The 138362-nt window shown below is 62.1% G+C and overlaps 1 protein-coding gene across 1 annotated transcript; it reads left to right on the top strand.

Moving 5' to 3' along the window:
- Window positions 1–47142: 47142 nt before the first annotated feature.
- PHACTR3 (phosphatase and actin regulator 3) lies at window positions 47143–129912 on the top strand (the record flags this gene model as incomplete). Its single annotated transcript, XM_084246599.1, has 12 exons — window positions 47143–47260; window positions 94693–94854; window positions 98266–98343; window positions 102027–102194; window positions 107993–108202; window positions 111570–111744; window positions 112259–112497; window positions 116602–116755; window positions 123926–123981; window positions 126930–126991; window positions 127797–127937; window positions 129673–129912. The coding sequence occupies 12 exons, from the start codon at window positions 47143–47145 to the stop codon at window positions 129910–129912; spliced, it is 1803 nt and encodes a 600-aa protein (XP_084102725.1).
- Window positions 129913–138362: the final 8450 nt, after the last annotated feature.

The following is a 138362-nucleotide window of genomic DNA, read 5'->3' as shown; positions in this document are numbered from 1 at the left end:
CGAGGTGCGGTTGCAACTGTCCCCTGACTCGCGACAGCCTCGGTCCCCAGGGCCCTGCTGCCTCTCCCGTCCCCTCTTCCCGCCTCTCTCCCACCCTCCTTGTCTTCCTCCCGCTTCCTCCCCGCCTACCTCTCCCTGCCTCCCTGCTCCTCCTTCCTGCGTCTGGCCCAGCCATTTCGGCTCAGCTGTTTATATAGCGGAAATCAACTGGCTAATTGTCGGTTTTTCTCCCTGCTTTGTAATAAGCAGCGTCTCACCTGAGCTGGATGCTTACTCACGCGAGATAATAAGAAATACAGAAAGCCACAGAAGCATTTAGAAGACAAACAGGTTATGAAATTGCCTATTAGGAACTCTAATTTAAAACCCTTTCTGAAACGCTCAGTGTCTCTTTCTGCACACCCCGCTGTCCCCAGCCGCCGCACCCCCACCCCGCCCCGCCCTGGATCTCCAGGTTCCCAGGAATGTTTTCAAGGCTGGGGCCCGACGCTCGCTGGAGGCCTCGGTTCCTTCCTCGTGTCGGAAGAAGCGTGGAAAAGGCACCGGGCTTTCTATGGAAATCATAATTAGGTACCAGAAGGCAAATCCAAGCCTCCGATTTTTTTTTTAAGCAGAGATGAAATCGCTGGCCCAGAACACCTACTGCCGATGACCTTGCCGAGGTGGGCATCAAAGTGTGGCCCATAAACATGCCGAAGTCGATGCCAAAGAGTTCTGTAACCAAATGGAAGGAAAAGTGTGTTATTTTCATGTCATGTTAATGTGCTTTTTTCCCTGCCACTAATTATGCTATTTCAAGAAAATAATTGGAATTGGCGAGAAGAAATTAAGAATAGATACTTGCAAATTATATAACCTAATGAATCTAACTTTTGGTAATGAACCTAGCTGCTACTTAACACGCACCACTGAAGCCTGCATTAAACAGAGAAGCCCTCCTAATTCTTTTAATTCAACTGAACCATTCTTAATAATTCATAATTAAGTCTGGCTCAGAAATGATAGTCTCCATGGCAATATTGATTTATTTGCTTTTTGTGTCTCTGCCAAATGTCGAGAATGACAGAACCCCGCGTGGCCGAGGCCAGCAGCGCTCGCCACAGAGATCCCGGCAACAGGGGCGTGACGCAGGCCTGTTCCAAAGTCCCTTCCCTCTTCGCTCCAAGGCAGACGCGAGCTGTGGGCAGTGCGTCCGCCGGCGAGTCTCAGCACATGGCCCTGCAAGGAAGAGCAGCCCCCAGAGGTAGCGGGTCTCCTCGGCGGGAGAGGAGATGCGGCCGCTCGCCGCATCTCCACGTTCTGCTTCAAAGACCACCCATGTCCACATTTAACGAGAAAATGCCTCGGAGGAGGACAAATTCAAAACCTGCCCTACTGGGCATTCATGGCCTGCCTGAGTCTTTTCATGGGGTGCAGACTCACCGGCGTGGGCTGAGAGCAGAGACTTGGGAAGGGCAATGGCCCTCCAAACGCGACGGCTCCATTCTTGCCTGCTTGTCATCAAAACGCTGTTCTGCCCGCACGGAAACACCCCCGAAGGCCCATCGTCTGAACCCTGACCCCCGACCCTGGAGGAAACAGCCGCCCAACCCTCATTCCACAACAGACGCTGTTATTTTTAGAAGCTATAGTAATGAAAACAGCGAGACTCTTAACAAAAGGAATAGACTCAATTAAAGTCTCTCCTCAGAGACGTAAACAGCCGCCAAGCAGTGTCCACGCATCGTATTTTAAAAGTCCAGTTAAGAGGTGCCTTGGAGAGGACGGGCAGAGACGCAGGGTGTGGGTGCTGCCGGCACACGGGGCCCGGGGTGCAGGGCCCACATGCAGGTCTCCCCACTCTGGAGGCTCTTCTGCTGGTGATTTACTGCGCTTTCCCCTCTAATGTCTTCCAGCCAATTGGGCAAAGACATTTTATTGAATGGGAGGCTGATGAATGTTGAATGGTGGACTGGAGGCTCTTAAAAATGGCTTAAAATAATCCAAGGCCAGCAACATTTTCCAGATGAAATTGCTGAAGCATCAAGCAGACAGAGGGCTCCCTTTGGGTGAGGGATGTTTCTCGGCCAGGCTGGCGTGGACGGCACCCCGCCCCCCGCGCCCCTGCAGCACTGGGTCCTACAGGGCGAGCCCAGCAGAGCGAGGGGGAAATGCGCAGACACATCCAGGTTGGGCCAACTCTGCCTCCACCAACGGTGTGATCTTGGCCAAGGCCCACACACTGCTTGTTCTAAAACATGGGGGTGATTGTCCCGCTCTGCCTGCCTCTGGGTGGCCGAGGAATTCAGCAGACACGGGAGCTTGAAGACCAAGCATAGTGGGTAATATGGACAGCAGTTCCTGCACCTGCTGGGGGGCCTCTTTGTGCCCCGAGTTTCTTATTTGTAAGGTGGACATGAGCGTGAGCTCAGCACCTAGGACTGTAGAGAGTGTGCAGTGAATTCGCACGAGGCGTTTCTCATTGTTACTGTCACGGCTTTGTTGAAATGGAAAGTCGACACGAGTGTCCTTTCTCTCTGAGCGGGACCCAACTTAGGTCCAACTCTCGGGACCTTTACAGAGCTGGGGCGGGGGAGGAGGCGAGGGTGGGGGGCTGAAACAAATCCTGTCCGGCACTGGGCCATTCCGACCGACAGAGGCGGTGGCGGGAAGCTGGGGAGCACAGCTGCCTTCCCAATTATGTCAGTGATGTCATTTTTAAAGCAACATGTAATTCCCACAAAAACTGGAACAAATAAAATGTTCCTCGCAAACGGACGGGTGGCGTCCGCGTTTGTCTCTGCAGGTTCACACAATAAAGAAACAAGCGGGAAACTCTCGCTCCTTCCTCGAGCTGCTGCTGCGTGGGGTGCACGGCATCGGCATCTGTGGGGTCATCTGCAAGAGACCCTTGACCTTCCCAGAGCTCCCCGCTTAGCGGGGTGGGGTCTGGGGGCGCGTGTGTGGGGACGCCTAAGGGAGGACGCTGGGCTGCCTGGGTGCAGGAAAGACCAGAGCTGGGAGAGGGATTTGAGTGGCCGGAGGAGGCCCGTCCGCTGTGGGGAAGGAGAGCAGGGCGCGGTGGCTGGGCCAGAGGAGACTCAGGGCCGTTCACGCGGACCCCGGAAGCCTTTGGATCTTGTCCCTGGAGGCCTGAGCTGCACAGTCTGGGAGGCGACGTCGCTGCTGGGTCCTCGTTCCACACGGGGTGAGGGTGGACCTGGGGGCAGAGCAGGCATCCCTGTTTGGGCCAGAGACCAAGGACTAGCTGCCCTGGACCCGGACGGGGCTCCCGAGCTCTGACCGCCGTGCCTGCCAGCTCCTGTGTCCGCCCACGGAACAGGCTTCTCCCGGCACCCGCAGGCCGGAGTCGGTGCCAGCCAGAGGAGCCCGCGCAGGGCAGGACATGGCGGCGAGGGAGGCAAACTCCCCAGCGTGGGGGGAGACGAGCGGGAGAGGGCCCGGGGCCCTTTCCGCCCCTCCTCTGGGCTTGATTATCTGGAAATGAAGAGCCGGGCGCGGAAGCCGGGCCTGAATCCCCGGGATGAGACGCGGGACAAAGCAGCATCCCTGGCAGGGCCCGCCCGATGGCGCAGAGGCGTCTCGGGAGTCATCCCGAGCCCCGTCGCAAGGCTGCGTAATGAACGCTCTGCTATTCACGTCACGCCGAAGAAATTAATTGGCAGAGGAGCATATGGAGGGCTGCATAAACCCCTCGATGATACGCGTTATTGAAAATAAGGAGCTGTAGGGAAGAGAGTCCCGCACGCCAGGCCACAGGTCGCCTTGGGGAATGTCCCTGATCCCCGCTCCTCTTGCTGCTTCTGCTGCTTTAATTTAAAAAGCTATTGATGGCCTGGCTCAGAGATCCCTGTTTTTCTATTCAAACAGCTTTCTTGAAGTTTGGAAAATAGAAAATATTCCCCTGGGTGTAAAGAACACACATTTCAAGAATGAGTAACCTGGCAAAGTGAAATTAAAAAGCTGGCTGTAGATAACACAGTTGTCAGGCACAAGTGTTTTATTATGGAGGTTCTTTAAACTAAGCGCTAAGTAAAGGTTCCTCCCGCCAGGAAGCGGGGGGCACGCGTGCGCTCAGGGTTTTACACTCCTCAAACATCGCCTCCGACGCCTGCCCCGCTTAGCAGCTGATCCAGCTTCCCTCTCGTCCTCTTTGGAACGAGCGGAGCCAAGCACAGACCTCTCGCTTGTCTGAAAGAGCTAAGATATAAAATGCCAACAGCAGCCAAACATAAAACGATTCGACTGCGTCTACCGTAACTACCACCACTGCCCGGTCACCGGGTGGCCCACCGGCCCCTGCTGGACCCCGGCGTCCCCCTGGTGGCAGCCCGGGCGGCTGGGAAGCAGGCGGGCAGCCCTGGGCCTGAGCTCCAGGCCCGGCTCCGAGTGCGGCCTCTCTCATCGCATCGGAGATGATGATTCTCTTGGCCGGAGATGCTTTGATTTCCTCGGTCTCCCGAGGACACAGTTCTGCTGAGGCCGAGCTGGAACGAACACTCGGCGGGAAGGGAAGGGATGAATTTACGACTTTACCTCATACTCGATGGGAGGCATGTGCACAGAGGCCAGAGGTGGGCGTTGGGGCCCACCCTCGGGCTGCCAGGAGGCCCAGAGGCAGCTGAGCGTGGAGCCAGCACGGGGACCATGCGCCTGTCCCTGGCGCTGTTCGGAGGCGAGCGAAGCCAGCCCTCTGCCTCAGCTGCCCCCTTTTAAAGTGGGGGATACGTGGAACTGGGGGAGGGGGCAGGGTCCCTGCAGGGTGTCCAGCCTCTTTCTCCCCAGTTCTTCCTTCTCTATTCATGCACTCACTGCTCACGCCCTCATCCACTCCTCCCAATAAGCCCGTCACGCCAGGCGCCAGGTGGCACGGGGCGCAGAGCCAGCCAGAGAGGGCACAGTCCCACCCGTGGGCAGCTCGAGGCTTCAGAGAAGCAGAAAAGCACTCACACGTCTTCACACGTCTTCGGGGCTAGGAAGAGAAAGGGTAGACGGATGCCCAGTGGGGTGGGGGGTGCAGGAGGGGGCACGAGGCCAGACGCTCTGGGGCAGCACCTGGGCTAACGCCATGGGGCAGGTAATGGTGGCGGGCAGGGGTGCCCATCAGCCCAAGACTCATACCAGCATCAAGTGGCAAGGCTGGAGAGGGCGTGGGGCGGACAGTGTGGGGCCCGTGCAGGTGGCCCTGATGCTGTCTGACATTGTCCTGGAGGCCAAGTGGGTGAACAGAAGGCCCAGGTCAGCCCGGGCGTGGCTGGGCACAGATGGCCAATCGGGTCCCAAAGGAAGAAGGGGGGAGGGCACAGGGCAGGCCTCAGTGTGGGGTGATCCACCTGTGGAGAAGGCCGGTCGTGGTGGGCATCAGGGACAGGCCAGGCTCCAGGCAGGAGGAGCAGAGCAGAGCTGGGCAGCCGGTCTGGGCCAGGGAGTCCTCCAGGGCGGAGGCCGGCGGCCTGGCTCTCCGCCTCCCTCGGGCTCCCCTTGCCCATCTCACCCGCTCGGGACTGGGGTCTCCTTGGTTGGGAGCCCAGGGTGGAGGGGGCTGCCCGCAGGTGGCTCCCTGTGCCCCTTCCAGCGGCATCGCCTGGCCGCAGAGTGTGCTGCGTCTCCAACTCTTGGCCCAGGTGGTCCAAAGCTGTGCTCGCTCAGTTACAGGCCACGCCAGGGTGACTCGGGATGCAGTTTGATTCTGCAGCATCCTTTATAGCAGCAGAATATTTGCCTGTCCGTCACAGGAACAGGCTGACAGGGCCAGCCCTAGCGCCCCTGGCTCTGGGGATGGGCCCCTTTCTGAGTGGGACCCCGTGCCTGAAGCAGGTCCCGGTCTCTACCCACATGACGGCAGAGCCCCATCCCCTGGTGGTGACAACCAGAATTGTCTCCAGATGTCGCCAAATGACCCCTGGAGAACAGAACTCCTGGGGATGGCCCTGGTTGAGGCTCCCATGGCACCCCGTGCAGCCCCCCAAAGAGGGGAGAAACCCCTACAGAAGTGGAGTCCAAGCCGGTCCAGAGAAGCAGCCTGCCCTGCAGGCCTGCAGTTGGGCGGGGGGCAGTGGAGGGTGGGGCCGCAGAGAGCAGAGGGAGGCCCCCGAGCCAGGTCCCCCCGCCTGTTGGCTCTGCAGCTGCAAGAAGAAGCGTCAAGAAAAGCTGATGAGGGGCAGGAAAGGGATCCAGAGCAGATGTGCTCTCTGCACACAGGTCACGTGTGCTGAGCCAGCCCGGGAGGCCCCGCGGGAGCCCGGGGGCCGAGGTGTGAGCACTTCCCGCCTCCCCATCCCCTCTCGTGACCCGGAGCTGGGCCAGACCTCCCTGACGACCCGCCCTTTGGGGTCGAGAGAGCACCCTGGACAGATGTCAAGTCGCTTAGAAAAACCCCATCGTGAGAGTCCTCTCGAGCCTCCCAGCTAATTCCAGTTGGCGTCAAACTGGCTGGTCCTGTCTCGGGGGCTCATTTTTGCCGGTGGTCCTCGTCGGCCTGACCCGCGGCCCTCAGCCCGGCGGCCCGGTCAGCTGGCAGGGCCCTCACGGCAAACAGGCGCCTCCGGGGCCGCGCTGATGTGGGCTTTTCCATGGCCAAGCGTGGGAGGAGCGTGCTAAGGGCCCCCTCGTCCATTTCCATCTCTCTCAATGTGCAAACGTGGACCGCAGCGGCCGACCCCTCCCCCTGGCTCGGGGGCTTGAGCCCGGCTGACTGCTGGCTCAGCAGCGGGGGCCCTTGGCCTCCTTGGAACATGGCGAGGGAAACAGGCAGCAGAGCCGAATTCCTCACCCGGGAGCTTCCTGTCCCAAAAAAATGGGGAAAGGGTCTCTCTTAGTTCATGAAAAATGTGCCTCAAAAACTAAGAACATCTGGTCAGAACTGAGGGTCTGATGGGAGCCTCTCCAAGGGGCCCCTGCCTGGCGGCCCCCTCCAGGCGACGGAGACGCACAGCCCGGTGGGACAGACGGACAAGCCAGAGCCAGCCCGTGCCTGGTCACCAGGCCCCCTCCGGCAGCCAGACACCCCCTAACAGAACCGGGTCCACAGGGCTGAGTGGAAACACCAGGCGGAAGCCCACAGCCCCACCGTCGCAAGCCCCCAAGCAGAGGGGCCGGGAAGCTTGGTCCGAGGCCCGCAGACCCAGGCCCCAGCGCCGGCCTCTGCCTGTGACCTTGGGGAGGAGGAGGCCTCTGAGATGCGGGGGTGATCGCAGCCACCCACCCACTGAGGCCTCGGGAGGGCCGGGGAGCACAGCCCCTTGGCGCGTCCTCTCCCTTTGTGCCACCCGCGGTCCCTCCTCACCATCACGGCCACCCCTCCCCTCTCCTTCACTGTGGGACGGGGGGGCACCTTCCCTGGGAACGCGGGGCTCCCGGAGAAGGGCCAGATGGGCTGGGAGTCCATCCTGGAGCTGTGGGCAGATGCAAACTTCTCTGGGGACGGCAGAGAAGTTTCTGGGTTTCAGGCATCTCATTTGTGAGGCAACAGCGCCCCCTGTGGTCAGAGAGTGGCGTTTCCTCTAGAACTTTCTCTGGGTTTCAGAGCCGGCACCTGGGGAGTCTGGGACAGCCAAGTTCCTGTGCCGCCCAGACAGGGCCGAGACGCCAGCCTGTTTCCCTGCTCACATCCATTCCTTTCACGCTGGCTCCCCTCCTGAACCCCGAGGGGGTGTCGGGGGGCAGAAGGGCCAGCATCTGTGGGAGGGAGTCCACCTCGCCTCTGTCAGCCCCAGCCCCTCCGCCCGGCCTGGGGCCCGTCCTCACACAGAGCGGGCTCTGTTGACTCTGGCCTCGGTGGCCCCGGGGGCTGTGAGGACCCTGCTGGCCCTGAGGCGCCCCCGTGCCCTCTGCCCCCAACCCCCCACCTCACACGCACACTCACGGCCTTCTGGGTCCTGCTAGGCTTGGGCACCCCGGCAGCTCTCTGGGGTCTGTTTATTTGCTGGGGGCGCCCTGGGCAATGTCACCATCAGTGAGTTGGGCTCTTCCCTCCTGAAGCACCCACCTCAACCCCCCCCTCCAGCCACGGGCATCTCTGAGATGGTCTCAGGGGAGGGTCAGAGTCCAGCACGGGGATCCCACAGGCCGAGTCCCCTCTCCAGACCCCAGAGCCCCTCCTCCTCATACTGTGGCCTCAGCCACTGCATCCGGGGTGGTTTGGGATTAGCAGAACTGGCGCACGGCCACGCCGTCGGGCTCCAAAGTGAGTTCTCCCCCATGTGACCCCCAGCACCCCAAGTGACCTTGTGCTTTCCTCCTCAACACCCCGGCTTCTCCTAGGGGTCAGAGGATGATACGCTACCTCCAGGCCCCGGCGCTGCCCAGAGGGCACGGGGCTCCTTTCTTCCTACCCTCCCCAGGGCCGCTCTGCCCTTGGCCGCCCGGACCCTGGTCTTCTAGTCCTCGCCTGGCCTGTGCTCCGGCTACAGCTGGCCCCCACCCTTGCTTTTGTTGCTGGGTGGGGGTCAGAGGAACCTGGGTGGCTCCGTTCATCCTCCCGGGGCCGCGCCCTAGATGCCTTGTCGCCCCCTGCGTGCTCAGACAAGTGGCTCCAGCTTCCCCCAGGAATCGCGGGCTTCTTCCGAGGTCATCCCAGAGGTCAGGGCCTGTCACCGCTAAGATGGCGCTCACCTCCTCCAGGCATGCCCAAGCTCACAGCCACAGCCCAGGTATTGCCGATGTGGGCGCAGAGAGACCTGCCTACGGATACATCTGTCATCTGTAATAGACTCGTAGGTTAATTATGTATTTACATTGTCACATTGTTCTAATTTATAACAGTCAGACATATCATTACTGATAATGAGAGCGATGCCCAGGGAGTCGTCTTCACCTGCTCCAGGTTCTTGTAGAAACTGATGCCGCAGGAGCCTCGCCCTGAGACTTCAGGTGGAGCAGGATGCGGCCCGGAACCGCCGCGTGGTGACTGCGCCCCCTGGGGGCCGGGGCTGGCGATGACCTGCTCTCCTGCGGCCCCCGCCGGCCCCTGCAGGGGCAGAACCTGCGGATACTTCACCGCTGACTGTCACTGGCTCAACAAATTTTTATTATGTATTATTATGCACCTGTCATTGGGGCTACACCAGGGACTAAAATAAGACCCCTGTCTATGGAGGCGGTGACTTGTCTGAGGCCTCAGGACTGCCAGGGGCCTGGCTATGAGGAAGACCCCTCCAGCCCCAGGGACCCCTCGCTGGGCCGGCTGGCGCAGGACACCGGCTCGCTGAGAGAGCAGAGGGTCTTCCCAGGGTGAGCATCCTGCCCCTCCCGGCCCAGGCCTTTCTTGGTGTCCCCCGACTACTGCGCCGGCAGAGGAACAGAGGAGGCACAGCCCCTTGGGCTGGCTGCTCAGCCTCTCTGGCGCCCCAGCTCGGCTTCAGCGCTGAACCCACACCCGTGGCCCGCGACCCTCCTGCTCTGTTCCGGCATCGCCCTGTCCCCCCTTCCATGAACGTCAGCATCGCCTGGTCCTGGGGGGGTCCCTGCTCAGAAGCCACGTGCCTTCAAGTCCCCACAGTCACAGGAGGGGCCTGGGAGTCTCTCAGAGGCGGCAGCCTCTGGCCAGAACCCACGCCGGAGGGTCAGTCCAGGTTGGAGGAGGGCGGCTGTGTTTTTGTTTCTTGTTTTCATTTAACCCACAAATAGCGCATCAGTGGGCAATAAAAATCAGGAGAATTCTTACAAATGCAGGTACTCCCAGGGCTACTGTCAGCTCAGTTAAGACATTAGCCGTCCTCTGAGGTCTCAAATATCCAGGCGGGGCCCAGGTTTTCATGTAACGTGTCAATAGGGGTGTGGTTAGAGACGCCACACAGACAAGGAGGCCGTTGGTGCAGAGGCACACATGCGTCCTTCAGACCCGGCGGGACTTGGTGGACGCGGACTCACGCCCACCTCACGCTCTGCTCTGGCAAAGCCACATCTCATGGAGTTTAAGCAACGAAGTCTGAGCTCACGAAGACCAGGCCGTCGCCACCACAGGACTCAAGGAAACTCGGTTTGAAAAGTGGTGACCAAGGGGGCGGCCTCAGCAGTGAGAGCCCCCGAGAACCTGCCTGGTCAGTTCTCAGATGGTTGGGTGGATGATGTTGGGGGGCCCGGCCTGTGCTTGGGCAGGCCCATGGCCAGAGGCTGGAGCCACCTCCCTGCGGTCTGGGTTATCTGGACACGGCTCATCAGGCCTTGTGTTTGTGCCTCCCCCTTGACATCAGGCAGCCACAGAATTTTGGGGGGCAGTGCAACATGAAAATTTGGGCCTTCTTGGTTGAGAAGGATTAAGATATTGAAGACAGGAGCCGCAGAGCATTAAGCAAAGCTGGGACCCCTCGGCAGCCCCCGGGAGGTCTGGAGGCCCAATCCCCTGTTGGGGGTGCGCCAAGGGGGTGGTGACACCACAGGGAAAGAGAGCTTGGGGCCCAAGCATTGTGGGCTCCCCCGGGTCTGCCAGGTCAAGGACACCTGGGTCAGCCCCAGAGCCACGGCCCGTGGGGCCTCACGGAACTCAGGGCACAGGGACCAGGGTGCCGGGACCAGGCGGGAGGGTCTTGGAGTTGGCCCCACCTTCAGCCCCCGGGCCCCAGGACCAGCTGCAGTGGGAGAGCAAGGAGGGTTTGGTGACATCGCCAGATGAGAGGGTGACTGATGGCCTGGCCGGGCCCTGGGGACGCGGGCCAGATGCTCCGTGACTAGGAAGAAATCCAGGCGACCAGGCTGCGCCCGAGGTCCGGTGCGGGCGGAGGGAGAGGAAGACAGGCAGGCGGGCGCGGGGCCCAGAGAGGCCGCCCATCTGCTTCCCATTAACGGCACAGCCGAGCTCCATTGTTCTGGCTTTTAAATCTCAACAAAAGTCGCCTTTTTCCTTACAAGAAGTTAATAGCTTTTAAGACAACACATGTCGCCCCGGGCAGGGCCTCTGCAGTGTTCACGTAACCCGAGTATGAGGGCCGAGACCCCGTGTGCCTGGGTCCGCCCCTGGGGTGTCTGTGTGCAGGAGGAGCGCCCCCAAAGGAAGATGGAGGTGCCGTCCCCGAGAACAGGGCCTCCTCCACTCTCCACCCGGCCAGGACTCTCCGACTTGGCACTGTAGAGTCACTAGGCGGTTTGGGGGAGCACAGACACACGGGGTTGCCTTCGGCTGTCCTGCTGGTCTGTAGGGTAAGGTAAAAAAGTATCAGGCTTTTCTGCCCCGCTGCTATTAGGATGGATGATGGACCCCTGCGGTCCTGCATGCATGCCTGATGGCGGCACCTGGAATAGGGTGTGGGCGTGCATAAGTGGGTGCACCTGGGCTAAGGCTGGGCTTATAAGGGCGGTGTCATGGGGACGCCAGCAGGAGAACCATGAGAAGAGCAGAGAGCGAAAGAGAAGCAGAGACAACCAGAGAAGGCCAGAGAACCCAGAAAGAGTGAAGACTTGCTGGGGCCTGGGAAGCCTGCCAGCCCCCCGACCCCCTGACTGCCGTATGCCTGGTAAATCCCAATAAAAGCCTGAAAAAGCCACCGAGGACTCCTCCTTCTTTACCCCGTCTGCTCAGGTCATAGAGATCCTGCTCCATGTCCTCCTGCCCCTACAATTGGCATAAGTCAGCAATATGATCCATGCAGATGTGTATGGAGCCCTCCGAAGACCTCTGGAGGACTGAGGAGTAGCAGACCGAGAGTCTGTGACAGCGCTGGAGGCGTCATGGCGGCACAGGAGGTGCACAAGGTCCAGGAGCTGCGAGACCTCGCCTGGAGGAGACGCCCGAGAGGATCAGCCCACGACCCCTGAGGCAGCAGAATCGTCAGGAAAGAAAGGACCATGATTCGGAGCTCCCCAGTGTAGACAAAGGGAGAAGCCTATGGACTTGGGACTAATGGACTTGGACTGACAATCCCGCCAGAAGGTGGAGGAACCTTGGCAGGTTGCTACATTTTGGGGACCCTGGGGGAGGATGGTATTGTTTGTACACCCCAAGAGATGGGAATCTGGGTGTGGCCACTGGGCCTCAGTGGCCAAAAGCAGCCTGTGTACTGCCCAGCAGCCAGGCAGAGGAGAAAAGCCAACTGAGAAAGCAAAAGCTGGTGCTGAGACTGGGAAGCCCTGAGTGGCTGTGAAGTAGCCTGAGTTTGCTGGAGGCCAGTGAGTTTCTTAAAATCACCTGTGGTGGATGCCCTGCTCACTGTTGAGTGACAGTGAGGAGCTGAGGAGCCCGTCCTTGGAGGGTGGGTAGGGAACATGGCTTGTGGTGGAGCCCACAGCCAAACAGGGGACCCAAGAGAGGCCGCATGTGGAGCTTGTATCCACGGATCCCTGACCCATGTGCCTGTGCACTGGGTTGGCCTGAGCACAGGGGTCTGCGTGTGGCATTGGTGCCTATGAAAGCAGGGGTTGGAGCAACCACAGACAGAAAACCCTGAGGGCTGGGCGATTACCCCCACAGAGTCCAGAATTGCCAATCCAAGAGTGAGAGCATCCTGGGGGTGGATGCGGTGTGTGGCTTGTGGCCGAGACCACAGCCAGAGAAGGCCGGGAAGCCTGACGGCTCCTGGCGTGTGACGGCCGGTGCCTGAATGTTTCCCCCCTCCCATGAGCAGCGCCTTCGGCAGCAGAAGTGGTGGCTCATCTGCTGGTGCCAATAATCTCGTCCTTTGCCACTAGGTTGGGGCCCTGCCTGGACTAACTTGTGTTCTGCTGTATTTCATGTATTCAGGTATATTGTGATGTACACTGTTCACTTGTGTGGGCCATGGCTGCAGTGTTCATATTGCCAAGAGAAACGTATATGACTTGAATATAGACTGATAGAGACTGTCTGGCAGAAAACCTGCAGGGGTGGATTGTAGGGTAAGGTAAAAAAGTATCAGGCTTTTCTGCGCCCCCTGCTGTTAGGATGGATGATGGGTCCCTGTGGTCCTGAATGCACGCCTGGGGGCGGGCACCTGGAGTAGGGTGTGGGCATGTGTAAGTGGGTGCACCTGGGCTGAGAGACTGGGCTTATAAGGCAGCGTCATGGGGACGCCAGCAGAGAGAAGAACCACGAGAAGAACCATGATAGTAGAGAAGCAGAGAGAAGGCCGGAGAGCCCAGAAAGAGTGAAGACTTGCTGGGGGCTGGGAGGGCTGCCCGCCTCCCGGCCCCCCAGCACCCCTGCCTGCTGTGTACTGGGTAAATCCCAATAAAAGCCTGAAAAAGCCACTGAGGTCTCCAAGAACTCTCTCTTCCTTTACCCTGTCTGCTGGATCTTCTGCGGGCAGGAAGGGAAGGACAGTTTGGGGCTCCTGGAGACGAGAGGGGAACCCCGGAGTCAGTCCTGGAGCTCGAACCAACTTTGTGTGGCCACTTTGTGATCTAAGTCGCCCTTGACCTCAGTCACCTCAGAAGGCACACGTGTGCCCCACCAGGGCCTGATGAGTTGGGAGGGGCAGGGCTTGCACCTCTAACTCCTCGCAGGTGAGGCGGGTGCTGCAGGCCCAGCACGCACACTTGGAGAAAAGCTGCTTTAATCGCTGTTATACAGGGAGCAGAAGAGCAGAGACTCCGGCCCGAGGCTGCACAGCTGGAAACGTGGAGGCAGGAGGACCCACCCGCTCAGCTGGACTCAGTGACCACACCAGGTACCCGCTTCTGCCTCCAGGCGCGTCCTCACGTTCCCAGCAGGGCAGCCCCTGGGGGGCAGGAGCACAGGCAGGCTGTGAACCCCTGGGAAGTTCTGAATGTTTCAGATGCCAGGGCGGCCTCAGACCAATTAAATCGAGATCCCTGGGAAGCCGCCAGGGCCCAGCAAGTGCTTAAGTTCCCAGGTGCCCTCAATGTGCAACCACAGTGGGCTTTAGGGGGCCCGGAGTCACTTAGGCGCAAACTCAGGCAGGAGCGGGTACAGGCAGCTGGCCACCCCAGCAGGCGGGCTCCTTTCTGGTCAGCTGTGCTCTGGAGGGGCTCCTGGGGGGGAACAGGCCCCCATGGCAAAGCCCCAAACAGGGGTCGGCAGATAAAATACAGGGTGTGCTGGTGGGTTTGAAATCAAGTGAGCAACACCGATGTCTCCACCATGTCCCGGATGTTCCGTGGGGTTTACCGACACAAGGAAGCGGTCTGGGGTTGCTTCTCTGAAATGCAATTTGAGCTGGGTGGTCTGTATTTTTCTTTGCTAAATGTGGCAACTCCACGGGCCCCACGCAAAGAGCTGCCCCTGGGCACTTTTGGGAGAAGCCACTGTGCCTGCTCAGGGATCGCCCCAGGGCGTCAGCAGAGGCCTGGATCCCGGGTCCTGGGCAGAGCTGCCACACTGGCTGCCTCAGGCCAGCTTCAGGCTCCCCACCTGCTGCGGTGTGAGTGTGCCCACGCCCCTGCACTTCCCCGGCCGTCCCCTCCACCCGGGCCCCCTCTGGGTCACTGTGTCCCCAGTCTCCTGTTCCCACTGACCCCCCCACTCCCTGGCAGGAGCAAGCGCAGGTGACTGGGGGCTGGGCGCTAGGGAGCCCCTCTGCCTGGCTCTGGGTGGGGCACGGCCCCTGGGCCCACTGTGCCAGGACTAGACCCTCCCACAGTGAGTGGGGCAGAGTCCTCTGTGGATCCGCCTGGACTTGAACTTCAGCAACATGGGGGCAGGGTGGGGAGCTATGCACGCTGCTCCTCTGGGGTGAAGCCGTGGACCCAGGCTGGGAGCTGCCAGGGACAGCCTGTCCCCTGGTCTCGCCTGCCAGAGAAGAGGGCCAGGCGGGGGCTGTGCTGCTGGGCTGGGGATAGTGGAGCCTCAGCCCCCCCTGCTGGCGGGGCAGGTGCCCGAAGGAATCTCCCCATCTGCTCTGTCTTCAGGGCAATGTTCAGAGCCTTGAAGTGATGGGTGTTAAATTATCCCCCTGCCCAGGCAAAACTAGCGCGTCTCCGTCCTCTGGCAGCGGAGGGGACGGGCTGCGGGAGAAGGTGGCCGCCTGGGAGGGTGACTCGGCAGGCTGGAGCCGGGCAGGAGCCAGGCCAGGAGGGTGGCCATGGTTTGGCTCAGGGCGGTGCAGGGGAGGCAGCAAGAGGGGTGGCGTCTGCGGAGTAACTAGACCTGAGGCTCAAGGGGGCCCAGGGGTGTCCCGGAGAGAGGAGCTGCCGGAACTGCAGCTGTGTTGGGGGAGGTTGGCTGGGGGCTCAGGGGGTTACTTGGGGGCTCCCCGCCGTGCAGGCAGCCACATCTGGGTGGGAGGCTGGAATCCTGTAGGGGCTGGGCTGGTTCAGGGCAAGGGCAGCTGGCCCTGTGTACCCCGCTGTCTGTGAGGGCCACCGCGCCCCGTCAGGGCAGAGCCGCAGGCACCCCCTCAGGGAGTGTGTGTTGGGGGGTGCCCTAGATGGTTTTAACCAGATGGGCCCTGTCAAGGGGAGACGCGAACCCACCCCCACGGCCGGCTAGGGCGCCCGAGTCAGAGCCACTGGCAGAGGGTCAAGGTGAACATGGTGGGGGTACCGGTGTCCCCCCGGGCTGGGTCTGGGCCCTCGCTGGGCTCCCCCTGTCAGCCTTGGGGTGCCGTGGCCCTGTGCATGGGCCCGTGAGGAAAGACAGGCTTCTTTCAACATGAGACCTTGAAGATCAAAACTAGAACGAGGATTTTACGTACAGATATTTTTTAATTGCGCGGCCCCAGAAAGTAAAAGGTGAAATTCTCGTGAACTTCAGTGCCCCTTCGTGAGGGACACAGCTGAGGAGCCCCGGGTGCCGGGCCTGCCCGGCGTAGCCAGCTCTTTGCTTCCTTTAAACGCTCCCTGGTGATGGCTTTCGTATCTCGGTCTCCGAGCCAGTTCGAGCGCATTTTGTGTACGTCTCCGGGTAAGCGCCGAGGGCTTTCCCCCCACATGGATGTTCCGTTGTTCCAGCTCCAATTTTTGCAAAGCCCGCCCTTTGCCTTGGAATGTCCTCTGCACCGTAGTGAGATCACGGACACGTGTGTGAGGACCCGACGTGCATGTGTCTGACTCCGATGGCAGTGTCTGGCTGTCCCGCTGACCAGCTGTCTGTCCGCCACCGACTCCGGGCCGTGCCGGCCGCCCACCAAATTGGTTTTCTGTTTCAGCATCATTTTGACATTCGAGGTCCTTTGAATTTCCTCTAAATTTTGGAATCAGCTTATACATTTATGGAGAACAGCCTGCTGAGATTTTGATGGGGGCCGCCTGGAAGCTATAGTCAAATAGCCAGTCCCCCGACTCGTGAGCGCGGCACCCCTGTTTGCTGAGATTCCTTGACACGCACCCAGCAAGGTTCTGCGGTTCTCTGGATGCTGATCCTGAATCCCTGCTGTTAAATCTACCACTAAGCTCCACAGCTTTTGATGCTATTACAAATGTTCTAAAATTTCTTTATCCATTAATTATTAGTATATAGAAAACAACCGACTTGGTATATTAATCCAAAGACATCCCAATCAAAATTGCAGCAAGCTTTTTTTGCAAAAATTAACAACTGTCACAAATTTACCGATTAGTTGCTACAGCTAAGAGAGAGCTTTTAAAAATGAGGGTTTTTTTTATTCCTTGGAATGTCCTGACATACGCCCCGTGTTATTTTGTGAAACGCTGTTCGATAATGAACCTGACCTCTGGATTGAGACAGAGCTATTTTATTTCTCTTCCTTTTAAGTCCGCTTTGACACTAATAGTCGTCCCAGGAATTCATTCGTTTCATCTAATTTTTCAAACACTGGCCTGAACTTGTCCTATTCGACCCTTGGCCGTGGCGTCCCTCTGCGTCGTATTAAAATCGCCGACACACTGAGGCTCTAGCATCTGACTCTGCGTGTGTGTTTCCGTGTCCGTTTGTCCCGCGGAGTGCAGCACACGTGGCTGCCACGTTGCAGAAAGTCTTGAAGATGGGGGAGGTCTTTGTCTTCCAGCGGGGGAGGCATGTGGGATTCACATGCTTTGACTGCAGCCTCCACAGCATTAGCTTCCTTTCAACCGTCTTCTTGAGCTGCGGCTGACACCCAGCGGCCTGCACAGACTCGCAGACGCCTGTGATGAGTTTGGGTCTGGGTTTCCACCGTCTCCCAAAGGCTCCTGTGTCCTTGGGCTTTGTTGTTTGTTTGTTTGTTTGTTTAAAGATTTATTTATTTATGCATCCAAGAACTGAGGTGCAGGGGGCAGAGGACTCACCAGAGACAGAGTGGGGAGCAGAACAGGCAGATCCCCTGAAATACACTGCTGAGGGGAGCAGTGGGGAGACAGGAGAGGTCTGCTGTGCTGTATGGGTCAGCTCCCTGGCCGGGGATTGAACTCAGGCCACAGTGGCTGGTGATAACTTGGTAGCACTGAGACTTAACCCTTTGCGCCACCAGGGAGGGCCCTTTGGTTTTGGTTGTTGTATAAGAACAGTGAGCGTGAGCGTGAGGTCAGCCCTCATGCAGATGCGATGTGCACGGCGCTGTGTTATGTCTCTTCCGTCCTGGCGACCGCTCGAGTCTGCTCTCTTGCCCCGTCAGGCCAGCTCAAGGTCTGCTGACTTTCTTGATTTTTACAAAGAACTAGGCTTGGATTTAACTGATTTTTCTGTATTCGTTTTAGCTTTTCTTTACTTCTCCTAATTCCCATTCCGATTGCTGCTATTTCCTTCTCTCTACTTGCTTTGGGTTTAATTTTCTCCTTCATTATAAAATATAGACAATATAAAACAGGCCATTTTAACCCGGTGAAGCATGAGTTCCGTGCCAGCAAGTATGCCCGTGTTGCTGTGCTGCCATCCGGCCATTTATCCAGAACTTTCTCACCATGCCAGGTGAGACTTACCCCCTGGACGCAGCCCCCGCCCTCCCCCGCAGCCCTGGGGACCACCCGCTCTCGCTGAATCTGACCGTCCTTGTTATTTGTTTGCGAGTCCCGGCTCCCGTCCCCCACAGGACATCTGCAGGATCCCCACACGGAGCCTGGGTCGGACCCAGGCCACCTGCCGTGAGCACACAGAACACAGACCCGCCTTCCTCAGCCACGCGGCCACGGCTGCTCTGCCCAGTGTGTGCCACGTTCACCCGCCCTGCGGCCCTGCTGTCACTTCCTTGGAATCTTTCCCCCGGGGCAGAATTGTTGGAACATGTCCTAATTCTTTGTTCAATATTGTGAACATACAGTAAAATTTGGGGGAGTCCCTGGCCCCCGCCCCTGGCCTGGGAGGCAGGAGAGCCTTTTCCGGGCCTCCTGGAGCTGCTGCTGAATGGCCCAGTCTGTCTTTTCACACCCACTGGCGACCAGGGGCCAGATGGAGGAGAGTTAACCATGGGTGCCCAGTCGGGCAGCTCTCAGGACACCCCCCAGGGAGAGGAGCCCCGCCCCAGCCTCAGCACAGCTCGGGGCAGGACCACCCAGCCCGGAAGCCCCTCCCGTCCAGTCCAGACCAATCTCACTCTTAATGACACCGACTCGCCGCCCCAGGTTTATTAACTATACGCAAACGTGTTCACTGGACAGCCCCAGGGTCCCGGCTGGGGAGGCTTCGGGGCCCCACCCTGGCCTGGCCCGCTTCTGGGGGTGACTGTCGCTGAGACCCCAGTTCACACTATGCTGAGGCGCCCCCACACCCCTCTCCATGCCGCTGCAGGGGCTCTGGTCTCTGCGTCTGAAGGGACGAGGAGAGCTCAGCGTTGGGGTGATCGAGTTTAAAGGTGTCAGGTAGTTGGCTCAGCTGGAGGCCTGGGCGCAGCCCGAGCCCGCGGGGCCTTCCACTGACGGCGGCGCTTTTCACGGATGGCTTGGGGAGAACAACCTTTATGTTACAAGTGACGCTGTGATCAACATCTCGCAGCCCTTAAATAATGTGTTTTTGTGGAATACGAGGCCTCTCCCAAAGAGCCGGTTGGACACCAACGCCGTCCACGGCTTCCTCTGGGGCTGGAGAGGAGCCGCCAGGACGGGCTCAGGGGCCAACGGTCAGGCACCTGGACTCCCGTGCCCGGCTTGGCGGTAGTGTTAACTCTCTGTATCTCTCTCTCTGTATCTCTCTCTCTCTCTCTCTGTCTCCCGTGTGGCCGAAGCACAGTGTGACGGTTTCTCTCTCTTCCAACTCAGTTCTCAGCGACGTCACATGAGCCGCCGGGGCTGCTCTGGTGGAAGCCGCTCCGCCCTGGAGATCTGCCCCGCGGGGGTGTTTGTGGACTAGAGTCCTGAGGGGTGCCGGGAGATGGAACTGTTATAGGACAGGGAGAGGGGCAGCCCAAACCCCGCAAACCTGCCTATTCTAAATGGGTTCTGCCATCGGCCCAGAACAAGGCCCCAAAGCCTGCCACAAGTCTAAAGCATCTTCCAGTGGGGACCCACAAAAAAGGGTCACAAACAACCGGACAAGCCCGGAAGGAAAAGAGCAAAATCAACATCAAGATAAAAGCTGCCATTGTCACCTCCCCACGGGTCTCACCCACATCTGTGTCACCCAGTCCACGACCAAAAGACAAGCGCAGTTTCTTTACGTGTCTCTAGGCTCCATGCGCCTCCTCCAGGGCTCCTTCTGGCTCCATCCTGCTCCTTCCTTCCTCAGTCTCTTCTGCAGCTTCTTCTCTTCCTGCTCAGCTCCACCCTCCCTTGGGTGGGGCAGGGAACCTGGAACCTCCCCCTTTCCTGGGGACCACCCTGTTACAGAACCACGCGAGTGGGTCACAGCACGCGACGTGTTTCGGCGCGAGGAGCCCAGCCCCGAGGACATGTTCTCTCCGTGTTTGAAAGCTGCTGTCTAGCCCGGCGGGGACGCTGCTGCCATCCTCGGGGAGAGAGCGAAGTTTCGCTGTGTCTTGTCGCTTCCCATCTTCCCCGCTACGGTTAAATGAAAACGGCAACCGGCACTCGTGCTGGGCCGGCTGTCAGCGCCGAGCGCCGTGTGCCGAGTCAGACGTCACTCTGGTGCTCGCCGCAGCCTGCTTGTGTGGCCGTCGCTGGCGGCTGGACTCGAGCTGACCGTGGAGGGCCTCCCCTGGGGGCGCAGGCAGTTGAGCGCCGCGCTGTGGAGCTGTCTGCAGCCTCTGCAGCGCCGGTTCGATCCTGGCCGGCTGGCGAGGGTCCCACATGGTGCACAGACCTCTCCTGTCCCGCCCGCTGCTCCCCTCAGCAGTGTACTTCGTCAGTCTGCCTGTTCTGTCCCCGCTCTGTCTCTGGTGAATCCTCTCACCCTCCTGCGCATCTGCCCTGTACCCCAGTTCTTGTATAAATAAATAAATAAATCTTCTTTTTTTTAAAAAAAAAAAGCTAACCATGGATCTGGCCAGAAATAGTAAATTTGACTGAAGTTGTAGCTGAAGGTGATGGGCTTGGTGGCTTCTGTGACAGACTCAGCCACGGCGGCCCCTCTCACCATGTGACAACGGCCACAGATCTGCTGACAGGGGTGGGAACATCTTGGGGGGGTCCTTACGCAACCAACCGCACCAGGACACACCCCATTCCTGTCTTGGGCGAGTCAGCCTGGCTGCTTGTGTTTCAGGGACCCCCTCCCCCTGCCCAGCATGAGCCAGCCCAGTCCCGCCCCCTGGTGTGGATGTGGGGCACCCACTAGCCCCGGGAGCCAGGAGCAGTGACAGGGGTGATTTACCATTCACACCGAGGGCGCCAAGACTTTCCACCCCAATAATTCAGCTCAACCCGCGGGTGACCTCGGGAAAATTAATTAACCTTTGGGGGCCATAATGGCCCCTATCAAATGGGAGTAGTAAACCTTCACCCTCAGGCGGGGGTGTGGATGAGTGGGGAGCAGGACTCCTGCCTGAGCTACGTGGAGGGCCCTCCAGAGGGAGGGAGCTCAAATTTAATCAAGTCCCCACCGCTAAGGTCTGTTCACACTCTCTGCTCCCTGCAGGGTCTTCTGGGCTCTGGGGCTCATAAACCCCACATGGCCCCACGGCTTGGAGCGGCGGCTGAGCCCAGGCAGGAGCAGCAGGTGTGGGGGCCACTCAGTCCTGCCCGGGAGCCACTGAAGCGCGGGCCTCACTGGCCCTGGCCCGGGTGCACCTCCCTGGGCTGGAGGTGTAAAGCCACAAGGGCACGCCAGGGGCCTTTTCATTCATTTGGATGAGAAAACGATTCCTCCAACAGCTGCCACCTTGAACAAGTCACAAAAGGACACCCCTAGGGCCCTACACAGGCTCCCCTCTGAGGCACCCACCACCACGCAAGCAGCAGGGTGGGGCCAGAGCCTGGGGCTGGAGGATGGAGCCCAGAGACGCCTGGGGGTGGGGGCTGGAGATGGGACCGGAGCCGCCACCCACGCTCCAGGCGGTCAAGATGGTCAGCTGTGCGGGCTGCGCCTGCCGCGCGTTAGAATGTGCCTCATCCACAAGCGCGCGGGGCCACGAGTGTTTTAAGGGAAACAAAGGCATCCAAAGGAGAGACGGCGCCTCTGACCCTGCAGCCGGGGACCCCGCGCCTCTGGCCCTGCCCACCGTCGGGAGCTCTGTGGGGACCGGCAGGGCACGCGGCCTGACCTCACCTGGGGGCCCTGGGACTCCGGAGGCTCTTGGAGCACCTTTGGGCTGCACTGTGCCCTCCAGAGACGAGGTGGCCTGTGCTGCGCCACTCTGGAGCAGGCCTTTGCCGTGGGGATCCAGTTAAGATAAAGTCACGCCGCGGGAGGCGGCCCCAGAACTCAAGTCCTTGCGTCCTGGTGAGAAGGAAAGAGACAGATGGGGGGGGGGGGGAGCCACATGACAACAGGCAGCAACGGGAGCCTCCAGCGGAGGACGAGCTGCAGCCCGGAGGCAGCACAGCCCAGCCGGCAGCTGGAGTCGGGATCCGGCCTCCGGACAGAGAATGACCCTCATACTATGGGCTGAAGAGCCGGGAACCCTAGACACAGCTGAGTGTCGGGCTGGGCCCCGGGGGCTGGGCTTGATGCCCTCCTTCCCTTCCTGGGACTCAGACACGGAGCAGGGCCGGCAGGCCCCACCCAGAGGCCACATGGTCCCTCCTGGCCCCAGGGTGCGAGTGGGATCGTCAGGCTGGCCTGTTAGTTAACTGTGGTGATGTTCAGACGCAGCCTCAGCATTGACTGGGAAACGTTCTGGAGGCCACACGCCCGGCCAGTGCACCCCACATAACCGCCGAGGAGTCTCCTGCTCCTGTCCCCGCTGCTTGTTTAAAGAGCAAGGGTGCTTTGCCAAGGCAATCAACACTGTTACCCGAGTGCTCGGGGCTCAGGCTGTGGAGGGAGACCCCCTCCGGGCCACCGGCGTAAGGACAGAGCTCCTCCTCCTCTGGGAGGGCGGCCTGGCTCCCGCACGGATCCTGCCATGACCATGCACTGTGACGTCCCGCAGGCCGAGAGGAAGCCATCTTCTTAGACGCAAAGTCTGCACAGGCTCCACGCTGTGGGCTATGGGTGGCCCCCTCCCCACCCCTCCCCAAGATGACCAAGCAGCAAACAAAGTCACGTTAGCAGTGGACACCCACCCTCTGCCCCTCTGCAGGCCGCTCCTCAGCGATACCGGAATTGTCAGGCCTAGTCTCCCAGCCAGGAACGGACCCCAGGCTGCAGGGCAGCGCTGAGCCCCGGCCGCTAGACCCCCACGGGTTGGTGTCTCACGAAGCCGCAGCAGGAACTTCGCAGACGCTCAGGCCAGCAAGCGAGAAGAGGCAGGTTTGTTTAGAAGAAAAAGTTTATTGAGGAGAAAAAGAGCAGAAATAAAGTGGGACTCCCAGGCCAGGGAACCAGGCCTGGGAGGGGCAAGGAAGCCAAAGTGGAATCGTGTCTCAGGGAACATAGACCTTCTGTCCCTCATTATTCTACAGCTCCACCCGTCTCTGTGATGGGTCAGTTCTCGGCTGTCTCACTTAACTTGCTCCTGAGCGGGGGATCTTCACATTCCTTATCTAGCAGGTCTGTCTTTCCCCATTTGTTACATCTTTATCTTTATGGCCCAGTCTTCCAGGTGAGCATCTCTACACTTTATCACCTGAAGAAAACCAGGACCATCGATAACAATATTGCCCATGGTCCTGGGATGTTTGTTTTTCCCGGTGGAATTGGTTACTTTCCCTTGGTTGTCCTTATCTCTGAAGCCTCCCTAAATTCTTCAGAGGTCCCCTCCTGCACTGTCCCTGAAACTGCCTAATAACCCTAGCCTGCCCTGTGTCTCATCAGGACGGACGAAAACAACGCCCTACGGTGCCTTCCTTGTCTTTAGTCAGGACGGTCAAGTTGCAACCACCAGCTCGGACTCCCAGAATCCGGCTGCGGACTTTCCAGTTGCCCCACAGCCTGGCCAGCTCGGGGCCTTGTCGGTGTTTCCACTTGCTGCCTTCCTCGTGAGGTTTATCTCCCTCTGGATTCATTTGTATTTCCCTGATTGAAATTCTGGTGAAGAGCCTCCCTGGTGGTGCGGGGGTTTAAGTTTCAGCACCATCAAGGCAGTGCAGCACGAGATTCATCCCCGGCCAAGAAGCCATGGACAGGGCACAGCAGACCCCTCCTGTCTCCCCGCTGCTCCCCTTAGCAGTGGATTTCAGTGGCTCCACCTGTTCTGCTCCCCACTCTGTCTGGTGAATCCTCTCACCCCTGTACCTCTGTACAGGTACCCTGTACCTGTACCTCTCACCCCAGTTCTCGTATGTGTAAATAAATAAAATAAATATTTGGGGAAAAAAAGAAATCCTGGTGAAGCACATTGGCATATTTTTTTGGGTATCTTTTTTTTTAAATTTCCTGTTCAAGCCTCCTGCAAAGCCTGCATTTTATAGTGGCTGTATATTTTACATGCAAGCCTTTTATCACTTGCCTATGTTACAAATATCTCCTCCCTCTAAGACTTGACATCTTAATTTTTTTTTAAAGCTCACTTGGAATTTTATTTATTTATTTTATTATTTTATTTTATTTTTTAGATTTATTTATTTATTTGTTTGTTTGTTTATGCATACAAGCACTGGGTACGGTCAGAAGCGTGGGAGGGTGAGAGAATCCACCAGAGCCAGCGCGGGGAACAGAGCAGGCAGAGGGACCGAAGGACACTGCTGAGGGGAGCAGCGGGCGGCAGGAGAGGTCTGCGCGCCATGTGGGACCCTCCTCCGGTGGCCGGGGAGCAGCCGGGGATCGAACCGGCGCTGCAGAGGCTGCGGGCAACTTCGCAACCCAGCGCTCAACCGCTGTGTTACCAGGGAGGCCTGACATCTTAATTTTTTAATGGTGCCTTCTAATGACCAAATATTTCTGACTTGCGTAGAAAAGTAGATCAATCTTTTCTACTTTGGTGAGTCCTTTTTGTGTCCTGACCCCAAAGAAACTTTTCTGACTTCAGGAGAAAGTCTCTGATTTTGTCTTTTAGAAACTTTGATCGTAGCACGTTTTGGTACATTTGTTTTTGTAGTTTTATTGCCATTGATCTTCGTGTATGCTCTGAAATACGGGGGGGGGCTCCTGTTTTGCTTTGAATTTGGAGATCTAAGTTTATTTAAAACAGCGTAATTGCCTGCTGCTTTGTGCTATTGCTTTTATTTTAAGTCGTGCTTTTATTATACAAATAACTCCTAGCCTTGATTTTCTAAGGTTTTTTAATGATGACTTGATTTTGACTTTCATCAAAACTTTTCTGCTTCACTGAAAGAATCATGATTTTTTTCCCTAAAAATGAGGAGGTAAACATTGATTTGATTCTTCAGTGGTCAACCAGCCTCACTTTTCTAGAAAAAAACCTACTTAGGTGTGATTCTGGGGGACCGAGTGCTGGTGATTCCCTAGGAGGGGTGCCAGGACTTAGCCCATAGTTTTATTGACAGCTGTCAATTATTGACTGACCGATTGAGTCAGTCATTATTCATATATTTTTGAGGGAACATTGGTTTACATCACTGTGTATGTTTTACAAGCAACAACCCCTCACTACAATCTACTGAGCACTCACCCCCCAGTGCCCCCCCCCCTCCTGCCCGCCCTAGAAAGCTGTACTCAGAGTTTAAATGTTTTGTTTCATTTTGTCTATGTTTTGTTTCCTTATATTCCAAAAATGGGCGCAACCGTGTGCTGTTTGTCTCTCTCTTCTACATATTTCACGGAGCATAATTCCCTCAGGTGCTTTCTCTGTTGCTGCAAATAGCAAGATTTCATCTTTTTCGTGGCTGAATAGTATTCCATTGTGTGTGTACCACACAATCATCTCTCTAGGGCACCCATCCCCAGGCTGTTTCCACGACCTGGAAATACGAGTAGTGCTGCAGTAAACACAGGGGTGCGTATATCCTTTCCAATTGCTGTTTTCATGTCCTTTGAATCGATACCTAGAAATGGAATTGCTGAATCATGCGTTAGTTCTATGTTAAATGTTGAGGAGCCTCCGTATTGTTTTCCAAAACGGCTGCACTGACTCACCGACCCACCCGACACCTGGGAGAGCTTCTTCTCCACACCCTCACCAGTACTTGCTGCTTCTAGTCTTTTCGATATGGACAATTCTCAAGGGCGTAAGATGACACGTTGCTGTGGTTGGAGTTGCATGAGCTGCCGGGTCGCTGGTATTTTAGTTGTGGTTTTACTTCTGGTTCTTGGCTACTTTGTCCCATCCTCAAGCCCATGCCAGGGTCTTTAAATGTCCTGCCAGGCTACATAAAGCGAGGGGCAAAGTATTTCTTCTTCATTAATTCTCTCCAAAATGCAATGTTGGCACACTTTGCACTATTTGATAAATCTCATGGGTAAAGTCATCTGGGTCTGGAATTTCCTTTCTAGAGAGGAAATTCAGTTTTAATAATGCACAGCTATTTTTAAAATTTAGCTCATTATCAAAATTTCCAAGCCTCTTGGCAGAGTTTTCATGATCTCCTCTGTTCTTCCAAATGTGTAGATGAGGGAAATGCCCCGTTTCTGTTCCTGGTGTTGGATGTTTTGTGCTGTCTTTGTCTCCCCCCCAGTCTGTGTCACGCGTGTATGTGTGTGTGTGTGTGTGTGTGTGTGTGTACACGCAGATTTTATGCTCAGCTTTCTCCTTTCCTCAATAGTTGTACAGTTGAGGGGGAGTCAAACCAACACTTAGGGCATACTGATGAGGATCGGGGTTTGGGGGAGCAGCCTTGGAATCTGAGGACCCCAGGAGGGCTCTTTCTCGGTTCTTACCTTCCGCGAGGAAAGAATCCAATGTTTAGAAAGTTACAGAAAAGAAGTGATTGACTGATAGACAGAAAGGATAGGAAAGCTCTCTGGGCGGAGAGGGGTCCCGAGTGGGTAGCCACGGAGGGTGCAAGGAGCAGGCATTTATATCAGTAGCTGGTCCTCAAGCGGGGCGGGCGTCCTGCCATCTCATCTCGAGTGGGCTGACTTCCAGCGAGGTTGGCACAGTCACATAAGCAGGCAGCCCCCAGAACAGCCCGTCATAGTTGGTGCCCCGCAGGGCCTTGTCACCTTCGAACCCTGGCTTGTTATCAGCCTCCCAGGTGCCCTGACCTGGGTGCTTCCTGGCCCACTTGGCTCATGTCTGATGGCGTCACTGCCCAGCACTCCTGTGGGCACCATGGGGGCAAGGATCTCAGTTCAAAGCCAGAGTTTCAGTTTCAAGAAAACAGATGCTGAGTCACGTGTGCACATGCAGCCTGTGCTACGTGTGCAGGCCCCTGTCCTCCGTCTGGCACCCTGTCCGTCCTCCCCAGCCTCCATCGAGACCTTGAACCCCAAAGGCCCCATATTCCCTCAATAGGGCATTATCCTGACACTGATGGGGGGCTGGGTGCTCCCTGGAGAGGTCTCCGCACCCTGCCGTCACCCACCCAGGCCGGGCAAGCCGCACCCCCTCCTGGAGCCCAGCAGGAAGACTGGAGACCTGTGACCACCCCCTGCCCGCCCATCCCACCGTCTCCGCTGCCCCGGCTCTCCCCACAGACACGCAGACCCCGCTCCCCTCCACTCTAGCTCACGCCGTCCGGGCCTGTGGTTAGTGCTGGGGTCACACCACGTCTGTCTCCTCAGTGACTCCTGCTGTCACTGAGATTTGGATTTGAATTTGGAGATCTAAGTTTATTTAAAACAGCGTAATTGCCTGGTGCTTTGTGCTATTGCTTTTATTTTAAGTCGTGCTTTTATTACACAAATAACTCCTAGCCTTGATTTTCTAAGGTTTTTTAATGATGACTTGATTTTGACTTTCATCAAAACTTTTCTGCTTCACTGAAAGAATCATGATTTTTTTCCCTAAAAATGAGGAGGTAAACATTGATTTGATTCTTCAGTGGTCAACCAGCCTCACTTTTCTAGAAAAAAACCTACTTAGGTGTGATTCTGGGGGACCGAGTGCTGGTGATTCCCTAGGAGGGGTGCCAGGACGCGGGCCGCAGTCTCCGAGGAGTCCGCCAGGGGGCGCTCCGGCTGCCTCAAGCCCAAACGCCCCTCCCTCTCCTGCCGGCCCTGTCCTGGGAGTGGACATCCTCTCTGTCCACTCACCTGCGGGGGACGCAGCACCCCCTGCCCTGGCCGGCCAGCTCAGGTGGCGGGACAGCCTGACCCGCCGGCGCCGAGGCTCCTGCTGGGACCGGGCAGAGCCGCAGCGAGTGTCCCCCACACTGGCCACGCGACGGTCGTCCCTGGCCAGTGACAGTCCTGCCCGAGGTCGCTGCCCGAGGAGGCCTCTCACGCCGCGTCCGATGCGTGTTTCCGTGGTCTGTCTTTTTCACCCCGCTCCATGTCTCGGGCCCCCCCGCCAAGTGAGTTTCTTTATTCGTGTAACAAGAAGTTTATGTAAACAAGACAGTTGACGCGAAGGGGAAGGTGCTGCGGAGTCATTTCTTTCGGAGCAACTTACCCCTACTCAGACAGACCGTCCTGCCTCCAAAAACAGGTATAAAATCATCCTCAGTTTTACGATGAATGAAAAACATTAAATTCTCCAATCAAACAAGCTCTTGAGCTGCCCCCGGGGCCCTGAAGACCTGGCAGGCTTGTCTCGCTGGGGGACACTGGGTGTTCCAGCGGGTGCTCCCGCTCCTGCAGCCGTCGTTCCAGCGGCCGCCTGCACTAGCCCGTCGGGGCGGGGTGTCCCGAGGCTGGCACCCGAGTCCTGCTCATCTCCCCGGGGCGGGCGGGACATGGGCCGTTGCTTGCTGCAGACCCGGGCTCGGTCCTTCCTCCGAGGGGCCCCGGCCCCGTGTCCAGCCGCTCCGGCCGTGGCGGCGCACCAGGCTCACCCGGCTGAGGGGGAGAAGCACTCGAGCCGCACTGACGCTTTTAAATCAACTTTGGGCCCCTAGGATCCGTCCTGCACCATCGGCGTCACGGTGGCCCCTTCTCCTGGGCAGACGCCCTCCGCGCTCACCTTCCACCACCCACGTCAGGGGTAGGCCCTCATTTTTCCCTTCTTTTTGGTGTAACTTCCCAGAGATACACAACTAGCTCTTCCCGATCACCGCCGAGAGTTCCTCTGTGGAGAAATTCCACCAACTGCCCGCCAGGGAGGCTTAGGGCGTGAGTTTTTAATGTAATAATGGATACATAACCATGTGATTTTAATGTCATTTCATGGGCACTGGGTAATGCCGTGTGGTTCCAGGGTTCCAGGGTCCCAGCTCAGGGGAGCAAGTCTGCCTCCCCCTGAACCTCTCGCTCTGCAGCGCCCGCTGCGGGGCCCTCCGTCCACTCCGCCCAGGATCTTTCCCGGGAGCTGACACCTGCAGCAGGGGCTCCCCTCTCTCCCTGGGGGCCTGAGCGCATGGCCCGCACCGCCAGCCCGACCCCGCTGGGCCAGTCACCCCAATATCCTGCCAGACCCACCGCTCCGAGGGACTCCAAGGACCATTGAAAATGTTCTGCCGTTCCCCACCCCTTGAACCTGCGAGCCGGCATTTTGTGCAGACGACGCCCTCATGCCCGGGGAGGCTCCTCTGGAGTCGGAACCCACAGGCCGTGGAGGAAAAGGCGTCACTTCTGCTGCTGCCTGTCGACGTCAAGGAAGAGAAGGCTGCGAGGGTTGAGGAACGCCGCCTGCACGCTAGAGGGGCTCCCTTTCAAACACCCCTGGCTTGTTTTCTCCCAAATCTTAGTAGGCCATCAGAGAACATACTGTTTTTTTAAAGAAAACACAAGTTTATACTGATATTTTCACTCAGTGTTAAGGACATGGGGAGTCGCGTCTGTGAACTGAGGTTTTCCTCTCAGGCTGGAACTCCGGGCTCCTGACATCGCCGTGATGTCCCCTTTTGCATGTTGCCTCTTTGATACCTTTGCGTGTCTTCGATGCGGGGAGGGAGGGGAGCTCCTGGAGGTGAGATCCCGGGGCCCGGGCGAAGGCCCCTGGCGTGGGCGTCTGTCCCCGCACCGCCCCGCGTGGGGAGAGCGTCTGCGCGCCCACGGCATTGGCCCAGGACGAGCCACCAGCGTCTCCCACCCAAGCGACAGCGTCTTCATGTAATTTCTTTTGCATTTTTCAGATTCTAGAAGAAGCCGAATGTCTGGTCAAGCAGCTCAGGCCCACCAGCATTTCTTCCCCGGGGAATTCTGCTTATAGCTTTAGCTTCTTCCTCAACTCCTGGTTTGCTTGAACACTGATCTCAGGACTGGCTGGCGAGACCTGTCTTTGGGGTTCATCACGCCGGGGTGTGAGTGTTTGGGGTCTGCTGTGGCTCAGTAGGCTTGGACGTGCCCCCCCCCCATGTGTTTGGATAATGCTGAATGTGAACGAAGCGCCGTCTGATCTGGCGTGTACTGCTGTCCTCGCTTCTCTGGGGTAGACACGCAGGAGTGGGGGTGCAGGCCCGGGGTTTGCTCCCTCTGGAAGTGCCGCCGCCGCCTGCTTTTCAAAGTGGCTGCAATATTTGCGTCCTTGGCAGCCCCGTGACCGGGCTGTTATTTTCCTAATGAGCACACAAGCACCTTTCAGTTGTGAGCTTGTATGAAATGCAGTGAGTCCCTCTGTCCACGCCGCGTCCGCCCAGCTCTGGCCTGGGAGCCGCCTGTGCAGCAAAGTCAGCAGGAGCCTGGACATCCCCGGGGGCCACGGTGTGGGGGGGGTGGCGCCCCAACCACGCGCGGCTCCCGTCCTGCGCCAGGGTCATTAAAAGGGAAATAAATTTTCTGCAAGCCTCTGAGGACGAGGCCGGGCGGGTTTCAGAACACGAAGTTCTGGGTCATGAAATGTCTGTCTCGGGCCTCGGTGCGGGGCCTGGCTCTGTCCTTGGGCTGTTTTTGTTGGTGGTTGCGCTTTCGCCTGCTTGACATTCTTCACGCACCAATTCCTGCAAAGATGAAAGGTCTTTCAGGGGGTTCCCCAGCCCTTCGGGTCCCAAACACCCCCACAGCCCCCCAAGGTTCTGTACACGAGAGTTGGGTACAGAACCTGCTCGGGGCCACTCAGAGGACGAGCTGCCCGATTGCTCCCCGTTCCGGGACGGTGGTGTGGGGTGCCCTCGCCTCTAACTCCTTGGTCCTTGCAAAACGAGGGGATCGCAGCGTCACCCCACGGGGTCCTGCGGCCGCGGGCGGGCGCACGGGAGGTGCCCATGAGCAGAGGCCGGTCCCTGCGCGCACAGGGGTGGCCCGGGGCGCGGCACCCGCGGGGGCGGCTCCCCAGCTGCGGGCGGGAGGCTCCCGGGGGCCCCGCGCCTCTGGCAGGTGGGGAGCCTGGAGCCTGGGCTCACGCCGCGGGGAGCGGGGGGCGCGGCCAACCCCGCCAGCTTGCTGGGGTTGTCGAGGCCTTTCTTTTCCGCGGGGCCGGGGTCATGAGATGGACCTGGAGAGGGTGGGGGCACCCGTCAGTCCTGGCCCGCCACGCGGGGGAGGGGTGGGGGCACCCCAACAGTGCTGGCCAGCCACGCGGGGGGCGGGGCACCCCAACAGTGCTGGCCCGCCTGGCGGGGTTATGTGAAATCGGGTGCAAGCTTGTGTGTCATTTATTTTGCACACTCAGAAACCTTCTAGACGCGACTCAGCCTCACACGCGCCTCCGGGGCGTGACCGGGTCGCGAGCCCGTCTGGGTCCGCGAGCAGCGACGCCGGCCGCGCTCGCCCCCTGCCGGCCGCCGGGCGCGTGGCGGCTCCGGCGCGGCCTCTCGGCTGCAGTCCCCGCGGCGGCCGCTAGAGGGAGACGCGCGCGCGCCGGGACCGGCCTCGGGCCGCGAAGCCGCGGGTTCGGTTCCGGAGGGGTCAGCGCAGGGGTCAGCCCCGCGCAGACGGAACAGGACGACGGGCCCCCACCGACCCTGCCCGAGCGCGGCGCCGCCCGTCACTGGCCCGGTTTTGTCCCGAGCTTCCCGCCCGCGAGCCCAGTTTTCTTTGCGTCCCCGCAGCCGCCCGGCCCGGGCCCGCCCCGCCCGGACACGCGCGCCCCAAAGTCGGGGCAGCCCGCGGGCCGCGCCGCCGGGAACCGGCTGGACTTCAGGCTGTGGCTAGTGCGGCCCGGCGCTGGGGCTCCCCTCGCCGCCCGGCCTCGGGGGTCCCCGCCCCCCCCCCCCCCCCGCGTGGCCAGGCGGGCGGCGCCCACGACGCCGGGCAGCAGCCCTGGCCGGGGCAGCGACAGCACCTGGGCGAGGCCGAGGCCGGGCGCATCCTGGAGACCAAGCAAAACCCCGTGACCTCCCCAACCTGGCGCGCGACCCCACACTCCGCAGAGCAGCTCCCCAGCCTGCAGGGCAGGACCTGGAGGACTGACCGGCTCGGCCACGGTGAAGGGGCTGGTGGACCTCGGGACAGCACAGGCGTCAGGAACGGGAAAGTCACTGGCCCCTCGCTCTCCACCGACTCCGGCACCTGCGGCTGCAAACCTTCCCTCCGGCCGCCGCGGCCCGGCCACCTGCCCGGCCACCTGCCCGGTGAGGCAGCAGGCCCGGCTCTTTCCCTCTGTTCCCGGGACCTTGTCGCCATCCAGCAGCCACAGGGTGAGACCGAAAACTCCACCCTCCGTGGAGCTGCCTGCAGGCGCGGCCGGACCCAGGTGCCCCGACAGTGCCGAGGCCCCAGCACACCTGTGTCCAGGTCCTCCCTCTTCTGTGTTGCTTCACATGGAGGCAGCCGATGGCTCCGGGATCCCACCTCCCCCTCGGGGCCAGGGGGTAAAAAGGCTTTTCTCAAGCGGCGCAGCAAGAGTCCCAGGAGCTGGGTGTGGCCGGGCAGACCAGCTCTCCCTCACCAGCCTCCAGGCCACGGCCAGGACACGGGGGCCTTGGCTCCGCTAGGGCTGGGAGGGGCAGGAGGGGAAAATGGACATGGTGCTGTGAGCAGGGGCCACGGGCTGCCCACAGGTGTTCTCTGGATGTGAGCAGGCCTGGAGGGCAGCAGCCAGGGCCAATGCCCGCCCCCTAAAATCCCAGCCCGGTGGAGACGGGGCAGTGGCATGTGGGAGGCGCCCCTCAGAGGGTGCACGGGATGCAGGAGGGGGCAGGGGGCAGGGAGGCTGAGGAAAAAGCTTCCAGCGGAGGCAGCGCTGTGCTGCGCAGGGTCTGGAAGGGTGAGCGGGCGTTCTCGGGGGGTAGGCGGGGGGCGGGCACTGAGATAGTGGGTCCTGGCCCTCCTCCCTCCTGACTTCCTCGCAGAGCGGGTGCTGCCTCTCCCCAGCCTGCGTCCTCCTCTGGAAGGTGGAGGCCAGTTGCAGTGCCTCCCCACGAGTCCACGGAGGAGGAGGCAGGGGGATGCTGGGGACCAAGCGGTGGGCACGTCTGTGAAGTGAGGGGGTCACTGGAGCCCCCCCAGGAGACAGCATGGGTGGACGCTCAGCGCGGCGCCACCTGACGGGCTGTCAGGCGTGGGCACGGCAGCCCCGGGGTTCTGGGGGTGGAGGGTGGTTTGGGAGAGGGAGAGAAGCAGGCGGCAGGGTCAGGCTGCTGGAGGGAGCCCCTCACCTGCACCCCACTCAGCCCTCCGCAGCCGGGTGGCCAGCACAGCGCCTGTCCTGTCCCGCCACCACCTGCGCCTCTCCGTCTGGGCCACGGGCACTATGGGGGCGCCTGCTGGGGCCTTGATGGGATCCCGCACGCTGCTCCTGGGAAGCGCTCAGGGCCAGGGCGCTGCCCCTTTGGGGTTCTGAGGACCTGTGCCCGCCGCAGGGAACCCCTTGGTCTGGTGCTTACCTGGACCCCTTGGAAGCCCTTGGTGCTGAGGGGTCCTGGGTGCATGTCAGACCAGACACCCTGCGTCAAAGGCAACCCCCCAAAATCAGCAGAGGCCGCCGCCCTCTCAAGACTGACCCACCCCAGGACGCACAGGTGGAGGAGGGGGGCCTGGGGCTGCCAAGGACTTGGGGGGCTGGCCCCGTTCCAGTTCCTGCTCTGCTTGGCGGCTCCGAGGGTGTCCCACGCTCATCAAGCTGAACCCCCCTGCTGTGTTTACTAAAAAGAAGGTCGAAGCCACGCAGCGACCTCACCGGCGGGCGGCCGCGGCGCCCCCACATCTGGAGGGTCGGCCCCGCGGCGCTGGCCCGCGCTCTCCCGGCCGCTCTGACGCGGGGAACCCCGGACTCGGGAGGGTCCGGCGACCGCCCGGGTCCCGCGCGGCTCCAACTCCGCAGCCTCCGCGCGCCGCGATCGCCCTGCGCCCGGGTCCCCGCGGCCGCTCGCGCGGGGGCGGGAGACCAAGGTCCCCGCGGCCCCCGGCGCCCCCGCCCGCCCGAGGGGCCGGCCCCGCGCGGCAGCCCCGCCCCCGCCCCGCGCCCCGCCCGCCCCGCGCGCCCGGCCGGCGCCTCCGCAGCCCCGGGCCCCGCGCGCCCCCGGCCGCCCCGGCGCAGCCCGAGCCGGCGCCCTTGGCATGCGCGGCCGGGGCGGGGGGCGCGCCCGCTGGCCGGCGCCGGTGCGCTCGCTGCTGCGCGCCCTCGGGGCCCGGGACGCCGCCCACGCCGCCCGAGGCCCGGCGCAAGGTAAGCGCGCGGCCGGGGACCCCGCGGGGGGGCGCGCGGCGCGGGGGCGGCCCCGGGAGCTCGCGCCCCGAGGGGGGCTGCCCGCTGCGCCCCCGCCGCGGAGATGGGCGCCCGGGCTCCCCCCAGCCGGGCCGGCCCCTGGGGGCCCCTCTGCGCGGCGTGCGGGCCCCGGAGCGGCCGGACCCTCGACTTCCCGTGCCCGGGTTTCGGCATCGCGCGGCGGGCGAGCGTCCTGGCGCCTCCGGCCCCCGCAGCCCGCCCGCCGGGAGGACCCGCGCCCCCGCCTGCGCGCACACCTGCCCGGCCAGCCCTGGGATGCGCGGGACGAGGAGGCGGGGAGGTGCCGCCCCACCTGGCCAGGAGAGCTGGGGAGGGAGGGGCCGGGGTCTCCCCGAGGGCCGGGGCCTGAGGGCGCCCCTGGACTCGTGGCCTCCGTGCCGTGGGGCCCAGGGTGCCGGTGCCCAGGACGGCGGTGCCCAGGACGCTTGGCTGGTGGCCGCTCAGGGAGAACCCTCCGGGCCCCACGCTCAGGGGAGCCCCTGTCTGCACTTTCGACCTGTGATTCTGGGGTCCCAGCTGCCTGGACTCTGGGTTAGGGGCGTCGCAAGCCATTACCGGGGATCTGAAAGGGGGGTGCTGACCTCCATTTTCATTTGTTACAAAACAGGGGGGTTGGGAGGTCATCTAAGGGGCAGAAGCCAAGGGTGCTGCTGAGCAGCCTGCAGTGCCCAGACACACACACTCTCACACTCACACACTCACACACACTCACACACTCACACACTCACACACTCACACACTCACACACTCACACTCACACACCAGAGCGAAGTGGGACCTCTGAGGTGGGGAGGGCTGCTAGGGAGGGGGGGCACCGGCTCCTCGGGCCCAGAGGGTCTGGGGGGTGCCCGGCTCTGCCCTGCTGGAGAGGAGCCCGCCCTGTGAGCGGAGCCGCCGGCTGCAGCCCCGCAGGTGCCGCCCCTCCTGTTGCTGGGCCCAGTGGGCAGCGAGGTCTGCCAGGAGGGAGACACTGAGCCCCGGGAGAGCAGGAGGGAGATGCCCCGCACCTCCGATGGGGACAAACCCCTCGCTGCACAGGGCAGGGGCACCCCCCCCCCCGTGTGGGTTCCTGGCAGGCGCACCTGGGGTGGGCTCTGACAAGGCACCTCAGAGCCTGCCGCCGGCTATTCTGAGCCGCCAGGACGCGACCTGCCGGCGTCACGCTCCCCCGGCCCCGCTCGGCTGGTTCACGGCGATTTTAAAATAGTTCTGCGGCTCCTGCCTGGACCCGGAGGGCCGCGGGCTCAGCCCCGCTGACCCACTTTTGCAGAGCAGGACGCGGCCTCTCGCCACGGGCCGGCGCACATGGTTCACCCCGAGGCGGGTCGGGCACCCCAGCTGCTGGGGATGCTGGGGGTTCTATGTGGGGGCGGAAGACCCTGTCATTGGGGATGTTTTTAGAAGACGCCGGGAAGACGAGGAGGGAGAGGCAGAGACGGGCGGCGGGGGCTTGGGAGGGGCGCCAGGGGGGCCTGGCGGGGGGCGTTTGGCTGCAGACTGAGTGGGGAGAGGAGAGCGCCCCATGCAGCTGGGAGGGCACCTGTGGGTGGGAATTAGCTGGTGGGGGTCAGGACAGGGCCTGGGGCTGTAGGGCTGAGGGCCCCAGAGCCGAGGAGTCAGCCGCCCTTGGGGAGCTGCCCCCCGGGCACTCGGGCCCCGGGGCTGCTGTCTGCCCTGCTGGCCTGGAAGAGGCCTCTCTGGCTGCCCTGGGCCAGTGGGCACCTCGGGGGACAGAGAGCAAAGACACTGGGCACGTGGGAGCCCATGCCCGGGGCCTGAGTCCAGGCTTCTTGGCTGAACCCCAGGAGGGGGACCGGCCGCCGAGGGCCGGGGAAGTGGGGGGCGCAGCTGGTTTGGGACCAGGAGGGTTTGTCCCGAGGCCACCTGAAGCTCGGCCCAGAGGACTGGGCACCTCCCCTGAGGTGAGGGGGGGTCTGAGCCCCCCCGGCAGGGAGACCGCGCTGTGGCCAGAGCGGCTCTCGTTGCAGAGGAACGAGCTTCTCTCCTCGCGGACCGTGAGTCTCCCCTGGAAGCGCTGACTCGGGCGGGGGCTGCGGGGTCTTTCTGCGCCGGGTGAGGAGGTTGCGCTTGAGGCCGGGAGGCGGGATGGACGGCGCCACCTGTCTCCGCCAGCAGCGCGAGAAGGTGAAGGTGTGGTTTGGGGTGGCGCAGTGGCGGGAGCCCTGTCCCTGGCCCCGTGGGCTCAGCTTCTGGGCTGCGCCGGGCGCCCCGAGGCCAGAGCGCAGCAGCCCGAGCGGGCCGAGGCGCCCATGAGCCCGTGAGGTCTCCTTCCCCGCGTGCGGACGTGGCGCTCGTCACAGGGCGCGTGGTTCCAGCGTCCAGAGTCCGCCTTTGACGGCGGTGGGCGTGCCACCGTGCCCGGGCCTTCTCACGTGCCCCCCGGCGGGCCCACAGGACGACCCGCTGGGCTTGGCAGGCTTTCCTGGCAGCGGGTGAGGGCGCCGGTGGAGGCCGAAGGCAGGCCTGGGAGCTCCAGGCACGGGCGCGGGCCAGGGGCGCCGGCGCTCAGCCCCTTTCCTCGCCCTTCCTGGGCTGGGGCCGGCTGCTCGCCTCTGACCCACCGCCCTGGCAGGAAATGGGCAGGCGGAGGCCCCACTCACAGGCCCCCCCAGGCCAGGAGCCAGACCCCCTGAGCAACTGGGCCTGAGATCCCCAGAAGCACATGGGGGGCGCCAGCAGAGAAGGGAGGATGGACGCTGGGCGTGGCAGACACCACCTGCCCCTGCAGTGCGGGTGCCTCAGACCAGTGCCCCCGGGCCCTGGGGCCACCTGCTGGTCTCTGTGACTCGGGCTCAGAGGCAAGATCTCCCCGCCAGACGGAAAGCCCGGGAGGGGGGAGGGTTTGCAGTTCCCCAAGGCCCCCTCTTCCCTGCTCCGGCATGAGGCGCACTCCCAGGGGCCACGGCGCTGGGGCCCTGCCCCGGGAGGCAGGCGGCTGATGGCTGCGGTTTGGTCTCGAGGGAAAGGGGCGGTCTTGCTCTGCGCCCCGTGACTGTGTGGGGTGTGGGGTGGGGGTTGCCAGCTGTGGGCCCGGGCAGCCGCGTCCTGGGGAAAGAGGGAGGACAGTGGGACTCCACGCACGGCCCCTGAGCCCAGGACACTCCTCAGAGGTCTCCCCGTCACCAAAGGTCTCCCCGTCACCAGAGGTCTCCCCGTCACCAGAGGTCTCCCCGTCACCAGAGGTCTCCCGATCGCCTCCCCTGGTTCCCGTGTTCCTTCCCGGGTGGAGACGGAACGCACAGCGGGGCCGACACCAGCCTCTGTCCTGAAACTGCCCCGTGCGCCCAGCAGCGCGTCTCGGAGGCCTCCCCGCTGCAGACTGCTCTGGGCTGCCGGGAGGAGGCCATGGCAGGCTCTCAGGCTCCCCGTTGTCTCGGCCTCCCCTGGCTGCTTTCCTGGTGCTTCAGGAGGGGCTTGCAGGGACGGGGGGTGGGGCCGGGGCAGGTCGGGCCCGGCGCCCTGCGGGGTGGGGACCCGGGACTGGCATCCCCAAGGCGCCGGCTGCTCAGCAGCCGTGTCTGAGGTGCCGGCTTCTCCGGACCTTGAAATGTGCAGATGTTTAAATGCTGTTAATCCCACCCTAGGCGAGAGGGCGTTTGTTGCCTTGGTTTGCGTTGACGGCTGGCGAGGGTGTTCGCACCTCACGCTCTGCGCCTCGTGGCTCCGGCCTCTCTCTGGGTCAATCTCTCCCTAGTTGGTTTGGGGGAGCCGCTTCTCCGAGCTGGGTTTCCGTGCAGTTGGCTCTCTCTGTCGCTTGTCTTTTAACTTCATGTACCGTTTCTTTGGTTGAGTATTTTTTTTTTTAAGATTTGTTTTCATTTATTTATGCACACAAGAGCTGGGGTGCAGGCCAGAGGTGTTGGGGGGGGTGGGGGAGGTGAGAGGACTCCCCAGAGACAGAGTGGGGAGCAGAACAGGTGGATCCACTGAAATCCACTGCTGAGGGGCGCAGCGGGGAGGCCGGAGAGGTCTGCTGCGCCCTGTGGGGAGCTCCCTGGCGGGGCACCGAACACGCACTGCAGGGCGGCCGATGGCTTGATAGCTGAGACTTGAACCCCTGCACCACCAGAGAGGCCCTCGTGGAGTATTTTTAAAGGTATAATTGACAGAGGGCATTGCATTTGCTTCAGATGAGCGTGTGACACACCCAGGGAAGTGCTGCCACCTCAGATGGACGGTTCCCTGCGGGAGAAGCTTTGGGCTCCACCTGTCGGGAAGCTCAGCGGCTCTGGCTGGGCCTCAAGTCCCCACGTTTTCGGTCTGGCGTCCTCAGATGTATCAAGCTGCTTCTCCCGGTCTCCACTTTCTGTGTCTCCCTGAAGAAACCCTTTTCTGCTGCAGGTTCCCCGGCCCGTCTCGCCTCAGCTTTTCCGGGCTGTTCCTGGTCTAGCTGGAAGCCCAGGTGCAGCCCCAGGCCCAGGCGCTCCCGGTTTCCTCAGCTGAGTGTCTGCCCCGCGCTGTTTTTCTCATCGCTCGGAGGCTCTGCCATGAGCAGCGTGCGGGCGCCACGGATTTTCAGTAGCGACTCCAGGAGTCCAAATGTCCAAATGTCCAGCCCGGGGGCTGCGGGTTCTGCGGGATCGTGCGGCTGGGTCCCGAGCAGAGGGCGTGTGGGCTGGGCCGCCGGCCGCCAGGCTCTGGCAACTTCCTCTGCACACAACCGGGTCTGGGGACGGGGGGCGGGGGGCTCTGGGAGAGCTCGTTTCTGTCTCGGTGGGAACGGGGTCGCTTGGGGCACTCTTGGTCCTGCAGCCCGCAGAGCCGATTTCCTGAGGAGCAGAGACCTGCAGGCCCCCGCGGCAAGACCCGGGCACACTCCCCCTCTGCTGCCCTGGAAGGGGGCCCCCCGCAAGGACCCTCCTGCTGGGCCCCCTCGCCCAGCCCAGCATCCTCCAACTTGGCTGTGTAAAGCCCCCACCCTGTGTGAGCCCCCTGAGGACACCCCTGCGTCTGTCGCCGCTGAAACCCGCTGCAGTTTGCTCTGGGAAACAGGCGCTCGGCTCCGGGCCTCGCTTCTCCCGCGGCCGGCAGGCCGGGGTGTGGTGCCCGGGGCGTGGCGGAGCGGCTGGCCCTGCCAGGTGCCTGCGGTTGGGGCAGGAGCCACATGACCCGGGAGACGCTGAGTTCACGCACCTGCGGCGTTTGTAGGGCGGTGGCGACCCGCGACCCTCTAGGTGCAGTGAAGGCGCGTTTCCTGGACAGGGGCCCGCCAGCTGGTCCTCACACCCCGACAGGGACCGTGCTCCCGGGGTGCTGGCCGACCCAGCCGTGGGGGGCACCTCCCTCTCTGGTCTGTGCATCGAGGTGGAGGCGCCCGCTTGGGCCTGGGGAGCGCTGGAGGGCGGGGGAGGCCGCCGCAGCGGACGCTGGAGTCCGGCCTTGCGTGTTCACCGCCGCCAAGTGGGTGTCAGTGTGGGGGTCCGAGTGCGAGTGCGGAGGTGCGCCTGAGCGGGCGTGTGCTGGTGTGGGTGAGACCCCCGACGCGCGCCCCGTCGGCAGCCCCACCCCAGCCCCCCCGCCCCTCCTGTGAGCCCTGACTGGTTTCCGTCTACAAGTCCCTCATCCACCACTTCTATTTTTTTTTAAAGATCTATTTATTTATGCAGGCAAGAGCTGGGGTGCAGGCCGAGGGGTGTTCTCTCGCTCCCCAGCAGGCGTCGCCGCGGTGTCTCCTGCCGGGCGGAGAGGACACAGGCAGGGCGGCTTCCCTGGCCCCGAGCCTGCAGTGCCAGCCTCGCGTTCTCGAGCAGAGAGAACAAACCTGTGGGGAGGGGAGGGGAGGGGAGGAACATGGCAGAGCCGGGGCAGGGGGCGTGGAGGACCCCGGCACGGCTGCCCGCGGCCTGGTACAGCCTGCGCCTGCTTCACGCTCGCTTGAAGAGAGAGAACCCGACGCCGCGGGCCGCGCCGCCCTCCGCCTCTGGCTCTTGCTGGAAAACCCGCTGGCCTCTGCCCGTGCCCGGCCTCCCCTGGAGCAGGAACAGGCTCCCTCCAGGCCTGGGCTGTTCCCTCCTGTTTCCTCTCCTGAGGGTCACTGCGGCTCCGCCCGGGGCGCCCCTCTGCCGGCACCTCCAGCCCCGCCGGCCGCTGCCAGACGTTCTGAGAGGTGGTTTGGCCTGGGAGGCTTGTTTCTCGGAATAAATTTTTGCCGACTTAGTACTGCTGTGTCTCGAGCGTCTGTCGCGTTTTCATTTTTGAAAACGACCCCCCTTGAAACTCACAATTTATTTTTTAACTTTTGAAGAAACAAAGCAAAAATGGTAACGAAGCAAAAACCAGCCCCACCTCCCCCGCCCGCACCCGCCCGCACCCGCCACCTCAGCGCCCCTCACGCGCCCGTTTTGAGTCGCTTTGTCGCCTCGCCCGCCCTGCCGCGCCGAGCCGGGTGGCCGGAGACCATCTACCGCGCTCGCCTCCCGCGCCCCCCACGTTCCTTCCATTCTGCCGTAAGTGGCGGGATTTCCTCTTCCCGGAACTGGGTGATGGCCCCGGTGTCCCCCCAGCCCCCACCTGGCCCCAGGGGGTCCTGTCCTGGGACTGAGGTCCCCCCAGGGAGCATCTGGAACTGACCTTCGACCCCACCCTGCGTGTTCTCGGCACAGACGTCCAGGGGGCGGGTTTCTAGTTTTAGGTTTTTGTTTGTTTTTTTAAGATTTATTTATTTATGCATCCAAGAGCTGGGGTACAGGCCAGAGGCGCAGGGGGTGAGAGGACTCATCAGAGACAGAGCGGGGAGCAGAACAGGTAGACTGACTGACATACACTGCTGAGGGGAGCGGCGTGGAGTCAGGAGAGGTCTGCTGCGCCCTGTGGGTAGCTCCCTGGCCGGCTGGGGATGGACCTTGTGCTGCAGAGGCTGCGGGTAGCTTCATAGTGCGGTGCTTAACCCCTTGCGTCACCAGGGAGGCCCTAGTGTTAGTTTTTAAAGAAAGGTCCAGGGCGCTTTTCAAAATGTCTGTAGCTCCTTCCGCACCAGCAGCGTGCAGGAACTTGAAGAGACCCCAGCCTACCTGCGCCCAAGGCTCTTCTCAGGCCTCCCCAGGGTTCCCGGCCGTGACCCCCACCTTCACAGTGTGCCCCCTGCCCCGTGTCCAGCCCGCCCTCGGACGGACGGAGCCCCTGCCACCGCCAGCCGGGACGGGGCTGGAGCCGGGGCTAGGGCTGGAGGCTGGGCCGGGGCGGGCAGGTCTGGGGCAGGAGTCCTGGGCCTCTGCCTCGGACCCCGCCTGGGGATGGAAGGTCCACAGCCACTGCCGCGGAGGGGCGCTCGCCGGAGGCGGTTTCTGTACAGGTCTGCGGCCTCTGCCCAGCGCTCGCCAGCAAGCCCAGTGCGAGCTGCCGCTGGCGGTGCGGATGCGGGCCACGAGGCTTGCTGCACATTTCTGTGTCTATTTTTATTTTAATGGCTTTGCTCTCTGTGCTGTTCCCTAGAATCCACAAAAAATTGTGGCTAACGAGCTCCAGTTTTTTACTTCTTGGTTAAAAGTTGGAATAATAAAAAGATGCGAGGCAAGATCCCTCTGGCCTGTACACTGAAGGTGGACAACCTGGAGAGGTTGACCTCTCACAAGGTCACCTGCCAAGGGTTTGCCGTGGAGCCGCCAGGGTGGAGCCAGAGAGCAGCAGCCTGTGCCCCCCGCTGTGGGGGCAGCCCCCGCCATCCGCACGTCTGTCTGTGTAAAGCTGAGGCCCCTGCGCAGGTGAGGAGGATGGGGGCTCAGAGAGATGGAGCGACCTGGCCAGGGTCACGCAGCAGGCCAGGCTGAGTTTGAACTTGGCACCTGCTGGCACTGCAGGCTCCGCCAGTCTGTTCTTCTGCTTCGCTCTCATAAGCGTCATGTTCTCTGCCTTTCATTCTGGAAAGTGCCGACAGCAGGCAAGTCTCGTTCTTAGTGCCTAATTCAGGGTCTTTAATGGATGCCCCAGCTCTCGCTGCCCCGGAGGTGCCTGCTTTCGAAGCCGGAGGTGGTGGCAGGTGGCATCGTGCCATGTGCCCTGGGGGAGTGCGGGGTTTCCCCTGCCTGTCACCCCCTCTGGGGTATTCCTTCTTCGAGTCTTGGCTTGACCTTGGACAGGAGCACACCTGGCTTTCGAGGACGGTCTGTGAGGGCGAAGGGGTGCGCTGGTGGGAGAAGCAGCCCGGAGGGGGGTGTGCGCTCCCCGCCCCGTCGCCAGCTCGCCGCGTGACCTCTGCACGGCACTGTGACCCCCACGCAACCTCCTCTCCCTGCCCTGCCGGGTGGATGACACGGAACAGTGTCCTTGCTGCTTGGGAGGCTCTGGGGGTCTGTTTTCCGCTTGGAGCAGCGCCCGCTGTTCTCACACGCTGGTGGGTGGGCCGGAGACGGGGGACTTGGCTGGCCCCGGCTCTGGGCCCCCAGGCATGCGCCCTCGGAGGGCAGGAAAGCACAGCGCCGCCGGCTGTGGGTTTGCACAACGTCTGGGATGCGGCTGCAGCACCGGCACCCACGATGTGTTTAAAGCCACCTGTAAGCCCAGCGCCCGGGCCTCCTGCAGTTTGCCCAGGAGGTCCCTGGCCATGGTAAGGGCTGCGCTGAGGCCCGGCATGTCTGTGATGGGCATGGGCAGAACTCGGCTCTGCACTTCCCGGGGCTAGAGATGTCGCTTTAAAAGATCAACCCAGCAAGCGGTTGGAAAAGGGAGAGAGTTTGGGTGACAAAGACGGGACTCCAACGTGGCTCTTCTGTCACAAATAAAAGCGTGGATGGGCCGCCGGCCCAGGCAGCAGGGCCCCTCGCCGGCCCTGGCTCGTGCTTCGCGATCGGCGCCTCCCCATCGTCTGGCAAAGACAGAGCATTCCTGAGGGGAGCTGGGACGGCCACCGCTTCCCATCTCAGGCCTCTCCCCACTCCCAGGGGTGACACTTGGTCAGCTGAGGATGAAGCTGACCGAGCGCCCCCTCTGTCCCTCCGGTAGCTGCGCCCGAGGGCCCCGACCCAGCCCCCGGCAGGTGAGGAGACAGCAGGCAGGCAGCACAGAACCAGCTGCCCATGGGGAGGGCAGGCGCGCTGGACAGCCCCTGTGAGCGCTTCCGACGATGGCACACGGTGCGGTGGGACGGCTCCTGACAGCGGGGGAGCGGCCTGGGCTCCCTGGCTCCTGAGGGGAGGCCTGGATGGGTGGGTCTGGGTCTCCAGCCACCGTCGCTGGCCTTCTGTCCTCAGCACTGTCGCCCGGGTCCCAGGGCGGCGGCGGCCACTCCGACCACAGTGGACAGTGAAGGGAGGGAGCAGGCGGCGGCTGCCCTGGGGCCCTCCCCGAGGTGGGGCCCTCCCCAGGGGAAGCAGGAGCGCGGGCTTGGGAGGAAGGCCAGCCGAGGTGCCGGCTTCCTGCAGAGACCAGGGGCTCCGAGGGCTGCCTCTCGGTGAGGGCTGCCCCCTCGCTCCCCGGGGGAGGGAGCCCAAGGCCACTCAGGGCCGCCTGGTGTCCAGCTTGGAAGGGGCTGCAGGAGGCGCCTGCACGCGTGGGGGTGGACGGGGCCGCAGGATCTGGCCTTGGAGGAGCCGGGTGTGTCCAGAGGAGAGCCGCGGTGGGCACTGCGCTGGGCGGCCCCCTGGGCAGCCTTAGGGCCCAGCTGCTGCAGACGCCGCCAGGGCGGGCCCAAGGGTGAAAGGCCAAGTGCCCGTTCAAGGCCAAGCGCGGGCCTCACTGGGCGCAGTTCCGCCGGCAGCCAGCAGAGGGCGCGGCGCCCGCGCTCACCGCGTCCCTGTCCCGCCCTGGGCTGGACCTTCTCGTCCCGCCTCAGCGGCGCCTTGAGCATCTGAGGGCCACGGTGGCCCGAGGCGCTGTCTGAGCCGCCGAGGCTGCTGGGCTAGTCCGCCCCTGAGACGGGGTCACGGGCCACAGGCCTGAGCGTGCGGGCGGCGGCCTGCCTGGGGCCCGGGGCCTGGGCGGGCCCGGCGTGGCCTCGGGGTGGACATGCCTTCCTCGGGCCGCGCGCCTGTCCCTGCGCGTGGAGCTGGCGTCGTGGGACAGGGCCTCGGTGCAGCTGCCATCCGGGGTGCGGGCGGCGCGGTCCGGGAGGGGAGCCAAGGCTCAAGCGCAGCCGGGTCGGAGGCTGCCCCATCTCAGGGACCGGCCGCGCATGGGGAAGGGGGCGCGGCTGCTGCCAGAGGGACCCCGAGCCCCCCGCCCGCACTAGAGCCTGCCGGGTCAAGGGGACGGGGCTTCAGCCCTCGCAGCAGCAGGCTGGGGCCCAGCGGGGTCTCACGAGCCCAGGGTGGGCTCTGATGGCCACCGGACCCCCGCGGCGGCCCTGCTTGCTGTGCTGAGGGGGAACCGGAGCCCGAAGAGGGCCCCAGGGTGCGCCCTCCCCTCCCCGGCGGGGCAGAGGGCTTTGAGGGCGCCTGGGCAGCCTCAGGGCGACGCCTGTCCAGCAGGGGCCTGGGGTCCAGGCTCTTCTCACCTCAGGCAGAGCCCAAGGGCGCTGCTCCCTCCTTCTCTGCTCCTCCCCGCACAGGAAATGGCGTCACGCCCGCCTGCCCTCACTAAGGCCAGACTTGGCCAGTGACCCCCCAGATCCAGCTCGTCTCGACAAAGCAGATTCTGGGCTCCTGCCCCCTCGCCTCCCCCAGGCCCCTCCCTCCCACCTGCTCAGGGGCCCACCGCGCCTGGGCGCCCCCCAGCCTCCCGGCCCAGCCAGCCCCTTCCCTGCCCGCCGTCCCCTCTCCGTGGGCCCCGAGGCCTGGGGCCTCTCCCGCCCGCCCGCCCTCCCTCCTGGCTCATGGCCCTCGGGCATCAAACCCAGGCGGGCTGCATGGTGAGACCCTCCCCCGCCCGCTCGCCTCCTGGCCCCTCTGTCTCTTTCTGGGGGGCTTCGGGGTTGCTTGCTGCTCGGCCTTTGCTCAGAGGGTCCCCTCTGCCCAGGCACCCCCACCCCCGCACCTGTCTGCCTAATTCTCACTGAGTCTCCGCCCCACGTGGGCGCCCACCCGGCTCCGGCCATGCTGGTGTCCTCCTCGAGCTCTCCCAAGCCAGTGACCCCGGCCCAGCCACGCCTCTTCCGTGGGACCCCAGCAGCCTCGCGTTCCGGCCCGAGGCAGGTGCTGGGGAAAGACAGGGAGACACCTGCACTCGGTGTGAGAAGATGTGGGTGCCCGGATATGGGGGTGCCCTGGAGATGTGGGTGCCCCTGAGATGGGACTGCCCCAGAGATGGAGGTACCCTGGAGATGGAGGTGCCCCAGAGATGCAGGTGGGTGGGAAGTCCTCCCCCTGCTCCCCGTGAGAGCAGACACGTCCCGTGGGGCTGGGGCCGCCAGCTCAGGGCCACTCTGCGTGATGCCCCCACTGCTGGACGGGGTCCTGCCATTGCAGTGGGTGGGCACTGCGGTGTAGTGGTGGCTTGCGCAGAAATCCGGTCCCGGCTGTGTCCTGGAATCACCAGGGGAGCACTCTGCCTGGAGCCTGGACGTCTGGAACCCCCCACCTGGGCCATCTCCCTTTTGGACGAATTGGGCCCAGAGTTGCTCAACGTTGGGCCCTCCAGGCTGTGGGCCTCCCAGGGGTAACGCGGACATGCCCGGGGCTGCCCCACCCTGTGCCCCGAAGGCCGGTGTCTGAAGCCGGTGGAGCCTCTCCTCCGGATGGGGGCGGGCCAAGGCCGTGGCTGGAAGGGGGTGACACAGAAATTTGTCTGTGGGGCCAGGACTTGGGGGGCTGGGGACCTGCTCAGAGAGAGTCTAGGCCAGGAGTGCTGGCTGTACCACCTGCCACCTCCTGGCCTGCCCTGGGCCAGCACGCTCACCAGAGCTGCCCTCACCTCTAAGGTGACCAGGCACCCAGCCGAGCGCAGCCCGGAGCAGACTCCAGCCTGCACATTGTTATGTGGATCAAAAGGAATTAGTGACCTGCAGCCAGTGACTTCCCGGTCTGTGGTAGTAACTGCCAGCTGGACTTGGGAGGGGCGGCCTCGGGGCCACCAGTGACCACGGCTGCTCGCCTGGCTCTGCCTTTGCTCCCTGGGGGACCCCTAGCTCCGGGGTTAGTTGAATGAGTGAGTGAGTGGGCGAGGCAAGGAGTGCTGCCCTCTCTGGACACACCCCCCCCCCCTCCTCCTGCATCCGCTGTCCTGCCCACTGCGGGCGCCCCAGGCCTGTGTAGGTGCTGGCTGGACACGAAGGAGCAGCCCCAAGGGGCCCCAGCCTGCCCTGCTGCTGCCAGCTAGGCTGAGCGCCCCTGGGGTGCTCCTCAGAGCCTCGGTTCCCCCTGCAGAGGGGACCAGGGCCCTGGTGAAAGGCCCCCTCTGCTGGGCAGCTAACCGGACCGGACCGGGCTCTGGCACAGCCCCCCCCCCTCACCCCTCCTCCCGGCCTGCGCTGTAGCTGGAGACTGGAGCCGTCCGCACCCCCCATGCAGAGCCCCCCCTTTGGGCATGGTGAGAATTGCTCATTAGCACCAGGGAGGACACCTCTGCAAGTGGCAGCCCCGGGGTGTCACCTCCCGAGCGCGGCCCGGACTTCGGGGTGTCGGGGAAGCCTCCCTGGAAGGCGCCGGCGAAGGGGAGGGGGCCCGCGAGGCCGGGGAGGAGGTCGGGGCGCCGGGGAGTGTGGGGGGCGGGACGAGCCTCCCGCTGCCGGGCGGAGGCGGCCGGAACCCCGGCGGCCACACCCCCGGGGCAGGGCCGGGCCGGGAGGGGCTTCCTGGGCCGCGGGTTCGGGCCCCCCGCGGGCACGGCCGGGGCTGGGGGCCGGGCTCGTCCCGGGGCGCCCGGGCTGGGGGTGCGGCGTGGGGACCCGCCCCGCCGCGCCCCGCCGCGCGCCCAGGTGTCCGCGCCCCGCCCGCCCGGCGCGGCCCCGCGTGACGTCATGGCTCGCGGGGCATGATGGGAGAATCCTAATGTTTTCCAACAGATGCTCCAAGAACAGCTTCAGATTAAAGCAATTGCGAGAGCAAAGATTCTTCTTTTTTCCTTTTTTCCCCGGGGGGGTGGGGGGTGGGGTGGGGGGAGGGAGCGCCCCAGAAATTCCTGGACATCACCCCCTGCCCCAAGCACGCAATAAACAGTGACAAGAAAAAGTTTTTATTTCCTGGTTCAACTTTTTTTTTCCCGGAATATAGACTGAAGAATGGGGGTAAACACGAATAAATAGCAGAGCGAGGCCGCGCGCGCCGGGATGCGCCCGGCTGCAGCCCGCGAGGCTATTGTCTCCGCGCCCTGAAGCCCGCCCGGCGTGGCGTCCTCGCGCCGGGCCTGCCCCGTCCTTTCGGATTTGCTTTTTTAAAAAGACGCCCCCTCCGGCCCTCTCGCCAGTGACCTTGGCCGCCTCCGATGCTCTGATCCCGCGGGGCTCCGTCCAACTGGCCCCCGCGCCGCCGGGCCCATGGCCGCGTCCGAGGACGGGAGCGGCTGCCTCGTGTCGCGGGGCCGCTCGCAGAGTGACCCCAGCGTCCTCACCGACTCCTCGGCCGCCTCCTCCGCGGACGCCGGGGAGAGCCCAGGTAACGGGCGGGTGGGGCGCGGGCGGGCGGGCGGGCGGGCGGGGGAGGCCGGGGCCGGCGCGCCGTGCGGGGCGCCTGGCGCAGGGATCCGCGCGCCTCCGCGGCCCCTGCCGGCCTCTGGGCGCCTGGGCAGGACCCGGGCGATCAGGCGCCGCGGTTCGCAGCCCCAATGTCAGGGCTGGGGCGCACGGGGCCCTTTGTCCCGAGAGGAGCCGATCGCCCCGGCGGAGCTCGCGCCCAGCATCCGCCCTCTCGGCGGGCTGGTGGGCGGCCCGGTGCCTGCCGAGGGGCTGCCCTTTCTAGGGTGCTGTCCAGCGGGGGAAGTGTGGACCATGGCCGCCTCCGCCCAGCGCTGGCTCTGAGCTCTGCCCTTCCTCCCCCGGCCCAGCTCCGGGGACCCCTGGCGGCGAGGCCCGTGCACCCCGCCCCGGCCGGCCGGAGGGGCAGCGCGCCTGGGGCCGGGGCGCTGCGCAGAGGGGCCTCCGCGGGCGCCGGCTGGGGCGGGCCTGGCGCACCTGGGCCCGCCGGCCTCCCCTGACAGGTGTGCTCGGCGAGCTACCGGCGGGGCCGCCAGGGCTGGCCAGGAAAGCCAGATTTCATCAAATTATGTGCACGGCCCCTTCCCCCCACCCCCGCGTCAATTGTTTAGGTGATAAATCCAGTCACAAAGGCGTCTATATGGCTTGATTGATTACTTTCCAGAGGAAGAAAGGCCTAATAAAGCAGGAGGGGGTGGGCTGTGTGCGCCTTGTCACCATGGAGACGCAGGAAGCAAAGTGATCATTAAAACCTTTCTCCACCAGAAGGCAATTTTCACTTCACAGGGAGAAGTCTGAGCTTCTGAAATGTAGGCTCCAAAAAAGAATCAAAGCTCGTGCTTTGGTATCAAGCCACGGAGTCAATTTCACGTCGGAGTCGGGCGCTGCCCCTCGGGCTTCTGCTCTGACAATATAAGTTGCCCTTCCTTGCCCTGGAGACCTGGTCTCTAAATGCACGGAGCCCAGCGGGGCTGTGGTCACGGTGACGGGTGGGCATCAAGTGGAGATAATCCCGGGGCTGGGGCAAACGCGCCGTGTGGAGAGGGATCCTCCCCTTCGCTGGAATGCTTGGCGCTTTCCTCTCCAGATGCTGAGGAAGACCTACGAAAGGCGGCTCTGCTCTGGGGGCACCACGGCCCAGTTGGAGATGTTAAACAATAAGCCCTTGCCAGGCTTTGTTAGGGCTGTTGACACCGTGTCATTTGCTCAAACGCAGGTACCAGCCGAGGAAACCCCTGGCTTTTCCATACCTGGAGCTGGAGCTGGTTTCTTGGCAGTTCCCAGCAGAGGCTGCCACCGGCAGACCCTTCTGTTCTCGTTAATCCTTTTATTGGAAACTGAGGCTTCAGCCTTCAGACCTGCACGGTGCGTTGGCTTCTCTGTGCTGAGATGCCCCCCGTGATTGCTCCAATTAGGGAAGTTGAGTGACTGTCACGAGAGAATCTTCCCAGCGCCTTTTGTCTCCCTGGCAGGAAAGGGAAGCAAACTGGAAATGGAAATATGGCAACTGGGCTGTGGGGCTCCTGGGAGTTGCTGCCCTACTGGGTGTGAGCTCGGGCTGGGCAGGCACAGATGCTGGCCGCAGGGAGGGCTGAAAGCGCTGACTCCTCCGTTAGGAGAAGCCACTGGGGGATGCACACCCCTCTTCCTCTCGGTTCAGAGGGTTAATGTGGGACCCCAGAGCAGTGGAGGGTGTGGGACGCCTGTGGTGTGTATGACCCCGCGCGGCTGGACTGCACCCTGTCACCTGTAGCTGCGGGTTAAGTGACGGGGTCTGGCAGAAGCAAAATTGCAGCCTTCAAGTTGGAAGCCCTGGGGAGTGTGCAGCAGGGGGCGGGGGCTCATTCTCACGGCAGCCATGCTTGCATGCCTCTTTGGACGGGGGACTCACTTCTTCCTGATGACATGAGCAACGTCGTTGGGCAGATTTATTTGAACATCCTTTGGCAAATGACTCTAAAAGGCCAGCTAGCCCTTAGACTGGCGGATTCTTCTCGCGCCGTGTGTTAACCTGGGATTTGAGGCACCAGCCTGGTCGCCTCCTGGAGTGGGGGCCCAGCCCTGCAGTCAGCATCCCTCGGGGCTTCTTCCTTGTGTGGCCCGCTGCTCTGCTCCAGCGCTTGCTCCTGCACGTCGCGGCCAGCACCCCGGCCACGGCATGTCCACACAGACCCACCAGTTCTGCATTCTTAGAGATGGCCTGAGTGATGCTTCCTGCTCCCCTTGAATGCATTTCCACGCATCCACCCACGGTCTCGGTAAAAACCCAGAATCTCATCAGCAAGGCAGACTCTGCTGACACCCCCTGTTCTTGCTCCCCAGTTGTCTCCTTGCTCCCCAGAAGTTGTCTTCTAGGGGGCCCCCCTGGACCTCTCCTCCATGTTCAAAGCTCCGCGTTCTTGGCAATGGCACTAAGACCCACGGCCACCCCAGGAGGGCAGCGCCCTCAGGCTGGCCTGCGCGGCTGGGGCTCCAGGCCTGGCCCTGCCCCTCTCGGCAGAGGACTCCGAGGAACGTGTGTTCTTCTTAGTTCAGCTGCTTGTGTGATCGCCAGTGTTTACCCATCAGTGTGGCGGTGACCGGGCAAAACCTCCCGGGCTGGTGAGGACTCCTGTGGGCGCGTCCCCCATGGCAAGCTTTGGGCCCTGGGGACCCTGCGATTTTTAGCTTTCTGGTATTGGCTCCCCTGGACAACGTACCCCGGGCGCCCTGGAATCGCTGAGCCCTGTCCCACAGCCTCGCCGGCCCCGAGGCCTGCAGTGTGTCACCTCCAGCAGCGCAGGGACGAAGCGTGTCCCATGGGGTTGCTCGGCGCCCCCTCGCAGCCGGCGTCTGTCTGTGGCTACCGGGGCAGCAGGTCTCCTGGTGGCTGCGTCCAGGCCACGGGCTCCACGGCTGGCTGCGGTGCTTCCCCGAAGCCTGCCCTTCCCTCCTCATCCCTGAGCCTCCCCCCTTGCCCTGCGCCCAGGCAGGCCCGTCTTCTCCGAAGTAAAATACCTTTCGGAGTGAAGGTGCAGCCCCTGGACTGCCCTCCGCCAGGAGGCCCCACTCCCCGTGGGCGTCGCTTTCCCCCATTCGCTCCCAGGCTGGGGGGGGGCGCTCTGTGCCTACACATGGGGGACCCCCAGCACTAGTCCCCGTGCGCCCAAGCCCACCACGACCCCTTTGCTGCCCAGCCCATCGCTTCCTCTCCCGCCCGCCTGTGCCTGTCACCGCCGCTCCACACCAGCGCTGCGGCCTCGGCTCCTGCCGGGACCCCTGCTCCCTTGCTTCCCCTCCACCGCCTGGCCCGTCCCATTTGGGGTTCCCGCAGCGTCAATGATCGTGACTGCCTCTCCTTCTGGCCTCAGGGCTGCTGTGGCCTCTCCCTGGTTCCCAGGCGCCAGGCTGGGGCTGGGCCTCGTGTCCCTGGCACGGCTGTTTAAAGGTTCTGCTAGGTGGGCCTGTCACACCCGGGTGGGGGCTGGCCCTCCTGTCCAGGCAGGGTTCTCTGACGGCTCCGTCGACACCCGAGGCCGATCTGGCAGCGGGGAGGAGTGGCGGACAGGACGTTCCGAGGTAACTGCGTTGACCAGGATGACGATAACGATAATGTCTTTCTATTTTCAATAACGCGTGTTAACACGGATCAGGTCATTTTCCAAATGGTAGCAAAAAAGTGGGATTGAAACAATAATCCGAAAGAAGATAGGAGAGTAGAAAATAAAGAAACTCACACAAAAAGGCACATTGTCTGTTGTGGGGGGTCCGTCTCTGCCCTGTGGGGTGTTCAGCAGCACCCCCGCCACTGTCCCTGAGCACGCCTGCACCCCTCCCCAGCAGAGACAGTGCCCAGCAGCTGCGGAGTGTGGACCTCTCCCTGGTATTCGCTTGACGTGGCTGCCAAGTGCGTGCAGAATCACCTGGAAGGTGTGTGAAGGACCCCCCCCCCCCGACCCCGGGGTCCCTGCTGCAGCAGGTGGGTGGGTGGGTCGGCGCTGCGCCCTTCACGGGGCTGCCCATGGCCTGGTCAGGTAACCACAGCTGAGCCCCTCAGTGGCTTCCCGCCCCCATCCCTTCTCTCCTCTTCCCCTGGCCACTCCCCACTGCAGCTCACAAGTGCTCCAGAAGGTAGGGCGGGTCTGGTCCCCCCTGGTTCCTCAGTCCAATGACGCCCTGAGGGTGAGTGTGGGGAGAGGGGCGAGCCTCCTCTTGGATGTGTGGTTCGTCCTAGTTTCATTCCTCGAATGTTCTCTTACTCGGATCCAGGGTTCCAGGGATCTCCCTCCGGCCCCTGGCAGGCTTAATTAGCCACAGAACTATGCGGTAATTACCTTGTCAGCTTTGGGGTTATTAAAAATAAAGCTGGATGCATTAAAAAAAGCACACAGCTTTTAAAAACTTAAGAGCATTTTCTGATTATTGGCGAGCTGCAAGTTTGTTATAGAAAGTGAGGGGCTGCTTTGGAAATGTCTGTTTCTTACCTCCTCTGTACCCCGATGGGTAGAGACATTGACAACAGACCGCCTGGTCGCCGGGACACCCCGAGACTGATCCTGTAATTATGGGATAGCACATTGGCGGCCTTGGAGTCGGATTTGAATGTGTGAGCTGTTGTTTCACTTCTGTGGGTTTGTTTGGTCGGGGGGGGGGGTCCTGTGGGTGTCTGGACAGCGTGCAGCAGCTGTGTGGGCGGTGTCCCCAGTGTCCCCTCACCAGTGCTTGGACCACAGCTTCATCTTTGGGGTGGATGGGATGTGTCAGGGGGATCAAGGCAACAGAGAAAGGTCTGCATATAATCTGTGCGAGTCAGAGAATCCGAGATTCATCTGTTGGACGTGAGGGCTGGAGCCTGTCCTGTTGGGGAACACAGGGCGGGCACTTCGGTGTCCACAGGGCCGGGGTCTCACAGATGGATGAGTCTGGAAGCCATCGCTGCAGACAGCCCGTTGTCTTCTGGCAGGAAGATGGCTTAAGGCAGCCCGTCACCCTATTTTAAGACACTGCAAATCCAGATTTTTAAATGAAATGTGATTTTAAATATTGGCAAGTTTAGCAATTGGGGATTGGTTTTCCTCCTTGAGCAAGAAAACCTAACTAGCACCGCCTGAAACGAGATGGGTTGGGTTCAGCAGCAGTAGATGGCTTTGCCCGCCCCGCCCACACCGCCGGCCCCGCCCACACCGCCGGCCCCGCCCACACCGCCGGCCCCAAGTACTTGCTCTGCCTGCCCCGCCCACCCCGCCGGCCCCGCCCACTTGCTCTGCCTGCCCCGCCCAGTGCTGCCTGCCCCGCCCTCCCCCGCCTGCCCCGCCCACCCTTGCGCATCCTCTGCCTCATCTTCATCCTGCATCTCCCTGGGGAAGCATCTGTCCTTCAGATGGAACAGACACAAGAGTCTTCCCCCCACTTCTGGTTCAATCCAGCTGCCCCCCAGCTTTAGACCTACCCGTGGCCCCATAAACACAGACGCAGGCTCACGATTTCATCCCCAGCTCATTTAATCAGAACGGCCACCAGGACAGGATTTATTTATGGAAAGTCAGGCAAGGTGATGGCAAGAATCAGCCCTCCGCAGAGTGGCTGCAAGTCCCCTCTCTGCTGGCGGGGGTGGTGTTTGGAAGCCAGTCCTGAGGGCGGGGCTGGCGGTGAGCCTTATCTCAGTGGACAGGGCAGCGCGGGTTTGACATTGATTAGTCGGTGGCCACGAAATAAATATGCCAAGACCCGAGAAGAGGGTGGGAGCTGTGGCCGCGGGACTTAATATATTTATTACCCATTATGTGGTAGCCCTAAATACAGCACTTTATTAGAGTCGCTGTTGATCCCAGGCCTCTTCCTAACGAGTTGCACGCTTCATACTTTGTTGGCTCCAGTGCCTCGCAGAGGCGTGTCCGCGTGCAGACGAGCTGTCTGCCTGGTTGTGATCACTAGCGCAGGGGATTTAAAGAAAGTCAGGAAGCTGTGCCAGAGATGACCTTCCTGCTTCCCTGTGGCGGGAGGACATTGTCTCCGGGCTGCCGCCTGCCCGCCTGGGTACTGCCGTCCAAGCAACGGCGCGCTCCGGTCTGAGCTGGCTGCTCCCAGCGCAGCTCTGCCATGGGGGCCTCCGGCTCTCCAGGGAGGGTGGTACATGACCTCTCTCCTGCCAGCAGGCTCACCGTGTGGGTGAAGTGGCGGTGCTGGTACACAGGCACGGCCGGGGTGGGGGCTGCGTGAGGTGTCTGGGTCCGGGGGAGGGAAGAGACGGGCTGGCGTCTTCTTGGTTGTGTGGCTCCCGGCCACCCTCCATTTGCCCATGGGTATGGGGAGCGCTGCTCTGAGGAGGTGGCGTGGGGGGCAGGGAGAGGCGTTGCCCTCCATGGCCGCTCGCGGTCTGACCGGGGACCAGGGAACACGGCGGGAGGCAGGTGTGATACACGTGGGACCCTCCCTCGACCCTCTTGGCCATCCCCGTCCTGCTCCGCCGGCGTCTGGGGCTGCCCCAGAGCAGTGTCCTGGGCTGCAGGACCCACGTCTCGGCTGGGCTCAGCCGGAGGCTCGTCACCTGCTTCTCATGTTCCTTGGATGAGCGGCTCTGAGTCGCGGCTGCAGGCAAGCAGGTGGAGCCTCGTGGGGCCCGGCCTGCACTCCCGCCAGGTCCTGTTGGAGCGGGCACCGGCAGCCTGAGGTCCAGGGGAGGGCGGTGCAGCCAGTCTCCCCAGACAGCACCCCCACCGGAGAGGCCGCGGCGCAGGGCAGCGAGCCAGTCCCTCTAACAACGGCCACGGCTACCAGCCAGGGCTGCGGCCTGCAGGCGGTCCCCATGGCCCAGGGCAGGCAAGAGGCCGCTGCTTGCTGAAGGTCGGCGCTCAGACTTGTTAATAATTGGTCTCGGTGTGGTTTTTAAGTGAGCTCATAACAGTTATTCCAGGGGGACAGTGGCAGACGGCCTCCGTGGAGACCCGCTCCAGGCACTTGCCTGCTCTCTGTGCCCCACTCCCCACCTGGGTGGGGCTGGGCTCCAGCTCACCGGGGGGCTCTGCGGCCAGGTCCCTCCTCCAGGTGGGCAGTGTGTGGGGGTGACACACGGGAGCCGGGCTGGTCGGGGATGGGCGTGAAACAGCTTTTGCCAGCAAGGAGTCGAAAAAGGAGCAGAAAAAAGAGGGTCGCGCAAAGGGGTGAGATGCCTGCAGCCCAAGGAGTGTGGCTCTTCCTCCCTCCCTCTCCCTCCCCCCTCCCTCCAGAGAGAGAGACCCGCCCAGGGGGCAGGCAAGACTCTGAGACTCACCAGCGGCTCTTTAAGGTCAGCTTGACCATCTGCCTCTCAGGCTATCACCTCCTCTTAGCTTTTTGAGCTTATTTTTATCAAAAGTCACTGGGGACTAAGTGCACATGAGTGTGCACACATGTCCATGCATGTGTGTGCACGTGCACATGTGTGCATGCTGCAAGCGCTCCACGTCCTTTGTGAAAACCGCAGGCAGGAAGGGGCTCGGGCCAGGGCAGGGCATGTCCCCCGGGGCCAGTTGGAGCCCGCGCTCCTGGGCACCCGGAGCCAGCCTGGTGCTGGGCTCCAGCCCTGGACCTGCTGGTCAGGCCTGGCTGACCCCGGCAAGTCCCCCCATCAGTGTACCTCAGTTTCTCCCTGTAAGGGCAGGAATGCCACTGAGCTGGTTTTCTGATCCAGCAGACGGGGTCAAGGAGGAGTCCTGGAGCCCTCGGTGGCTTTTCAGGCTTTTATTGGGATTTACCAGGCACGCGGCAGGCAGGGGTACCGGGGGGCCAGGAGGCTGGCAGGTCTCCCAGCCCCCAGCGAGTCTTCACTCTCTCTGGGCTCTTTGGCCTTCTCTCTGCTTCTCTTTCTCAGTTCTGCTTCCGCTTCTCGGCTTCTGCTGGCGTCCCCGTGACGCCGCCCTTAAAAGCCCAGTCTCAGCCCAGGTGAATCCCGTCTACATACGCCCACTCCCCACTCCAGGTGCCGCCATCAGGCGTGCACTCGGGACCACAGGGTTCTGTCATCCATCCTAATGGTGGGAGGGCAGAAAAGCCTGATACTTTTTACCTTACCCTACGGTCCCTCTTTCATTAGGGGCCAGTCCCCACCTCTGGTCACGAGGAGCAGGTGAGCCGAATATGACTTCACTGGTCACTGCCCTGGCCCGTGCCCCGGGTGTCAGCCGACGGAGTGGACAGGAAGGGCCCCCTAGAACACCTCCGGCCCTGACTGGCACTGGGCAGTGAGTGCCGTGGGAACCCCTTCCTGGGGCCTGCTGGGGGTCGGGGTGTTTGTGGGGGACCTCGCAATGCCATCTTGCTACGCAGAGAGGCCCCGTGTTGCTTGGCCTCCAGCTGTGCTTTGGGCCTGCCGTGGGCAGGGGCAGAGGTGACAGGAGCCAGGCCAGGTGCTGGCCCGCAGGAGGGGTGGCCGGGCCGCCAGAGCGTCTCCGGGCAGGTCTCCCTGGCCCTGGCTCACGCCGGCCTCCCGAAAGCCTGAGAGTCCGTGCGGAGGAGGCTGGACCCCCGCTCCGGGAGGGGGACGCTTCGGGACACGTAACCCCTGCTCCATTTCTCCGCCGGAGGGGGGACTTCCGCCTGGGGTCTAATTTTACAGCAGCTTCAACCAAAAAAACTTTCCAGCAAATGCTCAGAAACTTGGTTCGGCGCGAGGTGAAGCCTGCAGAAGCGCTGCCCTCCCCCACCCCCCCAGGAAGGGGGAAAAAAAGCTTCCCGTAGGAGGGGACCGCGCTCCGTTTAAAAATAAACAGGGCTTTAAAAACTGGGAAAGTCGTGGGAGCACAGGCTGAGATGGGGGCGGGCGGGGGCTCGGGGCTCGGGCTGGCCAGCCCGGCCGTGTCTGCCCCGCTGCCCGCCTGCTGCCCGCCCACTGCCCGCCCGCTGCCCACTTGTCCTCTGTGGCCTCAGCTTCCTCATCTGTCAGGCAGGAGCGGCCACAGTGTCGGCGGGGGAGGACCTGGCCAGGGAACGTGGGGCCAGAACACGTGGGGAGCGAATGCCAGGCAGGATCCTCCCAACTGGGGGGCAGGATCCCTCAGACCTCACACCTCTCTTCCCTCCCTGCTCCCCACTTCTGCTTTCTGGGATCTTCTTCCAAATAAATTCAAGGCTCCCAAGTCTACCGCCAGCTCTGCTTTCAGGGGAATCAAACCCAGACCCTGGGAGGGCCAGAGGTGGTGAGCGGCGGCTTCGGTGCTGCCGGGTGTCCCTGGGAGGGAGAGGCCCTGGGGTCACGGAGGGAGCCCGGCTCGGGGCAGCGCGGAGGTGGCCGGAGCCTGGGAGAGGCGCTTGTCCTGGAGGGCGCCTGGGCGGCAGAGGACAGGCTGGCGGCCGGCACATCAACCCTCTTCTCGCGGGGGTTCTGACCCGCGGCCTAGCAGATCCTGAGTGGAAATGGGGCCGGGGTCAGGAGAGCGGATCCGGGCGTGCGGAGGCGGCCGGGGCCCCTTCCTGTTTAGAAGGCACGCGTTCCCGCCCCCTCGCCCCGTCAATCATCTGTCCCATTTATTTATAATCAATCTATCATTTATCATCCGTCTCTATCTGTCCCTTTCATCAGGTGCTTCTATCTGTGTCTGTGTCTCTGTTAATTTGCCACCTGCGCGTTCCCACCGATGGGCAGTCGCTGTCACCTGCCCCGTCCACGTCCCCGTCGTGTGTCATCGCCCCGCCCCGCTCGCGTCCCTCTGTCCCTTCTCTCGCACCCCTGTCCAGTGGCAGCTGGGCCCTGCTGGCCGCCCCAAGTGACGGGGAGGCCCCCATCCCACAGACTCCGCTCAGAAGCTTCCAGCTCACACGACCCCGGGCAGCCTGTCGCCTGGGCACTGCGCGTCCGCCCCCACCCGCCCCGTTTACTCACAGGCGCGCTCGCAGGCCAGGCGCTTGGCGCGGGAGCCTGGTCTCCGGCAGGGCCACCCTCCGCGCCTGGGAAGAAAGGCCCCGGCTCAGCTGTGACCTCCCTCCCTTGGCTCCCCGGCAAAGGCGGCTTTGTGCTTTGGGGGGACAAGGCCACCATTGAGGCCGGCCAGGGGACGCTGGGGAAGAGTGGACGATGGCTGGGAACGAAAATGAGGCATTTCACAGAAGCAAGCCCTGCACCCGGCCGGGCAGAGGCGCAGCCGCTGCGGTGAATGGAGCCTGTGTCCCTGGCCCCCGCCGGCCTCCGCCCAGAGAGCTCCCTGCTCCCGCCCAGGCGCGTCACAGAATGAATAACCCACGGGAGAGGCGGGCGGGCAGAGGGGCCCACTCTCTCCCGGCCCCTGGCGGGCCCCCAAACCTGCTGGGGTGGGTGTTCTGGAAGGATCCCCCAACTTACATTCAGAAGGGCCCCGTGGCTCCAGGGGAAGACTTAGGTGTCCACGGCAGGGCGGGGGGCCTGGCAGGGAGGAGGTGGCCATGGGGTTTTGCTTAGTGAGACTGTTCTGCCCCTTTTGAACTGTGAATTCTGAAATAATTTGAAATTCCCATGGAAGTTGCGCCCCCCAGCAGTGGCCTGGCCTCTCGCGGACCCCCACGGGCCGGCACTCGTGGTGCCAGAGGGCGGCGGCCCCACCAGCTTTCGCACACCCGGCGTTGGCACGTGGCCCAGGACTCGCTGAGACACCTGTTGTGACCACAGTCCCGAGACCTGGCTTTAGGCTCCTGAGGTGCAGCTCGGCCCCCGGCAGCCAGAGGCAGGGCCCGCCCGCGTTCCTAGAGCCCCCCGGCGTCCCTAAAGCCCCCCACCCCCAGGCCTGTGCAGCTGCCTCTCCACCCACCCTGGTTCCCACGGGGGCACCCCTGCCCTTCTGTGGTGGGCATCGGCCGCCCCAGGGGCTCGTCCTTCCTCTGTCCTCCTCCAGGGGCAGAAGTGGAGCCTCGCCCTGGAGGCTCGAGGGCCAAGAGGGCGGGGTACGTGGGCTGGGCTCTTCCCGGCCACGAGGACATGCCCGGCCTCCCCCGCCAGCTGGTGGCCTCAGTTCCTGCTCCGCGCCCAGCCACCAAGGACCTCATTCCTCCTGGCCGCCTCTGGGACTCCTTCCAAATCAGGCCACTCTCTGAGGTCCCAGGGCTTGGGCTTCAATGCCAGCCGTCACCCCAACCATGCTGGGCCCCTCACTGCCACCCCAGGCCCCCCTCCTGGGTGCAGACAAGCTCGGGGAGCCCCCTCCCCCCGGTGGGTGAAACCCTGCCTACCCTGTCACACCCGGCTGCTTCCCGGGGTCTGGTCCCAGCTAGTCTGGTCCCCCAGATCAGCAGAGTGGCTGAGAGCGTCAAGCCCCCCAGCTCACACCGGCTGCCCTGGGAGGGGACTGTAGGGTTCCAGGGGGACTCGAGCCTGGGCACCCGCCCTCTGCCTTCCGTGTCGAGTCCTTCTCTGGCAGCTGTCGCCACATGACAGCTCTTGGCACTTCCAGACTCAAAACCAGCCGTAGTATCGCAATTTTTGGAGCAGGGAGCTCCCCAGTGAGGCTGGTGCTGACTCAGCCTGCCCTTGCCATGTGTCCAGCCTGACCAGCCCCCGAGGGGGAGTGAGGACGGAGGACTCTGAGTGGCGGGCCGGCTTCCAGGGGGCCCTGGGAGCTAGATCAGCTCCATCCAGCTCCATCCTTCTTGCTCTAGACCCTGGTGGGGTGCCCAGGGAGGGGGGCACTGCGGGAGCAGGGGGCGCATCCCCGGGCCGCACTGAGGGAGTGAGGGGGTGTCGGTGGGCTGTGCTTCCGGAAGGACCTGGAGCACCCTCCTGGCGCCAGGAGTGCAGACGTCGTTTGTGAAAGTGGGGTTTGGCTGGGCCGTGCTCCCGTCACCTGGGTGGCTTGCGCCGTGGCGGCATTTGTGACACCGGTGGGAGACGCGATGACCCCCGGCCGGGCCACGGCTCCACATCTGCGCCTCCTTTCTCTGGGGACCCCGCTTTCCTCCCACCTCCCGCTGGGCATGTCCCAGTGGCCCCGTCGCAGCGTCCCGTCCAGGGTCGGGCCCCGCCTTGTGCCCTGAGCTGTCACCAGGCGTGGGTCCCCAAGACCCGGACGGAAATAAGCAGGCGTGCCCCCCTTGTGCGGTGGCGTCCGCTGAGGCAGGGCTCGGGCAGGGCCTCAGGCCGCTGCCCGGTGCGGGCCCTCGGGGGCCAGAGGAGTTTCTCCTTTAAGAACAGCAAACAGCCTGCGTCTTGTTGGCCTGGGGGGTCAGCCAGCCCCTTTGAAATCATACCCTGAGCGTGCAAGGGGGGTGACCCCCAGGGGCTGCCACAGAAAGGGGGGTCAAGGCTATGGGCAGGAGGGGAGGGGCCAGCCCAGCGTCTTCAAGATTTCCTGCTGACCCTCCACCAGCAAGAGCACCCCGCCTGCTGGCTCCAGGCCGAAGGGGGTCGGGGAGAGGTTGGGAAGACCACCTGGATGCTGACCCCTTTGTTTTCCTTCCCGGTCACAGGCTGGGCCTGACCTTGTCCAACGTGGGCCTGTCCTTGCCCCACTCGCCAGCCTGCATCCCTCTCAGGGCCTCTTGGCCGTAGCTGAAAAGGCTGCACCTGGATTAGAAAAATGATGCACTAGGGGTGTGGGCGAGCATGGGGGGTGCTGGCCGGCGCCCCCTCCATTAGACTTGCGGAGTGAGGGGCCGCCACATCCTCTGGAAACACCTGCCGGGGGTGATGAGCCGTGAGGTGGGGGCTTCAGCCTGTTTCCCTTGGCCCTCCCGCTCAGCCCTGCCGACAGGAATATGCCAAAGGACCAGATGGAACCCCCTCCCCGGAGCCCAGGCCGGGTAATTGCTCAGTTTCTGAGGTTCTTTCTGTGATGTGGCCTCACGTTTATACAAGAAGACACTCCCGGGAGTGAAACTGTGTGATAAGTATATCGAAAAGCAAATAATCCATCTATGAAATTGTAAGAAAAATCATGGTAATGGTTAGAGCAACACAAATCCATTTAACACCTGATGGTTCTGGAGCCTCCAGCCAGAACAGAGAAACGTCCTGTCTGAAGAGTCCTCGAAGCCGCACGTGAATACGGCCTCTGTCACAGGCACGCTCGCCCGGGGCACGCAGGGCTTGGCGGGGACGGTGGGCAGCATGCCACGCTGCAACCTGGGGCTGTGTCCTCCGAGGAGGGCGTTTGGGGTTTTATTGAGCTTTTATTTATTTTTATTGGATTTAAAGAACTTCTCTGTAGCTCAACCTTTAAAAAGCCTCCCCCCGTCAGGTCACACTTAAAAATGGTTATTTCCACAAGGAACTTATCTGAGGTCTTTTTGTCAGCTCAGCGCTTGGCCACCTCCGGCGAGGTCCTTCCCCGAGTCGAGAAGCGTCCTCTGGCCGAGCACCCCGCAGTGCCTGCCCCCAAGACACGCTGCCCCACAGCCCCATCGGCATGTTCCTGCCGGGGTGAAAACAGCCACCCCGGCCTGGTGCGTGGCATCCCAGCCCCGTCTGCAGTGAGAATTTGTTTTTGCAAATTAGCTGTAATTGTGCACACTTGGGGTAATTTAGCGGCCGCCTCACACTCCCGCTAACCCAGAGGTCTCAGCTCCTTCTGGAAAGGCAAGGAGTGTTTTCGCACAAAGGTCTCTGCCCCCTCCCCCGCCCCTGCCCAGAGGTCAGAGGTAAATTTGGCACCTCTATCACAATGATGGTAGATCAGTCATACGTGTGCACATATTTTATTTTTATGGGAATAAAAATAGACACGAAGGACCTGGGAATGGTTTCCTTTGGCAAATGAACATGAAAAATCAGCCTATAAAGGGTGAAATAGTAGGCGCTGGTCACAGAATAACACTCATAACACGAAATGTGGAGTGTTTTTAAATCATATTTTCTAAGAGAATTCTTCCAAATCTGGCTTTCTGCTGTGGCACACAGAAAAAGAGTTGAGCTTCAGCAGAACCAGCGATTCAAGAAACACATAAAGCATCGCGGCCAGAAAGACGCGGTGCTCCCGGGAGGGGCGCTCGGGAGGCCGCTGCTGACGTTGCGTGGTGTTGGCTGTTGCTGGGGAGTAAAAATTCATCTTAAAAAGCCCACTGGAAGTTAACTTTCCCATTAAGAGAACGTTCTCCCGTTCGCTACCCATCAGAACCAGATGCTGGTTTCACCCACTGGCTGGCAAGGGTCAAAACAGACCAGGGCACGCGTGGGCCGAGTTTGGAGACGCAGGGCCCCGTGCAGGCCGGCGGGGGCACAAGCAGGTGCAGCCAGTTCCGAGAGCGATGTGGTGTCTCTCTCGAGCACCGGGGCCCGGCAGTGCCCCTCCCAGCTGGCCCTGGAGCCACGCCTGGGCCCCCGGGGCTGTGCGGGATGGGGCGGTGCTGCCTGCGCGGGGCCGTCACACAGGAGGGGGACTGCGGGTACGTGAATTCATCAGGCTCTTTCCGCCGCGGGCCTCTGTGGTCCTCACCTGCGCTCTTGCTGGTGTTCATGCTGAAGGCGCTGGGAGCTGGGCGCGGGGCACGCTGGAGCATGGCGTGGGCGTGCATGAGTGTGCACTCCTGAGCCCAGAGGCTGGGCCACACGGGTGGGCGGTGTCAGAGAGGGCGGCTGAGGAAGGACGAGGCCATGAGACAAGGCGAGGGAGCCCGAGAGAGCGCCAAGGTCGCTGGGGCTGGGGGCTCAGCTGCTGCCGCCTCCTGGCCTGGTCTCCCTGCCCCTCCGGCCCGGCCCCCCGGATCTAGAGAGATCCTCAGCAGGAAGCTCCGCACCTCCACCCGGGGCTTCCTCTGCTGGGGGCAGGGTCAGGGGTGCGCTTGGGCTCCTGGGTGACTGCAGGTGCTTCACTCCATCCGGAAGAGTCTTTCTTCCAATAAAAAGAAAAGCGCCTTTGTGAAGATTCCGACCCCTGCATGGGGTACCCTGGGTTATTCCCATGAACCCCCGTCAGGCTGCACCTCTGCAGTAGCGGGGGCTTTATATCAGGAATCAGAATACGCGAAGCCACTGATGTGTAGTAAATCGTGAACTATCCCCCCCACGGCCGGTTGTCAAAATGTCCTGCCAGTATGTCTGTAGGGTAAGTGAAAAAGTGTCAGGCTTTTCTGCCCTCCCGCCATTAGGAGTGATGATGGATCCCTGCGGTCCTGAATCACGCCTGATGGCGGCACCTAGAGTGGGGCGTGGGCTGCGTAAGTGGGTGCACCTGGGCTGAGAGACTGGCCTTATGAGGGCGGCTTCACGGGGACGCCAGCAGAACCACAAGAGCAGAGAAGCAGAGAGAATGAGAGCGAAAGAGAGGCAGAGACCACCAGAGAACCCCAAGAGCCCAGACGGAGTGAAGACTTGCCGGGGGCTGGGAGGCCTGCCAGTCTCCCGGCCCCCCAGCACCCCTGCCTGCCGTGTGCCTGGTAAACTCAAAAACCTGCAAAAGCCACTGAGGGCTCCAGGACTCTCTCCTTTACCCGTCTGCTCAGGTCATAGAGAACCTGCTCCATGTCCTCCTGCCCACTACAGTGTCCTAATTGATGAAAAGCGTGAAAATAGGCATGTAAGAAGCGAAGACACCAAGCTTTGTTGTCTCCATAAGGCGACCATTTAGCCGCGAGCACAGGGATCTGGCTGTATGTCCTAAATTACCGCGCAGCTACCCTCTGGGCCCATAACCTCACTCCTGGGAATTGATCCCAAGGTGTCTTGGCAAACACTGGAGCGCGCGTGTCCTGGGCTCTCCCCGTGGCCCTCGCGCGTGATGGTGAGGTCGGGGCGACCGCGCAGTCAGGACGGCGGTGGGCGCGGTGGACCGGCTCTGCCTGCACAGTCACTCTAGTGGCATAAAGGGGACGAGGCCCCTCCGGTCCCCAGGACACCCCAAGGCACAGGAGACATGAGACGCAAGCAGATTTCATGGCACACTAGCTTTTGTGTGACTAGGGGAGGAGGCATGTGTGTGCGTGCGTGTGTGTGCGTGTGTGTGTGCGTGTGTGTGTACTTTAGCTTGTCCAAAACAAATGTCAGAGGCATGAAGGCAAATCTAAATGGCAGCCTGTCGGCGAGGGGCAGGGGGTGGGGCGCAGACACAGCAGCGAATGGAGGAGCCGATTTTGTTACCTATTCTGTTTTGAAACATGTAAACATTTTACCTAATCAATAATTCACTCAAAATGGAAACAGACGTAATCATCAAGTCTAAGTGTACATCAAGTTGGTGGCTTATCCTCAGGGAAAGTAATTCCTTCAAGAGGCTTAAAGACCCGGCTTCCTCCCTCCCCTGGGCTCCGGCGGGTGCCCCACGGCCCCACGGGCATGTGTGACTGCAGAGAACCTGGAACTGGCATTCGCTGGTTTCATTATCCACAGAAACACGGATGTGGTCACTTTGAAATCTCAGAGGAATATTTTTGGAGAACGCGGTTTAGTAAGAGCGTCGCGTTGCTAGGATAATACTTTTCAAAGTTAGCTAAAATCCTAAGATCCCAGAGTTGAATTGAAAATATCAATACAAATTCTTTTTTTTTTTTTTTTTGCTTTAAAAATATCTTTGTGTTCTGTCCACTAAGACCTAGAAGCCAGGCTGGCCCGTGGCTGTGGCCTCCTGCTCCTGCTCGTAGCATTTGCTTCATACATTTCCATCAAAAGGGAGCGGCGTTCCTTGGGGAGAGGCTGATGCCCGGCCGGGGGTGCTTCGCTTGCGGGGGGCTGAGGCGCGCTCTGACATGCGTGAGCGGCGTCCTGACCAGAGAAGATGGGGATTCCGTGGCTGGTTCGTGCTGGCTAAGGCGAGATACTTGCAAACAGAATTAGGACTCGCATGGATGCGAGCATGTCATTATGAGAGCCTTGTTTTCAGAGTGACGCGGCAGCAGGAGCGGCCGCCCTGCTCTGTTGCTAGGCACCAGCTCATTATCCAGAAAGTTCCTAAATAAGGTGAAAAAGTCAAGCATCTCTGCCTTCCTGTTTAACTTGTATTCAAGGTAATGAAGAACTGATGATGGGAGGCTTCTCTTTATAGAAAAATTCTGACGAGGGAAGAGGGAAGAGGGAATTCCAGGATGACTTTCAGGCAACCGAGCGAGGGGGTGATTTCCATCCACCCGTGGGGACGGGGACCTGATGCGTCTCTTGACTTAATCCCGGAATGCACATATCCTGGGACGTTTTCTTGCCTAAAACGTTGCCCCAGAGCACGCCAAGCTGCTCGAGTTCTCCGCCGTTTGTGGGCCGGCCGGCCGGCGGCTTCCTACACCCGGCGAGCGAGGGTCCCGCGGCTCTGGACTCCCACGTTCTTCCTCCAGGCCACCCCAAGTCACACGCGGGGGCGCCTGCTCCTCGGCCTCGCCTTGGGGGCTCCCATGGGTGGGCCCAGAGGAGGTGTCTCTGCGGCTGCTCCCCAAACACGTCTGAAGTCCCTGCTCTGCGTGTGCGAGTCCACGTATGGTTCGGCGGCTGCTGTTGGTTGGGTGGCGCTCGCCGCCCGCGTGTCCGTCATTTTCCTGAGGCTGGACGTTCGCACTGGTCCTGGCGGGGCCGGTGTGCGTGGCGCTGGCTGGGGCCGCCTGTGTCTTTCCACGGGCACGTGTCAGGTAGCTCTTGAGCGGGTCCCGGGAAAGGGGCCAGAGGGAGTCGCGAGCATCCCGGCGAGTCGCCTCTGCGCGTCCGGGAGGGCCGTGGGGCTCTGGCTCCGGGAAGCGCCTTCCGCTTCGCTCCTATGGCCTTGGTTTTTGAGAATCCTGATGGGCGGGGAGGGACGAGGGGCTGGATGCCGGGTTGCCTCTCTCATGCCAGCACTTGCCCTTTCCTGAGGCTGGATTTCAGCATTTCAGCGGGAGTCCTGCCAACTGCTGCCTGTCCTGGGGGGGTGTCTGCTGCAGCTGTGCCCCGGAGCGAGGGGCTCGGGGAGAGTCCCTGTCTTCAGTATTTTTGCCCTGAGATGGGGTCAGAACCCCTTCTCCTGCTGCGTTCCCACGGGACCTAGCTCTGGGCAGCCTCCCCCATCTGGCCACAGCAGTGGCCTGACCCCGTGCATGTCCAAGGTCCCCTTGCCAACGCCAGCGGGCAGCAGGGGCAGGGAGAGGAAGGAGGGCCCGGCAGTCTGGGGGCCGGCAGTGGCGAGGCTGCTGGTGGGTGGCTGCATAGGCATAGGTGCGGGTCTGGGTACCTGCCAGGCTCAGCCTGGGCCGTGTCCTGGCCGAGCGGAGAGACAAATGGTGGCACAGAGAAGCCGGCACCTGGCACAGAGCAGAGCAGGGCTCGGCAGGGCTTCCATAGGGCGCTCGGCGGCCGAGCTGCTTCCTCGGGCCCTGGGCGGTGCCCCCACCCCTGCCCCCACCGCACTCCTGCGACGTCTGTGTTTAAGACTGTGGATAATGACTGGGCTCGGCCCTGCGGCGGCAGACAGGAGCGCGCTGACAATTGCAGTGCTGCTGGGTCGGTGGAGGCTTCCTCGGGGAGCTAAGCCCGTCCCAGGCGGGCTGTGGGGGCTCCTGTAGGGAAGGCAGAGTTTCCTGGGGAGACAGACCGTGATTCTGAGTCATTCTTGGACCCCAAGGTGAGCGAACGCCCCCAGGCTCCTGGGGTGGGGTACTGAGCCCGGGGGTCTCAGGGCCAGGCTTCCAGATGTTCACAGCAGCAGGCTGGCCAGGGGGAGGGAGGTGGCGCTTGGCGCTTCCCACAAACCTGAAACAATTGTCCATATTTGGGGTCGGGTGAGGACTGGGTGCTGCCCCTCTCCCGCGCACGAGGGTCCTTTTCCCGCCTGGTAGGGCAGGCCCCAGCTAGCCGGCAGCCTGGCTGCAGCCCAGACTGAGGCCTTCTGTTTCCACATGGACCTTACTTGGACCTTTTACTTTTGGGCTAAAAATACAAATCCCACCTGGATGCCTCGTCTCCAGCTTGCAAGACAATTTCCAGGAAATGATCGCTGCCATCCATGTGCACGTTGGCGGCATGGCACCCTGTCCGAGAGCCAGCTTTTGTAAAAATTCAAAGTAGGGGAGGTTTCAGACAGTGGAGGTTTAAGCCTTCATTTAGTGTCTGGAATAAATGTGGCTCTCTTGGGAGTCATTACCCCCGAGAACTCTCCCCTGCAGGATCCCGGCCTGCGAGTGGGTGGGGGTAGGGCGGCCTCAGTTTACTTTTATGTGATTTTGCGTTTAGTGTCCTTTGTGGAAGCTTTGGCTCCAGAAAAAGGTTTGCCAGCGTGGGTGGGCTTCTGCGGTGAGTCAGAGGACGATGGGAAACCAATTCCGAGTGCTCATCTGGGTTTTCATCCTGGGACGTCCTTAGACGCCTAACTGGTTCCCCAGTGGGGCCTTAGTGGCCAGCTCGGGGGCCCAGAGGGACGTGCGAGTCTGGATCCCAGGGAACAGGAGGGGCCGTTGTCCAAGTGCTAAGCCCTCCCCGAAGTGCTCACCTTCTTCCTGGGGGAGGAAACGTGGCATTCAGCAGCCCTTCCGTGGATTTCCTTTTTTTAAATTTAAATATTTTTATTTATTTATGCATACAAGAGCTGGGGTTCGTGCCAGAGGTGCAGGAATTGAGAGGACTCCCCAGAGACAGAGCGGGGAGCAGAACAGGCAGATTGACTGAAATCCACTGCTGAGGGGAGCAGCAGGGAGACAGGAGAGGTCTGCTGTGCCCTGTGGGTTGCTCCCTGCCCGGCCGGGGATAGAACTTGTGCTGCAGAGGCTGAGGATGCTTCACAGTGCTGAGACTTTAACCCCTGCGCCACCAGGCGGGTTCTACAGCTGACTTTTTTCGGTATTTTCTGGGTATTCATGCTTTGATCGCAAGTAGCTGAGTCCCTTGTCGAGAGCACCAACCCGCAGCGTGTGACTTACCAGGTTTTGACACACACGTTGTTATGTAATGTGGTAGCTGGGGCTCTGGGGTGGCTGCCGTGACGCGTACACTCGGCGCAGTCTATATTTAAACTATCAAGTGCCATCCTCAGGAGCCACCTGCTGGCTCCCGCCTGCCCTGGAGCCGGCTTTGCACCCATGGAGTCTGCGTGCGGGCGCAAGGCAAGGGCAGAGCTGGCCCTGTCTGGGCTCCCGGGACCGCCCGGGGGCTGCAGGAGGCGGTTGCTCTCTGGCCCCGGAGCCCCTCTGCGCAGCCTCCTGAGCTATTTTTAGGTCCCTTTCTGCCTTGCGTCTTGACATAACTTGACATGTCGCAGCTGAATCCCTCTCCTTGCAGAGGTTACTGTGCTCTGCGATCTGTGTTGTGGGGCAGAAATAGTCCTCGCCTGAGCAGATGGCCTTGGCATTACTCAGGCAGGAAGTTAAGAGAGTCACAAAATTAACTTCAAAAGGTGCGTGCAGAAGCCGTCCCCCCGCTCGCCCCCGCGTCCCCGGCCAGGAGCAGGGCACAGGCCTCAGGCTGCCGCCCGGCCGCCCACTGGCTCGCAGGGTCGACGGGCCACCTCGGGGCCCCAGGGGGTTTGTCAGCCAGAAACCGCAGGTCCCACCTGCAGGTCCACTCCGCGGGGCGAGAACTTGGTGCTCCCCGTGCCCAGAGCGCCTGCCCCTTCGGAGCTGCGGGTGGAAGCGCAGTGAAGGTTTGGGGGTGGGAGGTGCTCGAGGCAGAGAGCCGGTGCCGGGGATGCTCAGGGAAGAGGCAGGATTTCTGTTGGTGCGGCCCGTGCTCACGGCCAGGGACCCGCTTGGTCTGGAAAGGAGCGAAAGTGGGCGGCTCTGTAGCAACAGCGCTGGGGGTTAGGTGGGGGAGGCGGGTACTGCTCCCCCGGTGGGTGTGGGCCTGGAATGATGATTTCGGGGGATGAGGACTGGGGGCCCACAGGGGAAGGTGTCTCCCGGTGGGGAGGTGGCTCCTACGACACAGAGCAGGAAGTGAGGCTCGGGTTTTAGGTAGCTTGCCCCGGACCCTGGCCGGAGCCTGCCTTCACCCCAGCCCCCCAAGTCCTGGCGGGACCCTTCCTGCACTGCCGCCCCCCCCAACCCCCAGCAGCAGGGGGCCCAGGGTTCTGTCCTCAGCCCAGGGCTCCGGTGAGCTCCAACCTCCCCCCGTGCCATTTGCCTTTCGCCCGGGGGGTGCGCTCCCCCCCAGCCACCCCCGGCCACCCCGCAGGCCTCCAGCCAGAGTGCAAGCACGGGCCTGAACCCGCCCCAAGAAGGGGCCGTCATGGCGAACCCAGTCCCCCCGGCACTCGCCCGCACCCGGGCCCCCCTCTCAGGACGGCGTCCGGCGGAGCCCCAGTGTCCGCCTGTCACGGGAAAGCCGCTGACCCCCGACTTCTCCCGGGAGGTGGTTTCCAGTTGGAGACGGGACACTCACGGAAGGGGCGCAGCGAGCGCCTGCAGCCGCGACCCTGGGGCGGGTTGGTCGTGCAGGGCACGTGTGGCAGTGGTGGCCCGGAGGGGTGGCCGTTGCGAGTGGGCTGGGTGGGGGCAGGGGCGCGGGCGGTGGCGGCCGTGTAGCCGCGTCCTGGGAGACGCCGGCCCGAGGTTAGTGTTGATCAGCCCCAAGTGCCGAGTCCCGCTCCCAGCTCCCCGCCCAGGCCTGCCAGGCGCCAGGGTGGGAATGAGGTGGGGACAGACGGCCCCGCCCTGGGCCATGGCCAGGGAGGGTGTGTGTGGGGGGCCCTGGCCTTGGGGAGCGCAGGGAGGCAGGTGAGGGGCGCAGCGCGGTGTGGTGGGCGCCAGGCGCCGGGACTGAATGGTGTGGTGGGCGGCTGCGAAGGTGACATTTGGGCGAGGCCTCGCGGGTGGTGAGCACGGGAACCTGTGGCTGCCGGGGAAGTGCTTCGGGAGGGAGGGGCTGCCCTGCCGAGGCGGGGGTGCCAGCTCTGGGGTCCGAGAGCAGCAAGGGGCCAGGGCAGCGGGAGCCAGCCAGGCAGGCTGGACGGCGGCGCCAGGACGTGGGCTTTGCGCATGTGGGGAGCCGGGCAGTTTTGAAATTCAGAGACTCTGTTTTCCACGTGGGACCCGGGGAAGCCCAGGGCTGTGGGGGTGCAGGCACCCCGGGAAGCGGCAGTCCCAATGAGAGGCCTCTGGCTGGCCATGCTTCTGGGCCCCGTGGACGGCGAGCGCGGGGGGACAGGGGCAGGGGTGGGGGTTCAGTGACTCTCAGGTTTTGTCTGAGAACTGGTGGTCAGGAGCCCCAGGCGGAGCAGGTGGGGGGCAGGGAGAAGTGGGGTTTGGCCACATTGAGTTTGGGGTGTTCATCATGTGTGGGGGAGATTGGCAGCTGCTGGGGGAGCCTGGAGGGAGAGAGGAGGCGGCCAAGGCTGAGCCTGAACTGCTTCTGGGCCCTTGCAGACCAGTTGCTCGTCTGCCACCTTTGCTGCGTTTTGCTGCATGTTTTCTTTTCATCCACGTGTTGTGTTTGTTTTGTTGTTTTGCCGAAACTCATTTTAAAAAGAAATATTTTGTTGTGACTTTGAGTAGAAAACCAGCGCGACTCGCCTTTGAAATCAGGTGGTCATAGAAGGCAAATCATGACGAGAAAACCTTTCGTTCAGAGGCATCACGGTCTCTCGCCAAGGTCCTGAGCCAGCAGGCCCCTTGTTGAAACACCGAACCCACAGGCGGGGGAGGGGGTGACCTCGCCGCGCGCCAGGCCACGCTGCCCCTCGGTGCTCCCTGGAAGGTCGGGGGGGCGGGGCGCCGACCTCCTGTCACTCTGTGCTGGGGCTGACCCACCTGCAGTCACCTGGTCACTCTCTCACCTGTGGGTGCCCTGGGGTGGTGTTGGGCTGAGTGTGCAGAGGAGGGGCCTGGGGTCCAGCCTGGCGCTGGCTGGAAGCCGGGCTCACTTCCCGAGGCGGTGCTCTCTGAAGGACTTCAGCAAACTGGGCTTGGCAAGGACACTGAGGGGGACTGTGGCTGTTTATCCCAGAACAGACGTGGGGGATGACCTTGGGGAGGAGGGTGGACTTTGTCCCACGAGGTCACTGGGTGCCTGCGGGCACAGCCGTCGGGCCCCCAAGAAGCTCCCTCCTCCCTGAGGCGCCTCCCCGGGCTCTGCGTGCTGAAGCTAAATGAGCTGCTTCCTGACGTGCCCTCCTCTAGGTGCTGCTGAGGCTGCTCATTGGTTGCGGTTTCTCCAGGGTGTCCCAGGCGTCCCTCAGAGGCGGGGTGAGACGCGGGCGAGCGTTTTGGCTCCCGAGAGAAGCAGCTGGGAGTTGGGTGCCATGCGCTTCCTGCAGACTTTGCTTGGGTGTGCAGGCCCGGGGCCCCGCATGGTGTGCTCCGTGGAGGGCCTGGGGACAGGCGCGGCGGCCCCGACTCTGTGGGCCGGGAGCTCTGCGTGTGCTCTGCTTTTGCTGCGGGCCGACGGCAGGAGCCGGCTACTGGGGGAACTTGCCAGAGGACCAGGCTCCCTTGGTGCAGGAAGGGTGGGGGCTGAGGCCTTCCTGCCACACTCCTGCGCAGCTGCCCCCCCTCCTGCAGCACCCCGACACCCCCTGTGCTTGGCGCCACGAGAGTAGGGCCCCTGTCACTGTGTCGGCCTACAGTCTTTTCGGGCTCTGGGGGACACTGAACACGGAGAATGAGTGGGTGGGAGGTGGAAGAATCCCCCGAGGGCAAACCCCTGCAGTCCAGGCCACGGAGCCGGCATGGCACCCAGCTCCACCCCACCCCGGGCTCTGGACTGTCCCCGCCCCTGCCTCGCTCCCGGTGGTGACAATGATGGGAAAGGATTTTTAAACTTGGAAGAGAGGAGACTTAGATAAAGACGCCGGGCCAGGGCGAGGACAGCCAGGACAGCGGTGGCGCTGGGGAGAAGGCCAGTCTCGTGCTCGGTATCCGCCGAGAACTTCACTGAAGCTGACATTTCGCAGAGCAGGTGGCGGGTCCCGTTCCCCAGAGCCGGCCCGGCCCGGGTGTCAGGTGCTATCCCAGCGCGTCCCGCTCCGTGGGCTTGGCACCCGCCGCGGAGCTGCCAGCCTGGTGCAAACGGACCCTTCCTCTGGCTGCCGAGGAGCCTTGTCGCCCGTCACCCTTAAGGTAGGAGTGGGGCGTGACCGGCGCCGGCGACCTGCCCTTCCCGGCCGGCCGGGCCACACCCAGTGCCCGGCGCCCCTCGCGCACCCCTGTCTCCCCGTCACTCACCAGGGCTTGACTGTCCCCAAGTCCTGGGGCAGCTGACTGCGCTGCCCTGCGCTCTTCCTGTGCGGCTCTCGGGGGCCCGGCGGTGCCGCCCCCGCCCACGGACGCCTCCCGAGCAGCAGGGAGCCCCGGCGCAGTCTGCGGGGGGCTGCCGGGTGGACGCACGCCGCCTTGTTTCCACTGCGTTTCTTTTGTGGCCACTTAACATTTCTGGAAAGTGATTCCGGTATCTTCCTAGCGCGGAGGTGTAAAGTTTCTTTCATCGATTGATGGAGCCCCAAGCGAGCCCGCCGAGAACGGCCGCCGCCCTGCGCTGGTGTGTGTGCGCGTGGAAGAGCCGCGGGCTTCGTGGGAGGCAGAGTCGGGGCGGGGGGAGATGGGAGGGAAATTTGGGGTCACTCAGGCCACCGGCTCCCCCATCCCTGGAGGAACAGCATCCGGGACCTGCTCCTCTTCACCCCAACCTTGGATCCCAAGGATCCCACAGACAGGAGAAGGCCAGGAGACCCCGACAGTGTCCCTTCGGGGTTCTGGGAATGTCAGAAAGTGTCTGTCCTTCCCTGGGGTGCCCCAGCAGCCGGCACCCCGCGGCAGTCAGACCCCAGTCTCTGCCCAGCACCCCCGGGGGTTGTGTCTTGTGTATTTAAGCTGCAGACTCCGCATTTCCTCTGCACCACTTGTTTTCTCTCTGGCTTTTGTTTAATTTTGTCTTTTTGGAGCCTCCACAGGCCTTTTCCTAAGCCTCTCCGCTCCGTTCGGGAACACGGTGGGGGCGGGGATGAATGAACGCTGAGAGAATAAATAATGATGAAATTCTCTCCTCAAACTGTGAAGTTGGGGGCAGCTCCGTGGTGGAAAGACTGGGAAGTGGGGCGAACTGGGGGGCCACAGAGCCCGTGGGGCCGAGCCTTGTTCTCGAAGCTCTGCTGGTGACGCCGTGCGTGGTCTGAGCGCTCATTTCTATTATCTGGTGCTCATACCTCAGGCCCCCAAAAGGAGACAACGCAGATCTGCTCAAGGCACATATTTGCATCCTGTGTGGGCTGAGGTGCCTGCTTCATCCTCTCCATATATACCCACCCCACCCGGTGGGTATTTTTAAATGTACGTCTTAGGAGCCAGCTTTTCTGCAGGATGCGAGCTCATGTCAGTGCCAGGAGAATTGCCTTGTGGGATTGCAAGGGCGGAGGGCCAGGGCATGGACCATGGGGGGACCCTCCCCTGCAGCCCTTGGCGCCTGAGGGTGGCCCCCCGAGCAGGCTGGAGCTCGGGCCCTGGCAGTGCCTTATGGCTGCCACAGTGGCGGGGCCCAAGGGCCTGCATGGGGTGGGTGGCCAGGGGAGGGGCCGCCTCTGGTAAGGGAAAGGTGGTTTGTCACCCAGCAGACTGGGGCAGAGACAGCAGGGCCCAGGCTCGTTGAGTCCTGTGGTTTCCCCACTTCTCTGAGGCAGTTTTAGACTTTCTGGGGTGCCCCTGTGACCTGCTCAGAATTGGGGGGCACACCTTGCTGTCTGGCTGAATCCCCCGGCTCTGTGCCCTCTGAGCTGCTGTTTGGATACTAGGAGGCTGTGCGTTGTCTGGACCAGGCTTGGTGGGTAAAATATGTTGAACCCCTCCCTTGACACTAGGGGAAATGGAGGCTCAGAATGGGACCCCAAAGCTGCAGTCCCTCATCCTCTTGTAGAGTTCTCAGTGGGCGACACTGCTTTCTACTTGACTGCTAAGGTCAGAAATCTGGGCGTCAGCCGCCCCCGCCGTTCCCGCCCCCTTGAGTCACGGCAGTGCTTGTGTCCTGCATCCCCCAACCCCTGAGCACCCCAACAGCCAGCTGCTTCTCACCCCCTCCCACGCCTCCTCTGGGAGGTTGCAGCCCCAGCCCCCCACCTGCTCCCCCCTGCCGGCCCATGCAGAGTTTCTCCTGGGTAATAGGATTCATCTTTCTAGGCCTCCAGTCTCATTAGGACGGTACCACAGCCTCCACCCCGACCCAAATTTGCTTAATAATCCCCTGCTGGTCCCTGGGGAGGGGTGGGGGTCACTCTGCTTGTTTTGTGCCAGGTTTTCTGTCCTGCTTCTGCAGCCCACACATGCTCTGCCCTGGGGCCCGGCCTGCTCCTCTGGCGCGAAGCCCGTCTTTCCACTTTTTGTCACACAGAAAATCACTTCTACGCAGGTGACTATCAAGATCGTCTTCCTCTTATGGCTTCTGGATCCCACGGTTTGGTCAGAAAGGCCAGGACGTGGGGCGGGGCTCAGGGCACCCTCAAAGGGACGGGCCGGATGCTGCCTCCAGGGGGCTCTGCAGAGTCCTTACCAGCGGGGTCCAGGCAGCACAGGCACAGTCCCCCGCCAGCTAGAACCCCCTGCACCCGCTCACCTATTGCCCACAGCTCCTCGCACGGTGGAGACACGTGCCAGTAAAACAGCATCACCGATAACCCACGCCCAGAGGTGAGCACAGTCGCCATCTGGCTGAAGCCCTCGCTGTCCTGTCCCTGTTCAGACATTTGTAAACTCAGTGTCTGGAATGAGGCTGGAGCGCACTGTTCGCGCCCATCCTGCACGTGCCCACGCAGACCCCAAGCCTCTGGGGCGTGCCCACGCGGACCCCTCGCCCCCGGGCCTGCCCATACGGACCCCTCGCTCCCGGCACTTTGGGGTCAGGCATTTTTCATGTTGCCTCTTGAGCTCAATTTCTCTCTGGAAAAGGGCATGGTCCTAGTTTCCGCCTCTCGGAGGTGCTCGTTTTGCTTTGATGGGGGGTGTACGAGCCCTTTCTGTAACCATCGACAGTTCTCTGTTTATGGGGCGAGAGGAAGCAGAGTGCCGCCGTCTGCCAGGTCCCGTGTGGAAAGCTCATGCTCTGGTCCAGCACAGAGTAGGCTGCGCGGGCCAGGCGGAGCGCACTTCAGTCTCCACAGTGCTGGGGAGCAGAGTGGCTGATGAGAGATGCCACAAATGGCCAGCAACGCTGCCTCAAAGATTCAAACTCTGCCCAACTGGCACCAAACAATAGGCTGCTGGTCTCTTTCACGGCTTTGCTGGAGTCTCTGAAGAGCAGCAACGACGGGCAGAGGCGGGCGTGGGGACCTGGCACTCTTTCACACTTTCACACGGCTGACCATCCAGAGGCTGGGGCCTGCGGATCCTTCCTGAGCGGGCGAGTTGGGTGGGCTGGGGGTCCTTCTTGGGAAGCTTATTTCTTGCCGCCTCTCCTCATTGAGAGTCTCTGCAGACCTCAGCGGAGTTTGGCCTTCAGAGTTGGGGCCTTGCCAGGATGGCCCAGGAACGGCGCGGTGAACACCAAGGGGTGGCCCCTGCCCCGTCCCCATGGCCGGCTCGCTCTGCTGGTGTCCTGGGCGGCTGCCGTGGGGGATGCCCACAGGGCCCGTGGAAGGGGGGCCTGGCCAACCTTTGGCCACTTGGGGTTGATGGGCCTCAGAACAGCCCCTCGGGACACCATGTCTACTTCTGGGACACCTCAAAGGGCAATCAATTTCTTCCCGCTGCCTCCTTCTTACTTTCCTGGTTCCGTCCTGGGACACTGACCGTGTTACGCTCCTGCGCGGGGCTCCGGCTGACAACCCCCGGCAGTAATCCAGAAGGGAGTCCCAGGGTGGAGCAGAGGTGCCATTTGCAAGGAGGCTGGCGCTGAGGTCATGCCACTGTGATGCTCATCAGTCCCCGTTTGTCCCACCCGGGCCTCGTGAGGCTCATCGGGAGGTGGCGCATATCACCCCAGGTGCACACGAGAGGCCAGTACCCCTTCCTGGAGTCTGTGAAGAATGTCGGCACAGGCGTGCCTGGTGGGCAGCCTCCATGCCCCCCGTGCCACTGGCTGCTCCTGGAAGGCTGGACCCACGGGCTGCAGCGGCAGGACCCCCAGCCTCCCCCGGCCTCGCGTAGAGGCTATTGCTGGTGGTGACCCATGAGCCTCACGCCTGGTGCCCCAGGAGCTCACAGGCTAAGAAGGAGGGGGGAGGTTAGAAGGAATACAGGAAGAAAAAGAAAAGGCTTTTGTGTCCAGGAGCCAGACAAAAATGTTTTAAAGGGCAGCAACACCAAGAGCTGGCGAAGGTGTGGAAACAGCTCGCATCCATTTCAGCCATAAATGCGTGCAGGCGTCTTGGAGAGCCGGTGTGGCAGCATCAAGTAAGCTGGCGATGTGCGAACACCCTGTGCCTATTTCCAGGCAAGTAGAAGCGGACCAGGAGGCACATGCAGGGGGTGGGGTTTGTGTGTGATAAAGGACAACTGGAAGTGACCAGCTTGGCCATCGGCGAGGGGCCACGCAGATCAGAGGGGCCTGACTTACTGTGGGACGCCCAGGCCCCGGCCTGCACTTCCATGACACAGCGAGTCACAAGACACAGAGTGCAGGTTGGTCCCTCGGCTCCAGCTGGGCAGCGTGGCACATCCCTGTGAGCGTGAGAGGGGTGGAGGGTGGGCCAAGGTCAAAGGGGAGAGGGTGTGGGCAAGCATGCGTGCAAGTGAGTGTGTGCTCACACTCCAAGGACTGGACTGGAGAGACAGGCCCAGCCCCGGTGTGCATGTGGTTGATAGTCCTTCTGCTGTAATGTCAAGCGTGTGTATTGTTCAGAGAAATAAGAGGAAAAAAAATTTTAATTCGGTGTTTGCTTGGGGTGGAGCTTAGAGGGGCGGGGAAAGCCTGGACGGCTGGAGGCTCGAGTTCGAGGTCGGGTTTGACTTTTTCTTTTCTCCTGGAGAAAGTGTCAATGAGCCCGGGAGCCCGCGAGGCTGGTCCTTGGAGCTGTCCGTGGTGCTGCCTCCTCCTGTCACGTCCTCTCTGCCCAGAAGTCACCCTGCCCCGCCCCGGCTCATCTGAGCCCCCAGATGTAGCAACTGGTTCAGAAACATGGTTTTGCCCACGTGGTCTTCCTCATCCCCCAACTCCCAAGGCCAAATTAAGCCCAAAGGTCATTTCTGAGCTGTACAAACATCAGCCAATTGCTGGAGTATTAAATGGAAAGGGATGTCACTGAGTTGTTACTGACCAAGACCACCCGAGGGACAGGGGGCCGCCTCAGCCAGGCCAGGGGAGGCCGGAGCATGGGGCACATTAGCGGTGACTCTGTCTGTTTCCAGGCCACGGGGCTGGGCGAGGGGGGGTGCCAGGAGACCCCAACGCTTCCGTGTGTTGTTTTTCCCTTAATCTTGGGCTGGGATCCCAATGGAACTCCCCAGATTCAGGGCCAAGAGCTACAGGAAAGGTGGTTCAAAGCGCCCATCCCTGCTCCCAGGCGTTGCTCTTCATGCCACACAAAGAAGGCCGCTGGTTTCGTTGAGTCCCGTCTCCTCTCTGTTATGATTCATTTCAAATCTCCTTAGGGGCTGGATATTGCGTCTGGGCTGGCAAATGTTTTTCTTTTTCCCTCCTTCCTTCTTACATTTATTTAAAAAAATATTTGAACAGATGATACATCCATAGGGTAAAACAGTTCAGCCCCATGAAAAGGGACGCCATCGATGCTGTTATCATCACCATCACTTTCATTGGACAGTGAAGAGTCTCCCTCCTACTCCTGTCTTCTGCTGGTCCAATCCTCCTCCCGAGGCCGCCTCTGTTATGAGTTTCTCTGTGGCTCCGGCTGCAAGAGGTCAGGCCGTGCCTGCGTGTCTTCACACTGACTGGCTCTCTGTGCACGTTGCTGGTGCCTCTGCTTTGCACTGTTTCATGCAGATCATTTCATATCAGAATATCAGGCGTGCTCCGTGGTTCCAGGGCTTCCTTCTGGTCTGAGGAGCACATGTAACAAAACACGGCCCTTCCTGGTGCCTTGTTGGGGGATCCATTTGTCGATAAAATCAGCTCCACTGTGAACCTGCGCGTCCACTTCCGGTGCCTGTGTAACCTCTTTTCTGATGATTGCAGTCGCTGCACCAAATGCTATGTGTGTTTTAAGTCTGGTCTGCAAAGATCCTGCCAGTTTATAGTCACGCGGAGAGTAGTAGGGAAGCTGTGACCAAGCCAGGTTATTGAAAATTCTGAAAGATGTGTCAACGCGGCGAGTACTGGAATCCAAGTCATCTTGACTGAAATTCAAATCATATTTATAGCTGAGATGCTATCATGTCTCCGTTTGCTGCAAACTAAAGCCCTGGCATCCCGGAGGGAGATGGTGGGGGATGCATGTGAGGAGATGGGGGGGTCCAGGTGCTGGGTGCAGGGCCGCCCTTCCCCAGGCTTGGGTGCACCCGGCACGCGTATTTCTGTGCATCTGTAACACACGTTTCCAAGTCTGATGGGAAACAGTGTCACCCTCTAACCCCGTGATCACATTTGGGACGGTACATGGTTGTGAACGTTTGTCTTCCTGCTGGAGTTGAGTCAGAGCCCTTGGGTGCCGAGCAGCAGGCCGGGAGCCTCGTGCCCTCCTCTGGTCCACTTGATTTTGTCCTACAGAGAAACATAAAACAGGGCTCTGAGACCTAAGAGGCGGCAGAACCGGGCGCTCAGACATCCAGCCGGCGGCACCGGGCCCGCGCGGAAACGTCTGGTACCTGCTGTGTGTGTCCCTGCACCCCCGTCTGCTTCTCCACGACAGGGCCCCCCGGCGGCGGGCAGGCCGCAGCAGGCTGGGAATGACCAGAGGGCAACAGGACCGCAGGACCCTGGCAGCAGCAACTCTTACTGTCAAATAGACTGTGTGTTTTCAGAGCAGTTTTAGGGTGACAGAAAACTGTTGGGGCAGCCGAGTCCCCGAGCAGCTCCCCCCAGGCTCTGCTCCCTCTGGCGGTGCGCGAGCCCGTGCTCTGTCACAGCGCGCCTCGGTGCGGGGGTCCTCGCTGAGGGCGGGCCCCAGCGCACGCGCGGCGTGTCCACGCTGTGGGTTTGAACGAGTGCCTGGTGTCACGTGTCCTCCGTTCCAGGGGTTCTCGGGCTCCCCTCATCTTGCCCTCCCCCTGCAGCCCTCTCTCTGGCCCCCAGTAACCTCTTACCCTCTCACCGTCGCTGAAGTTTGTCTTTCCCGGGACGTCAGAGCTGGGATCCGAGGAGGCAGCTTGGCTGAGCGGAGTCCAGCCGCAGGCCGCGCCGTCCCCCGCGTGTGCCGCATCTCGGCAGCACCTTTCACGCGCTCGGATGTCATCCCAGGTGATCTCCCCTGGAGGGACGCAGCAGTTTCCACGTACCTGTCAGTGGGCGTCTTGGCTGCTTCCAGTCTCTGCTACGCAGACTCTTTTTGGAATATGTTTTCAACATGGTTAGATTTTACACGGCGCCTCCTTGCTCTGGACATCGCCAGAGGACCCCATGGCCCGAGACCCAGACGCCTGGACTCCAGCCGGCCCGCAGCCCGCCGGCCTCATCTCCTCCCTCGCCCCCCCCCCCGCCCCTGCATCCGCTCTGCCTCCCCCTCGGCCTCCCGAGAGGCCCCTCGCGGAAAGGAGTCTGCACAACTCAAAACCGTCCTTGTCCTTCTCAAGCTCCGGTCTTGCTCCCCGGACTGAGTTTGCTCCCCCTGCAGAGCGAGGGGCACCTGCTCAGCCAGGACGGCGCGGCATGCAGGCGGGCAGGGGACGCGCTGGGCAGTCTGGGCATCTGCGCCGGCATCTCGTAGTCCCGCCGGGAAGGTCAGACCTCAGCGTGGTGTGTGGTCTTGGGCGGCTGGGGGTGGGGCTGGTGTTTTCCTGCATCTTCACTGGACACCAGTCCAGATCCCCCACCCCCCGAGGCCCGTCAGTCATTCTAGACACACACATCAGCAGAACCCACGTCCCAGAGCTCTCTCGTGCCGCCCCTCGGCCCTCTCCCGCCTGCGCAGCTCCGGAGGCACCTGTGGGCTCCACCGCCCTGTCCCCTCCGGACCGACCCCGCCAGCACCGCAGCCGTCAGCAGCCCCGCAGGTCACCACGGTCACCTCCACTTCTGGGCAGGACGTGTGTGCACAAGTGGCCTCTTTGTGCGGTGAATTATCTTCCACTGGGGACGGTGCGGAGGTATTTTTGTGGCGACAGTTACTCATCGGGGATCACTTGTTCCTGAGTCATGCATTTATTTTAAGTCTAAGGCTTTTGAAAGGTCATTTCGATTTTTCAAATGTAGTGGGCGCATCATTGTCTCATCTTTCTCCTCACCCGCTCTGGCTTTCAGCAAGGGGGCTCTGCAGGGGCAGGGGAGGGAGTGGCGCGCGGTGAATCCGGGGGAACATGGCTTGGCTCACGTGCGGGTGGGGCCCTGGGCGTGGGGTGGGAGAAGGGCTGTGTCCCAGGCAGGGGGGCTGAGGTTCTTACCCCGTCTCCTTCCCAATATTGAAAATAAGACATAGGTCGGGTGGAAACATTTTCTTAGTGTAAGAAAGAAAATGATTATTACCCAAGTTCCTCTGGATATCATTCCATGTTGATCCATTTTGGCCATGCGTGCATGTGTGGGGTGTGTGTGTGTGTGTGTGTGTGTGTGTGAGAGAGAGAGAGAGAGAGAGAGAGAGAGAGGGAGGGAGGAGCGATCTCGTTAGGCAGTAAACTCCACCCAGGGACCCCCCTTTTATGCCTTGTTCATTCTCTCCAGTGTCTGCCCCGGAGAAGATGCCCCACTGGCTGAACGAGAGCGAGTGGATTACATGTGTCTGCGCATATAGACACAGGATTAACATACATAGGCCGCCTATTTTAAAGCAAACTTTATATTTAGCTTTGGAACCTAATTTTTCCATTTCACACCCACACCAGCAATTTCTCATTTTTAAAAGATTTCTTTGAAAGCCCGATATTTAATAGCAGGAGTTATTCCATTGTCTGGACAGTAAAGTTAGACCCCTTCAGGCTCGCGCCTCTTCACTGCTTTCCCGAGGCTCCCTCTTTAGAAGTAAGATTTATCAGTTTAAAAGGCCTGAACACTTTCAAGGCTTTCGCGCGTCTGGGCGCCGGAGCTGGCGCGGCGCTGAGCAAAGCAAGACAAAGATCGACAGCAAAGCACCACGCGGCTCCTCTTTCCATGCCCCCGTGGACGTGGCTGTGGGGTCTCAGCTGTACTCTTGTCTCCTTGCCGGTGGAGGTCGCCTGTCCAGTGGTTTGGGGACATTTGCGGTGGCTGTTGTCTTTTTAATGGTGTGTGTTGTGTTTCTTCGACATTATTTTACAAACCCTTAGATCAAGTGCACTAGTACTGTTGACTTTAAGGCTTTGTTAGCCGCTTTTACAGGTACAGTCTCTCCATCTCAGATAAATAGCTACTCGTTATTTTCTTCTAGTACTTTTCTAGGTTTCTTTTCTTTCTTTATTTTTTAAAGATTTATATATCCATACGTACAAGAGCTGGGGTACAGGCCAGAGGTGCGGGGGGTGAGAGGATTCACCAGAGACAGAGTGGGGAACAGAACAGGAGGATTGACTGAAATCCACTGCTGAGGGGAGCAGCGGGCGAGATAGGAGGGGTCTGCCGTACCATGTGGGTATCTCCCCGGCCGGCCGGGGGATCAAACTTGGGCTGCAGAGGCTGCGGACGGCCCCATAGGCTGCGGACAGCTTCATAGGTTGCTTCTCAATCCCTTGCGCCGCCAAGGAAGCCCCCTTTTCTTTATATTTAAACTTCACTATTTGCACGTGAGGTGTAATGTCCTGACCTGAGTTAGTTCAGACACTGAGTGCCAACAAAAATTGTCCATTTTTGCTATTGGTTTGAGATGCTGATTTTATCATATACCCCCTTTTTATATTTATACTAAGTTCCCCTTTTTCTTTTATTTACCTCTTAATAACTTTAGTTTTATTATATATTTTAATACCCAGCTTCCTTTATACTTATATATATTTTTAATTGCAATTAAAATTAAGATGTAATGATGTATTATTACATTTATTTATTATCTATTTTAATATGAGGCTCCTCGCATTCTAGTTTTCTGTCACATGTATTCTATAGGAAGAAGAGCAATATAGGGCCTCCCTGATGGCGCAAGGGGTTAAGCACCACACTATGATGCAATCGCAGCCTCTGCAGCACGAGTTTGATCCCCGGCCTGCCAGGGAGCTACCCACATGGCGCAGCAGACCTCTCCTGTCTCTCCGCTGCTCCCCTCAGCAGTGCTTTCCATCTGTCTGCCTGTTCTGCTCCCCACTCTGTCTCTGGTGAATCCTCTCACCACCCCCACACCTCTGGCCTGTCCCCCAGCTCTTGCATAAATAAATACATCTTTAGAGAAAAAAACGAATAGCAATATAATCAGGTTATAATCACCTTAGATTACATCACACAGCTAGAATTACATGTGGTTGATAAAGTGATTTGGAGAATCAGTCTCTTTACCAAGTTAAGTTGTTCATTCAAGAATCTGGTCTCTATCGCCGTTATTTGAGATGCTTTAAAAAGCGAGTATTACTTTCTGTTTAAATTTACAGTTTCCCCTGAGGAGTCCGACAATTTCTCGTGAGTTTCTTTTCTGTGTGCTTCGTGTTTGCTGTTGCAGTTGGTATTTTCATTTTCCTGACGGGGTGCTGCCCACTTCTTAGGGAACATCACAGATTCGGGTCCGTCGTTTTCCAACAAGTGAGCTCGGAGACTCTCTTCATCTCTAAAACAGTTTTCCAGTTGGTTCTCTTCAGCTCTCGGTGGCGCTCGGGGGGAGGAGGGGCAGATGTGCGATGTGAGGTGGGAGGGGTCCCCCTGAGTCGTGGCTGGCCCTGATTTTGGGGGGCTTGGTTTGTCCTTCGGGAGACGGCCTTAGGGTCTGGATGGGGCCGAAGGCATCAGCCGAGCCAGCACGGTGGGCACAGGAGCAGCCGAGTTTGCCAGCCTGCCCCGTGTGCAGACCCGCTCCTACCCCGTCTCCAACAGCCGCTCGATTCTGTTTCAGCTCCTGCGAGGCTGCTGAAATACTTCACCCTTTCTCTTGCACCTTTGGCTCTGCCAGTTAGACAAAGGTGCCAGCGGGCAGCTCCTAATTCCCAGCTGCATCGTCTCATCCTTGCTAGCCTTTGTCTGGGAGACGCAGTCCCGCCAGGGTCAGCTCCCATCTGCCCTGCTCCCTCTCTTGCCATCGCTTCCCCGAACCCTCGAACCCTCGCGCCCCTGCCACGGGGCAGCCTTCCCTTTCCCTGAGACTCCTCCAGCCCCAAGGGCCCTGCACTCCCTACGAGGCCCCGTCAAGCGCTCCACCTTCAGAAAAGCCTGGAGGAGAACTTGGGAGTTCCCCCTCTGCATCCGAATGGATGCTCCTGGCTACAGCTGCCCCTACCACGTCTTTCCCCCCCCGACGTTTTGTTATAGTGTTGGTGAGAAAAATAACCCAGCCGCTTTCGAAAGGAAGCTATTGCGATTGATATTTTCATTTTCCTGTTTTGTTAACTGAGTGACGGCTGCTGACTTACTAGGAAAACATCACCTGAATCATTTGCTCAAAGTCAGTCTCCACAAGCCCACTGATGACATCGGGAACATACAAATCAAATGAAAATCGCATGAAATCACATCGCCCCCAGTGCATCGCTGCAAATATTTGCATGCTGTTCATCTTTTTTAATGTACACACAGATATACACGTTATAATACTGATGTCATCGCAGCTATAATTACACATCCTGCTTTTAAATATAGCATTGTGTCTTGAAATTTTTCACTGTCAGTCAATGTTTTCAAGCACACGATTTCCACGGAGGAGTGAAGTTCTGTCCTTCCTCGTCCACCGTTCACATCCCCTGCTGCTGGGGCGGGTGGGGTTTCCCTCGTGCAGAGAGAGCTTTGTGTTTACCTCTTTCTTGAGAGATCTGTGCCTGTTCAAGGGCTATAAACTTTGAAAGCTCTTCTCACACACTGCCAAGCTGCTTCTCAGGGAGACAGTATCAATTTACACCACCATCTGCAACCCTCTCGTCTTTCCAAATCCTCCGATGTGATGAGCAGCTAGCAAATACCAGCTTGGCAAAAATGGAAGCTCATTATTTAATTTACTTCTTTTGGACAGCTTGTGGAACTGAATTTTCTTTTCGTATTTTTGCTGTTTACTTTTTTTCTTCAAGAGACCAAGTCTCCTGTACACTTGTCAACTGGGAGTGGAGGAAGGGTAAGCCTTTGTTTTCCTTGTCGCTTTTGATGTGGTCTCTGTGTATTAAAGATTTCGCCCTCTGTGATTTATTGTGAATGTGGCCCAGCGGTCACCGTCGGGTGTTCTGCATGGATTTTGAATTAAACTCTTTAGATTACCCACTCCTTTGTTCTTGAATGCTGCCATTTATTTTTTTTAAAGATTTATTTATTTATGCACACAAGAACTGGGGTACTGGCCAAAGGTGTGGGGGGGGGGTGAGAGGATCCACCAGAGACAGAGTGGGGAGCAGAACAGGCAGACTGACTGAAATACACTGCTGAGGGGAGCAGCGGGGAGGCAGGAGAGGTCTGCTGCACCCTGTGGGTAGCTCCCTGCCCGGGGATTGAACTTGTGCTGCAGTGGCTGCAGACAGCTTCATAGGTTGCATCTTAATCCCTTGCGCCACTAGGGAGGCCCTAATGCTTCTATTTCTATTAAGCTTAAAGAGTTCATTTTCACTCCGTCTTAGTTTTTCCTCTGTTTCCTGCATCGTACTGGGACCTCAACTGAGTCTATCTTCGCGTGCCCAGGATCGCCCCCAAGGGCTCTTCCCAGACCTCTGCTTAGGGTTCCACCCCAGTTGGCTGCGAGGGCCTTGCCCCTCACCAGCCAGCAGCTTCCTGTCCTCCCGCTCAGTGGCGGGAGGAAGGTGGCCAGGTGGGCATGGCTGGCCACAAGCAGGCAGGCTCCCCAGGCGCTGGAGCCCCCTCAGTGCCCTGGCATTTTGCCTGGTCCCCTTGAGCAAGAACTTCCCAACCTGGGGGATTGCTGCTGCTCCGCGGACACACCTGTGCTTCATCAGGTGAATGCTGCTCCTTGAGGGTGGTGGTGGGATGGGTCATCAAATTGCACCCCATAGTGACGCCCCCTCTGGCCACCACAGAAATCCCACGGCCTGTGGTCAGAAGCACCTTGACCAGGGGTGGCAGCACAGACAGCTGTGCCCCCAGGCCCTGGCTCCCCAGCCCAGCCCCAGCGGAGGCCCTGTCAGCACTGCTGGTGAGCCCAGACCACAGGCACCTGGTGCCCACGTGGCCCTGGCCACTCAGTCACGCTGGGAGACACGTTCTCTTTTGATGGCAAAGCATTACATTGAGCGTGGCGGGTCGCTGCAACAGCTCGGAAGCTGCCCTGCAGCACAGCGGGGAGTGCCGCTTTCCCAGGGTGGGGTCTAGGGCTTGGCTTCCAGCTCGCAGTCCAGATGGGCGCAGGGGAGTAAGTCCCCCTGGGGCCTCGAGGCTCCTGACTGCCTTGGAGCTGGGGAAGCAGAGACCCAGGGACATTTCCATCACATTTGTTTTTCTATTTACATTTTAACATTTAAATGGCTTCTTGGCTGCGTCTTCCTTTCCTGCACAGCATGGACAGTCAGAAGACAAGTTTTTTTAATATAAAAAAATCAGGAACATTTTATTGACAGGCAGCACTCCCATAAAAACGCCAGACTCGGGCCTTCCCCGTGGCGCAGCGGTTGAGCGCAGGGCTGTGAAGCTGCCCGCAGCCTCTGCAGCGCCGGTTCGATCCCCGGCCAACGGGTGAGGGTCCCACATGGTCCACAGACCTCTCCTGCCGCCCACTGTTCCCCTCAGCAGCGTATTTCGTCAGTCTGCCTGCTCTGCTCCCCGCTCTGGCTCTGGTGAATCCTCTCACCCTCCTGTGCATCTGACTGTCCCCAGTGCTTGTATGAATAAATAAATAAATCTTAAAAAAAAAAAAATATGCCAGACTCCCAAGCGTGCAAAGCACCGAATGAATGAGCATGTCTTTGGCACGAGTGTTTGCGGGGAGACCCGTATCGTACACATTTCCCACTGTGACTTGACTTTTCATTCACTTGATGGTATCTTTTGATGAAAAGAAATATTTAATCTCAATTTAAATATTGAGATATTTCTCATGTTTCCCTTTGTGTGTCTTGTTTAAGGAATATTTGCTTATCTCGAAACCACGAAAATATTCTTCTATGTTTTCTATTAGTTTTATTGTTTTATCCTGACATTTAGAAGTCAGGATCGATTTTGACTTGGGGCGAGGGAGGACTCACGATCAGTGTTTCCGACGGATAGCCGGAGGCTCAGCCCCATTCGTGGCAAGGGCTGGCCTGTCCCACTGCACGGCTGCGTCCCTGCTCCTAATCAGGCACTGGGTCTGGGTGGTCTCTGCCTGCCCCGCACATACTGTTTCGGGGTCTCTGTCCTTGCGTGGAGAGCACGTTGTCATCCCTATTGTGGATTTATAACCAGTCAGGGCGGGCGCGTGTTACTCCCTCACGGCGCGTGTTCTTTGAGATTATCTCAGCCATTCAGTCCTATTCATGTCCATATGAAAGTCATAAATAATTCCACACACACACACACACACACACACACGGGGATATGTTACTGTTTTAATTTGAGTCCCAGGGTCATTCTGGGAAGAAATGGCATCATGAAAGCCTCCAGCTTCCTCATCTACGAGCAGGGCACCTGCCACTGTGGCTCGATTTCTTTGCGCTCAACAATCCTTTCCGGTTAGAGGTTGCGTGCCCATCTCTCCCTGGGGTTATTTTGAGGTATGTTGTGGGCTTTTTGATGACTTTTAAAATGGCCTCATTGTTTAAATACCCTTTTCTGAATCTTTGATTCTGGCATATAGAAATGCAGTTTATTTTTGTCTATGGAACAACTATATAAGAAGCTTGCTAAATTAATTTGTTCTATTGATAGTTCTAGCAATTCTTTTGGATTTTCTAAAAACATTTCTCTAGGGGGAAAAAAGAACTTCATTTCTTCTTCTCCAGTTCTCCAACTTGCTGATCCTTGCCGTACTGGTGAAAACCTTTAGTATAATTTTAGACAAAGACACCTTGTCTCATCCCCAGTCTCAGCGGGAAAACTCTCGATATTTCATCACTATGAGTTTCTAATAGATTTTTTCTATATACCTTTCTGAGCCTAAGAAAGTTCCTTCTATTCCCAGTGAGCTAACGGCTGTTAATCATAAATGCGGGGTGTGTGCGCCGAGCGCCAGCTCTGTGTTTATTGAAATGGGTGATTTTCCCGCTTACTCAGCTGGCGAAGTTTTCGCTGACTGATTTTTGACGCTGAGCCCCCCTGTCTGCTGGACCAAGCCCACCCGCCTCGGGATGTCTCTGCACGTGGGTTTCGACCCCCCACCCTTGGTCGCTGCCACTGTGCTGAGCCCTGTCCGGTGCTGCGTCCAGGCCACGGGACTCTCAGGATAGGCCGCTCTTCCACGAGTCTGTCCGCAGGTGGGAAAGACTCACGTTATTTCTTCTTTAATAAATGATATAGAGGGGTTCACGGCTGGGTCCACGCGGCCTGCCCCCGAGTGTTGATTATTGGAGGAAAAATGTCCTGGGCAGATGTTGCCACCTGAAAACAGACAAACAGTTGGGGACCCCCGGCGTCGTCCACGTTTCCCCTGGCGGGATGGACTCACTCACTTCCCAAATGCCCCGATGTCTCCACACGCTGGACACTGCTGGGCAGCAGAGCCAAGACCCCAAGTAGCCTTTGGGCCAAAGCAGTGGGTCCAGGCTAGAGTGTGTCCAGCTCCTGGGGCCTGGCCGTGACCCGTCCTCCAGCTCCCCTCCCTCTGAGATGCTCCTACCCAAATGTTCTGACTCTGGGTGTCTGCCCTGCACCCCGTGCTGCCTGGTGGGGGGGAGGCGGGATGGGTGGGTGGGTGGAGAATGAATGGACACAATGCGATCGAAGTTTATTGTGCTCATGAGGCAGGCAGAGCTCAGCTGATCTGGAGCCTTGCTTTATCCCAAGCTCATTTTGTTTCCATCATAAATGCACATCCAGGCAGTGTTTTTTGTTCTCATAAAAACTGAAAGAGGCCCGGGAGGATTTATTCAGTGGATCCTTCTGGGCGGGATAATGAAAAAGCTGCTAACTTTTTAATTGAAGCTTTGATGGAGGCCATCGTGGAGGCGCGTGCGTGGGGAGGGGTAAGCACAGTGGGGTCTCCCCCGTGTCCCTGGGCAAGGCTGGCACTGCCCAGGTTGCTCCACCTTCCACGGGACCCACGCACCAGCTCACCTTTCTTTTCCCCCGAGGCTCGGTGCTGAGAGTGTCCCCTGGGCGCCACCACAGCCCCAAAGAGGAGGCGCCGTCACGGCCCATGTTCTGCGGCCTGGACTTCCTCGTGGGAGGCCCGGCAGGCACCGCGAGGGGCTCTGAGATCCAGGAGGCGCCTCAGCTCTGCGCTTTGCCTCTTTGACCTGAGCTGAAAGAGTAGGCCCGTCCCTTCCTTTGGGGCCTTAATAAGGAGACATGATGTGAGTAGCAAGAATTCTGTTGCTAACATGGAGCTTTGGGATCCCTCCCGAGGGCTAATTTTCTGGCCACCCGAAGTCTAAGAAAAACTCTGCAGAAACTTGGGGTCCACATCTGAGACGAACCCTCAGGGTCGCACACAGCCGGGCCTGTGGACGATCCAGCAGACACCTGCCCCCGGATCCTGCTCACACCCCTCTGCCCCCGCAGCTCGGGCGGGGCTGGGTTGTCAGCTTCCCTAGACGGAGCTGCCGGAGGTCGCCCCCTCCACGGGCAGTCGTGGCCGGCCGGACAGTTTCTTCCTTCGCCGCAGTTGCTTTCTAGTTAATGTCCAGGGTAACTTTCGACTCCAGCGTGAAGTGATTCTCAGCCAGGATTGCTTAACCCGTGTGTTTTTGGAAACCTGGAAGCCTGGAGCGACGGCGTGAGGAGGTCATCGCGGCATGCCCCCCGCCAGGTCAGGGGCGCGTCCTGGAGTGTCAGCGAGGGTGTGTCCCGCAGCGGGGGCGGCTGAAACCCGGAGCCGCCCGTGCCATGTGCCCGTCCCCCGATACCCAGAGGGTTCAATCCAAGCCAACAAATTCGTCCCGGGGGAAGAAGCCGAGAGGCGCCGCGAGTGTCGAGGACGCCAGCGTGTCGCGGGGTCTCCGTGGGGGCACCTGCGGGCGCCCGGTGGCCAGAGGCCTTCCCGCTTCCCAGGCTGGGGCCCGCGAGGGCCGTCCCTGCCCAGAGAAGACCCGCAGGTCTCGCGAAGATAATGTGCCCAAGGGTCCAGTTGCGGGAGGTTTTTGAAACATCAGTCCATTCGCGGCCCTGCTCACACCGGGCGAAGAAGCGGCTGAGGGCCGGGGCCGCGGCTGGGGCTGCAGGCCGGGCCCCCACTCTCCTCCGGCTGTTGGTGGCATTTTTTTCAAGGGAATTTCCTGCCTTTTATTTCTCTCCCTGGGCGACGCTACTCTGCTAGAGTCAGGTGCTGGATCCTTAGAAGCAGAATCTGACCGTGCGTGTCTGTGGGGGGCCGGGGGCGCTGGGCGATTTCACGGAGCGGGTTTCAAGCTTCCGCCGCGTGGCCCGGATCAGAACCCGCTTCCTCCGGCTGCGTGGGCTCCGTGGCGCCGCGTCTGATCCCCGGCCGTCGCCCGGGACGCTCGCCCCTCCCACTCCGGGGCCAGCAGGGAGAAGGAGGCTGCCCGAGTGCACGTCCCCCGGACACGGCTGCCGTTCTGTGGGGTTGACCAGAGTGGAATCGCCAGGGTCAGCTGCGTGAGGCACTGCGGGGCTGTTCTCTGCAGCCGGGTCTCGTCTGCAGCCCCACAGCACCGTGGGGCCCTCCTGGGTCCCGGGCCTTGGCGGCGAGCGTGACAGGGAAGGGTCCCCTCGCCCTCTTTCTAACTGGGGTGCTCAGAGGGCCTCCCCCTGGGGACCTTTCCAGAGGGACTGCTTGAAGCAAAGCTGGTGGACCATGGCCCAGGGGCCAAATCACCCCCATTGGGCTTTATAAATAAAGCTTTATTAACCCGCAGTTCGGCCCTTTCATTCCCGCACCAGCTGCGTGGGCAGCAGGCTCGGCGCCGGGAGCCCAGCCCTGGCCACAGGGCCTCGGGCCGTGAAGCCTCAGCCTTCACTAGCCGGTGCCTCATCGCAGAGTGCGCTGGTCCAAGCAAAATGAATTGGGGACACGTTTTCAAAATGCAAATTGTTGGAGCAGAATTTCCCAGCATTTGACGTGCGTTTAATTCCTCTGAAAGATGCTGCGGTGTGCGGACACTTCGACGCGACATTGCTGGTCCTTAAGCTTTGGCTGACCTCACACGAGCCTCACCTCGCAGCTAGGTGCGGCTCCGCGTGCGGCCGTGCTGTCCGTCCGCTCCTGCACGGCAGGCCTGGGTGCGGCCGTCCCCCGCCGCTCTGAACCCTCGCTCTCCTCCGTCGTGTGCGAGCTCGGGGAGGCTGTCTCCACCAGCCGCTTCCAGCTCCTGCAATGTCTTTGGGCTTCTTGCCAGAGCTGCTCTCCGAGTGGGCCTCGACCCACACAGACGCGTCCTGCTCTGTCCAGTGGCTGAGGGGCAGCAAGGGTGGGCACGAGGGCCGCCCTGCGGTCTGCACGTTTCGTTCCTGGTGCCAAACTCCAGGCAGCATTTCAGACCCACCTGCCTTATGGCCGGGGCTGGTCTCCACCGGGGAGCGGGGCGCTGGGCTGGCAGGCCCGCGGCCATTGGCAGAACCTGGGGCTTGATAGAAACAGATGGACCTTGCTGTTGAATGTGCTGTTTTTTCCATAACACATGGAGGAAAAGACACCACTTGGATAATGTCTTGATTTTTCCGCCGTTGTCAGAGGCGTGGGTGGCCATGGGAGTGGGGGTGGGGCATGTTCCCTTGTCCTTGTGGGGAGGGGACCTGAGGCCCCTGGAATGTTCCAGCCCAGCCTCCACTAAGAGCTTAGAGACTGCTAATGGCTCCCAGACACTGGGGGGAAGGTGTCTCTATTCCTGAATAAATTGTAATTAACACCACTTAGCAGGAGAACGTCCAGCCACTGCCCTCAAGTGGGACCCCACTGGACAGCTTCTGTGCAGAGCACAGGGGGGCGGGGTCAGCTTGCCCGATGCAGGGGGAGGAGAAGCTGGCCAAGCTGCTGGAGGGGACCCATGGCGGGACTGCCCAGTCCCCGCTGGGATCACAGATGGTGGGGGTCTGCAGGGAAGCTGCATTATGGGCAGCATTTTCCCCACTGTCTTCGCCCATGAGGCACCAGATCAGGGCGACGCTGGGGCTGTGCCAGGCTGGTGAGGCTGATCCCAGAGACCCCCGCTCCAAGGCTGATCTGCTGCTCACCAGCTCCCGCCTCCGTCTGCACTTGCTCAGCGTGAACTGGAGCTGAAGGGTTGTGCCTGCCTCTAGGGGCGAAGGTTCAGAATGAACACACAGAATTCGGGGCTCCCTGGAGCGTTCCAGGGCTCGCCGTCACCCATGGAAGCTCGCGTGCGCCTCAGCCTGCAGGGGCCCGTGTTCACGCTGCAGCTCAGCGAGGCCCCTGCGTCACCTTCTCTGCTTCACGGCACCTGGACCCTGAGCAAGGGGGGGAGATGCCTCTGGCCAGCAGGAGGCCCGATGGTCACAGGCCTGGGCGAGCCCCGGCGAGGAGGGCAGAGGGACCCGTCACTGTTATGACCATTGACCTCCCTTCCGTGCTGGTGCCACAAGGCCCGGCTCTGCTGCTGAGGCCCTTGTTCCCTCCAGACCAGCGGCAGCGGCTTCCGCGGGCAGAGGCGCAGTCCTGTCGGGTCCTGCCAGAGCCACGCAGCTGGTGAGGGAATGAAAGGGCCGAGCTGCGGGTTAATAAAGCTTTATTTATAAAGCCCAATGGGGGCGATTTGGCCCCTGGGCCATGGTCCACCAGCTCTGCTTCAAGCAGTCCCTCTGGAAAAGTCCCCAGGGGGAAGCCCTCTGAGCACCCCAGTTAGAAAGAGGGCGAGGGGACCCGTCCCCGTCACGCTCGCCGCCAAGCCTGGGACCCAGGGGGCCCCGCTGCTGTGGGGCTGCAGACGAGGCTGTGCCCGGGGTCCGGCCTGTGCCCTCCACGGCTCGTGTCCCGTTCACGGGGCCTGACCCCGGGATCTTCCCGTTTGCCCCCTTGTTCCCTTCCGCTTCGCGGGCTTCTCCCCTCTGGCTCCAGCGCAGACCGCTCTGTGCTCCGGGGGCCTCAGGGGACACGGAAGTGAGTCCCTGAGGTCGCAAATAAAACCAATAAGCCGGAGCCGCTGCCAGCGGAGTCACTCGCTGGGTCTCCCTCAGCGGGGGCCCCTGGGGCCTGGCCTCGCGGGCTTCCCGCCATGGCCGGAGAGGTGGAGAGAGGGGGGATGGCGAGGGGCGAGGGGGCAGAAAGGGCCGACATCACTCGGGTGCCAGGGAAGCCTCCCCGTAGCCCCCTGAGCTCCCGCAGGCGCAGGGGCCCTGGGATACGCGCCGGTGACGACCAGAGGGCGCCGCTCCTGCCCGCATGGAACTTCGGTCCCGGCGGGAAAGACAGACGACCCCACAAGGACACATGCCGGGCAACCTCCTGCGGGGACGGGGGCGCAGGAGTCGGGGTGTGGGGCCGCACCACGCGGACGTCAGCCCGTGAGCTCGGCCACGCGGGCGGCTCCTTCCCGCCGAGACCGGGGCCCGCCTTGCGGGTTTTCAGGCGGGACACGGGAGGTGGGTGGGGCGGGGGCCCGAGACCAGCGTCTGCCTGCCCCGAGCCCACGGTGGGGGGGGTGCTGGCGCTGTCTGGGGGTGCAGACACCCCGGCTCCGTGTCTGCCTGCCCGCCCTCCGGCACTTGGGAACCCCAGGGCCCTGCTGTGTGGCTGCAGGTGCCTCTTGCTCACACCGATGTGGGAAATGTTTCCGCTAATTAGCTGCTAATTCCTCACAGGCGGAGGCGCCCTGGCACGGGGGCTGCCCTGCTCTCCGGAGGCCCAGGGCCCGCTCACATGCTGCACTCGGGCGCCCTCCGCGGCAGGGAGGGGGCCCTCGCAGCCCCAGAGACCCCAGAGACACCCAGCTGGGGTTGGAGGGAAGCATCTGGGTGCGCCCACCCCCTTCTCTGTGGGTGCCTACGCATAGGGCCCCCTCTCTCCTCATACACCCCTGCCCCTCACACCCGCTCTCGCTCACTGCACCCATGTGCATGGTGAGGCACCCTGCCCCTCCCTTGGGTGTCTCACTGTCACCCAAGAGACCTTGATTGGAGGTTTCTGAGGTGCAAGTCAGCTCCATGGGCTGCCAAGTCCTGTGTCCCGTCACCTGGGCACAGGTGTTGGGGGGCAGGTGCTCCCCCCGGGGCACTGGAGGTGCAAACGTCAGACCCTGGGGGTCTGTGGCCTCTGGGCCTGGGCTCTTGGCCCCTGGTGACAGCAGTCTCCTGGGGCGTCGCTCCTGGCCCAGCACGAGGGACAATTGGTAAGAGACAAAGCAGGTCTCTGAGCTGGGGTTCCACTGGGCTCCCTGCTGGACGTGCAGCCAGGTGTGCGCGGCCGGTGTCTGCACGTGCTGGTGTGCAGCACAGCGGGGCAAGAGGAAGGGGGCGAGGAGTGGAGTCCCCGGGGTGGGGGCTGTTCGGGGCCAGGTGATGAGCAGCGCAGCTTCTTAATTCACACCTGCAGCTGCAGCGCCTCCCACGCCAGGTGGGCTTTGCTGCTCAGCTCTGTCCCTCTGCACTGGGGCCGTCTTGGCACCTGCTTGGCATCATAAAGGCATGACTCGGTGGCCCAGTGAACGGCTGACTAGATTCTTGAGTGGATTCTCGAGGCGAGAGAGCCGCAGCTGCTCAGTGGCCCAGCGCCCCCATGAGCAAGGCTGTGCTGAGGACACCCGTGGGCTCAGCATGGGTGGGGACCCCATAACAGCGTCTCCTCTGGGCAGGGCTTAGCCGTTGACCGTGGTCCCGTCCAGACTCGCCTCTTGGGCTTCCCTCTGGCTCCCTTCGCCTGCAGGCGTGCTTCTGGGGACCGCGGCTCCCGGCGGGCCGAGGCAGCTCAGAGCAGTGAGTGACCCTCAGCCCGCTCAGCTCTGGGACCTTCAGCTTCATCTTCAGACGAGCTGCAGGCGTGGGGAGACCCGGCCAGTTCCTTCTCTTTTGTGCCAGCGTCGCCTCCTGGACCCCGGCTTTCCTGGGGCCGCGTGGCTCTGGCTTCCCGCTGCCATCTGGCCCCGTGGGCGGGGGGAGGGGGCGAGGACAGGAACACGGCCCGAAGCGTCTGGAGGAAAGGCCATCCGTGCCTGCAGCCTGCAGCTGGGGCTGTGAGCGCTGGGGGGCCCGTGCGGCTGCCGCTGCCCCCCGCTTCCTCACTCGCCCCCCCGCCCCCCGGGTGCTGGGCCGTGGGTGACCATGGGACCCCCCCCCGGACACAGCCCCTGGACAGTTAATAGGGGGGTGGCCCCGGGTTCTGCCTCTCGTGTCCCCCGGGCTGTGTCCTGGCCTGGGTGGTAAATGGGCGCGGTCGCCCCAAGGCGGCTCAGCAGAGCGGGGGCTCCGGAGCCGGCTGGCGAGGCCGCCCCACTCCCTTCCTTGCTCCGGGAGCCCAGGAAACAGCTCGCGGTGCTGAGCCTCAGCTCGCTTGTCTGTAAACGGGGCACACAGACTGTTTCTGCCCCATAACTATGGAGGATGAAACCAGACGCCCCCAGCCAGTGCCTGGCCCGGGCCAGCGGCGACTGCCCCGGCCCCCACCCTGCAGGAGAAACCACCAGGGAAGTTTCTGCCAGAGCCGCCGGCCCTGGCCAGTGAGCCAGAGAGGTCAGCCGGCCGAGGCCGTGCGCCCCTGGGCTGTGCGTGCGCCTCTGAGCTGCGCGTCTCCCCGCGCCCAACTTCCTCTCAGCCCCAGCGCCCGGTGTCCGGACCCGAACTGTGGGAGTGGAGGCCTCGGGCTGTGGATAGCACCTCGGCTTGCCTGGAGGCTGCAGCCAGGCTGCCATCCCGGGGTGTCCCGGGCTCCTGAGGCATCACTCCCACGGCTCTTGAGAGGCCTGAGCACAGCGGGGCCGGGATCCAGATGCGGCTACATCAGGCCTCCTTGGGGAAGCAGGGACAAGGGGACCCCGCGGGCGGGACAGGTGCGACTGAGCTGCCCCGAGGCCCGGCGTCCTCTGCCGCTGGCAGCCCCGTCCTTCCCCTGGGGCCCTCCTGGTACCCGCTGCTCCTCCGGTACCCTCGAGGGCCTCCCAGGGTCATCTAAACTCACTGAGTCCCCCCCACACCCCCCACAGGCAGCAGCGGGGCCGGTCACCCAGCGGGCTGCTGTGGGTGGGTGTCCCGGCCGAGGGGCAGCAGCTGTGCTGGGGGCAGGCCAGGTCCGAACACATGCACCCACGCACCCTCGGGTGGCAGCTGAGAGCCTGTGGTGCTGGGTCCTGCCAGGAGGCCGCCACGTGGGCCTGTTCCGGCTCCACACACCCAGGAGCTGGCAGGGGTCCCCCTGATCGCCCCAGTTGGAGCAACCCTCAGGGCCTCCACCCCTGAGGACCTTGTGACCTGGCCTCGAGCGTGGCTGGTGCCGCTCAGGGGGGCGCTGGGCTGGCCAGTGGGGGCCTGGTGGGCTCTGAGTGTCCCTGGTTTTCCACTTGCAGATGAGATGGACCAGACCCCCCCAGGGCGCCCCGAATATCTGGTCTCAGGGATCCGCACCCCCCCTGTGAGGAGGAACAGCAAGCTGGCCACGCTGGGCAGGATCTTCAAGCCCTGGAAATGGAGGAAAAAGAAAAACGAGAAGCTGAAGCAGACGACGTCCGGTGAGCAGGGTGGGGCCTGGTTGGGGGGGCCTGGGCTGGTGGGGCTTGGGCTGGTGGGGCCTGGGCTGGTCAGGGCCTGGTCGGGGCCTTCCCATCCGCAGTCGAGCAGTTTCCTGCACCGCGGGCCACTGTGCTCTGGGGCCTCGGACCCCAGCGCCTTCCCCTCTGCAGCCCCTCCTCGGGGGCTGTCCACACCCCCGTAACCCCCCAGTGCCCTTCGCTCACACACACGGCCGCGGCCTTGTTAGGATACAGGCTGCGTCTGCCAGGTGGAGGTCCCGGCTCATCACGGATCAGGCCAACCCCGCTCCAGCACCTGCAACCTCACCTTGACCACCCAGGGTCTGGACCCTTCCAGAAATCTGGAACTAGGCAGCCTGGGTGGGGGTCTGGGGGCCGTCCCCGGGAGCCCCCGGGTGCTGTGGAGGCTCCAGTCCCCCAGCTTGGCCCTTGCACCCGAGGCCTCCTTGCTAGGAGACCCGGCCTGTGCCCCGCCAGAGGATCCAGATGGTTCCCCACTGTAAGGCAGGAATGACACTGAGCAGGTTTTCTAGGATCCAGCAGACCAGGTCAAGGAGGAGTCAGAGTCCTCAGTGGTTTTTTGCAGGCCTTTTACTGGGATTCCCAGGCACACGGCAGGCAGGAGTGCTGGGGGGCCGGGAGACTGGCAGGCCTCCCAGCCCCCAGCAGGTCTTCACTCTCTCTGGGCTCTCCGGCCTTCTCTGCTTCTCTCTCAGCTTCTGTTCGTTCTCGGCTTCTCCTGGCGTCCCCGTGACGCCGCCCTTATAAGCCCAGTCTCAGCCCAGGTGAATCCCGTCTACCTGTGCCCACACCCCACTCCAGGTGCCGCCATCAGGCATGCACTCAGGACGGCAGGGATCCGTCATCTGTCCTCATGGTGGGAGGGCAGAAAAGCCTGACATTTTCTTTACCCTACAGTCCACCCCCTCAGGGTTTTCTGCCGTATAGTCTTCATATATACAATTTTCTTAACACACATAAACACTGCAGCCATGGCCCACGAAAGCAAATACATCACAATATAACAACAGAATACAACAGAACACAAATAAGTCCAGGCAGGGCCCCAACCTAGTGCAAAAGACAACCACTGGCACCAGCAGATGAGCCACCACATCTGCTGCCGAAGGCACTGCTCACACGAGGGAGGGGAACCACTCACGGCATCTACTGTGACACGCCAGGAGCCGTCGGGCTTCCCGGCCTTCTCCGGCTGTCGTCTCGGCCACAAGCCACACACCGCATCCACCCCCAGGATGCACTCGCTCTGGGACTGGCGATTCTATTCTGTTGGGGGTCATCGCCAACCCTCAGGGTTTCTGTCTGCGTCGCTCCAACACTCGGCCTTCACAGCCACCCATGCGACTCGCAGACCCCTGCACTCAGGCCAGCCCACTGCACAAGCACATGGGTCGGGATCCAAACTCTACATTCAGCTTGGGCTCCACCCCAAGCCACGTTCCCCACCCGTCCCCCAAGGACGGGTTCCTCAGCTCCTCACCCTCACCCAGCAACGAGCAGGGCGTCCCCCGCAGGTGATTTTACGAGACTCACAGTTCTTCAGCATACCCAGGCTGCTTCACAGCCGCTCAGGGCTTCCCAACTTAGCATCAGCACCAGCTTTTGCCTTCTCAGTTGGCTTTTCTCCTCCACCTGGCTGCTGGGCACGCACAGGCTGCTTTTGGCCGCCAAGGCCCACTGGCCACCCCCAGATTCCCAAAAAAACATAACCTGCCAAGGTCCTCCGCCTTCTGGGATTGTCAGTCCAAGTTCATCAGTCCGAGTCCATCAGTCCAAGTCCATTCGGCCAAGTCCGTTGGCCCCTCCCTGCATCAGCACCGGCGAGCTCCGAACCGTGGTCCTCTCTTCGCCGGCGATTCTGCTGCCTCAGGGGTCGTTGGCTCGTCCTTTCGGGTGTCGTTGGCTGGTCCTCTCGGGCGTCTCCTCCTCCAGGCGTGCTCTTATCCCGTAGCTCCCGGACCTTGTCCACCAGTCCCTCCAGGTCTTCGGAGGGCTCCACACCCGTCTGCATGGATCATCTTGCCGACTTACGCCAATTGTAGGGGCAGGACAGGCCACAGTGCAGGTTTTCTAGGATGCAGCGATAAACACAGCCCTGCCTGTGCCTCTCCTCCCATCCCCGGGCGGGGGCTCGCCTGCTGGGCACTCTCCTGCGCCCACTGTCCACACACGATCTGCCCGCAGCAGGACGGGCTTCCAGACACAGCTGTGGCACGCGGCCAGCCGCGTGGGCCCAGGGGCCCGTCCTCGAGCCCTCCGGCCGGGGCTGCAGTGGGAACGTCATGTCAGCCTAGCGGCAAACCGGCAGGCAGCGGCCGTGCGAGTGTTTAATTCGTTTCAGGATGGCCACCGAGCACCCGCTGTGTGCCCAGCGCCGAGCCAGCCCCGGGAGCCGCCTGGGAGGGGACGGGGGCTGACGTGACGGGGGATCCAGCTGCTCAGAGCTGTGAAACTGCCGAGCACCTACTGTGTGCCGGCCCGGAGCTGCCTGCGTGATTGGGATGGACGGCGCCCCCAGCCCCAGGGAGGACAAGATGAACAGGGGTGACAGGCTTGTTCTGGAGCGAGCCGGAGCCCGAGGGCGTGGGGGACATCCCAGAGCGGCGGGGGAAGAGGAAACCAAGCGTGCAGGGAGAAGGTTCTCGGGCCAGGGGACGGGGCTTCGTCCTGGAGAGCCCGGCAGTCACCCTCGACACCAGAGCTGGATGAGACTAGACTGGAACCCCGCGGGGCGGCGGGGGGCGGGGTGCGTGGTACAGAGGCTCCCTCCAGCCTAAGAAACAGGGGAGCAGGACAAGGGGCAGCCTGAGCCAGAACATGCCCCACGAGCCCCCGGCAGCTTGGTGCGACGGGCCGGGTGACCAGGAAGCCAGTGACCAGGAGGCCAGGTTGGCCCTTTGGGGCTCCCTGCCGGTTCATCGGGGGGCTTCAGAAGCGCTGGCCTGGGCTTGTTGGAGGCCCGTCAGGGACGGGTGCACAGCGGCTCCTCAACAGGTGGGGGCATCAGGCTGGCCCTGGAGAGGCTGCTGGGGCAGCAGTGTCCCCCGCGCAGGGCAGAGGAGACTGGTTCCTTGGCCAGAGGGTTGAGGAGCACCGGGGGGGACGGGCAGCATGGCTCTAGAGGGGGTCGCCGTCCGACGAGTCACGCGTAGAGCTCCACGCGCCTCCCTCGGGTCCTGCTTGGTGTAGGGGCGCAGCCGACCGCCTGGCGAGAAAACGGGGTGTTCCTGAACAAAGCCTGACCTGCCGCGGCCGGGCCCCCACCCACAGCCCCCGCTGCCCGCTGCCTCCTCTGGCAGCGGGGCCGGCTCTCGCCGCGGCGGGGCGGGTGGGCCAAACCCGGCACTGACCAGACGTTGTGTCCTGCAGCCTTGGAGAAGAAGATGGCGGGCAGGCAAGGCCGAGAGGAGCTCATCAAGAAGGGGCTGCTGGAGATGATGGAGCAGGGTAAGTGCCGCCGGCCCGGGGGGCGGCGTGGGCATCGCGCTTGAGCCCAGAGATCGGAGGGGCCCCCGTCCAGGTGTGCTCGCTGCACCCAGGAGCCCTGGAGGGCGCACCTGGGGGAGGAGCCCCGGGCTGGGCAACCCCCGCTGCTTCCCGCGAGAGGCGTCCGGGCTGCTCGCGCATCGCGGCACTTGGTCCGGGAGTGACGTTCCCTCCCGGCCCTGCCGCGGGCAGCTGCTCTCTGCCGGCGGTGCCCGCTCGCCCTTCCTCCGCGGTGTCCTTGGGCGCCACCTCCGGTCACCCCCAGGGTGCGGGAGGAAGGGAGGGCCCGGAGGTGACGGATGCACAGACAAGCCGGCCGGCGATGGGAGCGCCCCACACACCCGCTGGGTCTCGGGGAGCAGGAAGCCGCAGGTAGGCCGCCTGCCTTGGACATCATCTTTGGTGACTGAGGACTCAGACCTGGGCTTGTCCCTGTCAAACATAAAGCGGCGGTTGACTAGAAAAGAGAAGCTTCTGGAAGCACAGCCGGCCTTTCCTGGTCCTGAATTGCTGGAAAACAATCCTGAGGGATGAGCTGAGAGCTGAGGCGCAGGCATAATGTTCAGCAGCCAACAAGGGGACGGCCTCAGCTGACCCAGCGCGAGACAGAGGTGCCTGCTTGCCCCGGGGTCACGTGTGGGGGGCAGGAGCCCCGGGGTCACGCGGTGGAGGGGGCAGGAGCTCTGGGGTCATGCGGTGGAGGGGGCAGGAGTCCTGGGGTCACGCGGTGGACGGGGAAGGAGCCTTGGGGTCACGCCAGGGAGGCCAGGCACCCCAGGGTCACACAATGGGAGCCAGGAGCCCTGGGGTCACGCGGGGTGGGGGCCAGGAGCCCCGGGGTCACACCAGGGTCCAGGAGCCCCTGGGGCACACTAGCGGAGGCCATGGGGTCACACCTGAGCAGGCCAGGGGCCTTTTCCAGGCCTTTTCCAGGGAGTCAGGTGTATGTGGCCTGTTTTGGGGGACCAAGCGGCTCCCCTCTGCTGGGTGGAGCTGGGCCGCGCCGGCACCTCTGCGGGTCTGGAAATCAGAACTCCATGACTTCCACCTGCTGTGCATTGTGGTTTTTCCTTGGAGCTTTTCACCCTCTTCAGGGTGTTAGCGCATCTCGGGGGGGTCTGGGGGGGTCGCGGCTCCCTCATCCTCCCTCTTGCGAAGTGCTCACGGCCCAGGAACTAGGGGCGCCAGGGCTCAGCTCTTCCCTGGGAGCCGAAGCGCACCCCGCAGAGCGCTGGGGCCCGCGGGCGCCGCCCAGGTCGCAGGTGCGCCCACTCAGGCCCGAACGAGAACTGGGCCCGAGAACTGGGCCGGGAACGCAAACGGGGCGGGCCGGCCCCGGGGGCCTTCCTGAGTGGGCGGGAGCGCTGGGCCCGCCCTGACTGGGGACCCCCCTCAGCTGCGCAGGCGCCCAGGCCCGCCGCCTGGGGCAGACCCGGCAGAGCCGCGGGTGCGGCCACATCTCCCGCGGGCGCCCCCCGAGGGCCCCGGTGCAGGTGGGTGCCTGCGGGGAGCGCGCGGGGGCGCTGGGCCTCCTCTCCAGCGGCCTGGAGCTGCCCCGCAGGGGTGCTGGGGACATGGGGCGTCGAGGGGCTGTGGAGCCGGCGCGGGGGGCGGGCGAGGCTGTGCTTCTGGGGGCCGAGGAGGTGTCCTGCGAGGGCCTGGGCCTGCTCCCCTCTCCCCTCGCCCAAGACGCTTCGCCTCCTCCCGCCTGTTCCTGGAAGTCGGGCCACGCCCCAGCTCTGCCGGGCACCTCTGCGGGGTGAGGCGGCCCCCCTCCCTGCCCTCCTGAGGGAGTCGGGGGTCTCCAGCGCCATCGCTGGACACAGGCAGCCCTGCGCGGTGCCCGTGCCCAGGGCGGGTCCGGGCGGGGCGGGCGGCTTCTCCCCGGCTCCCCTGCAGGGCTGGGGGATGCTCAGCGCTAGGGCCAGAGGGGCTGGCTCCTGGGGCCGCGCTGGGGGGCGGTGCCGGAGAGTCAGGGACCAGCCCTGAGGCTCTCCCCACCCCACCCAGCGTTGCATTGTTTTGGGAAGGGAACTGTCCCTGGGGCTAGGAGCCCTCACACCCCCAGGACGGCAGGGGTGAGGACCAAGGGCTAGGACCAAGTGCACCCGGGCCTCCGAGTCCACCCAGGCTGGACGCCTGCCCCGGCGCCCACGCTTCCTGGGTGATGGGGACAGTGTGGGGGTTCATCATCCCTGGAGGCAGTGAGGGCCGCGGTGAGGAACCTCCTGCCAGCAGGACCCACCTGTGTCCTTGGCAGGCGCAGCCTCCCCACGCAGGCGGCTGTGGGCGTGAGCCGCGGGGCCCACCTCAGGCCACCCAGGCGCAGGTGCTGTGGGTGCTCTGGTCAGGCGCCGGCTGTCGGGGAGCGGGCCCCAGAGGCCCAGCATGGCCGTGGCCCCGGCCGGCTCTCCTGGCCTGCCCTGCTCCTGCTCACTCACCGGCTCCGGGCCGCCAGCCCAGCCCTGCCCTATGGCGATATGGCTCCCGAGCTAACAGTGGCTTTTGAACTTAATGGTTTTTGTAAAAGTTAAAAATCCAGCTACACAGCACAGCCCACAGGCCCCACAGGGCCCAACCCCGGCGTCTGCTCTGCCCAGGAAGGACGCCCCCCACCCCAGGGTACAGGCTGGGCCCTCGGCCAGGCCCGGGGTCTGAGTGCCCCCAGGACACGGCGCAGGGGCAGGAACGTGTCGGGCGAGCTCACCAGCACAGTCCCTGGGGCCCTGCGCCACCCGGCGGGGCCCTCGGGCCGTCTGGCCTGCGGCTGCTGTCCCCACAGGACACAGGGGCCGGCCCGGCAGCCAGACCAGCGAGCGCCCCGTCACGCTCTCCTTGTCAGAAACTCTTGTCCCGATAGCAGTAATAGTGGCGGTCGCCCTTGAATCCTCTCTGCCAGGGACACCCCGAAACTTCCTCACGCAACTCTCATGCTGGTGCCCCAAGGCCAGCACCCAGGCTCCACCACCCCACGTTGTAGATGAAGGTCGAGGCCCCAAGAGGCGGGCAGGGAGCGGGCGGGGAGCGGGGAGGCCGGCTGGAACTTCTGTCCATCCAGGGTCTTTGGGGTGGGAAGGACACTGGGGGGACACAGGGTAGCGGGTCAGCATCACGACCGACAGGGCCCTGGGGTCCCCGACTCTGAAGAGTCTCTCCTCCACCCGACTGTGTCCGGCCGCGTGGACGGGTGTGGGTGGTGACCGCCCAGGGCGAGGGGCCGTGCGGCGCTCCCTGCGGCTGTGGCCGCGTCTCGGGATGATGACCGCGCGCCGGCTGAGCCTCCCAGCCTGCCCTGTCCTCCCGCCTGCGTGGCTCGTGGCCGGGGTGGCGAGTAGCCTCCTCGGGGTCCCTCCTCAGGGTCGGTCAGCCGAAGACCTGGCCGCAGGGCTCCTGCACCCAGCCCTGGCTTGAAGCTGGTGCTCCCCAGACCTGTGGACAGGCTCGGGCAGGGGCAGGGCGGGGGCCACAGACACATGCCGGGGAGTCTCCGGCCTGTGCCCCTGGGGTGCGGGAGCGAGAGCACACAGGCCAGCGGCCGTGGGGTGCTGGGCTGCTCTGAGCTCCCTTAGGGGGCGGCCCGTGGAGCGGGACTCTGAGGCGTGCGGCAGGGCTCGGGGCGCAGCTGACAGCCGACTCTCTCGCAGACGCTGAGAGCAAAGCGGGCACCCCTGACGGTGGCCCCCGGGCGGCGCGGAGTGAGCAGGAGCCGCCGGCGTCGGAAGAAGGCCCGCCCGGAAGCCCCTTGGCCCCTGGGACAGACCGGGCACCCCCGGACAAGCCGCTGTCCTCGGACACGCAAGCGGACGATGCAGGTATTGACCGGGGACCCTGCGGGGCGAGCTGCTGCCCGGGCCACCAGCTGGGGTGAAGCCGGGTCCCGGGGGCAGGTCCGAGCGGGCAGAGGCCGGTCCTCGGAGGCTCGGCTGGCCGCACACGCGGCGTGTGGCCAAGGCCGGAGGTTGGGAAGCTGTTCCCCGCCGCTGCCGGGGAAGGAAACTCACCCAGCTGGCTGGGGCCCCCGAGACACCCTTCCTGGGACAGCCCAGCGGTTCACTGGGAGCCCAGCGGAACCGGCGCCTGCTGGGGGCGCCTTAGCTGACCCCACCGCCAGCGCAGGGTCTGAGCCACCGCAGGTGCCGCCGCCTCCGGGACCGGGCTGCGGGGCTCCCTGGGGCTGGGAGCGCAGGTGCTCGCCGACCCCTCGAGGCTCTTCCTGCGTCTCCATCCGGGCTCTCAGTGCGTGTCCCCCGCTGCTAAGTGGGTACGGTGGCAGCCCCGTGGGGCGTCGCGTGGGTGTCGTGAGGTTCCCAACGGTGGTGCTGGGGGCCGTGGTGGCAGCCGTGTCGGGTCCTTGTTCTGTGCTGACTGAGGGGGCCAGGAGAGCTGGCAGGCTTGGGGACTGGGGAGGCGCTGGGGGGAGGCTGGGGAGGAAGAAAAACTGAACCCCCTTTGAGAAGTCCCGCCGCCCTCTGAGCCCGTAGCAGCGTTTTCCGTAGAAACCACTGGAGATGTCCAGCCGGAGCCTGTTCTCTTGTGAATAGCCGGGCGCAGCAGGGCAGGGGCGTGTGGAACGCGCCCTGTGTCCCCACCTGTGGAGAGTAGGGTTTGGGGCCATGTGGACAGGTCCAGGGGTGTCTGTGGCTTCTGCTTCAGAGCTGGGTGGCTTCTGTCTCTGGGGTGGCTGCTGCCTAACGGGGGGACCCTGCACGCTTCGCCGCCACCCTCCACGCCTTCCTGCAGTGACAGCTGGCACCTGCCGGGAGGGGCCCTCCCAGGGGGGCCACGCCTCTCCACTCACCTGGCTTGGGGACCCCATAGCAGTCCGGGGTTTGAAGACGTGGGGCCATCCTGGTGATGCCCTTGAGGGCTTGTCCACTCAGCAGGTGCTTGCGCAGGGCTTCCCCATCCTGGAGGCTGGGGCACCCGCTGAGCTGGGCCTGAGGGCTGAGGGGGTGGACAGCCCTTGCAGGGGTGGGGGTGGGCGGGCTCTGCAGATATGCAGTCACACGACTCTGTAAAGGGCCGTGCGGTCAGCCCTGTGGGCTTCATGGTCAGTGCTCAGGGCAGTGCCCACCTCTGCCGCATGGCCTGCCCAGAAGCCAACACGGGCCGTGCCTGCAGGCCTTCCAGAAGGTGCCGTTGCCGGCTCAGCTTGGTTGTGGTCGGTTTTGGGGAGGGAAGGACTTGGACTTTGGCAGGACTTGGGGAGGCCGGAGAGAGCGTGGGGCTGAGGGGGGGCCCTCCCGCCAGCCCTGTGGTCAGTTGGGTCCCCGCACCCGACAAGGCACAGGTTTGCTGTGGGAGCAGCAGGTGTGCAGAGTGGGCCAGGCCTGGGGGTGCTGGGCAGGGATGTGGAGGTAGGCCTGAACCACCCCCTTCCCCCTCCCGCCTGCCCGCCTGCCCACCTCCTGGCCCCTCCCCGCCTGGCACAGGAGCCTGGGCCGGGCCGAGGTGACCTGGGGGGTCCTCTCTGTCCTCAGTCAGGACAGTGAATAGAGTGAAACGAAAAGTGATTTTACTTAAAGCAAAATGTAGCAAAAAAAGCAGAGGCAGCGCCAGCCTTGGCAGGGCTGGAAAGGCCCATCCACCTCCGGGGGAGCGGGGAGCAGGCAGGCAGCTCCCCCAGCTGCAGCTCCCGTCTGCCCCTCTGTCAGCTGTGCCTGGCCTCTCTGGGGACAGCGGGGAGGGCCCTGGGCGGGGTGTCAGCACCCGTCCTGCCAGTACCAGAGTCTGTTACGTCCCCGCCCCTGGCCGAGGCTGGAGGCTGCGCCCATTGGGCTGGGGAGCAGCGACCTCTGCTGGTCAGGCCGTGGCAGGGCCGGAGGGCAGCGAAGCCGACCTTGTCCTCCGCTTTAAAAAACGAAAGGAACAGCACTTGGTTTTAATGGATGGTCGGATCTCAGGTCTGAGATTCTGAAACGTGGAGGGAGCTGCCCCCTCGGGGGGCTTCGAGGGGACGGACCACCGGCGGGTCAGGGACGTGGCCCTGCTGAGCGTGCGTGGGCTCTGTGGGTTCAGTTTGGGGTGAGAGCAGCCAGTACATTGGGTCCGAAGGCCCTGAGAGTACAGGGTGGGGTTCCCACATTCTAACTTGGGCCAGTGGGGTCAGAGGGCTGCCATGGGGCTCTTAGGAGCTGGCGGTCGCAGGTGCAGGGGGTGTGGGCTGCGACCCTGCCCAGAACCCCGAGCTGTCCTGTCCCCATGTGGCTATTCAAATCAAAATGACCTGAGATTTAAGGCTCAGCCCCCCAGGATTCAGCCACTGGCCACAGGTGAGCAGTGGCCGTGATGGTGAGCCGGAGGAGGTGTCCGGCCCTCTCAGAGCGAGGGGTTCCTGCATGTCCTCTTGGGGCAGTCAGGTGAGCTTTGTGGGGTAGGTCAGCCTCCCCGCATTTCCTGCCCCCACAGAGATCCTGGGACCTGCAAAGCCAATGCCCAGGGTGGAGAACACTTGCTGACCCTGGTCTGCAGAGAGGCTGCGGGGCAGGGAGGCAGGGGAGGGGCTCGGAGGCCTCCAGGAGGCCAGGCTGAGACGCGGCAGAGGCCTGGCGGCTGACCGTCGGGGACAAGCGGTGCTTCTGAGGCACGTCTTGGAAGCGTAGTGCTCAGGGCTTGCCCGGGAATTGGCTACCGGGTGGAGGTGCCAGCTGGAGGGCCGGGAAGGGGTAGCAGTTGTGACCCATCCGGCTGGACAGCTTGGGCTGACGGCTGTGAACGAGCCGCTGAGGGCGGGATCATGCAACGCCACGTCTCCTAGGAGCTTCTGGACCTTTTGTTGTTCAGGGACACTGGGGTGTGTGGGGGAGAAGGGGAGTCTCACAGGAGACCTGGGATGGGTTTGCGTGTTTTGTTTTGCCTGTGTGGCCTCCAGATGGCGCCAGAGTGACCAATAACACCTGCGCCTGGAGCTGAGCGTAGGTCAAGGGTCAGCAGACGGGATAGCCGCTGAGGAGCAGGCCCGGGAAGGAGAGGCGGCTGGAGGGCCGGGACCTGGGTCTGCCCAGGTGGAAGCTGTGAAGGCCAAGCAGCCGGGTCAGCCCAGCCGGAGGGAGCCAGGGCAGAACCAGAGCCACCTGGTGCCTGGACCTCAGAGGCCGAGCTGGACGCTGGGAGCGCCGGGTGGGGGCCGGTGTGAGCTTGCAGAACTCCCCGCGGGCTCTGCTCCGTCCTCTGGGGACCCAGCGCGTTTCCAAAGTGATGTTTTGGGAGAGACAGCTGGCACGGGAATGGCCACCTGGCCTCGAGGACTCTGGTCTCGCACCCCACCCCCTTCCTGTCGTGCTCAGCCCACTTCTAGAGGTGCAGCCTGGCTCTCCGCCCCTGCCTCGGACGTGAGATGACCCAGCACCCCTGGCTTCTACCCGGCAGATGTCAGCAACTCTGCTGACCCCAAGCGGTCACAGGTCCAGTGTTTCCAAATGTCCTGAAAAGGACATTTCTGCTTTCACCTGTGACCGTGCAGGGAAACCACACAACTACTTCTACTTAGAAAACAAAATGTTTATTTAATGTTCTTATTAGTGCAAATCTCATTAAGTAAAATGAGAAGATTTACTCTGGAAAGTTACAGGTTACAGATCGTGGGGCCTAATTGTCTTGGAGTCTAGGAATCTGAAAACGATGAACCAGCGCCACTCTGGAGGACGTGTTACAAACTGTAGCCCAGAAATGGCGCTGTTCTGTAGTGTCCTTGCTGGGCAGCGGGGAAGGGACGCTCGGGCGTGTCGGCTCAGCTCAGACTAATTCCTGATGCAGAGCTGAGTCCTTCTGCAGTGGGGGGGGGGGGTTCATACCTTAGACTTTGCTCTTCAGGGGCCCGGGGCGCCCGTCCTTCTGAGGCAGAGACTGCGTGTCCATGAGCGTCTCAGGACAAAGGGCCTGGCTTGAGAGGCCGCAGAGTGATACGGACGGTAGAAGAACAGAAGTGGTAGCGCCCAGCGGCGGGCACCACTCCTGAAGGCTGCTCGGAAGTTCTCAAAGGACAAAGTCCACCTACTTTGGTGGCCTGGGGTTTTCAGCACCAAGGACAGTGGTGTTTCCAGCAGCATAGACAGCACCACCTGGGGGCGCACGGAGACACCTGCTCCGGAGGACGAATCCCGCCCAGGCAGTGGCCCCGGCCCATGCTGTGGACTGCCCCGGGGAGTGTGCGCCCTGTCCTTCTCGGGGGGTTGTGAGGGCAAAACCAGAGGACCTGCAGCAAGGCTGTGCCCGGGGGTGATCTGGGGCGCTGCTGTGACAAGGCAGGGAGGGCTGGGGCCCCGGGGTGGGGACGGGGGTGGGACACTGTTTAGGAGACGGCCCTAGTTGTATCGGGGGAGGAGAGGAAGGGAGTGTGGGGCTGTAGGGCTGTGTGTGAGTCAGGAATCAGGAGAGGTGGAGGGGCGTGAAGCCGGGAGCAGGAGAAAGACAGGAGGCCCGTGAAGCGCCTGCAGGATGGAGGTTGGGGCTGAGGCCAGGGAGGGTGGCGGTGCCGGGAAGGCTCTGACAGGTGCTTTGTGCCACCAGCGTGTCCTGTGTCACTTGGCAGCTCCGGGAGCCAGCAGAGAGCCGTCGTCTGGGGGCGGGACTGCCCTGGATTGTGATGGGAAGGGAACGAGGCGAGGACTCGGGGGCATGGCTGAGATGGCGCTTGCAGTGCCGGTGGTGAGACTTGAGCTGCTCAGAGGAGCGAGGACTGAGGGCTGACGGCTCGGGAGAAGCAGAGGGTGGGCAGTGCGGAGGGGCCTGAGGAGGGGCAGTTCTGAAGGGGACCTGAGCCGCAGCGGGAGGAGAGGGGACCGGACTCTGGGCAGCCCGGCCCTTCCTCAAAGCCAGCCTCCGTGCTCCTCCCACCGCCGTCCTCAGCTGGCCTCGGGGGCCGGGGTCGCTGAGAACTGAACTCAGAGAACCGATAGCTGCTGAAGCTGAGAGCCTGCAGCGTGGCAGCCACAATTTCAGTGTCGCTTTTTGTTTAGCGCTCGGCACCAGCGCGTGAGGGACTTGCTAGGACTTGACGACCATGGTCTGAGCTGGGTGGGTCCACGCATAAGGTTTTCTTGTCCTTTCTTGTAAACAAACAGCGTGAACTTCTGTCAATAAACATGGCACAGTCCCCCAAATGTATTCTCCTGTGATTTTGACATTTTCTCTAGTTTGCTTTATGAAAATACTGTGTACGATGCGTGCATAGCACAGAATAGCACACAATACGTGGGTTGTCTTATCCGTCAGCAGAGTTCTGGTCAGCAGCAGGCAGCGGTGCAGTTTTTGGGGGGAGTTGTACCTAGATTTTCAACTGCACGGGCGGGGAGGGGTGGTGCCCCAAACTCTCATTGTTCAGGTTCAGCTCTGGCCCGATGTCGTGCGTGGAGGAACAGACGTTTAGTGACCTAACCCAGGTCAGGTGTGGGGGCTGGCGTGAGCCAGGTGCTGGGTAGGCCCCGGGGTTGTGCCGCCCCCCGGTGAGGCTGCAGCTCCGGCCCCTCCCATGGGAAGTCAAGGCTGACTGTGTGGTGACCCCTGTGTCTCTGGGTCAGCAATCCCACCCCGGTGAAGCGCCCGTCCCCTCCCTCATGCACGCCCAGGCCGAGGAACCACGCGTGTGAACTCTGTTTTGCCTTTAAACCAGCCAAGATGCCGCCAGCACCCGGCGGGGAAGCAGCAGACGCCGGCGGCCCCTCACCTGTCACGGACGAGCCCTCTGCAGCCTCGGCTGGGCCCGACGCCCTGCACAGTCCTCCCAGAGTCCCAGAGAGGTCTGCGGGCCAGCTGCCCAGCCCCCCGCTGCTGCCCACCCCGCCGCCCAAGGCAGGCTCCAAGACCTCGAAAAATGTCACAGGTGGGTCCCGCCGCCCCTCCCCCGCCACGCTGGGCTCCCTCCGGGGCCTGGGCTCTGCCCTCGCTTCTGGCTTCTGCGGTGGGGCGCTGGGCAGAGGGGGTCTGCGCTGGGTCTGGGGGGCAGAGCTGGAGGCAGGAGAATGGTTCTTAGGGATGAGCTCGGGCTGGGGCGCAGACCACTCAGGTGCCCTCAGGCAAGTGGGCGCTGGGTTTGCAGGAGGGAGAGATTCCCCAGGACCCGGCGTGGGCCGCAGCCAGCCTCCAGGGCGCTCGCGCCGTCCAGGGGTCTCTCGGTTTCTTTTCTTCGTTGAGTCTGTGTCTCCTTTGTTCTCTGTGCCCCCCACTCCCTCCTCTCCCCTCACCCCCCGCATCTCCCGCGCCTCTGCCTTGCCTTCTGGCATTTCCATGTCACGTCGCCTTCCTAGCGCGCCGCATGGCGTCCTCTCAAAACCCAGTCCACACAGCCAGACTCGAGCTTGCTAGGAAGGAGCTTGCAGGGCTGCCTGGGGGAGGCTCGCCATGAACTCGCGCCACAGCCCGGGGAGCCGCTTGCGAGGTGCGCGGTGGACACCGGCCGCGCTGTGGGCGTGGGGCGGTGTGGAAGGACAGCGAGGGCTGAGGGCAGCCGTGGAGGACGGGTCTGCTGGCACCTTGCGTTGGCTTCTGGCACCACCAGAGGAGAAATGTGTGTCACTCTCAGGCCGGGGGCCGGCGCTCCTGGTGTGAGGGGTTGTGCTTCCTCCACCCCACACGGCCCCGTGGGGGCTGGTCCTGCCCGCCACACCCAGTCTCGTGCCTGGTGCACAGCGGGCGCCCTTTGAGGGGGGGTGACGTGGTGGGAGGAGGCTCGCCTGCTCTCTACATCTTTCTGCGTCTCTGATTAAGTAGCCGACCGTGGGGCACCGTGGCCGTGCCAACCAGAGCAAAGTTTCGAGGCAACTCATGGTGCTTTGAATCTGGTTCGGGTCTCCGAGAGAACCCCTTGCTCGCCACTGGCATTTAGAGCCATCGGGGAGTGCGGGACCAGGCCCCGTCCTCGAGCTCGTCCCGGCTGACCCGAGACTGGGCGCTCAGGGACCCGCCCGGAGGGCCCTGGGGAAATCCCCCTCAGGGGCGTGACATGGTCTCCCCGAGACTTCGCCACTTCGCCCTCGCACCCCCAGTCCTGGGCTGCTTTCTGTGACTTTCGACCTTGCAGGGCCGGGTTCCCTTCCGGCGCCGGGCGGGCGGGGAGGGCACATGTGCTCCTGCGAACACCGGGCGGCGGCAGGGGGCACCCGCCTGCCTGGACACGGGCACCGCCGAGACCCACTGGGCGCTTCCTGTGTGAGACGGGCCCCGGTGGGGGGCCCTCCCCCCGCCCCTGCAGAAGCCAGAGCCACCTGCACTCAAATCTCGCCCACACACTAATGTGGCCGGGCCTGCGCCCCGCCGGAACCTCGGTGTGATGTGTCCACGCCTGAGAGAAGGGTCAAGTGTTCACCGCCAGTGCGCGGGAGACCCGGGGAGGCTTGTCTCCAGGCCACCTTTCTGGCTCTTCTTAAAGACTTCGTACCTGGCAGCGCCTTCGAGGGGCTGGAGGATGGAGGTTGTACCTCCATGGAGGTGGTGCCTGCCCTTCCGCGCGACGGTGGGCGGCCCCTCGGTTTCTCTGGCTCGCCGCGTGGCGCTCCCTTGGCCTCTGCCGTGGCCGCTTCGCCGGCCCCCGCCCCGTCCCCCACCTCCCGGGGAAGGGCCTCGAGCTGGCTGGGGACTGAATGTCCCTCCTCTGAGAACGGGGGTGTGAGAGCCCCCCTCGAGGCAAGCCAGCCAGACACCTGGCAGACGCCAAGTCAGGCACCTGTGCTGTGGACCTGGGGGGCGGGGTGTGGGCCCCGGGGGCTGTGGGGCCGGGGGGGGGGGGGCTGCGTGAGCGCAGCAGGCGCCCCCCGGTGTCCCGTCTGTGTAGCAGTGCTGCTCAGGCCTGCCCGTCGCTGGGCGAGGACCCAGGGACAGCCGACCACCCCGAGGGGCCGCCCAGGGGCTGGCGCAGGCGGAGGACACAGAAGCCAGCACGATCTTGGGGGCCACGCTCGGGGCTCCCCACCAAGCCTGGTGCCGCATCGTCCCTGTCTCGGTTTAAATGTCCCTCTGCTGAGAGGCCCCTGCCCCCCGGCCCCCCGCGCTTGCTGCACATCTGTCTGCCTCTGGGGTCATTTTGTTTGCTTTTTGTCACCTTTTCTGTCGCCGGCTGTGTCCAGTACACGCGGGTCCACGCGTGAAGGGAGCCCAGCCGCGCGTCCTCGGCGAAGCGTAGCCGCCCCTTGAACGGCTCTTGTCGCTGCCCACAGCCCAGCGTTGTCTGCTGGAAGCTCTGGCCTGGGCTTTAGGGAGCAGGGGAGGCTGCGCTGTCTCTTTCCTGGACTGTGGAGGACGCTGGCTCATCGCCTGGGGCCGGCCGGGGCCCGTCTCTCCCGCTGCATGTTGGGAGCAGAGCCTGAGGACCGAGCGGCCGGAAGACCGAGCTCCCGAGACCTCGGGGACTTTGGGCTCTTGCGGGGACCCTGGGGCTGGAGCCGGTCCCCGCAGGGACAGGCCTCTGGGCGGGGCTTGAGCCAGATGGACAGAGGTGGTGGAGCAGGAGGGCAGCCTCGCTGCCTCAGTGGTTCGGGCAATTGCTCTGGTGTGTGGACGTGCAAACTGGTGTTTATTACACGTGTCCAGGCCCGGCCTGGGGCTCAACAGAAGCCCCCAACAAGGGTGGGGATTTGTAGGAAGGTCTCCCTGAGGAGGTGACACTGGGGCAGAGGACAGGACAAGCATTTCAGAGAGAGGGAGCAGCCTGTGCAAAGGCTCAGAGTGAGAAGAGTGCGGTGCCTTCAAGGGCGGAAAAGATCTCGCCCGCTGGGAGGACGGGAGCGTGGTCGGGGACATGGGGCCAGAGGCCGAGTGGGGTGGCCTGCGGGGCCCAGGGCGTGGTGATGGGGCCCAGGTCACGTGGGCTGGGCGTGTCAGGTCCTGGAGAGTAGCTGAGGCAGATGATACAGGGAGGCAGATGGGGGGTCTCCTGGGCAGCCTTCCGGCCTGTGATTGCTGCAGAACCCCCAGCTTTCGGGCTCCCCACAAGGAAGAGAGCTGTGGGCAGTCACGCGTGCGCTGGAGAAACAGGAAGGCGTGTTTGCTTCTCCTGAGACTTCCAGGGGCCTGTTGGCCCTGGAGTGTGGGGCACCCAGTCCCCACAGGGCGTCCTGCAGACAGAGGACAGGACAGCGGTGCCCCCTCAGCTTTGGTGGGGTTCAGGGAGTGTCCTGGGCAGAGCACGGGCCCGGCATCCACTGCATCCCGGCTCCTGCCTGCCGTCACGTGCTCCCGGTTCCTCCCACGCCCAGGCCAGCCTGTGCTCTTCCAAGGCTCCGGCGGGAAGAACAGCGACCCTCTGCTCCGAGGCCAGCTTTCCACGCCCACCGGGTCCCCGCACCTCACCACTGTCCACCGGCCGCTGCCGCCCAGCCGCGTCATTGAGGAGCTGCACCGGGCGCTGGCCACCAAGCACCGCCAGGACAGGTGAGGCCCCCTGCAGGCGCCCGCGTGCCTGGTTTCCACAAGGGGCGACCTCACGGGGTGCAGCCTGTACTGTGGGGGTGTCGCCGTCCCGCGGCCTGAAGTCTTTGCATTTCTGTTAGCAAAGCCCGCGCCAGCCCTGGGCCTTTGTCCTCTGGGTCTCGTGTGCGGCGGAGAGGGGGCTGGAGGGCGGGCAAGGAGGGCTGGCGCGCGCGCGGAGCAATGTTGGCCGTAAAGTGCCCTTCTCTGTCGTCGGGGGTCCCGGGGCCGAGTGTCTCCTCCTGCCCGTTGCGGGCGAGTTTTATCGCGCGTGTGTCCGCTGTTCCAGCCAGCGCCTCCCGAAGGCCCCCGGCCGTGGACGTGTGTCCCTGCTGCTGCTCGTCCTGCGTGCTGGGCCCGGGCTGAGCAGCTGCTCGGGCCGGGGCCCGACGTCAATGTTTGTCCCCAGCCTGCGTCGAGCCTGCTGGGCTTCCAGGCGAAGGGGCTGACGTGCCGCCTGAACTGTCTTTCTGATCAGTTTTCAAGGCAGGGAAAGTAAAGGGTCCCCGAAGAAGCGGGTGGACGTCCGTCTGTCCCGGACGCCCAGCATGGAGCAGGCCAAGGAGCGGGAGGAGGCCTGGAGCCCCGACGGGGCCTCGGAGAACAAGCGGAAAGAGTCTGAGGAGAACAAGGAGAACGTGGCTGTGAACTCCGAGCTCAAGGACGACCTGCTTCTCTACCAGGACGAGGAGGCGCTCAACGACTCCGTCATCTCTGGTGAGGAGAGCAGGGCTGGGCGAGCCGAGCTGGTGGCTGCGGCTCCAGGGCGGGCTCGAGGCCACAGGCTCTCGCTTCCTTCTGCTCCTTGCGCTGATGTCGTGGGGCTCAGCAGGGTCTCGGCTCACACGCTCAGTGCTGCAGAGAGCGCGGCTGGGAGGGCGGATGCCCCAGTGGGCATCTCCAAAGTAGGGTCAGTGACAGTGGCCAGCTCAGGACCGCACCACGGCGCGCTGTCCCTCAGAGCCACCCAGGCTCTGTCCCAGCCTGGAGCACGGGGGCCCCAGAGCACCCCACGACCAAGGGAGAAGGCTCCGCCAGGGGCAGGAGGCACGGGGCGAGCCCGGGGGCAGGTGTGGACGCCTCTGAGGGCTGCGAGGGCGGCCCCTGCTGCGTGGGGGGACGGGTGTGGGGAGGGGAGACTCTACAACAACCCCCTCTGGGCCTCCTGTGGCCACGGTTTGGGCCTCATGGTCAGGGTCTTGCCTGCGCTCGGAGACCACCTGCGGGGCCCATGGGGATGGGGGGAGCACACCTGCCTCCAGGGCCCATCCAGGGTGACCGCGGCCCCCGAGCCCCCGCTTTTAGCGCTTTGGTTGCTGTCCACCATCCCCCCAAGTCCTAAAACAGACATCACGCTCAGAGGGAAAGGAACGGAGCCCGGGTCGTGCAGGCCGCTCTGTGCACGGTCGTCGGTCCCGGGGGCTCTCGGGGCCAGGTGTCCGCAGCCGGGAAGCCGCGCCGTCGGGACGCGCCACCCCCACCCCGCAGCTGGGCTGCTCGGACCTAGTGACCCGCCCTCCACGTCCCCTCCTGGCCGGGGACGCGTTTCTCCTACGGCCGAGTCACGCCCCGTGCCCGGAAGGGCCGCAGCTCGGGCTTCGGGCCCGTTGTTCAAAGGGAGGTGCTCCTCGAGGCCGCGCTGGGCTCCTGTGCGTGTCCACGCCGGCCCCTCGCAGCGGCGTCTTGCTAGTGTCTGCTCCCAGCCCCGGCTGGTCTCCCTCTGGACGCGCCTCCCACGGAGCAGAACTTTCCGTGAAGCCCGTCGGGTCCATTCCTTCTTGTCTGGATCCCTCTCTGCTTCTGGAGAAACAGCGCCGCGAGGAGCGTGTGGGGTTTGTTGCTGTTTCCTGGGCTTCGTCCGAGGCCTGGAGCCGGGACGACCGGCCTGCGTGGACCGTCTACTCATCAACGTTTTGAGGGGCGTCCACGCCGCCTCCTGCGGGGCCGAGGGCCCCTCTGTGGTCCCGCCAGCAGCTGCGGGGTCTTTCTTCCAGATGTGGCCGTCCCGTGGGGGTCCCGCGTGGCGGCGACGCAGGAGGCCCAGCCGCGCCTGGTGTGAAGCGGCTCTGAAGCCAGCTAACCCACAGAGCTCGCCCACGGGCGCGGCCCAGGCGGACGGGCGGCTCCGGGGCCCCGGCCTGTGGGGAGCTCCGAGGCCTTGTGTTACTTCAACCCCATTTCACATGGGCGGAGGGTGGAAGGCGCGGCCAGTGAGTCCTCCTGTGAAGAGCCACCGCTGAGGTGAGCACGCACCTGTCCTCACAGGTGCGCTCACAGGACGCCCGTCCCTCGGCTGAAGTGGGGCTCCGGCCACACGACCGGGTACCAGTAACATGCACCCCCTTGTCTACTTGCCCAAGGCTGTGACCCTGTTGGGGCCCAGCTGGCCCCGAACAGCAGAGCGGCAGCAGCACAGCCCACTCCCCCCAACCCCCCGCCCCGCTCCCCCGGCCCTGCTCCCCCACGCCCGCCCCGCTTGGTAGGCCCCGGCTGTTTCCAAACACTCCAGGGACAACAGTCCCTCCTCCTGCTTCTTCCTCCCACTCCTGCCACACACTCAGTTATTAATTCAGAAAATATTAGTCACCCTGTGTGTCAGGCCCAGGGGAGGGAGCTGGCAGGGGAAGTCCTGGCCTGGGGGTGCGTCCCAGCGAGGTGGCGCCTCCCCCAGGACACTGCTGGGGCCCCGTGCACTCTGGGGGCCTGGACACGGCAGGGCCTGCTGACGCCCAGCCTTGACCAGACGCCATGTGGCCGGCGTCCTCGGAGGGGGTGGTGCCCGGGTGAGCCACGCAGGCCTGGGGGCCTCCCCACCGCGTGGAGCTAGGGCCCCCCAGCAGAGCGGCGACCTCAGAGGATGAGCTGAGATGGCAGTTCAGGGGCCCCCAGAAATCCCTGCGGAGATTCAGGCAGCCAGGCTAGGGTACACCGCGTGGGCATATTCCTCAAGACTTGGGGAGACTCTCCCCGAGAGGGGGGGCTGGCTTGACGCTGGGTGCTGGAGGAGGTGTGGGGGCTGGTCCAGACGGGGTGGGGGACCTGACGAGCTCCAGGAGGGCTGAGTCTCGGGCGAGGAGCCTGTCGTGGCGAGAGGGCCCCAGTTGGGGCCCAGAAGAGGCCTGTGGTTCTGGGAAATCTGCTCGGGGCCTTCCTTAAAGGCCGAGATGATCTTAGCGAACGAGCAGACGGGGAGTGTAGCGAGAAGCAGAAGGTATAAAAGAACCAAAGGCAAATTGCAGAATTAGGAAGTATAGTACGGGGGTGGGGCTGCCCAGCACGTCCAGGCGGCCGAGTCCTGCCTCCCGAGCTGCCTCCAGGACACAGGCCAGGCGGGGCGCCCTGCCACCCCCTCCAGTACACCCCCCTCCTCCACGCCAGTGCCCCGCCTCCTGCCCGGCAAGTGGGCGCCCCAACCCCGCCTCCAGGACGGCCCGCGGCCAGGAAGGGCTGCCCTGGCACCGCGCTCGTGGCCGCGACTGGTCTCTGTGGCCTGAGGATGTGTCCAGCGTGCCGCGGGCTGGATGGAGGAAAACCTCTCCCGGGAGCGCTCCAGCCTGGGCTCCAGCCCGGGCTCTGCTCCTGGGCATGCCGTGCGCGGGCCTGCTCCTCCCGAGGCCGGGGCGCCGGGTCACGGGGCAGCAGGACGGCGGCTTGCTCTCTGCTCCCCCCCAGGCCCCCGGGCACCCGCGAGCAGAGCCCCGTGGACGTGACCACGCAGGTTTTCTTTTTTATGTTGGCTCGGCGAGCTCCCGTGTAGGACTTGAGTCCATTTCAATTCACTGGACGTGGTTCCGGTCAAGAGCGGGGTCTGCCTCGGCGGCTCCTGCCGGGCCCTGCTGCTGCTGCTGGGGGACGGCGTCCGTGAGCGGCCGGGGGCGTTGCCCGGAGTCTTTCCTCTCCTGCGCCCTCACGCATTGCCCCTGCCAGCTGCTGCTTCCTGTAAGGCAAAGCTGGGCTCATGGCAAAAGCTGGGAGCAGGTACAGAAAACCAAAATGAAGGTCTAAGGCGATCCGTGGCTGCCTTTCTGAGAGAGAAGCACATGTGAGCGACATCAGACATCCGCACGCGCCAGGCTTCTCTGCACGGCTCCCTTGTCTGTAGTTTGCTGGGTGTTCTGGGCGCTGCCCGGGCTCTGGGGCACAGGCACACCCTCACCCGCCCGCCCTCTGGCGGGCCAGGTCCCGGGCCCCAGGTCGTGCGCGGTGTCCGGTGCGCGCGTGAGCCTGGCTGGGTGGCTCCGATGTGCCTTGTGCTGCGCCCAGTTGTGTGGGAGGCAGACTCCTGGAAGTGGGGTTTCTGGATCAAAAGACAGGACGGGGCGAGTCTGGGGTGCTTGTGGGGGCTACTTGTCCCCCTCTGTCTCTCTGCTCAGCCTCCCGGCCTCTGGGTCTGGGCCTGCTCGGGCACGTGATTAAGTCCCGCAAAGTCCTCCCTGCGTGTCTGGAAACTTCTGTCTTGACTTCTTGGCAGCCCCAGAGGCCTCGGACCCCAGGGGGCTGCCCCACAGACCCTGTAGTGAGGGGCATCTGCCCTGGGCGAAGCTACTATATGAGTCATGATCCAAGGTTGGACACTCCTGAAGGAAAAAGGGGGGCTGTTCACAACCATCCTGGGCAGCAGGTGGACTCTCCGGGGGGTGGGACGCGTGGCCCATGCTGGCCTGAGTGGGGGGGCGGTCACTCACCTGTTGTCCACCGTCCCTGTGGAGGCGCTTTGGGCTGACCCCGTCCCCCACCAGCCCCTCGTCCAGCAGCTGCGATGCCGCACCCCCCCACCCCGCTAACCGGGTTTCCTTGTTGCCCCCCTCGGGGACTGGCCAGGAACCCTGCCCCGGAGGTGCAAGAAGGAGCTGCTGGCAGTGAAGCTGCGGAACAGGCCGAGCAAGCAGGAGCTGGAGGACAGGAACATCTTCCCGCGGAGGACAGACGAGGAGCGGCAGGAGATCCGGCAGCAGATCGAAGTGAAGCTCTCCAAGTAAGTAGCGCGTGGGCACAGCAGAGCGGCCTGCGCACCCGCCCTGGCCGCCCGGCGCCTGGACACGCACGGCCAGGGCTCGCCGGCCTCCCGCCACCCATTCCTGGGCCAGCCGGCCCCGGTGGGGGGCCCTCATGTCACCCCCCGGCACTCTGTGACCGGCCCAGACACTCACAGGCCCCGCGGGAAAGCCCAGGCCCGGGGAGCCCACAGGGGCCGGAGGAGGACGCGCCTCCTGTTGCCAGCGCCTCAGACTTTGGGAAGAGCTGGGGTGACTGTGTGTGCGGACGGGTCAGGGAGGCCTGGGAGAGCAGGTGTGGGACCCTCAGGGCCTGGCAGCCCCTGCTTAGGAGGCAGCACAGCGCAGCCCTGGACCCCCATTCTCGCTGGGCCGGGGCTAATTTAAAGCCTCGGACTAGAGTCTCGCAGCCCCGGCGCCGCCACAGTGTGTGAAAACGGAGTCGCGGCCCAGAACTGGGGGTGGCTGCAGCCGCCCCCCCTCCCCTCTGGCCCCGCTGGCTTCCCCCCCCCCCCCCAGAAGCCCTTTAATTGGGTCCTTTGTCTTTGCTTGGCCTCCTGGAGGAGACGCTCTGCTCGCACTTGCTGAGTAACGCAGCCTCCGGTTGCCATGGCGACCCGCGTCTGCCAGCCCCAAAGTGCAGCTGGGGTTTGTTTCAATTTTTTTATTTCCAGACCCTTAATATTTTATCTTCCGGGTGCTCCGGGCTTCTCCTGGGGAGCCGAAGGCGGCGGCCCCCCGCTCTCGCCGCATCACACACGAGCCCCCGGGACCCACGCACTCCCCTTGGCGCTCCCCGGCCGGGGCAGCAGCCTGGGCACAGCTGAGGGGGCCGGCTCTGCCCAGCTCCTGCTGTTCAGGGTGCCCCGGGGAGGCCCCCCCGCAGCACCCACTCTTCAGCCGACCTGTCGCCTCCTTTCCCTGCGGTCGCCGAGTCCTCACGGAGCCCAGGAAGCCCCACTTCAGAGATGAGAAAGGGAGGCTTGGCGCAGGGGACATGCCCAGGGCCCCACCGCCAGAGGAGGCCTCCCGGGCAGGGGCTCGGGGTCCGTCAGACCCCAGCCCGGGCGCGTGGGGGCGGGGGTGGCCGGGCCCCTTCCCCTCTGGCCGCTGTGCGTGTGCGGAAACAGGTGTGGCTCCCGCCGGCTGCGTCGGGGCTCAGCCTGCGCCCTGGGCACAACGCGCTCCTGGCCTGTGCTGGGCTGTGGGCACCAGAGAGGATGCAGAAAGCCCTCAAGGTGGACAGTGAGGCGTTAGGAAATATCCAGAAAGGTCTGGGCAAACACGGGCTTTGAAGGCTGTAGCGGGGGGCACTTTGACCCCCACGGCCCTGGCAGTGCGTCCATGGCGGCTCCTCCCGGGGCCGGGGCGGGCGGGGAGGTGGCGTGGAAGGTCCCAGGTTCCTCCCCGTGAAAACACCTGCAGGAAGGTCCAGAGGCAGATGCTGTGCTGGAGGTGGCGGGTGCTCGGGCCAGGATGTCACCTGTGCGGGGACGTCCCACAGCAGCGAGCCCACCTGTCACCAGCACCTGCGGGGCTGCGCTGGCCCAGGCGGCCTGTGGCTGCCGACGGAGGGGTGTCCTGCCTCTCATGGCTGCTGTGCCACTTGCCTGGAGTCCTGGCGCTGGGCGGGCAGCCTGAGTGATGGGGAACCCGCCGCCAGCGCTCCCCGGGCGGTGTGGACGCTCGGAGAGACTGTCAGGAGCTGGTACTCAGCGCGTCACCACCGGCACGCCGTGAGGGGGAGCCTGTCCTTGGAGCGTTTGTACATTTTGTTCCGCTGCATTCAGAACAGGCTGCTGCCACTCAGGCCTCCGTAACACACACTCCGGGAAAAAACAAAGTGGTGTGTGCCACTGCCCCCGCGCCCCCCACCCCAGAGCCTTGAAATCCACGGAATGTTAGGGCTGATGCTTGATGCTGTGAGGGGTAACGATGGCGCTGACAGCTTCGCTGCAGGACGGCCCGGCCTGCTTTCTCTGGAGCCGCCCGCGAGCTGTCTGTGCTGGAGTTCTGAGAAATGCAGAAGCCGGGCTTTTGCTGGGGCCTGCGAGTCAGCTGCTCTGCGTTCCTCAGTTATCCGGGGCTCTGCCAAGGATGCACAGAGAGCGTGGGTTGGTTTGTGAGAAAATGCGAGCAATGAAACACAACTCCCCAGCCCCAGGAGGCCGGCGGGCAGTGGTCTCGAGGTCTCCCGGCTGGGAGCTCAGGACCGAGGGGGTCTAGGCGAGTCCCTGGATTTGTTCGCCTCTGTGCATTGGGTGTGCGACGCCTGCCTGCTGAGTTCAAAGGGACAGAATGCCTTGCCCCATCTCACCCGCCTCCCAGCACAGCCTGTGCGAGTGGTAGTAAGTGTGTAACAATAAGGTGGCGCATGGACACTTGTTAAGTTCCTATCCTCGTGCTGCAATTGATCCTCCATGGCCCAGGATGGCTGCAAGAGCACCAGACATAACACTTGAGTCCCAAAGGTGACCTGAGTCAGCCCTTGGAGAAAACGCTTGCCTGAAGCTTCCAGCGTGTCTGTCTGCTGCTCCGCGGTGGTCAGAGCCTCTTCCTGTGCTTAGCTAGACAGGAGAGCACCCCAAGTGTCCCAGCTTTCGGGGGCTGATGTTGATTGGTGAGACACGCACTGTCTCTGCTACTGTGGGTGTTCAAATTTTGTTGCATAGACAGTCCGAAGGCCGAAGGGAAGGAGTGGACGAGCAACACCTGCCTCTTACGCAGCAGGGATTTCTAAAGCTGGTGGGGAGGCGGGTGCGGTGCCCCTGTGGGCGCGCAGAGTGCACCTGACTATTGACAGTCACCCACCTTCCTGACCACCCAGCTCTGGGCTGCAGCAGGGCACCGGGAAGGTGAAGGAGACAGGAACACTGAGCAGGGCCCAGGGCGGCGTGGACAGATCCTGCTGCCCGCTCCTCAGGGCCCCTGGCTGCTCGGGAGTGGCCGCGTGGGCGCCGGGGCCCTGGGCCGAGCCCTTGGAGAACCATGAGCCCCATTCCCTTGTGCGCTGAGCACCTTTCACCCCAACTGCTCGAGTCTATCTTTGGTTCCTTTTTGAGGCAGGATCAAGGCCCTTCATTGAGGATCCTTTCTCGTGTGACGCAGACATAGCCGTGCTGCTGCGTGTTCCCGTGTGGGTTTCTCCCAGAAGGGGGGAGTTTGCAGCAGGCGGAAGCGCCGAGGGCAGAGCCTCCCGGCGTAGTAGCATTTGTCTTTGCTGACTCCAAAGCATTCTTCTCGGCTTTCATGGAAATAGCATTTTCTTTTTATATCCCTGTAAGTCATTCAATCAACGTGCATAAAGTGTAATTAAATTACCTCAATACAGAACAGCGCGCGGGGGCGGGCGCCGCCCAGGGAACAGGGTGCCGGCCTGCAGGTGCGGCGCCCGGACGGTCAGTGGCTCTGGCTTTGCAGGAGGACGGCAGCGCGCTCAGCTGCAGGGGGGGGGCAAGGGGAGACCGTCAAGAGTGCCCCTTGGTGGTGCCATCCTGGTCAGCGAGCAGGACGCTGTGGCCCCCAGGCGCCAGAGAACGGGGCCGGGGCAGATGGTGGAGGCTCGCACGGGCCATGGGGCCGGAGCCGGGACCCCGCTGGCGTGGCCCTGGGTGTGGGTGCTGCTGTCTTCTGCCTGCCTTTGCGCCTTCCTCCCGCTCTCTAACCCCTCCCCGGCCTCCCTTTGCACCCCCCCCAGTGGACCAGGCCACGTCCTAGTCCCGGAGCACGCGGCTCCGGGCTCCGCCTCTGAGGTCCTTCCCACCAGGATGTTCACGAAGAGCTGGTGGCGCTGGGCAGAGAATCAAGTGCACATTAAATTCGGGCCAAGGGGGTGGGGCACGAGACGGGTCAGAAAGTGTCGGTGAGAGCGGCTGCCGCTGGGAGATGCTGGCTGCTCGCTGCAGCAGTCTGGGTGGGCTTCCCGGAGGAGGAAACACTGACGGTGACCCCCGGGGAGCTCCGGGGCCCAGCCTTGTAGACAGAGGGGGCAGCATGAACAGTCAGGGGCAGAGGCAGGCAAGGTGGGAGGAGGCGGGGGGCGGGGGGGGGGCGAGGGGGGGCGGGGACCAGGTCAGGAGCCAGGCTGTGGGGCTCCCTGTCGGTGCATCGGTGGCCCACGAGCCTCCCTCAAGGATTCCCTGCCCAGGGCGGAGCAGGTGGCATTCGCGGGACGGTGGACCGGGCCTGGAGCGCTGGACCCCCGAGAGCCCCTGCCTGGAGCGGCGGGTGCCAGAGGGGTGGGGGGTCCAGCCCTGCCCGCCGGGGGCTCCCTGGCGATGTCACCGTCCGCACCTCTGGCTCCCCTGCCCCACTCGCACCCCAGGCCGGGGGTCCAGGGCCCTGCACACACGGGCACACGTGTGCACACACATACACACGCGCACACATGCACACAGGCTGTTTCCGTCTCGTCTGCCACACGCTGCGTCCGTCGACCTCGCTCGCGCGGCAGCCTCTCTCCCGCCTGCCTTTCTCCTTTGGGAACAGCTTCGACAGGCGGGGGGGGTCACCGCTCCCGGCCTCCGGGCTGCCTGGCTGAGAGGAGCCCCTCGGCCGGCGTGTCTGGGCGTCTCCCGCCTGGGCCGAGCTGCAGGCCTGTGCGTGGCGGCCAGACCCCGCCCCAGGTGAGGCCTGGACACGATCGCCTTAGTGCCCGGCCCTGCGCGGGTTGCTGGGTGAGGACACGCGGGGAGGGTGGAGCTGGCCCCCGGCCGGCTCAGCTCACTCTGGGGGCCACAGGTCGGGGGGAGCACAGCATCCCGCACCGTCGGGGCTCTGCCCCCAGCCCGCCCTCCAGTCCGTTTGGCCTCAGCCCTGCGTCCCTGCGGGCGCCCCCTGCCGGCAGCCAAGGCTTAGCTCTGCCTGTGCGAGGGAGGGTGTGTGGGGGCAGCCGTGTGGGCCGAGTGTGTCCAGTGGCTGCCGTGGGTGGGAGGGAGCACGCCCACGTGAGCTCGTGTCCGTGTCCTCGTGTCCAGGTGAGCGTGTCCGAGACACTCAGTGACCGGCTGGTCCGAGGAGGCTCGGAGGAGGGGCACGGAGGAGAGGCTGTGCCCTCAGATCTGTGTGGACAGGGTGTGGGCAAGACCTGGGGCTGGAGGCGGCCCAAGGAAGCCGGCCTCTCTCCTCCTGCCAACCCGCAGCAGGGACGTGGCCCTCGGCCCCTACAGGCGGCACCACCCACAGGGCCTCTCCTGCCACCAAGGATGTGCATGGACACCACCCCCTGGGGCCTGAGTGGGGCTGGCAGGGGGCGGGGCCTCCCCCGATGGGCAGGCACGTGGACCCGGCGCTGAGGCCTGGCTGCCGCTGCCCCAGCCCGCAGTGGAGGTCCCTCAGGTGTCCGCCAGCCCCATAATCTCCCCAGCCCTGCTCCCTGGTGCTGCAGCGCCCACCCCACTCGCCCCGCCCCAAGACCACTTGGACTTCCCCGAGAGCTGCCTGCCGGCACTGCCCACTGCATCCCTAATGGGAAGCCGCCTGGCCTCGCCTCCTGTCCAGCACGGGGACAGAGGTGGCATCTCCCCATGGCCGACCCCTCCTCCCCTCAGGTCTCAGCAGACCCAGTAGGTCATGGCAGCGACCTGGTGCCCATGGGCAGATGCTGTAGGAGGAGACTGTGCCACACACACAGTGGAATACTACTCAGCGGTTAAAAAGATGGCATTGTACCTTTTGGCACAAAATGGGTGCATCTGGAGGTGACGCTCAGCAAAATGAGTCAGTCGGAGGCCACATGGGTTTACCTGTGGGGCGGGAAGAGCTAAGAGGACGCCCAGCCAGCGGGAGTCAGCGGGACTCTGCCCAGGGCGGCTCCCAGAGGCCACCGAGAGGGGATGGGGCGCGGCTCCTGCCCTGGTGGAAGGAGCCTTGTGCGCGTGTGGAGGCGTGAGGTCCCCAGATGTAGAGCTACATGAACAACTAACAAATGAATAAAAGCTGAAAAGTTCACTGGAAGAGAATCTGTAAACATAGAGCAGAAGGAAATGCGCCAAATGCCCCGGCTGGCTCCGCAGGTGGTGCAGGAGCCGGTCAGCCTCGCTCTGGGGTCATCCCCAAGGCTTGTCTGCCTCCTCCCCGGCTGTGAGCCTCCCGGGTGCTGCCACCCCTTCCCGGGCTGGGCGCTGTCCCAGCACTTCCCACAGTCCTTGCCTGAGTGAGTGGCCGCGTGGCCTGTGGGCATTTTGACCAGGAACGTCACCTGGGGACATGCTGGGGACAGATCGGTGCCCCAGGGGTCCAGGCCTGGAGCTGCCAGGGGCGGGTTCAGGTCTCCCAGATGTGGGAGGGTGGGGGGCCAGCCAGGAGCCCCGGGGCAGCCTGGAGGGAGCGCGGAGGCCAGACCGGCTCTGTGCTGGGACGGGTATAAGTACCAGACGAGCCTTTCTGGGGGCAGCGCCTTCACCGGGCCAGTGTCAGGGCCCCGGGTCCCGGGCATTGAAGCGCTGGGCCCGGTTGTCCCGGCAGGAGCCGCGGGACTGGGAGGGGGAAGGTGCTGGCTGGGCGCCCAGGGGCATCATTTGCTGAGAACATAATTGGGGCTGGTTGCGCCCGCCCCTCTGACAAGCCTTTTATCCGTGTGTGTATTTGCATCCCGCGCATCCTGCTCTGTCTGGAGAAGCCCTTTGAAAGGAAGGAACCGCGGGGCTCCTGCTGGGTGCGGAGGCGGGGGCGCTGGCTCTGGGGAGATCCCTGTCTTGAGCGGCTCCCTCCGAGCCCCAGAGAGAGGCGGGGCTCCGCTCCACTCCCCTCTGCTGGCGCCCAGCAGGTGCCTGCCCTGCAGGCAGGAGGCTGTGGCCAGGCGCTGCCCATCCCGCTGGGCTGGGGGCAGGAGACGGATTCTGCCATCGGGGACCCTGCGTGCTGACATCCCCCCGGGGGCACAGCCTACCGAGGGGTGGACCCTGCGGCGGGGCTGAGCCATGGAGGCGGGCACAAGCCCCCGGGGACCAGGACGGACCCCCCAGCAGCTCCAGGACTGAGGCTGCTCTGCTCCAGCCTGCGGGCGTGACTCGGTGGTGCTGGGGAAGGATCCGCCCGAGGACCCCTCGCTGGGGTGGGGGGGGCGATCTCTGGGTTCCCAGCGTGACCCGGACCCGCGTGTGCAGCCCCGCGGCCATGGTGCAGAATGTGATCCTGGTGTTTTTCCGCAGACGGCTCAGCCAGAGACCTGCGGTGGAGGAGCTGGAGAGGAGGAATATCTTGAAACGTGAGTGCCCCGTCCCCCGTGTCCCCCACGCCCCCCGTCCTCCGTCTCCTGCGCGTGGGACTGTGGCGGGAATGCAGGTCCCCCTTGCTCCCTCTGCCCAAGCCTCCCTGCTCCCCGAGAGTCAGGGCAGCTGAGGAGTTCTGAGGGTGACCCCCCAAAGGAAAGTTGATGCCCCCAGAAATCGCCTCTTTTGACGTGAAAAAGCAGGCTCGCTGGCACCGCCCGCCGTGTGTGCCCGCCAGGGAAATTGATCCTTGAGCCCCGAGAACTAAGGGAAGTGGGTCCAGGGCCTGGGGCATCTGCGTGTCCGGCGCAGCGGGTGTCCCTGGGCCTCCAGCAGGTGTGGGGGGGCGGGTCACGGCACAGGCCCCAGGTAGCCGTCCCCATCCCAGCTGGGGGCCCCTGCCTGGGCCTGTGGCACCTCTGCGGCAGCTGCTCGAGGGCGGGGGACCCCCCAACACCTCCCTGTGCAGGGAGTTGGGGGTGTGGCTCTCTGTTGAACGAGGGCACCCCCAACACAGAGCACCCCTTGTGTCTCACTGATGATTCCGGGGCTGAAACCTCCATGAGTGTTTCCCGAGCTCTGTCTGGGCAGCTGGTTTTAGTTGTTGGCTTTTCACTCTCTGAAGTCACTGCCTTCCGCGGCCCAGGGCTTCGCAGTTCTCAGTCCCTGCTTTCTGGGCGAGCACAGTGGACAGGAGGGCGCCCCCTTCCTCAGGACGTGCCTGCAGGGTGCCTGGCCCAGCCGGGCTCGGGCTGCCGGGAGTGGGAGCCGTCGGGTCCACGCGCTCTTGTCCTTCACGGGCTGCCGAGAGGGTCCCCTCCTGTGAGGCGGCCGCCCGGCCGCGCCTGAGGCTGAGAACTCGGCTCACGTTTCAGCCGAGGCGAGCGCGCGCGGGGCCTGTGTCCGAGCAGGCGGGGTCCGGGGGGAATAAGGCCCGGTGGGGGGGACAAGCCCCAGGGGGTGCTTGAACCGGGGGCCGATCGTGTCCATTCCCGGGGACCCACGTGCTCAGCGTCCACCCCCTCAGTTGCCTCCTCTAGGTCGCCGCTGCCCGGAGGCCGTGGACGGCTCACGGGGTGGGGACCCCCTGCCCCCAGGGGCCCCCACTGCGGCTTTAGCGGCTCAGTCTCAGCAGGTGAAATTACAGGCTGAGGGTAGGACGGGGTCTGGGGAGCGGCGCTGGCGAGCGGTGGCCGGAGGAGACCGTGACCGCATGCGCTTCCCGGGGGGACGGGACGGCAGTGCCTGGGCCGGCCGCGTGGCCGCCGGGCCGTCAGGTGGGCCGTGGCGCGGAGGCTTCTCAAGCGCCAAGTGTGTGGCGGGTGGCGGCGCCTCTGTCCTGGGCGTCTGGGCGTCCTGGGGCACCTGCGGCCCAGCCCTCCGCGGGCCTGACCGGCAGGCGGCGCTCTCAACAGCACGGCGCCCTTTGGCGGGGAGCCCGTGGCTGGGGTGCGGGTGTGCAGGACGCTTGGGACGTCTCCCCTCCGCCCTCCCCATGCGGTCCTGAGGCTGCTCTGCTGTCCCTGCGGCGCCGTCGGGGAAGGAAGGCCCGGGGCGAGGTGGCAGCCCGGCCAGGGAGACGTGCGAGCGGCTGGCGCTGAGGGGCACCCCGCTGGCCCGGCCCCCGTGTCCATGTGCTCACGCTGCTTCAGCAGCAAGAAGACCCTTCTCCTCTCCAGACCCCTCGCGAGTGCCCAGCCCCTGGCGCTATTCCTGGAAGATGTGATCGGAGACCCCTTGTTTTGCACAAGGCACAGGGCTCTGGGCCTGGGGAGAAGGGACCCCCGCGGCCATGGCTGAGTCAGGCTTGGAGAGAACCCTGGGCTTAGGCAATCAGGAAGGACTTCTTGGAGGCGGTGTCCCAGGCCCCGGACCCCTTCAAAGATCGGCTTCCCGAACCTGCAGCGCCGGTCGCGAAGGATGCCGACATCGTCGACGGTTTAAAAAAGGAAAGGTCTGGGTTTGTTTCGGCTTTTCGCTCACGTGGAGGCTGTTCTTGGGACGGCCCGTGGCCCGTTTTTAGAAACGTGACCGAGCCTTTCATTCATCCCTTAAATTCCCCGGGGCCGGCCTTAGCTGCCGTCGTCGGTTTCTCTCACGGTATCGTCGGGTTTCTCGTCGGCGCCTGAAACGGCGGCTTCTCTCCTCAGAGGCCCGGTGCCAAGCGAATCTTCCTTCTTAAAACAAACGTGGAATCACAGCGGCTGCGTGTGACCCACACTCGGGCACTTGCAGTGACGCCCGCAATAGAGCAGAGAACGCGGCCTCATGCCGGCGAGCGGTTTCCCTGTCGGGGCCGGGGCGCGGGCGGGACCCCGTCAGGTCAGGGGCTTTATGAAGCCACAGAGCCTGCCAGAAACAGCGCAGCCATCTCCGCACCCCAGGGCTGCACCTGCCGGGCCTCCGGGCCTCCGCTGCTGTCCCCCGCCCCGGGCAGGTGGAGCGGCGGGGTGTCGGGGCGCCGCGGGCTGGGGTGAGGGCTCTGGTGCGCTTCCCTCCCGGACACACTGCGCGTCGGCCCCGGGAGCAGGTGATGCAGGGGTGGGAAGGGGGTGCCCCTTTGCGCGTGGGGTGGCCTGGGCGCGTGCAGTGACCACCTGTTACTAGGCGGACCCACATGCGCCCGGAGCCACTTGGCCCATCTGTCCCGGCGTGAGGTGTGCGCGAGCGTGAAGTGTGAGTGAGCGTGAAGTGTGAGCAAGCGTGAGGTGTGGGTGAAGATGAGGTGTGAGCGAGGCAGGTCGCCCGACCCGGGGAGCACGAGGGGCGCAGGGAGAGACCTGCTCCTCGTCCTCCTGCCGTGCTCCCGCCCCGACTGGAGCCAAGGGCTCCGAGACCCAGGCTGGGGCGGCCAAGCCCCCCGGGCCACGCGTGCGGCAACGGGCCCACCCGCGGTCAGGCAGGACGCCTCACCTGCTTGGTTTTCTGTTCTGATCGTTGACAGAGAGGAACGACCAGACCGAGCAGGAAGAACGACGAGAAATCAAGCAGAGGTTGACGCGGAAGGTACCGCCCCTTGTCACTTAGGCATGGCTTCCTGGGGGGGGGGGGGTTGGGGGGCTCCCACAGCCCTCGGGCGGCCGTGCGGACGGCGCTGCCATCGCCGCGACCCACAGGGCGTGCTGGGCCCTCACCGGGCTCAGGGAGAGTGCACGGCACTGCCAGGCCTCGGAAGGGCGCTGGCAAGAGGGCCTGGCCCTGCCCAGCCCTGGGCTGCCCGGAAGCCGGGGTGGACCAGGCAGTCTCCTCATTGACTTGGATCCCCCCAGGCTGCCTGGGAAGAGTCCCTGGATCTGGGGGCCCAGGGCCCCCTTCAGCTGCCCTCGCGGCTTCCAGCGCAGAGACTGTATCAGCCTCCAGGGTTTGCGCGTCGGGACGCGAGTCGTTAAACTTCCCTCTGGCCTGCTCAGGGGCGCGTCCATAAGCTGCCCTGCCTGCACCCCGGGGGCTGTGGTGGTGCCCCTTCTCCGCCGGCTCCTCCTGGTCATCCGCAAAGCCTGTCCCGCTTGGAGCTGTGGGGATGCGCCAGCCTCCCTGAGCCCGCCGGGGCACACGGCCTCCCCGGCAGCTGCTCCTTCGGTGAAGCCCACGTGGTGACGATGGAGAAGCCGCAGCCGCTGCTCTGCGCCCCTTCCTGGCGCCTGCGCTGGGCTGTGTGGGCCGGGGGTGTGAGCCCCGAAGCCGCGAGCGCGGGGGGCCGGGAGACGCCAGCCTCTGGCCCCTGCGAGCGTGTCTGGCCGTCTCGGGCCGCGGAGCCCACCTGCGCTGGCGGAGACGCGCCTTGTCCTCACCCCAAGCCCTTCTGTTTCAGCTCAACCAGAGACCCACCGTGGATGAGCTCAGAGACAGGAAGATCCTGATCCGATTCAGCGACTACGTGGAAGTGGCCAAGGCGCAGGACTACGACCGGCGGGCGGACAAGCCCTGGACCAGGCTGTCGGCGGCAGACAAGGTACTGGCGCGCCGGGGCGGACGGCAGCCGGGCAGAGCGGGGGCGCCTGCCGGGGGCTGGCCTGGTCGGGTGATCGGCTCAGCGTGAGGCTGAGGTTTGGCCAGTGGGCAGCTGCTTCGTGGCAGGACCTTGGCACTGTCTGGAGACGTTTGTGGTTGGGGCGACTGGGGTGTCGCTGGCATCTGTCGCGGAGACCAGGGACCTGCTGGGCCTCTCTGTGTGCGGGGCAGACGCCCTCAGCGGGGATCCTGCCCCGGGTGTGCGGATGCGGGAGCCGAGTGCCCCGGGGCTCAAGCCAGCAGCACAGAGACGCGATGTCGGGGCTCAGGCGCAGGAGCCACAGGGCTGCCGGGAGGAGAGGGTCAGACCTGGGGGGCTGGAGAGGCAGGGAGAGAGCGGGGGGTGGGCCCAGGCTTCCCTGTGCGGCTACTCTGCGTCCTACTGGACCAGCTGCAGGGCCACGCGGCCACCAGGCAGTCCCGGGGGAGGATCCGCGCACCTCTGAGTGCTCGGCTTGGAGAGCTCTGGTGGGGTCAGGTCTCGCCCACGGTCAGTCGGGTCTTGTCCACGGTCGGTCAGTTCTCGTTCTTGGTCATTTGGGTCAGGTCCTGTCCACAGTTGGCCTGGTCAGGTCTTGTCCATGGTCGGTTGGTTCTCGTTCTCAGTCGGGTCGGGTCTCGTCCACGATCTGTCAGGTCTCGTCCACAGTCAGTCGGGTCTTGTCCACGGTCGGTTCTTGTTCTCGGTCAGTTGGGTCGGGGCAGGTCCTGTCCACGGTCAGTCGGATCTTGTCCACAGTCGGTCAGTTCTTGTTCTTGGTCGTTCGGGTCAGGTCCTGTCCACGGTTGGCCTGGTCAGGTCTTGTCCATGGTTGGTTGGTTCTCGTTCTCGGTCAGTCGGGTCAGGTCTCGACCATGGTCGGTCGGGTCTCGTCCACAGTCTGTCCAGTCAGATCTCATCCACGTTCTGTCAGGTCTCGTCCACAGTCAGTCGGGTCTTGTCCACGGTTGGTCGGTTCTCGTTCTCAGTCAGTCGGGTCAGGTCAGGTCCTGTCCACGGTCGGTCCGGTCAGGTCTCGTCCACGGTCGGTCAGTTCTTGTTCTCGGTCAGTTGGGTCAGGTCAGGTCCTGTCCATGGTTGCTCCGGTCAGGTCTCGTCCACAGTCAGTCGGGTCTTGTCCATGGTCAGTTGGATCTCATCCATGGTTGGATGTTACTGCCCGGCAGGGTGTAACCCCAGGGGTCTCTCTGCGGAGTTCCATGCCATACGGTCCTGCCTCTGGTGACTTTCTGGGCTCTCAAATTCTCCAGAAAGAGGAGCTGGACATCCGGTCGCCCATAAGCGGGCTGGCGTTGCCGTGTCCTCACTCTTCGTGTGCCGAGTGTGAGGGAGAGGAGCGGCCCCGGGCAGGTGGTGTACCTGGGGGTGCAGGTGCGCGGCTGGACCAGCTCGACGGTGACCCGCATGTGCGTGCTCGGGGGTGATGATGGTGGCGGGGGGCGCGTCTCTGGGCAGACCTGTTCGAGTGGGGGGTGCCACTCCCCTGAAAGTCTCGACTGAACTCTGCAGGAGCCTGTGATGCCGTTTACTCTGCGCCGGGGAGGGGCTCTTAGTGCAGCCAAAACCCGGGAGTCAGCAGTTGTCGGGAACGGTGGTTCCCCGGAGGTTCCCCCCATGTCGCACCTGCGCGCTGTTGCTGATGTCGTGGAAAACAACGTGTTTATTAAAATTCCAGGCGGCCATCCGCAAGGAGCTCAATGAATACAAAAGTAACGAGATGGAGGTGCACGCGTCCAGCAAGCACTTGACAAGGTCAGAGTTCAGTCTGTTTCCCACCACCAACCGGGTCTTTAGGCCAGAAAAGCGCCAGCAGAGCTCCGTGTTCAGGCCGGCGCCGTCGCCTCCGCGGAGCACTGTGCTGGCGGCGCCTCCCGGGAGCCCTGGCGCGGCCCCCCTGGGCTGTGTGTGCGGCTGATGCTGATTTACGGAAACCCGCCTCCGTGCCCCGGGCCGTGCATTTAGCTTCTGTGATGCTCAGAGCTTGCCGCGTTTCTAGACCTTCCTGAGTCCACGTCTAGGATCGCGCTGCAGTCTGTCCCTCTCGACCTCACATTCTCTCTCACTTAAACCTGAAACCTGGGTTAAGTGGACTGGAGGTCACTTAAACCTCCGCATCTCACAAGCCAATGCTCCCCCCAAAGCTCCCCCATAGCTCAGCACATTTGTTTCCTCAGCAGCTGTTTGGGTCCCCACTGTGCCCGCGTGCCCACTGCATGCCTGTGCCCCCAGGAACGCGGGGTGAATGAGGCGCAGGAGGCCCGTCCTCGCGAGCTGCCTCTGGGGGATGCCGCAGCCCTTCTGTCCCCAGAGACAGCCTGTCCCGGCGCCAGGGTCTCAGCTGCCCCGGAGCCCACGCGGGCTTGCTGGCGCGGAGTGGGGCCACATGTCTCTGCTCAGGGGCCCTGGCAGGGCCCACGAGGAGTGGCCGCTTGACACCCTCACGCACCCGGCCTCACGGGAGGGACGGTGGTGGCGGCCCAAAGCGGCCGTCCTTCCTCACGGCTCGCTAGGCCCCGAGGTGCTCAAGCTCAGGAAGCAGGGGACGCCCTGTCGGTGCCGGCGCCCGGCCTAGCACGGAGGGCCGTTTGCACCGCGGCCTCCACAGCTGTCACGTAAAAGGCCGGCTCCGCGGGCCCAGAGGGCCGTGAGCAGAGAGCAGCTCCCTGCGCAGCTTCGGGGGCGCATCAGCGGGGAGAGGGAGCTTGGAAGGTCCCCCCCCCCCCCCCGACGGCAAAGTGCGGGCAGGACGGGGTCATGCGCTGTAGGGGTGTCCCGTCACTCGGGAAGGGAGCGAGCTCGGGTCCAACGTCCAAAATGCCTCGTGAGGCCAGCGCTGTCCGCAACGGCCGGGAGCCCCCCACTCCGCGCGGGGCGCCCGACTCCACCCCGCGGCTCGCCCAGGGCCCTCCCTGCGCCGCCTCCGAGCCCGGCAGCCTCCTGAGGAGACTCAATTCCAAGAGTGATCCCGAAACGTGGCCCTCGGGGCAGCGATAGGTTCTCGCCCCCCAGTGGGCCAGGTCGCGTCAGCTTCCACAGCTCGGAACGCTTTGGCTCTAACGTGTAACCCAGCGCAGTCCCCTCGCCGGGGCCTCCCGTCGTCCCCTCACTGACTCCCAGACCCCCCCCGGGCCTCGCGGGGGCCGGGCGGCCTGGCTCCTCGCCCGGGTCCCGGGTCGGTCCGGGGCTCCCGCCTCCGCACCGGGCTCCGGGCGGGCTTGGGTGGTCGGCAGGTTGGGGTCGAGAGGGGCCCCACGGGGGAGCCCCCCGAGGCTTTAACCCCGGCAGGGCCACCTTCCGCCTGCCACGTCGCGCCCCTCGGCAGCCTCTCAGCGGCGAGCAGTTTGCGTGTGGGCGCGGCCCCGCCCGCAGGCACCGTCGCCGCAGCCGCTGTCTCTTGTGCTTTCCAGGTTCCACAGGCCATAGCGATTTTCTTCTGAGAAGAATTTGTGTTTAATTTTTGATACCAACACTGAACACTCATCAGGGAACTTTCCTGAAGTTCAGCTCAAGACGACCTGCCGTGTGCGAGAGGAGCAGGTCCCACCCCCAGGTGACATCTCGGGGCCCACGCGGAGAAGCCAGAGGACGCCCCCCCTCCGGGCGCGGCGGCGGCGGCCCGGGGACTCCCACGGGGCCGCGCGCCCGCCCTGGTGGGTGTCGGGGCGTCCCCGCCGAGGGGCCCCGCGGCCCTCCAGGCCTCCACGCGAGGGCAGGGACGCAGGGTCACGTTGAAAAGACATTTTTATTCTGATCACAGTTAATTTGAAAACCCTTTAAGTTCACGTTACACGAAATGATTTCCTGTATTATACTTTCTCTTTTTTTATATAATGTCTAACAAATACAGCTGCAGCATTTTGATTCCTGTTAATTTGTCCTTTGATTAAATGATGACTGACTGCAGGACATCCGCCCGGGCCTTGCACTTTCTTGGCTTGTGACGAGGCCGTGGCGGAGCAGGGCCAGGAGGCAAGTCTGGGTGTAAGCTCTCAGCCCCAGCACACGCGGGGGTTCTGGCTTTGGGGGTTTCGCAGACGGGGGCATGTGGTCGCGCCCTGCACAGTCACTACCCTTCCGAGTCACCGTGCCCGTGAGTAACCAACTGAGAAGCAACTTGTTGAAAAATTCTATCAAGATGGAAACAGCGGCCTCTCCCAGGGCATGTTTCAGTTCACGTTCGCAGACACGATCGACAGCCCCCCCACGAGACGGCAGCTCAGAGGCTGTGCAGGGAGAAGGAAAAGGCGTTTGCCTTGGCACGAAGGTAAAAATTCACCTTGGCACAAAGGGGACACGTTCCCTCAATGCCCCTGAAGGTTCTTTTCGCCCTGCCCGGGGAGCCCGCCCCTCCCAGTGCCCGGGACGCGGCTCCTCAGGGCCGGCAGAGCAGCCAGGGGCCGGGTCCCCGCAGGAAGGCCCGCGAGCCCGATGCCCACGCCACGCCGCTGGCGGCAGACGCAAGACGGGGCCGGGCGTGGGCCGTCCCAGCACAGGGAGCCGCCGGCGTCCCGGCCACACCTGGCCGCCCGGCTCGCCGCACCTTCCCCGGCCTGCTCTCGGACGGTGGGGTCGGGCGCCACAGAAGCGGCTGGACCCGTGGGGTGGTGCTGCCTCCTAAAGGACCGTGGCCGCTCCCGCCGGCCAGACCCCGCTAGCTGGACTGGCCGTGGCCGCACGGCGGACACACGCCGGCATCCCTTACTGCCGCGTGGCCCTCGTCGGCCCCTTGACTCCTCCGGGCCGCGGGGGTGTCCTCGTCCCTGAACCGAGACGGTCCCCGCACGCCTGCGGGCGGAAAGGCAGCTCCTTCAGCCAGGCGTCCCTGCGGGTGCGCGCCAGCTCGTCCTGCTCCGGGGGCCATCTCCAGCTCTTTTTCTGTTTGAAGCCATATATTAGCTGCTCCCTCTTTTATGTTTTATTCAGTTTTAAATATGAATTGGAGCAAATATGGAAAACCGAGCTCCCAGTGTCCCCCGCAGAGCTGCTCCACGCACTAAGGTGGAGAAAGTGCCGGCTTTCCGGGAGCCCCGGCCCCGCAGCAGAGGGTCGGGATTGCTTGGACCCGCGGTGCGATGGCGAGGCCCCCGGCGACAGGTGGCCTCGTGGATGGGACGCGTTCAGGTTCTTTTCCCAACTAACATCCTGCAACTAGCGAGAAAGTTAGAAATGAAGAGAAAGTGCAGGAAGCCCAAAGGAGGGTGTTGTTGGCCCAGACTAGAGGATTCTAAGATCTCGTAAGAGCAGAGGATGCTTCCACCGTGAGCAAACTCTTTAGCAATAACATCTAACTTACACCACTGCATTTTCATTCACCATAAAAGCCTCGCTAAACTGCATTTCCATATTTCATGTTCTTTTCGGGTCTTGTGGCAGTTAAGAGAAAAACTAAAACTTGGGGTGCACGTATTCTGCATTACCTGGAGTGCGACTGGGCACCTCGAACCCCCATCATACTTCGTTGGAGGGAAAAAAATTGAAAATTCGTAAATTACATGATACTGAAGATATACATGTTTATAAATTTACATGTTTCATAAATGTGGAAGAGCTTTATATACTTAAGAGTATAAAGACTTTGGGGGAAAAACCTCTTATTCAATAGTAATCACAGTATCTGAATTTTCAGAATTTTTCACTACTAGTATGAGGTTTTTGTGCTTTGATTTTACAAGTTATTCTTATTTTCACAAAACAAAATATGATTACTAAAATAACACTATTAAGCCATTAAAGAATTGTCTTTAAGGAATTTAAAGCATTTTTTAAAAAATCTTGGCGATTTTGAGAATATCAAATCACTTCTAGAAGAACCTATTAAATTTTAAGCCAGTCTGGTAAGAGGACTAATATGATTAAAGTACCTTTTTTGTATTTGAAGGGACTTTGAAATTCTGTGATTTTTGACCATTGGACTATTTTAAGAAAACACCAGAATGCCTAGCGCCGAGAGGGCCACCTTGTGGGGAGGCGTGGTAATGACAAGCCCGAGCTTACTGCTTTCCTCCGGGTCCGGGTTTCAAGCCCCGTGGCCCCAGTTCCTCAACAGCAAATTCAAGCAGAGAGATGCAAAGTTCTAATGGTGCTGTCCCAAGTGCTGCTTATGCCCAGTTACCCAGTTTTGTTTTTCATATGAAAGAAACAGAAGCTGCGCGAAAGCAAGTGAACATGTTTAAAGTCAAGCTGAACATACGAAAATGTCTTGAAACAAGTAAGGTTTTCTATGAACTTATTGCCAGCACTAGGACCATGTCGCGCGTGCAAGTCTAGACAAAAGTGTTTGTTAGAATGAGTGATGGGAAGCTGCCAATGATCAGGTCCAGGAGAACAAAGATATTTTGTGTTCAGGATAAAGAACCTTGGCGCGGGAAGTGTAGGGACTCTGGATGTGGAAACGTGCTCAGAACGGTTGGAGCTGGAAACATGGCTGCTGTTCACGCGTGTCTTCACTTTCTAAATGCAACTGAGGCCCCTTTTCAGAGATGTGCATCCCCTGCACGAGTATGCCCTGAGCGGGGCCCACCCAGCCCCTCCCCAGAGTGCCTCTGGGCTTTAGAGCTGACTCCCCGTGGGGCACAGGTTGGGAACCACCAGCATCCTGTCCCAGCTTTTACATTCCAACGTGTAACAGGCTTGCTTGTTGCTGTTACTTCCTGGTAAGTTACTTTACTCAGTTCTGCTTCAGTTGCTTACGCATAGCGTTTACGATTCCCTGCATGCCGACCCATTTCAGCTCTTAGCTATGTCAGGGGACCTTGCCATGAGTATTATGTACAACTGTGACTGGGCAGACTGTTAATAGGGGTTGGTGACTGGCAGGCCAGAGGACTCAGCAACTGTGGCACTTCACACCAGGAGCCGAGGGCAGCTGCACGCCTCGCCGCTGTTGGCTGCCATCTGAGTGTGGGATCCAGTCAGGGCTAGATGAGACACAAGGTCTCCTCCCCGCTGACAGCACCTGCTGGCCGCGCGCTGTCGGGACTGGGGGCACTCAGGTCTATACAGGTGAGCACATAAGCTTCTGCTCTGCTACACTAACGCTGCAAATTTTTCTCTTTCATGTTCTTTCCCATGAGATCTTCTGGAAAAAGTTACCACTTCACAGCTCAATTTAATTAAGGAAGTCTGGTACACCTACATGAACATAGTGGTAAATTCAATCCAGGTAAGAAGTGTAAGTCATTAGCCGCAATGATTATTTAATGTGTCTAAAATAGAGAAATCAAGGAGCTTTACCTAAATTAGTTAATTAGCATAATCATTAGCTTCTGCTAGTGCAAAACTGATTTAAATCACTGGTTAAATAGTAAGATAACAGGAATGTATTTTATAATAGAGAATGGAGATCTGATCTGTAAAATTTTCTTCTAAACTAGGGGTCTTGCAGACTGTAGCGCGCACACCAAACCTAGCCTGCCATTCCCACCTGCCTCTTGATGGCCCGTCAGGTAAGGATGGCTTTTACATTCGTAAATGGTTACGTCTGACATGATTATGGAAGGACCAACATTATAGTCTCAAAATTATCTTGCAGCCCACAAAGCCTGAAACATTTACTGCTTTAAGGTAGTTTGCCAACTCCCTTAAAATATAAAAAAAATTATATTGTAGAAAAGGTTAAAAACTACACAGAACTCAGCTAAATTGTTTCTAAGCTTAAAAGTTTTTAGCATCAGACCTATTTCAAATTCCAACTCTCATTGTAAACTCATACTAGTAAGTTATTTGACTTGTAGAAAATGCACATCTAATTAGGTAAATAATAAAGGTGATATGGATATTAAAGGTGTTTCATTAGTATGGCAACTCACTGCACAAACCAGTTATACAAAGTTCAAGATAGTACAACACAGAGGTCCCATTTAACACACCTGTATTGTAGGAAAAATAACTTTTCCTCTAGATTTTAGAGGAAAATATTTCAGAATATTTCCATGGACCTTTTTTTTTTTAAAGATTTATTTATGCACACAAGAACTGGGGTACAGGCCAGAGGGGTGTGTGTGGGGGGGAGAGGATTCCCCAGACAGGGGAGGAGAACAGGCAGATTGACTGGAATCCACTGCTGAGGGGAGCAGCGGGGAGACAGGAGGGGTCTGCCGCGCCATGTGGCGGGCTCCCTGGCAGGCTGGGGATCAAACTCGTGCTGCAGAGGCGGCAGACAGCGTCACAGCGCTGTGCTTAACCCCTTGCACCACCTTTGGACCTCATGGGACAATACACACGCACACACAAGGCCAACTACTACAAATGCCGTTCTCTTAGATGACGCAGTTGCTGTGTTCCTCCAGAGGGCCAGAGAAAGAGACCCATGGCTGTGCATGACCACTTCAAAAACACACGTCTGCTTTTAGCCACAAGGGGGTTCCTTACTCTCCCTGTCTAGAGCTGAGCACAGCACATGCCATGCAACACTCAGCTGACTGCTAGTACTTTGCTAGCAACAGCAATGAGAATCCACGCTGTACAGGGTTTGAGAAGCTGAGTTTAGAAGGCACCTCCTTCAAAAATTTATTCCTTTTACTATGCTGCTGGACTTAGTTTGCTAGTATTTCGCTGAAGATTTTTACATGTATATTCCTACGCGACATTGGTCTGTAACTTTCTTGTGATGTCTTTGTCTGGCTTCAGTAAGATGCGGCTGGTCTCAGAGTGAATTAGGAGCATTCCCTCTTTTCTGGAAGAGTGTGAGAAGGACTGGTGTTAATTCTTTCGGTGTTTGATAGAATTCTTCACTGGGTGGCTTTTAATTTATGAGTCAATCTATTATAGATCTGTTCATGTTTTCTGTTTCTTCTCGAGTCAGTTTTGGTAGCTTGTGTTTCTAGGAATTCATTGCATTATCTCAATTGTTGGCAATGCTGTTGTTCATAGATGTCTCTTATAATCCTTTTCATTTTTGTAAGGTGGGTAGTGATGTCCCCAATTTTCACTTATGATTTTGGTAGCGTTAGCTTCCTGCCTGTCACTCAAACTAATGGCTTATTGATTTCAATTTTATTAAATCTTTTCAAAGAACCAACTTTTACTTTCATTGACTTTCTCTATTTTTTTAATCTTCATTCTGGTCTTTATTATTTCTTTCCTTCTGATAACTTTAGGTATAGTTTGCACCTCTTTCTATTCCCTAGTTAAGTTCTTCATCTGTAATGTATATAAACTCGCATCAGTGACTTTTCCTGTGCCCTGCTTTCACCAAAGTGCTTTCAAATTTCCCTTGTGGGCCTCCCTGGTGGTGCAGCAGGTTGAGCACAGCGCTGTGAAGCTGACTGCAGCCTCTGCAGCACCGGTTCAATTCCCAGCCAGCCAGGGAGATACCCACATGGCGGGACAGACCTCTCCTGTCTCTCCTGCTGCTCCCCTCAGCAGTATACTTTGTTCCATCTGCCTGTTCTGCTCTGTCTCTGATGAATCTTCTCACCCTCCTGCACCTCTAGCCCGTACCCCAGTTCTTGTATAAAAATAAATCTTAAAAAAAAACAAAAACAAAAACAAATTTCCCTTGTGATTTACTCCTTGACCAACTGGTTGTTTAGAGTGTTGTCACTGGAGTTTTGGGTATGGTAGTGATATGGTATGACTGATGGCTTAGCAAGAACAGGCTGGCTGCTAAATGAATAAAAGATTGTGGAAAGGCAACTATGAATGCTGGAAAGCTATTTAGGAGGCTGTTGCAATGGTCTCTGTGAGAAATTATGTTGATAGAGACAGTGGAAGTGACTTGTGGAACATTATCCTGGCAGTAAAATCTGTAGGACTTACTGATCAATTAACCAGAAAGATAAATGGGTAATTTTAGTTTTTTGCTTGGATAGCTGAGTGGATAAGAATCACATTCATGAGGTGGACAAGGTTTATTCTTTATCTTTGGTAGTGAGAAGAATGCTGAGGGAGAGAAATGGAGTTGTTTTGAGAGTTGTCAACAAAGCTGTATGTATTTGACATGATGCCTGAATGTGTAAAGTTAAAGATGGTTATTACATGGAATAGCTGAAGTCACCTACGAGGAAATTATAAATCAAAGCGCCCCATACTGAAAGAGAGGAAGTGGAAAATACATGCCAGCCAAAGGTTTTGCTAATGAAATGACACTGAGAAGCTGAGTAAGAAGATACTGATTAGGGTTGGCAAAATAAATCACTAGTGATTGATATAAGCAGTTCAGTGAAAGAGTAAAGACAGAAGCTGGACTGAGCAAATAGTAACTACAGAAAATTCTTTTGTTATTTTCTCTGTCCAGGAGAGTAGAAAATTACATAGGAGAGACAGCAGTTAGGTGGGAACTTGTTATCAAAGGAGGCTTCTTTTTAAAATAAGAAAATGTGGGCAACGTAAACCTGTAGAGAGAAAAGTCCAGGACAGGAGGAT

The sequence above is a fragment of the Talpa europaea genome (genome assembly GCF_964194135.1).
Source record: "Talpa europaea genome assembly, chromosome: 11".
Taxonomy (NCBI): Eukaryota; Metazoa; Chordata; class Mammalia; order Eulipotyphla; family Talpidae; genus Talpa; species Talpa europaea.
This window is presented reverse-complemented; position numbering and strand designations above follow the sequence as displayed.